Source organism: Natrix helvetica (genome assembly GCF_964273705.1).
Source record: "Natrix helvetica genome assembly, chromosome: 2".
Classification (NCBI taxonomy): domain Eukaryota; kingdom Metazoa; phylum Chordata; class Lepidosauria; order Squamata; family Natricidae; genus Natrix; species Natrix helvetica.
In genome coordinates this window covers 18,787,142-18,931,320 of record NC_138552.1, presented here as the reverse complement: position 1 = coordinate 18,931,320, position 144,179 = coordinate 18,787,142, and the positions used below count along the sequence as shown (strand labels likewise).

The 144,179-nt window shown below is 42.0% G+C and overlaps 2 protein-coding genes across 3 annotated transcripts in view; one reads left to right on the top strand and one right to left on the bottom strand.

Annotated features, from left to right (window-relative positions):
• Positions 1-20,952, bottom strand: part of TARS1 (threonyl-tRNA synthetase 1) — a 32,937-nt gene extending 11,985 nt beyond the window's left edge. Inside the window, exons 1-13 of the mRNA XM_081942231.1 lie at positions 20,790-20,952; positions 18,906-18,986; positions 13,854-14,044; positions 11,552-11,675; positions 10,229-10,350; positions 8,877-8,994; positions 6,033-6,097; positions 5,070-5,148; positions 4,280-4,426; positions 2,561-2,659; positions 2,137-2,303; positions 958-1,120; positions 515-652 (exon numbers count right to left, since the gene is read on the bottom strand). Of these exons, the coding sequence (XP_081798357.1) occupies positions 515-652; positions 958-1,120; positions 2,137-2,303; positions 2,561-2,659; positions 4,280-4,426; positions 5,070-5,148; positions 6,033-6,097; positions 8,877-8,994; positions 10,229-10,350; positions 11,552-11,675; positions 13,854-14,044; positions 18,906-18,986; positions 20,790-20,810 (1,515 nt within the window). The 5' untranslated portion in view covers positions 20,811-20,952. The remainder of the gene's footprint in view (positions 1-514; positions 653-957; positions 1,121-2,136; positions 2,304-2,560; positions 2,660-4,279; positions 4,427-5,069; positions 5,149-6,032; positions 6,098-8,876; positions 8,995-10,228; positions 10,351-11,551; positions 11,676-13,853; positions 14,045-18,905; positions 18,987-20,789) is intronic.
• Positions 20,953-52,164: 31,212 nt separating this feature from the next.
• Positions 52,165-138,057, top strand: NPR3 (natriuretic peptide receptor 3). Of its 2 annotated transcripts, none has more exons than XM_081942598.1 (8): positions 52,165-52,960; positions 69,666-69,788; positions 78,156-78,322; positions 114,934-115,069; positions 118,655-118,749; positions 125,979-126,111; positions 133,753-133,840; positions 136,810-138,057. In XM_081942598.1, the coding sequence occupies exons 1-8, from the start codon at positions 52,225-52,227 to the stop codon at positions 136,919-136,921; spliced, it is 1,590 nt and encodes a 529-aa protein (XP_081798724.1). In that variant the 5' UTR covers positions 52,165-52,224; the 3' UTR covers positions 136,922-138,057. The 2 variants fall into 2 exon arrangements, with proteins under 2 accessions (XP_081798724.1, XP_081798725.1); XM_081942599.1 differs by having other exon boundaries at positions 133,756-133,840; positions 136,810-138,056.
• Positions 138,058-144,179: the final 6,122 nt, after the last annotated feature.

The following is a 144,179-nucleotide window of genomic DNA, read 5'->3' as shown; positions in this document are numbered from 1 at the left end:
CCAGAAGGCCAGAAAAGGGCCCGTTTCCGGCCTCTGGAGGGTATCCGGAGCCCAGGGGAGGAGGTTTTGACCCTCCTAGAGGCTCAAAGAAAGCCTCCGAAGCCTGCAGAGGGCAAAAACTGTCCCTCGCTATGCTGCAGGAGGCCGACTAGGCCACGCCCACCCAGCAACCGGGCAGAGAGCCTGTTGCTGAAATTTTTGAAGCCCACCCACCCCTGCCCTCAATCCTTGTGCTCCTTCCTTTCCTGCTGCCTCTCATCTATCTACATGGAACTTGTGCATCTAAGGTTATAGAAAAAAAATCCACATAAAGAATGTGTTCTTTTTTCATCTCTCTAAGAAAAGGTATTTGAGGACACCAGGGACTGCAGGCTCAGTACAATTTAATTCCCAAACTATTAATTGGAAATCATGTATTTGGATAGAGCTTACTCAAGACTGATTTACGTTGGCCCACTTACTACATTATTATAGGAAATAAATGAACAAACTGCTATATTTAGGACACAAATACCTTTTCAGCTTCATTCCACACTTCAATATCTCCAAGGAACTTTTCGGGACGGGTAGAGAGGTGAAGTTTGAAGGAAAAACCAAAGACGTCATACACGGTGCGCAAGAATTCCAGGCAACTTTTGATCTCCCCTTCAATCTGTCCACAAAACGAAAAGACCCAATGCGATCAATATCTATTCGTTTTTATAACACTATTTTCCTTAAATTACCCTAGATCAGGGCTGCCAAAAGCAATTTCATTGAGGGCCACATCAGGGTTGTGTTTGACCTCGGGGGGGGGGGGCATGACCAGGGGGCATGGCCAGCTCGACGTCACTTGTGTCAGGGACGCCTGTGGTGGCCGAAGTGCTCTGTCAGTGAAAACGGAGCTCGGGAGGCCTGCGGGCTGGATCTGGCCCTCGGGCCTTGAGTTTGACACCCCTGCCCTAGATCATTTCCCACCTGCTCCATGGCGCAAAATATGTGAGCGTCATCTTGCTGGAACCGCCTCACTCGGGTGAGACCGGTCAGTGTCCCAGACAGTTCGTTACGGTGCAGAACTCCAAAGTCAGCCAGGCGCAGAGGCAGCTCCCTCCAAGATCTCGGCCGATGATCAAACATAAGACTTAAGAAAGTAAGATAAATAGTTGACATCTGACCGGGATGACATTGCTGAGAACAGCCATATGAAGAATCAAAAACAGTCTTGAAAAGCAGATTCTTTTCTACAAATCTGCCAAATTTCCCCAACCAGAAGTTCTCCAGGCAGGTTAAGGACTACAGTTTTCGGATTTCCAGCTCAGCAGAGCACATGTTATCATTCCTTTTAGCTACTATGTTTGGCCCAAAGACCACGCTTGCTTTTGAAGTGGTACTCTAACGACCATTCTCTAAAAACACAGGTAGGGTAGGACAAAGCCCACATTTGATGAATTGGAATTGCATGTCATTAATTAAATACAATGAATATGGTTATCCTTGTGGTTTTGATCCTCTCTCCTGTTTCATTAAACAGTTCAATCTTTGGCAATCCTCCCTTGAAAGACTTTGCTGGATGTGAATGAGCAGAATTCACAATAAATTAATAAAAGGGTTTTTTGTCGGGACCAGGAATTTGCTTTCTGCTTTTGGGAAGCCTAGATGAGAACAACTAGCAGATTATCAACACGTTAGCTTTATCTTTCCCATCTAAACTGTACTGCGTTTGTGGCAATCTATACACAAATTTATAAACACAAAACTGGAATCGTCCCTTGTGTTGACAGTTCTGTGTTTTCCAAAGGTATCAGACAGAAGAGAAGCAGCCAGCCAAGCACAGCACCAGAAGGGGAGATACAGTACATGTTTACCCAAACAGACAGGTGTCAGTTACTAAATCGATCGTAGCCACAGCAACGAAGCATTGCCATATGGGCTTTGGTAACAAATATTTGCAAGTATGTTCCAAGAGTAAGGTATTAAATTCTAGGCCAGAGGTCTTCAAACTTGGCAACTTTTAAGACTTGTGGACTTCAACTCCTCTGGGAATTGAAGTCCACAAGTCTTAAAGTTGCCAAGTTTGGAGATCTCTGTTCTAGACCAAAGGAGAATAGGAAGGGAAAAAAAGAGCAATTGATCTAAAAGTTGGCACAAATCCAATACCAATGTCCAGGGCAGTTCATGGGCTTCAGAGCGAAGATCTCTTTTTCCACTTCAAACGAAAACATGTTGTCACTGTAATGCTGCCAATGGCCAGAGGTCATCCAAAGCTTGCTGTTGTAAACGTTTGGAGACACAACTTCTTGGAAACCTCGTTTTTGATACTCGCTCTGTGAAAAAAATCAAAGAGTCAGAGCCACATTAAATCATGATTTAACTCGACTCGATTTAAATCAAATCCACCCTGCTATAAATGCATTGACCAAGGCAGCACAATTTTCATAAGAAAATTGTGCTGCCATAATTTTCATTATGTAGAAACTGTAATGCAGCCAGGGTCATTTCTGCTGCAGCAAAACTTCTAGAGGAGGAAGAATTGAAGGAAGGAATGCTGCTGATACCATAGAGATGAATTGCCGTGACTTACCCTGATATATTCTATCAGTGTATTATAGACATAAGAGCCCTTCGGAAGGAAGAAACAGCTGCCAGGACTGAGTTCGTGGAAGAAAAAGAGTTCTTGATCCTTTGGAATAAATAAATAAAAAATCAGTTTTCTTATTTATTTCCTTACATTTGCACTATTGCTGGAGAATATTCAGATAAACAATTCCTTTCCAAGATCACTTCTATTGCTTAATTGATAATTAAGACTCTGGGTGTTCCACAAACTGCTAAAACCAAGTGCATCATGAATAATAAAATGTAATTAAGGAAAAAGTCCAACCACTAAAAATCCCTTAAGCCAGAAATAAAGCTGGCAGCATCCCCAATACTAACATGCTACGCCCTAAAACCAAGTCTTGCAACCTGGCTGGAAGGGATTTAGAGAATCTGCATCATGCATGATTTCCTAAAAATCAAACACTCCGTTTTAAGCTTAAAAGAATCTCAGATGGCCTTGCAAGATGTCACATTAAGGGAGCCTGATACCCAGATTTTCAAGTACACATGGCTTTCCATCTGAGAACGGAAAATAAAAAAGTAACTTCAAATTATATTCCAACAAAGATGAAGAGAGAGGGAGCTCACTGCTATTATAAAGGATGGAAGATCCATGCAAGAAAAAAAAAGCATCATATGCATCCTTTCCCCCTCTTTTCAATAATCATAGTATTCAAAACCATAGTAACTCATGGTTTTATAGCATCTGCCTTCTGATATACTATTAATAGAGGACACGGTGGCTCAGTGGCTAAGACGCTGAGCTTGTCGATCAGAAAGGTCGGCAGTTCAGCGGTTCGAATCCCTAGCACCGCATAACGGAGTGAGCTCCCGTTACTTGTCCCAGCTTCTGCCAACCTAGCAGTTCGAAAGAACATAAAAAATGCAAGTAGAAAAATAGGGACCACCTTTGGTGGGAAGGCAACAGCGTTCCGTGCACCTTTGGTGTGTTTAGTCATGTCGGCCACATGACCACGGAGACGTCTTTGGACAGCGCTGGCTCTTCGGCTTTGAAACGGAAATGAGCACCGCCCCCTAGAGTCGGGAATGACTAGCATGCATGTGTGGGGGAAACTTTACCGTATACTATTATTGAGCCACCACCATGGCAGCCTCCAAGCTCTACATGAAGTATGCAAGGATTTGGATACCTGACTCAGAACTAGTGTGGAAGTCGGAAGAACTTTTGAAAGATTATAAATCAGGAGACAATACAATATAATACAATAGCAGAGTTGGAAGGGACCTTGGAGGTCTTCTAGTCCAACCCCTGCCTAGGCAGGAAGCCCTGTAACGTTTCAGACAAATGGCTCTCCAACGTCTTCTTAAAGACTTCCAGTGTTGGGGCATTCACAACTTCTGGAAGCAAGCAGTTCCACTGATTAATTGTTCTCACTGTCAGGAAATTTCTCCTCAGTTCTAAGTTGCTTCTCTCCTTGATTAGTTTCCACCCATTGCTTCTTCTCCTACCCTCAGGTGCCTTGGAGAATAGCTTGACTCCCTCTTCTTTGTGGCAGCCCGGAATATTAGAACACTGCTATCATGTCTTATTAGACAAAGTTCTGCATCTTTGACTTGGGGATGGCAAGGATATTGAATATAAACTTGAATATAAACTATTATTTTATGTAGCAAAGAAGAATGAGAAATTGTTTTTATTTTAAAAAAGCATATGCATTCTTTGAGCAGTAATTCCTCTTACCCGTCCAATTTTCCTGTGATCCCGGTTCTTTGCCTCTTCTTGGAACTTTTCCCACTCTTTCAGCATCTTAGCATCCGGGAAGGAGATGCCATAAACCCTTTGCAAGGTTTCCATATCAGACTTTCCTTCCCAATAGGTAGAAGAATTCTGGAGTTATAGAAAAGATTAGGTAACAAAGTGTTATCATGGAACAATTTTAAGTAATTACAGATTTTATAGGAAAGTAATGCTACATATTCAGTCCATATTTAAGCATATGTATTTCCTAAACTTCAGAAATAATTTAGGATATCTTATGATCTGCAAATCTCTTACATAACGTTTGGATGAAAGGAAACATTAAGACATGTAAACTATTGTACAACAATAAAAAACAGTTACCAATAAAATATTTCTCAAACTCATGTGCGGGATGAGTTTGAGAAATATTTTAAAGTAAAGTACTTTTTTTTACAGTTGCAATAAACAAAAAAACAACAAAGGGACTCAATTTATTCCCATAGAAGACCAACTGATTTTAATGAAAGCAAAGTATTTCTAGGTGTTTAAAAGGTAAATTGCTCTTCTTCATTTCAGTAAAAGAGAGAGAACTTCTAAAAATATTTTTTGCACTGCAGTTATTTCAAACCAAACACCAATGATTCTACTAAGTCTAAACCTAATCAATGCATCTTTCCATAGAAGTCTTGACTGGATTTTAAAAACTCAACCAAATAAATTGCCCTGAAGCTCTTGTCGTGAAAATCTAGCCACATATACTATAATTACAGGATGAAATTTAATTTCTTACCTTATGTATTTTTAAGGCTTTTATTTTCCCAGTATGTCTGACGTGGGGCCCTCTACAAAGATCAATCAAAGGGCCACACCTAAAAGGTAATGATATGATTCAGTTTCTTGAAATTGTCTCATAAGCACTGACTTATTTTTATTAAAAGGGAAGTGAATATGCAACAATCAGCCTCTAATAATATCAAGACTGACATTCTTATAAAATAAAATAGCAAAGGTAAAGGTTCCCCTTGCACATATGTACTAATCCGTTCCTGACTCTGGGAGGTGGTGATAATCTCCGTTTCAAAGCCAAAGAGCCAGTGCTGTCTGAAGGCGCATGGAACATGTTACCTTCTCACCAAAGGTGGTCCCTATTTTTCTACTTGCATTTTTACATGCTTTCAAACTCCTAGGTTGGCATAAGCTGGGACAAGTAATGGAAGCTCACTCCATTATGCCGCACTAGGGATTCGGACCGCTGAACTGGCGATCTTTCTAATCGACAAGCGTCTCAGCCACTGAGCCACCGTGTCACTTAAAATAAAACAGTAGATTGTTGCAAATCATGGTTTTCTTTGAAACTGTGCCTTCCTGCCCAGAAAACAGAGAAAGGTAAATGGTCAGAGAATATCTTGAGGGATTGCAGCCATGTTTCTCAACCATAACAGCTTTAAGAAGTTGAAGTGGACTTCAAACTCCAGAATTCCCATGGCTGGCTGGGGAATTCTGGGAGTTGAAGTCCACACATCTTAAAGTTACCATGATTGCAAAATACTGGATTAAGGTATGTAGCGGAGATAAATTGTTCCAATTGGCTATATTCTGTGTTGTTATGACTGGGTAGACACTCCATGGTAGGTATTTGGTGAAAGAGCCTATACTTTCCAAATTACAAGTGGGACAATTTTGTTTAAAACTGGGAACTCTACAGTTAGTGATAGAAAATCCAGGCTAGGTGGGTGTTTGCTTTTTGTTTTACCTGTATACAGTAGTAGTTGGAGTGGTGACTTTTTCATTTAAGATCCGACACTTGAATTTATTGTACTGTTTGAAAATTTAAAAAATAAACGGAATTGATGTTAATTACTTGTGCCTGTAATTCAATATTGAAACAAACATTATTCTATTTACCCATAAGAAACATACGTTTCTATTCTTTGAAAAATAGGCGGATGAGAGCCAGCTCTTCATGCATCTGTGCTTTCCATAAAACTTCCACTATGAATTTAAACACGCATTACATCTTGCATTCCCTTCATAGTAATGTATTCCAAAGGCTGGGAAACCATCAAGATTCTCACTAGTCCTCGACATACCACTGTAATGGAGCCTGTTGATTATGGTCATATATCGTAACAATACTAAATAGGGTTTTTGCTACAGTTTGCTACGGGTGCGGCTTTGCCCAAACCCGGAAGTGCTAGTTTTCAGCAAAACCATCATAAACTGTGGTCACATGACAGCAGGATGTTGCAAACAGCTGAATGTGCAGCCATATTGCAACTGCCCAAAGTTCGGTCATGTGACCTCCAAGTGACCATCAGAATGTCAAATCTAGGTCGTAAGTCCGCCTTTTTGTGTTAACAGTCGCTAAGCATCTGTTCTGACCCAGCTTCCCAAACACGATAAACCCTCTGACGTGAATTCAAAAGTTTCCTTTACTAGGAATGCCGGCAGCCCCAGCAAAAAGTTTATCTTGCAGGCTAACAAGTCCATCCAGCTAGAAGATCAATAGTTGTCTGCCACACCTAATCATCTCCGCCCCCTGCCTTTTATCCCCAGAGCTAAGCTGGGGCTTCGCTAGCAGTGGTGGCTCTTCCTTCCCCAGGACCGGCCCATGGCTTTCCACTGCTCTCCTTTCCTCTGCCTTCTGCGCATCCACACATCAGGCACTGGACCCAGCTGTTCCTCCTCTTCTTCATCAACCACCTCCAGACCTGGGGGCTGTTGACTATTCATCTGAGCTCTGACGGATGGCTCTGCCTCTGTCTCTGTCTCTCTGCCAGCTCCATTCCCTCTTCCCCCCTCAGAGCTCCTGGGTTATCCTGCTGCTGACCCCGAGTCCCACGCCTCCTCCTCTGATTCAGCTGCTTCCGGTGCCCGAAAGGCCACAACAGCATCCTGCTATCCAAATAGTTGCAAATGAGGAGGTTATAAGCAATAAGCGTTGTTGAAATGTTAGTAGGTAGCTTGGGCTGGTAGTTAGGCTGTTGGTTTGAGCTCCGATCTTGGCAATTTGGTTGTGAACGTTTTGTCACCATTCAAGGAGACGTTGTCTGTGCGTTTTGAGTTGTGTCTCAAACTCAAAAAGCACTGATGATGTCCCCCCGAATGGTGACGGAATGTTTGCAACCAAATTGCCAAGCTCGGAGCTCAAACCAACAGCCTAATGATTGTTGTCTAATGTTTCCTACTGCAAGTCATTTCACAACTCTGTAAATGAAAGGGATGTAGATACAAAGACACACTGTAGTGTTTGCACAGAGGAGGTTCATTAGGGGGAAGGTTCATTAAGGGGAATTCTTTCCTGCTTAGATCTCTGCAGCTTTCTTATAAAAACCAGCCCTGTGTTTACACTTCATTTCAAAGCATCAAGCCATATTAGGTTTGCACAGAGGTGGAGCTCTTGCCTCACAATCAGGAAGCTGTGAGTTTAATCCTAGGTAGAGGGAGATATTTCTCTCTCTGGGCACAATTATATCTGCTGAACAAAACTCCGCATTGGCAACAGGAAGGGCATCCGGCCAGTAAACACTCAGTTCCATTTAGTTGCCCAAACTTCACCCCCCCAAGGGATTATGGGGTTGTTAAAAGAGGATGATAATGAAGCCATACTAGGCTTGCAAAGTGAGGATTCTGTATTTGATGGGAAAGGATTTACACCATGGCAATTGTAAGACGCATGGGGTTTCAACTCTATGGTTGGCTGGGGAATTCTGGGAGTTGAAGTCCATACATCTTAAAGTTGCCAAGGTTGGAAAACCCTGCATTAATGGAAGGCCTATTTATACAATACAATAGTAGAGTTGGAAGGGACCTTGGAGGCCTTCTAGTCCAACCCCCTGCCTAGGCAGGAAACCCTATACCGTTTCAGACAGGTGGCTATCCAACATCTTCTTAAAGACTTCCAGTGTTGGGGCATTCACAACTTCTGGAGGCAAGCTGTTCCACTGATTAATTGTTCTAACTGTCAGGAAATTTCTCCTCAGTTCTAAGTTGCTTCTCTCCTTGATTAGTTTCCACCCATTGCTTCTTGTTCTACCCTCAGGTGCCTTGGAGAATAGTTTGACTCCCTCTTCTTTGTGGCAACCCCTGAGATATTGGAACAATGCTATCATGTCTTCCCTAGTCCTTCTTTCTCTTAAGCTAAACATACCCAGTTCCTGCAACCATTCTTCATATGTTTTAGTCTCCAGTCCCCTAATCCTCTTTGTTGCTCTTCTCTGCACTCTTTCTAGAGTCTCCACATCTTTTTTACATTGTGGCGACCAGAACTGAATGCAGTATTCCAAGTGTGGCCTTACCAAGGCATTATAAAGTGGTATTAACACTTCACGTGATTTTGCAGACATGACATCCCACATTCAACATAGTGTCTGAGTAACTGAACTAGAAATAATGTAATAGTTTAAACAGAGGAAAAGGATGGATTCAACCAGCCTCTGGTGACACTCAAGGTTACAAAAACTGAGATGCTAAAGATACCAACTGCCTCTTTAAAAAGCAGTTGAAATATGTCATATAATTAGAAAAGGTGTTGCAAAAATACCCAAATGCTCCTCTAAAAACTAAAGTTGGCATGAGAGCATATTTTAGAGTCTACCTTAAACATATCAAGTAAAGTTTCCTTCTTAATTTCCAGTCGCTCAAAAAGTTGTTTCTCTTTCATGATTTTCTTGCACAAGACTTCAATGGCAGGGAAGTCGTTGCTAGACACACCCCTGAAATAAACAAAGATGTATCAATATCAATTGTACTTATTGTTATCTGACTTTTTGTTTGCTTCTTAAACAGTCATCATTAAAAGCAAATTGCCAGCTCAAGAGGGATTTCCCTGCACTCAAGGCAAGGGGAAAGTAGAAAGAAAGAAAATCTTTTCAGTTTGAAAACTTCCACCAACAAAGCAACAGTGTGTATTTTATTTTAAACCTTTTACAGGCAGCATCTGGCGAAAAACCAGAAACAATAATCTCTGCAGATAAAAGATGTATGTTCTATTTAGAGGTGGGCTGTTGCCGGTTCGGACCGATTCAGGCAAACTAGTAGTTCCGCCCATCGGCTGGGCCCACCCACCTGCCCCGGCTATATCCTGTCCTATGTCAGGTTTCCAAAAGATGCCCTAATTCAGCGGTTCTCAACCTGTGGGTCGGGACCCCTTTGGGGGTTGAACGACCCTTTCACAGGAGTCGCCGAAGACCATCGGAAAACACATATTTCCAAAAAAATATGGAAAACATAAAATAATTTTATGGTTGGGGGTCACCACAACATGAGGAACTGTATTAAAGGATCGTGGCATTAGGAAGATTGAGACCCACTGCCCTAATTAATTCATGAGTCTCGAGCTAAGTTTCAAAAGAAATCAAGTCATTTATTAGGAACACCATTTCGGCAATACCCTATTGCTATCAGATCTGACCTCATTTTAATTATGGCTGAACTTTGCCCCTGGTTCTTCCCTCCCCTCAGTCTGTGTCATAAATCACATTCTCCAACTAGGTGCACGCCTCACAAGCCTGCTGTAGTAATCTGAGATCCGACTCTAGCCAAAGTTATGAGTGGAATGCGCTCCCTCCCTTTCCTCACCATGGCAACTTTATGAGTTGACATCCTATATATCTCACTCTCTCTGGCTCACGCGGCCCACGCAGCCCAGCTGATTTCCACATCTCGCCCTCTCTACTCGCTGCGGCTGCCTGAGAAAGTGTGCTGAAATTGCCATGTTTTCAAAGCCGCACGCTCACATTTTTGGTTCTGCACTAGGCGAACTGGTTGTTAAATTATGGGAAGCTCACCTCTGATTCTATTCCCTCTTGTAGTCATAAATCAAGGACTCCTGTCATTACATCCTAATCTCAATTCATCCAGGAAAATGGGATTTAACCTTTTGCTCCTCATATAGACACACACACATACAAACACACATACACAAACATATACACACAGAAAGCTTACCCATCTTCAAGGAACATATCATAGTAAAATCCATTCTCTATGGGTGGACCATAACATAAGCAACCACCGTATATTCTTTCCATGGCTTCGCCCATTATGTGAGCACTAGAATGCCAGTACACCTAACAGGGGAGAAAAGACAAAGAGAGCACATCATACCTGTATTTGTAGACTCCAATTAATGCTATGCTGTCAAATTTAAGTCTGCCAACGTAATTCCCTACCACCCTGAGACATTAATGAATTATCAGACTATAGTACATTTAATGTTAATATTACATATATTTTAAAGTTTTATTGTGTTGCTTGGTTGTAAGCCGCCTAAGGTTGCCTCTAGGTGACATGGGATGTATATAAACTTATTAAATAAATGAACAGTATAAATCAGTGTTTCTCATTTTGGCAACGTTAAGATGTATAGGCAGAATTCCTCAGACAGCATGAGTTGGAGTTTGAGGTCCACATACCTTGAATTTGCCAAAGGTGAGAAAAACTGATATGAACTTTAACATCGAATTAGCAGAGTTTATTCTCATTGACAAAAAAAACTAAAAGAAAACTTGAAAACTCCAGGCCAATCATGCCCACCAAATGATAACCCTTCCTTCTTTAGACTTCAAGTTCTCCTTCCTCTCTATTTGTACTACAAACATTGATATGTTCCTTATTTATTGTATAGTGTTCTTTCAATCAAGTTTGGGGTTTAACTCAATATATTATCTTTGGGGATGACCACACAAGTAGATGGCCATACAGAAGTACACCCTGGAAATCTCTGCACCCAAGCACAAACTAGGTGCTGTGGCCCTAGCCAGCAGAGATGGCAACAGAGTCGGACAGTGAGGAGGTTGGGGAGGAACATGGGCCAGTCATGGAGGCTGGGGAAGGCTCAGGTCAGGGCTCTGTGTCAGAGGCAGAGATGGGGCCAAGGCCATCTGGAAGGTCTCAGCTGCCTTCAGAGCTAGACAGCAGTGAGGCAGAGGAACAGCTGGAGCCTGTTCCCAATGTGCGCATGCGCGGAGCTGCCAGAAAAAAAAACAGCTAAGAAATCAGGGTCGACTTGGGAGTAAAGCCACGGGTAGATGGTGAATTGCCCCTCCCATAGGAAATAAAAGAGGAGCGAAAGGGGAGTGGGCTTTTGCAGGAAACAATTTGTTTGTTCATTTGTTCATTAGTTAGTTCATTTCAGGAGTGTGAAGATCTGTCCGTGAATCTCAGAGACTCTGTGCCAAGCACTGACTTAGCTTCCAATCCTGGACAGGTTAGCCAGGTGCTCCCACCTGCTCAGGCTGTTCCTTTAATACAACTGAATTGATTACTTACTGCTTGAGCTTCTTCATCATCAAACTTGAGTAATTCCAAGGTACAGTCTTTCTCCAGAGGACGATCAAGATCCCAAACCATTTTATCCACTCGAGCAATAACAGTGTTGTCAGCTAAACCTTGACTAAAAGTATAAAAAAGTAATCATGTTGGTGCATATTAACACAAATTTTCTACTGCTTGTTTATTCACAATGGCAACAGGGGGGAAAATCCCCAAACTCATTTTCATTATTTAAATATTATTTTATAAGGTAATATACCCTGATATCGATGGGACAGGGTGGCTCAGTGGCTAAGATGCTGAGTTTGTCAATCAGAAAGCTCAGCAGTTTGGCGGTTCGAATCCCTAGTTCCGCGTAACGGAGTGAGCTCCCATTACTTGTCCCAGCTTCTGCCAACCTAGCAGTTCAAAAGCATGTAAAAATGCAAGCAGAAAAATAGGGACCACTTTGGTGGGAAGGTAACAGCGTTCCGTGCGCCTTTGGCGTTTAGTCATGCTAGCCACATGACCACGGAAGTGTCATCAGACAGCGCTGGCTCTTCGGCTTTGAAACAGAGATGAGCACTGCCAGCTAGAGTCGGGAATGACTAACACATATGTACTGGGGGAACATTTACCTTTACCCTGATATCAGGTAATTATTTATGTGTTATTTTGGTGTATCTTTTTTATAGTACAAAGGTATTTTTGGAACGTGCATTGAGACGAATTTTGAAAATGTATTCAAACTGATCCTGAATAATAAGTATATTACCATATTTTTGAAGTATAAGACGCATCAAGGTTTTGAAGAGGCAAATTTTTAAAAAAAGTTTTTGCACTCTGCAAACCTCCCCCAAACAGCCCATTTTTCGCAAAAACGGGCCCGTTTTTTTTCCCCCAAAGAAGGGCATGAATAGCCTTTAGGAAGCTTGCCCCTAAACGACCCCCCCCCCCAAAATGATTACAAACTGCCCGTTTTTTGTCAAAAAATGCATGGATAGCCTATAGGAGGCTTATAGAGTGCTCCTGGGGGCTGGGGGTAAAATTGAGCAAAAAACGAGCTGTTTTTTGCTCATTTCTGCCCTCCCCAGCCCCCCAGGAACACTCTGAAAGCTTCCTAGAGGCTCTGCATGGCCATTTTGATGAAGGGGGTGGGGTTTCGGGAGGCAAAAAATGCTGTATTCGGTGTATAAGATGCACTCAGATTTTCAGCCTTTTTTGAGGGAAAAAGGTGCATCTTATACTCTGAAAAATACGATATGTGGTATTTATCAGAACAGGACTACTTATCTCATCAGATGTCACAAACACGCAAGGTGAGAAATGGCAACAAATGGCCTATGAAAACCAGACAATGCTGCCATGAAAAATACTGAGGGAATGCATTGAACAAGAAAACAATAGAAAGCATTTTACAAGGTCCAGGGACACTTAGAGCGCCAGCACCGGTCCATGACATGCCAGAAACCAGTCCACGTAAATAGGAGAAAGCGCCATCTGCAGGATGCAGGCAGCATATGAAACTGAGCCCCCTCTGGGCCATGGAAAAACCTCTTTCCACTGAACCTTTTCCTGGTGCCCAGAAGGTTGGGGGCCACAGGCTCAGAGCACATTGGAGTGTCCCTTTGGTTCTATTGCTCTGATTAATGATTTTAAAGGCTAGGTTTTAACCATTTTAAAAAATCATAATATTTCCTAAAATAAAAGTAACAACAAACAGCCTTGGAAAAAGTATAATTGGAGAAGTAAATTCTATTGAGGCTCTACACTGGCTATGCGTCTGATTTCAGATTAAATTAGAAAGGACAATAACTAATGATGAAGTATAAAATAAAGTATACAAACACAAAGCAACATCTGGACTATATATTTGTTTTTGTTTTTTTGTCAACACCTAATTCACTTCCTGTTGTCACACTTCTGATCTCTTCCTAACTATAATGCCAGAAATGTCCGCATGGCATCTACAAGATCAGAAAACAACATAGCTAGATTTTTAAAAATTACATAATTGTCTTATTTAAATGTTTTTTCCTCAAAATACTTTTCCTGAGCTGTACGAAGTAGCACAGAATGCGTAGATCTTGTATTAAAATTGCATCACTGTGTTACATTTAAATTAAAAAAAAAACCATTAACATCGGTTTATTCCTGCGTACAATAAGTAGAGAAGTCATTAAGATGTTCCCTCAATACAGAAAAATGGAGTGCCATAAAGAGTGACTGAGAAGAACATGGTTGGGACGTGATTAAAAATTAAATGCACACATCTATGAGCTGTAAATTCAATATGAATTTTCTAAAGGTAAAAATCTACCTGATCCCACAGGCAATTTGGTATGGTGTAGTCTTCCAGGATTCAGCATCAATTTGTTTGCCATCGGGCAAGGTCACTTTAATGGGCTGGCTGTCTTTAGCGGCTCGCTCTGCCAGAAGACTATCATGTTCTGCTTTAAGTTTATGGTACATTTCCAAACGCTGATTAATATAGTCAGGCCATGGACTAAGCTGCATGGGATCAAGAAAGGTAAAGAAAAATGAATATTCTGGAGCCTACCTTTATTAAGTACCTTCTGTTTCCTGTATCTTCTTTATTCAGGGCAGTCTAAATAATTTTATATATTAATAAAGGAGAATATTTGTAGCTTTGGGTTGAAATGAAGGGGTCCCTGGTGCTCTCTGACCTTGGTTGTTGTCTCCCAGACATTTCGCTACCATACTAGATAACTTCATCAGTGCATCCAGACAGGGGTGAAATCCAGCAGGTTCTGGAGAACCTGTAGCGGAAATTTTGAGTAGTTCGTAGAACCGCCAAATGCCACCTCTGGCTGGCCCCAGAGTAGGATGGGAATGGAGATTTTGCAGTATCTTTCCCCTGCCACACCCACCAAGCCACACCACGCCCACCAAGCCACACCCACAGAACCAGTAGTAAAAAAAAATTGAATTTCACCACCGCATCGAGAGGTTGGGTAATGAAATGTCTGCGAGAAAGTAACCAAGCTCAGAGAGCACCAAGGACCCTTCAATTTTATATAGCCCTCTTCCCCCCAAAAAGGAGAACTTTCAGAAAGTTTGAAGGAAATTCTTGAGGTCTATGATGCTGGTTTACGAGCATTAAATAATTTGATTTGAGGTTTACAAAACGTCCAAGAAAAAATAAACCTCAAGAATGATTCCTCTCTCCACCCCAAAGCTCTGTAATGACTAACCGTGTCACTGAGGGCAGTGGACACAGAATGTGGAAGGATTCTTAAAAGAGAACTGGAAAAAATGGTGGGTGCTTAGAACAGAAACGCCCCAAATGAGCAACTTCTCGAGAATGATCTCATGCATAAAATGTTTCAAAAGTGTTAAATGCACTAAAAACATTGATTAGTAATATGAATGTTTATTTCTATCCACCACAGCAGCCATTCTTTCAGTGGTGAACACAACCATCAGTTAGAAATCTTTGCAATACTACAATCACACATTGACGTAGAATTAGCTGTTTTAACTAAAAAAAATTCTTCTGCATTGATAAGCACAAGTAGCAATTGTTGGGAGAAGTCTTGACTTTTGTGTGCAATATTTCAAACTTTCCCAAAGATATTCGGTCATCTAATGATGGAAACACAATTTGGGATTTATTGTTTTGATCCAAGAAGGTTGTTTTCACATATTATCTAATAATCCCCCCAAGATGTATATATAGAAAAAGAAAGGATCTGCAAATTTCCTTGCAGTGTCCAGCACATTTCAATTAAACCACCTTTCAAAGCTATACCCTTAAATATATATATACATTTTTAATGTATTTTTTAAAATTACATGAATAGGCCTGTAAAAATTAGGGCATCAAGACCTAATTATGTACAGGAAGTCATAATTTAGCATTTGCCTTGTTTAGCAACTATTTGCAGTTACAACAGTGATGAAAAATCACTGCAATCCTTGCGACCAATCCTTGCATTTGTCACCTTTACAGGTCTGTAAAGCAAAGGAATCCTGAAGTAAGGTCAAAAGCACAGGTTTTTTGCTTGACAATCAAGTTGCCAACCCCAACTGTGGTTGCTAAAACCAAAACTACTGTGCAGGTATTTTCTCGTAAGGTTCTTAAGATAAGTTGAGGCAGTTACGTATGATTGGCGAAGGGAGGAATAAAACAGAAGGATAAATTAATTGCTTGCTTGTTTTTTACTGTTTTGAAATGAAGACAAAATCATGAGCAGAAATAGTAGGTGTGTAAGTACAATATTTAATGAATTTGGGACATTTGATTTCCTAATAAACATATTCAAGGTCCAAATATTAGTGACTGTATAATATTTAATACTGAGGCACTCAGTGGCTCAGTGGCTAAGATGCTGAGCTTGTCAATCAGAAAGGTTGGGAGTTTGGCAGTTCAAATCCCTAGTGAGTGAGCTCCCGTTACTTGTCCCAGCTTCTGCCAACCTACCGTGTTTCCCCGAAAATACGACATGTCCTGCTAATAAGCCCAGGCCTGGTTTTTGCTTGGTTTTTGAGGTGGGTGTAAATATACCCCCTCCCCCGAAAATCAGCCCCAGCGAAAGATGCCGTGGCAAGTACAGGAGGAAGCCCTTCCCTTCCCTGGTAACCTCAGCGCTTCTCGGCTCCTTAATCGGATCAGTTGAGCCAATCTGGCTGCCATTCAAAAAACAGCTGATTTGCGGGTGCTGCTCAGGCCGTGGCATCCAGCACGTGCAGCTGCTTTTGCCATTGATTACGGCCACAAAAGCAGCAGGAGGCCAAGTGATGCACCCCACGCGCCTCGCACCGGCCTTTCGAAGGGCACTGTAGCAGCAGTTATCCACAATTGTTTTACGATCTTTAAAGCGCTCCATGGCTCAGGACCTAGTTACCTGCGGGATCGTATTCTGCCCCATACATCCCTACGACCCATCCGCTCGCACAGAGAGGGACTTCTCCAGGTGCCGTCCACCAGACAGTGCCGAGGGGCGGCGCCTAGGAGCAGAGCCTTCTCTGTGGCGGGCCCAGCCCTGTGGAATGACCTCCCCCCGGATATTAGGACCACTACTGACCTCTGCTCCTTCCGTGTCAAGCTCAAGACCCACCTTTTCCAAATAGCTGGCCTGGCTCAACCATAACTTCGTATCGCTCCTGATGGGTTTTTTTTAATTTAGTAATTTTATTTAAGGGGATTTTAAATTGTGTTTTTAATTGTCTTTCACTTATAAGTCAACTCTCCTCCATGCACATATGTATATGTCTCTGTTCTTTTTGTATATATGTTTGTCTTATGTGTATTTTTATTTGTTTTGATTGTACGCCGCCCCGAGTCCTTCGGGAGAGGGTTGCGGCTAATCAAATAAAAATTATTATTATTATTATTATTATTATTATTATTATTATTATTATTATTATTATTATTATCATCATCATTATTTCGTCCCGACCCACGTGGCCCAGTGAAAACTGTGGATAGCTGCTGCTACAGTACCCTTCGGAAGGCCGGCTTGAGTCTCCTGCTGCAAAAGTGGCTGCGCCTGAGACAGCTTTTGGGAGAGGAGGCAAAGGGGAAGCAATCAGCTTCATCTCGCCCTTGCTCTCAGCCCCCCCTTCGGCTGAGCTCAAGCAGAGAAGTGGCCCGCAGGGTTTCAGGAGCAAAGTTGAGGCTGACAGGAGTCAGGGCAGGGGGGAATGTCCAGTGCGGCCCCAGCGCTCTTCTTTCCTTGGAAACGGAATCTTGGGAGTGGCATTCCCAGGAAGGGTGGGTATGTCGGTATGTGTATAAAAAACACAAAGCGAGGGAGCCAGCTTTGTGAAACGTTACGCCTACACGCAAAGTTTGGCAAGGAAGGGAGAAGAGATACTCCCCTCTCTTGGCACTGTTTTGCTTGAAAATATTTGAGAATCAGCCAAAGAGAAAGAAGAATGAGACCTGCGAGGAGATGCTGCCTACACTGCTGCCTGCAGAGACACAGACAGAGCCAAGTTCATTGAATACCCCTCCGGCCAGCCCACAAGACTATCTGAAGGGGGAGGGGGAGGAGATTTCCTGCACGTTGGCAGCAGCGTCTTCTCACAAGGCTTTTTCTGACATCCCCAGTTGTATGGATTTCCATGCCTTCCTTTACGGGATGTTGCTTCGCACCTGGGACATCGGGAGAAGCCCTGTGAGGAGACGCCGCTGCCAATGTGCAGGAAATCCTCCCCCCCCCCCCACTTGCAGAGCATCCTTTCAAAACGTAGTTTCACCAGGATGAAGAGGTGGCTGGAGGCGGCGTTTGCATCGGGTTGGGCTTTCTTTGCAAGGCGGACAATCTGGGGAGCAAGAGATTTAGGAAGCCTGGGCTGGCGTGGGTCCGTTTCTCCAGTGAAGCATCTGATTCATCCCCAGGGGTGAACATTTCACCCTTCGTCATCTCTCTACCCTGGCTTGGAAGCTGCAGAGGAAGCCTGCAGCAAGAGGAGCCACGTCTCGCTTCTCTCCCCCCCCCACCTGCCCCCCCGTCTCGCTAAAAAGATGGTGGGGAAGGGAAGCAGCCTGGATTCTGTTAGCATTGGGGCGGGGTGGGAGGAGTTGGGCTGCGAGACATGCGTCCTACCCGAGACTTGCAGCTCCGTCGTGTTCCTCGCTGTTTTGTCCAGGGAAGTTGAACTCGCGAGATTTTTTTTTACAGGATGCTAACAGAATCCAGCTTGCTTCCCTTCCCCACTGTCTCTTTAGCGAGAGAGGTGGCAGGTGGGGTGGAGGAGAAGTAAGAGGTGTGGAGCGAGACGTGGCTCCTCTTGTCGTCTCTTCTCCCTCCCCTCCCCGGGCATGGCAGGCTTCCTCTGCAGCTTCCAAGCCAGGGCAGAGAGGAAGCAAAACGCCCACCCCTGGGGATGAATCAGACGCTTCACTGGAGAAACTGCCCCACACCAACCCAGGCTTCCTAACTCTCTCTCACCCCCAGATTGTCCCCTTCGCAAAGAAAGCCCAACCCGATGCAGGGCGGTGACAGGACACATCGGAGCAGTGCCGGCCAGCCGCTCGGCCGGTGCAAGTAAGACCCACCCCACCCCCGATAATAAGACCAAGGCCATATTTCGTGGATAAAAATAAAATAAGACCCTGTCCTCTTTTCGGGGAAACACGGTAGTAGTTCAAAAGCATGTAAAAAATGCAAGTAGAAAAATAGGAACCATCTTTGGTAGGAAGGCAACAGTGTTCCATGCGCCTTTGCCATTTAGTCATGCCAGCCACATGACCACAGAGATGTCTTTGGACAGCACTGGGTCTTCAGCTTTGAAACAGAGATGCACTGCTCTCTAGTGTCGGGAACGACTAGCACATATGTGCAAGGGAACCTTTACCTTTACCTAATATTTAATGCATGCATTAAATGAAATTGAGACAGACCTCAGAACGACTGCTGTCACCAGTTCCTTCCATGTTTTTCTTCTCTCCAGAAACTTTCTTTTTCTCCTTCTGGACAAGAATCTAGAACAACAAATGAAAGTGATCAAGCCACATAATTCAAAATGTTCTCAAATCAGTGCTCCGTCCAAAAAACACCAAGAACCTCAAGGATTTTTTTATTAATGAAATATAGAGTACAAGTGCAGTCTAACTAATATAAAATCTTAGCTATTTTCATTAGCCAGGGATAGCTTTCTTAGTAAATCGAAAGAAAAGATACACAATACAGATATGAATGTGCAGTTCTCACTTTTAAGAAGTCCAAAGAAAGTGTCCAAGTTAATTCTGATCAAATGCATCAGTCAGAAACTCACATAGAAAAACATTTTGTCTATTGAAGTAAATATAAATAAAAGAACATCTAGAGATGGGTCTTGAAATCATTCGAGTATTTAAGTTGAAAATATTTTGCAATTCAGCTAATGAAAAAAATCAACATAAGTGGATGTTGCAACTTTTCTACTGAACATGAATAATCAACTGCAACACAATTAGAAATAAATTATATGATTTATCTGACATGATGACAGGAAAATGGCTCTATTTTTAGCCACCTCTTCAAACATTTCTACTATTAAAAACTGGAAGTTATATCTGAATGATGTAAGAAACAAAATATAATTCTGACCCTGATTTACAGATCATATTTATATCATGGTACAATCACAGCTTGAAAACCACAGTTAACTCTCATTTTTGGATGTCAATGGGGCTTAAATGGGGAAGAAGAGGAGGAAGAGAAGGGTGAGAAGGAGGAGAAGAAAGCAGTTTTTTTCCATTCATCTTTTAAACCATCTGAGTTACTGCAATATATTTAGCCCTGCCTAAAATTGCAATTAAAACACCTCTTAATTTGGTCCAGATGCATTAGCAGCATCTAAAACTTTTGAATTAGTATAAATAAAATATTGGAATGATTCTAATCAGAACAAGGAAATAAAATATAGGTTGCATTGAGATACAATCTGATCACCATGGAAATATATGCACAATATGTGATCACGTGATTTCCCGCAAAAGCTCACCCACCCATCAGGGAAGAAGAGAAAACGAAAGTAGGAATCAATTCATAGGGAGGAAAATAATAAAATAAATAAATAAATAAATAAAATATTGGAATGATTCTAATCAGAACAAGGAAATAAAATATAGGTTGCATTGAGATACAATCTGATCACCATGGAAATATATGCACAATATGTGATCACCTGATTTCCCAAAAAAAGTTCACCCACCCATCAGGGAAGAAGAGAAAACGAAAGTAGGAATCAATTCATAGGGAGAAAAATCATAAATAAAATAAAATAAAATAAAAATAGAAGTCCTTTCCCTCGATTTCAATCATTTGAAACGCTGCTTGTCACTTTTAAAACTCTAATAATAATAATATACATAAGATCTCCCAAAAGCTCACTACCCATCACCCGGGAAGAGAAAACGAAAGTCCTGTGAAGAATTAAACTGAAAGAGAGAAAAACAAAATATTTTTTATTTCAATTCATTTCATTTAGAGACGTGGCTTTCAGTAGGCCAGTCTGTCCCCTCCGGGATCTCCCAACCTGCCCCACCTGCCTGATCCTTGAGCAGCCTTATGGGAGTTGTAACCCAGCACACTGAAAGGTCAGGAGCAAGGGGGGGACAAGGGAAGGCGAAAGAGTAAAACGATCCTAGGAAAAGTCCGCTTCACCCCACCGGCCTGGGACGCCTTTTGGAGAGTCGGGGCGCTCTCGGAACCCAAACGAGGCCGACCGTGGGCAGCCCCGAGAGGAGCCGGGGAAGCGAAGCCGGACCCGAGAAAAGACGCTCAGGGGCTGCTCTGCTTACCTGCTGCTCGGCCGCCTCCATCCTTCCGTCTACAGGACGAGCCTCTCCGCAGGACCTCTTGTCAAGTGCGCCCGGGAAGCAGCAAAGAAGCGCCGCCTACTTGGCTGATGCAACGCGGTGCCGGGTTGCGCGCAGCTCTCCGCCCCTCGGCGCCCGAGAAGGACGGCCTTGCCTGGGCGGAGTTTTGGGCGGTGCAAGGCCGGCGCCGGGTGGATGGGGCCGGCCTCAGCAGCCGGAGATGCCCCGCCTTCCAAGAAGCGCCCTCTAGATGGGTAGGAGTGGCGTTCCCAGGATCCGCGAGCGCGCAGGCAGCGCTTTTCTTCTGGGTTGCGCTTCTCGCTGCTCTGGCGGGCGCCGGGTTGGCGCTCGTCCGTGCTGAAGACTGAGGAACAGCCAACATGCCGATTGCAGAGAGCGAAAAATGCAATTTCGACCGAAGGAGGAGGAGGAGGGAGCGCATACAGGTGGTCCTCAACTTACGACCACAATCAGTGGTGTATTAACCATTAAGCAGACTAAGCACGTGCTTAGGGCCCCAGGCGGGGGGGGGGGGCGGGGGCACCACAAAGTTGAGGGAAAAAAAAAACCAATGAAAATCTGTACAGTATTACTGTAGGAAGTTATCACCCAGCCCTCTCCCAGAAAAATGAAATATCCTAGGAAATATTGAAAAGGCAGAATATTATATTTTCCTGGATGTGAAAAAGGGAGAAACACATTTTAAAAACTAAGTAAATTCCTGCAGCTTCCTGCCATCCTCACTTTATCAATGGGCCATTAAGAAGGCCAAGCTAGTCCATTTTACATAATAAAGAGTTCTCCCTTTCAGCTCCAGGGGGATGGGATTAAGGCATGATAATATAAGCCTTTACTCAACTGACCACATGGCATCTGAGAATTCAACCAAACCTGGATTCAAAACTCAAGCCTAGAGGGTTGCCCCTGCATGGGCCCATGTGAGTCTGGCAACCAATCAGAATACATTTCTTACACAGTAACAGGAAACAGGTGGGGCTGAACAGATTATAAAAATCCCTGCAAGCCCTTCTTCAACCCTTTCCTTTGCCTTCTCCTCCACCAACATTAAAGCATGTGATCACCTTTTCTGTTCAGGACTCAGGCCATGTTGTCCACCATTAAAACCATCTTTCCAAGCAGCCTCCATGTCTCCAGTGTCTTTTTCCCCACTTGGAGCCGAACCCAGAAGGACATTTCTTTCATCATTACAAAGGAGGGGCCACCAAGATTTGTCAGTGTTTTAGGGCACCAGTGAGCCTTGATCCGCTTCTGATCACAACTGAGCCCAAAATTTATGTTGCTAAGAGAATTGTTTTAATTGCTTAAAAAAGACGTTTTGCCTCATGTTAGGACTTGTCTTGCCACGTTTGTTAAGTGAATCACTGCAGTTGTTTACTAAATAACCCAGTTGTTAAGTGAATCCGGCTTCCCCATTGACTTTGCTTGTCAGATGGTCTCAAAAGGGGATCACTTGGGACACTGCCAACTGTCATAAATGTGAGTCAGTTGTCAGGCCTCCAAATGTAAATCACATGACCATGCGCACTGGCCAGCTGCTCTCTTTCGGGTCTGGTGCTCTGGCGCCAGGGGTGGTTTCCTGCCAGTTCTAACAAATCTGCACTGCCGTTTAGAACCGGGTTCCAGCTCTCCCCCCCCCGTCCACCCTCAAAGATGAAGAGTGAGAGGAGGAATTCTGGGAGTTGAAGTCCTCAACTCTTAAAGCAGTCAAGTTTGAACACCCCTTGGGTTTTTTTTAATAAAGGATTAGGGGTGCAAGGGTCTTATTACTTGACAGCTTTAAGACCTGCGTGCTTCAAATGCCAGAGTTTCTGAGCCAACATTTTGGTTGCTAAGCAAGAGCGTTGTTGAGTGAGTTTCACCATATTTTACAAGTTGGTCACACATACCCAGTCACATGGCTGGTAAGCCACTCCCACTCGGTCACATGGCTGGCAAGCCACTCCCACTTGGTCATATGGCTGGCAAGCCTCTCCCACCCGGTCACATGCTGGCAAGCCACTCCCACAAAGCAGCCAAACCTACAGAAGAGGTTCTAAAAATTTTTGAAACCCACCACTGTCCGGCGTGCACATGCCTGCACGCTCCAGTTTCAGTACTCAGTGCCGGAAAGGTTAACCATCCCTGCCCTACACCATTTCAGAAAAATTGTTGTCCAATCGCTTCTTAAAAACCTCCAGTGTTGGAGCATTTACAACATCTGGTGGCAAGTCGTTCCACTGGTTTATTGTTCTCACTCTTAGGAATTATTTTAGTTCTAAGTTGGTTCTCTCCAGCTCAGCCTGTACACAGAGTGACAACTTCAGTTGTTTCACCTATGGGCTAAAAAATGCGATGAAGACAATATTGTGCTGCTAATGAGTTGCACATAAATTTTATAGCAATTTGATATTGCTGCAATATCCAAGCATGTGATGAGACACTGGTAATATAGATCAGATGCTGTTGTCTAACTCACGTAATGAGTCACATCCAGTACAAGTTGTGAAGTAGACCATATCACAATGCATTTATCAACTGTAACCCTAAAGCCAATAACATTGTCATTAATCCAATCTAAATTACATAAATTAAGAAGCAAGAACTCAATTCGTTTTTCACTTTAAATACTTTAAATATGGAATAGGCAGTGTTCATTAGTGTGCAAATAGGTACTTAATATTAGAAATTGCTGTTTCACTCAAAACTCTTTAGTTATGATTGTGGAACAACAAAAATATTATAACCATAAAAGTGATTCTGTAGATTAATCATCATCTAATACACTCATTTTCAATTAACATCTTCATAATTTTTTCCCCCTGATGTTATCTACATTCTGATTATACTTATGGAAATGTGATTTTACATTTGTTGAATCTAATGATAAAAACAATTGAATGTGTATTTTCTGTTTTGGGTTTTTTTTCCTTTTCCTTTTCTAATTATTCATTTTTATTATATTTTGCAAAAGTATTTGTCTATGACAGATTAGAAATTAAGCAAGAAACTCTGGTCTTTCACTATATATAGTTTGAGAAGTGCTGCTCAAGCCCATTGTTGCTGAATTTATGTACATATTAATGAGCAACAGTAGGACATAGCACAACAGTTTTTTTCAAGAATTTTCTTTTTTTGAGAAAGCAACTTATGTATAATGAAAAAAACACAAGAATCAATTAATTAAATCCTCTCCTAAATTAAATTCTCTTTTTTCCATCCAGATATGAGTTCTCACACTCATAGTCAAAAATCTTATGGCATTTAGATAGGCAATAATATCTCTGTGTTACAAGAAAAAATGCTTTTTATTCAGACTCAGCATGGTAATTCATATTTGGACTGACAAATGACTCCTTCCTTCCTTTCTGAATTTAAAGAAACATTAAATGAAGTAAGTGGATTTTTCAATTCACTGTATTGTAAACAAATCTGACAGAGTTAAAATAGTATTTAGCCAGGAGATGGCAGCAAACTTACATGTTTCAGAAAGAATAGCTTTTTTAAAAAAAACGACTACGGTAACTGAGACAACATTTTCTTTTTCCATTCACAATATATCTAATAAATAGTGACCAGATTTGAATAAATATATCCTTCGTTGGTAGGGTTTTTTAATGCTTTTTGTGAAAAGTTTTTTTTTTTATTTAGAACTATTTTCCACATATTTAAATACCGATGATTCATTAAAAATGTATTTGAATTTCCCAGAATCCTTGCGATAACAAACCTGATAAGATAACATCAGGAGGTGACTCACTTTCTTATTTATTCTATATAGTTTATGTATATATCAAATTTGGAGAGCTGCCATCCCCCTAACACACACAGCGACTTTGTGGGGTGTACAATTAAAATATAAAAATGAATAATTTGTATGAATAATAATATTCCAGTAGGGCTTTCAAGGTGCTGACCCAGGGGTGTCAAACTCAAGGCGGACCGTTGCAGCCAAAAATGGAGCCTCAATGAGTGATGTCAAGCTGGCCACACCCACCCGGCCCCTGAGATCAAACACAATGCTGATGCAGCCCTCAGTGAAATCGAGTTTGACACCCCTGTGCTAACCAAACCCAAAGTTGCATATTTTATTTTATTTTATTGATTGCTTGCTTGCTTTTATTGAACTTATATCGCTACCTATTCGCCGATGGCAACTCAAGGCAGCTTACAGAATATAAAACCACATTTAAAACAAAAACTAAGAAAAAGAGTCAAATAAATTAATATAGTATAATATAACAAAATCACCTCCCACCCACCCCGCACTGGCGACAGCAAATCACACAAGCCATTTAATGGGCTCCATCCCACTCTGGGTTCCCCAGAATCAGCTCTTCAGAACCCTCCGGAAGAGTGTTAGAGTGGGGGCCAGTCTAATCTCTGGGGGAGTGATGTTCGAGGGAGCCACCACGGAGAAGGCCCTTCTCCTGGGTCCCACCAGGTGAATCTCCCTCAGGGATGGGATTCGCAACATTCCCCTCTTCCTTGCTCTGATGGGTTGGGTAGATGTGACAGGCAAGAGAGAGTCCCTCAGATATATTCCTCTGCAAATAACAGAATAACAGAATTGGAAGGGACTTTGGAGGCTTTCTAGTCCAACCTTCTGTTCGTAGAGGAAACCCTATAGCATTTCAGACAAACGGTTGTCCAATATCTTTTTTAAAACTTCCAATATTGAAGCACCTACAACTTCTGAATGCAAGTCAGTAATTAATTGAACCACTGATTAATTCTTCTAACTGTCAGGAAATTTCTCCTTAATTCTAGGTTGGATCTGTCCTTGATTGGTTTCCATCCATTGCTTTTTCTCTGGCCTTCATGTGCTTTGGAAAATAGGTTGACTCCCTTCTTCTTTGTGGCAACCTCTTCCCTTAAGTATTGGAAGACTGCTATCGTGTCATCCCTGGCCCTTCTTTTCAATAAACTAGACAATTCCTGCAACCGTTCCTCATATGTTTTAGCCTCCAGTCCCATAATCATCTTTGTTGCTCTTCTCTGTACTCTTTCTAGAGTCTCAGCATCTTTTTTTATATTGTGGCGACCAAAACTAGATGCAATATTCCAAGCTGCCAAGCAAGTTGGCAGAGCCAGATCTTCAGGCATTTCCAGGAGTCCAGAAGAGAAAGAAGGTTATGTTCCTGGATTCTACCAGTCAATATTCTTTAACTGATGGAGTCTGTAACAAACCCTCCCTGCCTAACTGGGTGTGACAGCCCAATGTAGTGGAAAGAAGACAGTTCCACAGGTTTCCATGCCATGTAGAGTTTTAAAGGTCATAACAAACACCTTGAATTCAACCCACAAGCAAATTAGCCAGGGGTGAGCTTCAAAATTTTTAGCAAGGGTTCTCTGCCCAGTTGCTGGGCAGGCGTGACCATGGTGGGCATGGCCTAGTCGGCCTCCTGCTCCACGGTGGGGGGGATATTTGCCTCTCCGGGCTCCGGAGAGTCTTTTCTCGAGCCTCTGGAGGGCGAAAATGGTGTCCCCGGGCTCCAGAGGTCCTTTGGAGGTCAGAAATGGGCCTGTTTCCAGTTTTCCCAAACTTCCGGTAGGCCCGTTTTTTGCCCTGCACTTACCTGCATCCAAAACAGGCCGCGTGGGGACTCCTGGGAGAGGCAGGGGTGGGTGGGGCGGGGCCAGCCAGGAGTGGGATTTGGGAGTTCTCCAAACTACACAGAATCTTAGTTAGAGTTTCTCCCAAACCCCTGCTAACCCCCCAGCAGCCCATCCCGATTAACTAGCACCCAACGGAGCTTACACAGCGAAGATGCTACATGTGCCATCCTTATGGTGCTCAGGATTGCTCACACAGCTTAATTTTTGATACCAGAGCTGAGGCTTCCAAATACTTTTAAAGGATAGCCCCACGTACAGTGGATTGCAACTGATACCATTATCCTGTACCAATGTGTGTGTCTTAGAAAGTATGGACTTTAGACCAGAGGAAGTATTCAGCAGGTTCTGACCAGTTCTGCAGAACTGGTAGCGGAAATTTCGAGAAGTTTGGAGAACTGGTAAATACCACCTCTGACTGGCCCTGCCCCCATCTATTCTCTGCCTCCCAAGTCCCAGCTGATTGGGAGGGAATGGGGATTTTGCAGTAACCTTCCCCTGGAGTAGGGAGGGAATGGAGATTTTATAGTATCCTTCCCCTGCCACATCCACAGAACCGTTAGTAAAAAAATTTGAATCCCACCACTGCTTTAGACTGTTATATTTTGACTATAAAAAATCACCTCAGTGAGCAAAAAACGATTATGTTGAGTGCATGGATGCTATTTATTTGACAAAAATGATTTCTGTTTATTAATTTCTGACACACACATAAGTATGCATTTGTGCCAGTTTTTTAGGCACAGCAGTGATATTTACACAATCCACCCAGTGTGTGGCACCAGGGGAATAAAAAAATAGCCCAGTTTGTCCAGGAGAAACCACAGCTCCCGAGCACAGAAGGGGCAGCGTTTTGTATAGGTGAAATGTCTTGGGTCAAATCCTTGGGTACAGACTGGCACAAGTACGAGACTGTATCTGTTTCTCCTGCTTGGGGATCTGGTTTGTTTGGTCTCATGTTAAATTTACTTAAAAATTGTGGTTGGAAAGATCGACTGGAATTAGAATGTTATGGAGTTCAGATTCTTCTTAAAACCAGCTGAAAAGAAGCCAGCCATGAAAATACAATCCAAAGTAATTACGGTGTGAAAAGTAGAATTTACTGTGTCAGAAAAAGACCAAGAGCTGGGAACGAGAGTAATGAGATGTGGAAAATGGAATAAAAGATCACAAAATCAGTATGGCCTGTACAATTTTGAAGATACTCCATCCCCCAAGGAATGGCAACTATTTCCATTGTTAAATTCAATTTATACATCCGGGGGGAGAGGGGGACCTCTTCTAGCAAGTGAAGCCCATTTAAGCACATAAAAAGCAAATTTAATGTTTCCAATTGGCCTTTCCAGAATGTGGATATCATCCGGAGGCTCCGAAATAGGACCTGATGGCAGATTGGCTTTTCAAACCCAACAATTGGTTGGTACAATTACAAGATTTTTGGCAGAAGGAAATTAGTTACTTCCGTATATGTAATATTTCAACCACTTAATCTGAGAGATATAATTTCTTGGTTTGGGAAGATCAAAATTAAATTGGGGGAAGAGAGAGGCTTTAGGAAATCCACAGAGTAGTCCAAGAAATGGAGTGCAGTGCGTGAGTTCTGTAGGAGTAGGAATCACTGTGGGAATTTTGTTCTTAGATTAAGCACAGCTTTCTTGTCTGCAGTGAAAAAGAAAAAGAGAGGAATGAAGCTAAGAGCCTGTGGTATAATGTGGTATATTAGATCTTAAGAACCACTGTGGCGCAGTTAAGAGCCCTGGTGGCATAGTGGTTAAAATGCAGTATTGCAGTCTAATTCTGCTGACTGCCAGCTGCCGGCAGTTTGATTCTCATCAGCTCAAGGTTGACTCAGCCTTCCATCCTTCAGAGGTAAAATGAGGACTCAGATTATTGAGGGCAATATGCTGACTCTTTAAACCGCTTAGAGAGGGCTGAAAAGCACGAAGCAGTATAAAAGTGTAAAGTGCTGTTGCTATTGAGCCACGGTGGTGCAGTGGTTAGAGTGCAGTACCGCACACTACATCTGTCCGTTGCCTGCAATTTGGCAGTTCAAATCTCACCAGGCTCAAGGTTAACTCAGCCTTCCATCCTTCTGAGGTGGGTAAAATGAGGACCCAGATTGTTGGGGGCAATATGCTGACTCCGCAAACTGCTTAGAGAGGGCTATAAAGCACTGTAAAGCGGTATATAAGTCTAAATGCTATTGCTTTTGCTAGGGTATCTGCCCTGTGGACTTGTGGACTTCAGCTCTCAAAATCCCCAGCTAGCATGATTTTTCTCCACGAGAACAACCCCAGAAGACAGGAAAAGTGATTGATCTAAGGTCAACATAGAGATATTTTCTCCTCTTTCCCTAATCTTTTGGGAAAGATTTGGGAGCGGGATGACTCAGCAGTTTAAGACGCTGAGCTTATCAGCTGGAAAGCTGACCGCCTGGGTTCAAGACCTGAGTGCTGCACGACAGGGTGAACTAGCTCCTGCCAACCTAGCAGTTGGAAAGCATGCAAATGCAAGTAGATAAATAGGTACCACTTCAGTGTTCTGTGCCCCTTTAGCTTTTAGTCATGCTAGCCATATGATCACAGAAGTGTCTTTGGACAATACTGGCGCTCTCACCTAAGAAACAGAGATGAGTACTGCCCTTTAGAGTCACACATGATTGCACAGGGAAAACCTTTACCTTTACCTAGGATAGATTCAAATTTCTGCATATGCCACGCCTCATTTCTAGCTTCTAGCTTCAAATTCTTTTACCATCCTAGAACCAGGGGTGGAATTCAGCCGGTTCAGACCAGTTCGAGCGAACCAGATGGTAATTTTACATCTGGTTCAAAGAATCGGCAATGACTGGCTGGCCCTGCCCATCCCTCCCAGGAGTCTCCATGTGGCCTGTTTTGAATGCCTGGTAAGTGCAGGGCCTATGCAGAGGCTCTGGGAGAGCGAAAAACAGGCCTCCGGGAAGTCTGGAAATCAGCCTGTTTCTGGCCTCCGGAGCCTGGGGGAGGCCATTTTCACCCTCCAGAGGTGCAGGAGGCCAAGTAGGCCATGCCCACCATGGCCACACCCACCCAACAATTGGGCAGAGAACCGGTTGCTAAAATTTTTGAATTCCACCCCTGCCTAGAACATATGACTCAACCAAGATCCCAAACACACACATTCACAGGCCATGTCATTTTGTTATGGCTGTCCTCTACATAAATGCTATATAGAAAAGAAGAACAACTGGTTGCAAGAAAGGAGAAGGAAAGGCAGTATCTTTGCCTGCCGCATTAGATTAGAGGAGAGATGATCAAGACCAAACTGTATATTACACTACGCACCAATGCGTGCCATGGATTTATGTTCTAAATGAAAAGCCGCCTTAGAGAAATGCAGTTTTAAGGATGTGTGTGCTTAGGGGACAGATTCAATTCTTTCTCTCACGAACTGTTCTACTGCTCAACAATAGTCTGTGAATTGTTTTCCCTCTTAGAAGATGCCAGAAGAGCGTTCACAAGCAAGTTTGAGCATCTGGAAACCCCAAAGATAAAAATAGCTGGAAGGAAAAATCACAGTGAAAAAATAGATGTATAAATTCCACAGGCTGCTGATCAGATCTTTGTTTGTTGTTTTTGCTTATTTATTTAAATAAAAAAGGCCCACTGAAGCTTCATTGTACACATTTGTGCCACATGTAGTTTGACTCCTTCTGTACATCCCTTGTTCTCCTTTAGCTGACCCCATCCCAAGCTTCTAAGAATGGTTGAGGAATTCTGTCTTCTGCTTCCCACACTGATGGCATCATGTCCTCTTACCTTCCTTCATTTTGGCTGAACCAGCTTCTGGCAGGTCACTTCTCAACCTCCTTCCCTCCTCAAAGCCTTTCAGCTCCCTTCCTAACCAGCATCAGAGACATTGAACTGCAATCTCAGATAGGTTGATGGGACCCAGAACTCTGATACGACTTTGTGCTGATACCTGCCATTGGTGGGCGGTCATTTCCTAATTTGTGCCTTTAATACAAGACTGTATACTGGCATTGTGGGAAATGAAATAGCAGCTTTCCAGGGAAGGATTCAATGCTGCCATTTTCATGTTGTTGTTGTTAGTTGCGAAGTCATGTATGACCCATCTTGACCCCATGGACAACATTCCTCCAGGCTTTCCTGTCCTCTACCATCCTCTGGAGTCCATTTAAGCTCATGCCTACTGCTTCAGAGACTCCATCCAGCCACCTCTTTCTCTGTTGTCCCCTTCTTTTGCCCTCAATCTTTCCCAGCATTAGGCTCTTCTCCAGTGAGTCCTTCCTTCTCATTAGGTGGCCAAAGTCTTTGAGTTTCATCTTCAGGATCTGGCCTTCTAAAGAGCAGTCAAGGTTGATCTCCTCTAGGACTGACCGGCTTGATCGCCTTGCAGTCCAAGGGACTCGCAGGAGTCTTCTCCAGCACCATAGTTCAAAGGCCTCAATTCTTTGGTGCTGAGCCTTCCTTATAGTCCAACTTTCACAGTCATACATTGCAACTGGGAAAACCATAGCCTTGACTTGACACACTTTTGTTGTCAGGGTGATGTCTCTGCTTTTTAGTAGGCTGTCTAGATTTGCCATAGCTTTCCTCCCCAGGAGCAAGCGTCTTTTAATTTTTGGCTCCAGTCCCCATCTGCAGTGACCTTGGAGCCCAGGAAAATAAAATCTGTCGCTACCTCCATTTCTTCCCCATCTATTTGCCAGGAATTTAGAGGGCCGGATGCCATGATCTTAGTTTTCTTAATGTTGAGTTTCAAGTCAACTTTTGCACTCTCCTTCTTCCCCCGCATCAAGAGGCTCTTTAGTTCCTCTTCACTTTCTGCCATTAGAGGGGTGTTATCTGCATATCTGAGGTTGTTGATATTTCTGCCATTTTCATAGGTAAACTAAATGGAAATCTACAAATACACCAATGGTCACAACAGACTAATTTTGATGCACCCCCTCAAAACTTGCACAACCCAACACCTTATCCACAACACCACTGCACAGATTGGAGTCTTGCAATGAAATCCCCTCCAAGATCCTTCCAAATCTTTCACAACTGATGAAAAATTCTGGTGTTCTCGGGTTCCAAAACGTACATTGGCAATGACAGGCATGCCAGAAGAGTTTGAATTAATCCTCTGTCATGGTCACCAATTTCACAGGATTATTCTGAAGATCAAAGAGGATAAGATGACCACCAAGCCATTTTAATCACTCTTGAAACAGAACAGAGTAAGAATTCTGTAGAAATAGTTTAAGCTGCTGTCAACGTGAGTTGTTCCAGTTATAAGTCATAAATTTCCCTGCTGCGTAAGAACTGCCACAGTGTTTTTATAAGATGACTGATCGCATATATTATTCTCCTTTATCTCCTTCCATTTTAAAGTCGTGCCTTGTCTGTGCGTTTTTGTTGTCATCTATTTTTCTGTGTAAAACCCCTTAGAAATTCTTGTCTCTCCAACCTCACCACTGAAAAACCCTGCATTTTAAATTAACAAAGGAGCAATAAATATAAAAGAAAGGGAAGAAAATATTTCTTTATTGGAAAACATCTGTTTGTCTTTAATGTGGTATAAAAATTTGCAAGGCATCACTAAGCAATGCCTTCTGCATTTATAGTTCCGCTTTATTTTCCATCCATCTATAGGACTTCGGGAATACCACGACTCTGTTTGTAGATGAAGTTTGTTTTCATTCTGACCTAAATTTCAGCAAGAATTAGGAAACCAAATTAAAGAAAAGCATCTACAGAATGGCACATCTGTTGAGGCTGCCTGAGGACATTTGCATGATAAATGTTTACATGTTTTTGGACATGGGAATTCTTCAGCAAAGTGGGATGTCTGACTCTGCATGCCACTGCCCAGAGTGTTTTCTCAGCTCATAGCTGTTAGATTGTTGTCTCCAAACTTTGGATAAAGCAAAAGTTCAGAAGGACACAGAATGCATCTAACCACTTTAAGCATTTCTTACATGGTCACTCATATTGAGAATATCACCATGATGCCAAGACATACACTTTCAAATTTTGTTTTGCTGGGGTTTCACCTAAAATTCACCTCACGAGACCCATAAAACAACTAAAAGACAAGGAACAAGTCCTCTGTTTACATGTCCCTTCTTCAATCTTTAGCAATTTGATCCACCTCTGTTTACATTTTCATTCATGTAAACATTTTAATATAACATCCTTTTTATATCACAAAGTTAAACATCAAAATAGAAACTAACATAAAAGGGAAAAGTAGAAGGAAATAACAAAACAAATTTAAAGGGGCAAAAAATAAAAACCAACAAACAAATTTATAACAAAGTTGAGCTCCAACTTTCTTTTAGTCCAGTGATAATGACAGTTCAACAACCTCTCTCTAAATTTAAGCAAATAATGCCAATATGTTAAAATACTAATAACTTTCTAAAATTCCCATATTCATAACATATCCGTTTCTTAATTTTAATCTAACAGGTAAATAAATTGCCAAATGTGAATAACCTTCTATTTTAAAAACTACCGATATTTCTTCAATCCATTCGAATCCTCAAATCCCAAAGTCAAAAGAATGGAAGGAAATAGGAACAGGGACAGAACTGAACAGAATACTTTATTTGGCCAAGTGTGATTAGACACACAATAAATTTGTCTCTGATGCATAAGTTCTCAAATATAGATGCAAAACAACAAAGTAATAATAATAATCATACCAATAAGGGAAGGTAGTAGAAAATATTTCTCTTTGTCTTGCAAGAAATCTAACTAGTCTCCAAATCACAAGAAATTTAGTCAGATTACTATCTCTAAGTAGTCAATTTCACCATCTCTGCTAGTTCCAGGATATAAAAGATTTTTTTTAAATTCACATATTGCACATGTGATAGTGGCAGAAAATTAGAGGAAGATGCTGTAGCTTTCTCTTTTCTTACTAAGGCTGTAAGACAACATATATTTGCTATGAAATGTGTTCCTGTAAGGCAATTCTTAGGATTATTCTATGGGCAAGTAAGTGTTTCTGGTCACATTTTGTGATCCAAAGTAATGTCAGTAGAAAAGTTCAGATGAAACTCATATAATTTCATTGGTTTAAACTAACTGGGGCATTGTATACATATTACCATATTTACAAGATGACATGTTTATAGCTTTGGAGTGGATGAACTCTTAGATGACTAAAGGATCCCAATTCTATTGTCAGGATAAATAGGAAATGGATCTCACATGGTCTTGTTGATATATTGCATTACATATCTGCAAGCTAAAAATTTCAAAGTTCTTGTTTGTTTTAATTCATTATAGTCTTCGTATTCATCTTTGATGCTTATCAGAAACTATTTACCTTTCTGTATAGTGGGAATTGCAGTATCATGACATGCATGCTCAAATTTTCACATAGCAATACATGTTATTCATGTTAGGTTGTAGTCACCATGGCATACAATATATAAGAGATGAAATTCTTCAGATTCCAGGCAGTGTTGTCCTATAAATTTCTTCTGCTCTTTTAATCTGTCCCAGGCCTAACATTGATTGCCCAACACATTTAATGATTGCAACCATTCATTTCATAGCCACTTAAATCCTAAAATCCTGTGGTGCTTAGCCAAACCTCGGTGGGACCTGACCCAGAGAAATCCCAGAATTTCCTACAGAGACTAGATGCCTGGGAATTCAATCATTAGATAATGTGATCACCAGAAGGCTTTCTATTAAAGTCTGTTAAAGCAGTTTTTTATTTAAAAAATCACATCCCTTTTATCTCAGCGTTCCTTAACATTTCTTACTGTCTGTCTTTGAGATGAGCATTTTGTATTAAACTGAAATATTTTCATTTGCATTTCCAGTGTAGCCCGAGGCATTTGCAAGGGTGGTAGAATAGGAATTGTGATGTGACATTGTGTCACAAGCCTCCACTCTTTTTATATATACATTATGTGATGTAATACACCTGTACGTAAAAAGAAGATAATAGCAATAACACTTAAACTTATATAATGCTTCACAGTGTTGTACAACTCTTTCTAAGCAGTTTACAGAGTTAGGATATTTCTCCCAATAATCTGGATCCTCGTTTTATTGGCCTTCCTAACCAGGTTGAAAGGCTGAGTCAACCTTAAGCCGGTCAGGATCGAACTGCTGGCAATCAGCAAATTAGTCTGCAATACTACATTCTAACCTGTGCCATCACGGCTCATCAATGATAACCATGTGATTACTGATCAATTAACCAGGTGGCTTGTAAATGTTAAGATGTCTGGTTGTGTGTGGATATGAGTATAGGAATGGATGTGTGGGTATATATGTGTCTATATTTGCACATAGGCCCTCACGTCAGTGTTAACGCCAGGTAATTTCCCAGATAAATCCCTGCAGTTATCTTGGCAGAATTTCAGAACTTTTTTTGCCATTGTTTGCTTCCTAGGGCTGACAGAGCGTGACTGGCCCAAAGTTGGTTTCATATTAAAGGCAGGACTAGAATTCATGCTCTTTGTCACAGTATTATGTTTGTTGTTGATTGATTGATTGACTGATTGATCTAGGTCCTACCTAATTCCAAAATAACTGATATGATTTCAGAAGTATTAATACAATACCTGTTTTGACACTGAGAAAAAAACTTGAGTTTTGCAGACCCAGCTAATTGTAATGTGAGTTAATTCTTTAGAGTTGACTTCTAAAGACTTTTTAAAAGGCTTACCAGTTCAGTATTAATAAATGGAGTCAGATTAAGCAGGGGAAAAATAAAAAACAAAAGCACTGTAATTAATCGAGTGAGCAGGAACATATTTCTCTTCTCATCACAAACTATTCATCACAGAGAAAGTAATCTTCTGTTTGGTTTTCAGTATACATTTATAAATCTGATTGTCTCTGGGGCCTGTTTCCCTCCCCCCCCCCCCCCCCCCGATTTTGAGAGACAAGAATAAATTCAATTGTTGTGAATATTTTTACTAAGGTGGACTATAACAGAGAATCAATCAAGGATCAGCTAGATGGTAATAGTACAAAAAAGGGTGCCCAGGATGAGATGGATCTTTAAGAATGTTTTGAACTTTCTTAAGGCAGCCAGAGCTAATTGTTATTAGGAAGGAAGGAAGGAAGGAAGGAAGGAAGGAAGGAAGGAAGGAAGGGAAAGAAAGAAAGAAAGAAAGAAAGAGAGAGAGAGAGAGAGAGAAAGAAAGAGAAAGAAAGAAAGAAAGAAAGAAAGAAAGAAAGAAAGAAAGAAAGAAAGAAAGAAGAAAGAAAGAGACGACCCACAGCAAGGTAGAGGAACACATTTACAGTGTGTAGGAAGTTAACACCCACCTAGAAAATGAGATATTTTAGGAAATATTAAAAGGATAGAATATTTCCTCTAAAAGGGAGGCAGAAACTCAGCCCCCACCTTTGTCAATGAGCCATTAAGGCCTGAGCCAGTCTATTCTACATAACAAAGATCTACCTCCTTCAATGTGAATAACAGAATAACAAAGAGAATGTGGAAGCTGCTCAGAAGCATGGCCCACTCACCATGGCCAACTTGCCAGGTGGCCAACATATCACTGCAGCCAATTTGCTTGGGACAATTCGCCACAGGACAAGAGTTACATTAATATGGAAGAGATGGTGGAGTGAAATAGTAATCAAAGAAAGGATGCCAGAGGAGAAACAAAATGAAATGGGAATGGCCAAAATTTAAATATTTTAAAAATTACTTTAAATACTTAAATTGAATGTTTGACTTATCCCGCAGCGAGTTGTCCTGCAGGGAGCTCGCCACGGAGAATTGCTCGCGGCGAGTTGGCTGCAGGGAGCTGGCCACGCCAAGTTGCCCCGTTCCAGCTCAGAACAGAATAAAAAATAATTATCTAACTAAGGGTCACAGATGTGTATGGCGTTATACTAACAGGTCGCAGGACTGATGTTTGGGGAGAAATGTTAAAATAAGTTTTGCTATAAGAGAGGCGCCTCCTTCAAATGTTCCTGTTTACTAAAAATTTTACACTCTATGTAGTATATTGCTTCTTAGTGTAAACTACTCACACACACACACAGACACACACACACAAACGTATATCCATACAGACAGTCCTCAACCATTATTTAGTGACCATTCAAAGTGACCACAGCATGTATTTCGGAGAGCTGTAGCATGCCAGGGACACTTGATCACCATTTGTGACCTTGCCAGCCAGTGTCTGATGGGCAAAGTCAATGGGGGAATCTGGATTTTCTTAACAACCACGTGATTCACTTAACAACTGCAGTAATTTGCTGAGGAACCCTGGCTAAATGGATGTAAATTTGGGTGTGACTCACTTATCAACTGGCTTTGGAAATTCTGGTCCCAATCTGTGGTTCTAAGTCGAGGGCTACTTGTCCTTCGATCTTTCATATGTTCACATTTCATTTCCAGAAGAACTTGCATTTCTTTCAAAATAAAATCCCTGTTCCTATTTTTTTTTAAATATATTTTTATTCATACATTTTTCTTTAACATATAACCCTAACCCGTTCCTATTTTTATTGTGGCTGCTTTTCTTTGGAACATGTCTAGGCACACTTGCTCACACATATTTGTTTTTCATGAATAGAAGGGAAATACACATAGGTATCTCTTCTATTTAAAAAAAAAAAGTGGGAATAATAGTTGCTCTTGGCCTTTGCTTTCCTCAGCCTGTAGGTGGAGCTCTTTTTCAGCAAATTCTTACTTCCTTTTGACATGAGAAATAAATTTAAGGTCCCTTGTCATACGAAAGAGTGCTATGCATTCCAAGAATAAAAGGACTGGACCTCATCACTTTGAAGCCAATGTCTGCATTCCTCTCAGTTTTAAAACATCTGGACGACGCTCACTGAGCACTAGAGTAAATATAGAGGATGCATAAAATACATAGATGTAGTGGTTAAGGCACAAAGTGGGAGACTGGGAGTTCTAGTCCTTCCTTGGGCACAAAACCAGGCCAGTTTCTCTCGTTCTCTGTCCTAGAAAAGAGATGATCAATTTCAATCAATTTCAATATTGATACTCCTGCCTCTCCCCCCCCCCCAACCGCCTGTGAGCTCTTTAGGATGAGAGAAAGTGAGGGGCCCAAAGCCAATCCGCCGGCTTTCATGCCTAAAGCAAGACTACAACTCATACCCTCTTGTGTTCTACGCCAGCCGCTGCAACGAACTGGTTCTCTAATGCTTTCACACTTTGATTGATTGGTGAATTGACTGACGGATCAAATGTATACACTACCCAGCTCGCTGCCTAACGTACAAGCCAATGTGACAGCAGTTAAATGCAGGAGATTGAACAAAGGAAGAAGACATATATAGATTTAATTGGCACCCCACTTTTCTGCCTTGGAATTCAAGATGCTGCAACTTAGAAACAGCAAGCCGGCCTGGCCTGTTAATGTTAATGTTAATTTATTTTAAATGTATTGTTTCTTTTTTTAAAAAAAATCGGTTTGGTCTTTTTGGAAATGGGTTTAATCTTTTTTTAACTTTTGTGATGTGTGTTTTTAATGTTGTACGCCGCCCTGAGTCCTTTTGGAGAAGGGCGGCATATAAATCCAAATAAACCTAAACCTAAACATCATTGAGTCAATGTCATTCCAGTCGGATTTCTCTTCCCGTGCTTTCCGTTTCTCCTCCTGTATGCATTTTTTTACACGATCAATTGATTATCTGCCATCGTATCGTTTTCAACTTCTAGTTGACCACAAATATATTCTCCATAATGACTGTTCCCAACCGGGCCCTTCAGGTCTCTCAAGAGTGCAGCCATGGTCGCTGTAACTGAGTCTGTCCACTTTGCTCTTGGTCAGGGGTGTCCAAACTCGGGAACTTTAAGACTCGTGGACTTCAACTCCCAGAATTCCCCAGCCAGCATGAGTCTTAAAGTTCCCAAGTTTGGACACCCCTGCTCTTGGTTAACCTCTTCATCTCCTTCCTTCCACCTTTCCCAGCATTACAGCCTTCTCCTGACAGTTAGTGGTTGTTGTTGTTGTTGTTGTTGTTGTTGTTGTTTTTGTATAATGTGCCAAAGTATAATCATTTTGAGCCTGGCCATTTGGGCCTTGAGTGAGCACTCTGAATATATTCATTGGATGATCCATTTTTTGTACATGCTTTCCTTCATTTATGTCAGTGAAGGCTAACCTCTTTTTTTTGGAAAGTTTTTTTATTGTTTTAATTAAACAAAAACACACACACAAAAAAAGAATCATTCTTCACTACATCTTGTAGAAAGCATGTCGATTGGTTACAAATAAATTTCGTGCGTTCGTACCACAATCGTTCTTTATACTTCCTTCATATTGAATTGTACATTTTAAATCAAAAATCTTTATGTATTTTACCATCAATGTACCATCATTCTTGTTTAACTATAATTATTTAAACGTGCTTTTATCTAAAATCATTTGTATTTAAAGACACAACCACCTACTGGCATTCATTTGCTATTTCTATAAACCTCCATTAATTATCCTTTTATAACATATTCCCTCCCCCCCCCCCAACTCACTATTTATGGCTTGTATCTGATTGCTTTTACCAATGCCAACACAAGTAGAAATCATTAAACATTATCCATTAACATTTCCTTATTGTTATTATAGTTATCTAAAAAAGAAAAAATGTTTTTTTACTATTTATATCACATCTCCTCTCTTCCGACCCAAGAAAGATTACATCTTTATAATAAAATCTAAACAAAAAATTGTTAGTAGAGTTTATAAGTACCCCAAAAGGCTAACCTTTTTGTTGTTGGGTGCCAAAAATGCGAGGGCACGAATGCACCGGCACCCATAATTCAAAGCACCTCCCCACATGTGCATGATCATACAACACCTCCCCCATGCTCCCCCACACATGCGCCGCACTACTCTCCTTCAAGCTGAGCTTGGTATTTCCTCCAGGGGGCGCGGGAGGCCATTTTCGCCCTCCCCAGGCTCCAGGAAAGCCTCTGGTGCCTGGGGAGAGCAAAAAACAGGACCAACAGGCCAAAATGAACTTTCAGTTGGCCCATTGGGTCCATTTTTCACCCTCCCCAGGCTTCGGACTCTTTCCTGGCGAAAATGCCCCCCCCCCCCACCCTCCAGAAGGCTGAAAATCAGCTGGCTGACACGCACATGTGCACTGGAGCTGATGACTTGCGTGCTGGCAGATATGGCTCTGCGTGTCACCCATGGCATGCATGCCATATGTTTGCATCACGGATTTATGCCATGCTGTGCACACATTTCTTTGGTCCCTCCTTTTTTGTGGTACGTTTTGCATTGTAAACCGCACTGAGAATTCTAATGAATGCATATTTTGGCAGGGCTGCAGATTTTCTGGTTAGGGTTAAGGTTGGATATCCAGAAAGACTGACATCAGCAAATGTTTAGAAAAATTCAGATTAGACAAACTCTCATTAGACAGGCTGCCCATGCTGTCTCATCCTGTGGCTGAATTTCTCATCCATTCTGAATATAAATAACTGAGTATAAATAACATTTCTGATAATTCCTTGATAATACCACTTTATAATGCCTTGGTAAGGCCACACGTGGAATACTGCATTCAGTTTTGGTCGCCACGATATAGAAAAGATGTGGAGACTGTAGAAAGAGTGCAGAGAAGAGCAATAAAGATGATTAGGGGACTGGAAACTAAAACATATGAAGAACGGTTGCAGGAACTGGGTATGTTTAGCTTAAGAGAAAGAAGGACTAGGGGAGACATGATAGCAGTGTTCCAATATCTCAGGGGTTGCCACAAAGAAGAGGGAGGGAAGCTATTCTCCAAAGCACCTGAGGGTAGAACAAGAAGCAATGGATGGAAACTAATCAAGGAGAGAAGCAACTTAGAACTGAGGAGAAACTTCCTGACAGTTAGAACAATTAATCAGTGGAACAGCTTGTCTCCAGAAGTTGTGAATGCCCCAACACTGAAGTCTTTAAGAAGATGTTGGATAGCCATATAGGGTTTCCTGCCTAGGCAGGGGGTTGGACTAGAAGACCTCCAAGGTCCCTTCCAACTCTGCTATTGTATATATTGTATACAGTATATTGTATTTCTCATCTAGCCACTTGAGTAGATTCTGAGATGCTTAATGTACATGAGCTTGCCCTATTGGGTCCATTGGTGATGACAAAAGGGCCCCATTCAATCAACCTAACACAAAAAGGGAGAATACAGATTATCCTTGATTTATAACCATTCATTTAGCATCTGAATTTACAATAGCATTGGAAAAAAAAGTTACTTTTATTCTCACTTAACAACCGTCGCAGCATCTCCACAGCTACAGGACCAACATTTGGATGATACTTGACAACCAGCATATATTTCCAACCGTTGCCATGTCACAGGTCACCGGTTGCCATTTGGTGACCTTCCCAGCTAACATCCAACAAGCAAAATCAATGGGAAAAGCAAAACTCACTAAACAACCATGTGATTCACTTAACAACTGCAGTGATTTGCTTAATGACTGACAAAAAAAGTTGAAAACCTAGGTGTGACTCCCTTATCAACGGACTTGCTTTGGTTAGGAACAGAAATTCTAGTCCCAATTGTAGTCATAAGTCGAGGACTTAACTGTGGCTGGTGGTATCAACACTCAATTTGATACAGCCTTTAATACCAAATGCAGCCATTCCTAGAATGTTGACGGGGGTGAGCAGCGTACAAATGAAATAAAATGAAAAAGTTAAATAAGTCACATATCCCCAAGTGAAGACTTCCATACTTGAGGCTTCAATCTTTTGAATCGTCTTCATTGTTATTAACGCAATATGAGAGAATGCAAATTAACATCTGGAGACAATTTGCATTACAAACAAAAGCAAGAATGCATTCCAGACAAATTACTCCCACCCGCCTTTGATAATTAAGAGAGAGCTAATACAGTTATATTTCCCTTGACCTTGGAATATTTCAGAATTATGTGAAAAATGAAAAACAAAACCCGAAACAAAACAGCCACACAGACACATCCAAATAAAATTGTTTTAAGTAGCCCAGACAAGCAGTCTGGCATCGGTTAAATCTAAATCTGTCTGAAGTTGCATAGGTATATGAGATAATACGATACCAGAATGGTATCATAATTAAGGTGACCAACCGTCCTCTTTTAGGGAGGACAGTCCTTCTTTTGTAAGTTCTGTCCTCCCTCGAAAAGTGTCCTCCTACATGTCCTCCTTTTTGATATTTGAAGGCTAATCTGTTGCGCGTTATGTGACGTATTTTATTAAAGAGTTTTTAATTGTGTTTTTTTTTACTTCATCGCAAGTATATTGAACAGATATTGAATCTTGTGTTGAATTTTTAACTAAAGAAATGCTAGACATTAAAATAGATGACAATTGTCTCTTTGGAGAAATTAGAAGACTGAATGTATATTTAAATTCTGAAAAATTAATACAATGGGAAAATCAACATGTTGAAATTGATAAAAGATGGGTGGATATTTTCAGCCATTTCAAAAATGAACACTTGCTGTAAAATTCAATATGAAGGATATTTCTTGTTCAGATATTTCCAATATATTGTTAGAAGATGATACATTGACAAAAAATATTAATTCAATGGAAAAGTACTCATTTAAATAATAATTAACAGGCATGTAAGCATAATTACAATATAAAATGTTGCAAATGTTTTTATTATGCATATATCATATTTTAGTATATTATTATTGCAATGAATAAAATATTTCTTTTATTTACGATATATTTTTTCCAATTTATTTGTCCTCCTTTTCATTGTAAAAAAGTTGGTCACCTTAGCATTTTGGACAATAGAACGTGTTTTGTCCTCCTTTTCATTGTAAAAAAGTTGGTCACCTTATCATAATACCAAAATAAGTAATATTTTCCCTTTGGTATACGTTCAAGAGGGGGTCAAGAAAGTCAAGATGGCAGCTATGACCATGTGATTGAAAGTTCCTCTACTTTTTCATATGTTTTGTTCCTCTCTACCCGGCCAAAAAATAATACTATTACGTTCTAGTTTCTTTTCGTCCATAAGTGACATTCACAAGTCCTTATTCCTATGTATTTGCAATACTGTAAGGATATTACTATACTTTTTTAAAAACTTTTTAAAAAAGCATTCATGTTACAGAAACATTTGACTGATCAGTGACGTGCAGTCAGGTGAGGCAAGTGAGGCACAGCCTAACCTCTCATCATCAGGGCAGCAAGTCATTCGATGGGAAACTTGCCTTTTGGGAGGAATGACCCAGCTTGGCTCCCGCTTTCGATCTGCCGCCCAACGACCGAACGGAGAAGCGAAGAGGCAGGAGAGGCAAAGTAGGAGCCAAGCCGAGTCATTCCTTCCAAGAGGCAAGTTTCCTATCGAATGACTCGCTGCCCTAGACTCGAGGCTCCAGTCCAGCCTGCGGTGCTTGCAGGACTCCCAAGCTCGGCACCAGAGAGCCGCCGTGAGAGAGGCCGGCCAGGTTGTCCGGGTGGCGGCAGAGGTTCCCTTTGTTCTTTCGGGTGCGGGAAGCGGGGGGGAGAGGCTTCCTCCACTCCGTACGCTCCCCATCTGCGCTGCCCTCGTCCGACAAGCGCGCCCCGGATTCCGCGCAGCTCTGGCAGGCGGTGCCGTGGCCGAATCCCAGGGCAGAGGGCGGCAGGTCGCAACTGAGCATGCCTGACTGTGGAATTCTGGGAGTTGAAGTCCACAAGTCTAAAAAAATTGCTGCCTCACAAGCTGTAAACCTCACGGCACGTCACTGTGACTGATACATAATGGATGGGAAAAATCTGTCAAATCTGGTTTCCTTCCAGTTCTCATTTTGTTCATTTCATCCTATTTGCACTTCTATTTGAATGTTTTCTAAAAGTTATTGAAGAACATGACTATCTTGGTAACATGCCTGTTTTGGTACACGGTCCTAACCTGCACATTTTTGCAAAAACGCTTTTCCATAATTAACATTAGAGAAACTAGTTTAAGTTAATTGTTCTCGCTTTTTGAACCATTTTTGCCACAGATGTTAAGTGAACCATTGCAGTGCTGCTGTTAAGCGAATTCAGCTTCCCATTGACTTTTCTTGTTGGAAGCAGGCTGGGAAGCTGTGCATAAAGGCACTTTTTTTTTAAAAAAAGTGCCAATGTAATTTCGAACAGTCTTTAAACAAATGGCTGTTAAGTCAAGGACAATCTGTAGATCTTGGATTGCTTGATATAATTAACATGAAAGGATGAATTAATTGAACTTCAGCGTACTTTATGTAGGTCTCTAGGAAAATAGGGCAAGTTTTTAACATTAGATAGCAGCTTCATTCTTATCCCAGTTAAGCTGAAATTCCTGGTTTGAAATGTTTTCAGAGCATGTACATGCTGCTTTAATCAAAGAGAATAACAGGAAGGATCTCACATTGAAAAGCTTGTCACAAAGATTTAGAGTGATCATTGCTGGTCAGGTTATAGACTAACATTTCACTCATTCATACAATCAACCAGCTACTAATTCATGCTGAATTAGTGGCCTTAATTGCTCTGAAATAAGCTCAAGTAATAACATTTTAATGTGATGTTTAGACTGTCAAATATGTGTTCATATGTAAATAGAAACATTAGCTTTAATTTGGACTGGAAAGCAATCATTCTTTCAAGTGCACTTTGAAGTGAGGGCTTATTTCCAAACAATTAGATCGAGTTGCCCAAGAAATTTGTGTTTAGTTTTATAATCCTGCATTTTGACGTTGAGAAGCAGTGGCATGATTCACAATATCTCTCTGGTTATGAAAACCAAATGTATAACTGAATCCTAGCAAATGAATGAAGAGGCTATATGAAGTGGGAAAACGTCAGCGCCCTTCCCCAATAATTGTTTTCTCTATTCAAAACTGCCCTTCAAACTGCTTTTATTGTAAGATTCCCAACAGTATGAATTTCTGATATGCTCATTCAATTATAATTTTCAGCTGGGCATAAGACAACAAGAAGCAGTTTGATTCATATTTGTAAACCATCATTTGATATTTCAAACCCTAGTACAGGGGTGTCAAACTCAAGGCCCGTGGGCTGGATGCAGCCCACGGGGGACTTAAATTCGGCCTGGAAATATCAAAGGACCAGCCTGCAGTGCCTCTACTGGCTGAAAAGAGGCAGTGCGCTGTGTTTTGGTCCCGCAGAGTGCTACAGGAGGCTATGGAGAGTGAAAACAAGACATGGAGGAGCTGTGTGTGCCCCTGCCCCGTGCACGATTTTAGCCAGCAGGGTGCTGCAGGAAGCATCTGTTCCGTCTCTCTCCTTGCCGCCACCCCCACCGCACCCCCGCGGATGAGAACTACAATGCTGATCTGGCCCTCAAAGAAATCCAGTTTGACACCCCTGCTCTAGTAGAATTCTACTAGAATTCACACATCACATTCACTTGTAACATGGTTTACTAAGTTGTGGCTTATTCAATAAAAGCTGAACAAACTGCATATCTACGTTTAGTTTGGTATATATAGACCCTCAAAATATAGTCCCTAAATATGGTCACATTATTTATCATTATATTTGTTTACAGATAGTCCTTGACTTATAAACGTTATTGAGTCTGGCAGTTATGATCATAAATCATAGTGTCATAAGAGCAGATCTCCATGTGACTGATCCAATTTAAAGGTCCTTTTTGTAGTGATCATTAATCAAATTCCACTATGGATAAGCAAACCCATGATTTATAATAGGATAGTTTTTGACAGAAACTGAAAGTAAATGCTATTTTTGGGCAAAAATATTGTAAACGGTGGTCACATGACTGCAGGGCACTGCAAAGGGCCATACCTCCTGGCCAGTTGCTAACCACCCCAAAATGTGACCAGGTGACCAGGAATTTAGAATCAGGTCATAAATCCCTGAGGGGAGGGTCCATCAGAACTTCATATGGTTGCTAAGCAACCAGTCATAAGGCAAGACAATATTTACATTGCCTTTTATTTTGTATAACTCAAAAGGAATATACATAACACCATTGCTTCTCTTTTTCCCCATAACAACAATCCTGAGGTAGGTTGACTGAGGAAGAATACAATACAATACAATAGAATACAATAGCAGAGTTGGAAGGGACCTTGGAGGTCTTCTTGTCCAACCCCCTGCCAGAATGACTGATCCAAAGTCATCCAGCTGGCTTCATGCCTATGTGAGGTCTCCTGGTTTCTATTTTGGCACTTCCACCACTACTTCAAACTGGCTCAGTTGTGGCCTAGAATGATGAGTGAATCCAGCCCAAATGAGACTAAGATTATTATGTGAACTTATTTAATTATCTACAGCGACTGTCTTCAAGCTGGTGTCCTCCAGATGTGCTGGGACTTCAGCTCACCATATTCCTAGCAAGCACAGCCCTTTGTTTCAGCTGATTTATAAAAGGAAATTGGGGGGGGGGGGGGGAGGAGCCTGAATCACTTAAGATCCTTGTTTCTTGTACTTTGCCTTGTCAACAGAAAGTGTTTTCAGAGTTAGTTCCCACTGACTTCAGTGTAAATGGGAAAGTTTAAGTTGCTCTTAATACCTATGACGATTCTCAGTCTTCCAGGTCATGGTTGCCCCAAAGGTGTTTTTTTCAAAAGGCAATTGAACTTTCTTGCTTTTTGCTGGAAGACGTTTCTCTTCTCATCCAAAAAGCTTCTTTCGTTCAAAAGAAGAAGTTTCTTGGATGAGAAGCGTAACACCTTCAAGGAAAAAACAAGAATGTCCAGTTGCCTTTTAAAAAAACACCTTTGGGACTAAGCTGGTCTTAATGCTTCCACCAAGTTATAGGATACCATACGATCCTAATGTTGAAATGTTCATATGTTCACTTACACAGCACTACCTGTTACAAAACATTGATAGGCACAAAGGTTTGGTAATTCTGTGAGTGGCACACCTAATGCGCTGCACAAACTCTTCCACCAGTACAATCCTAGATTACTTTATTCAGTTTCAGTGAATTTAGCAGGGGTGGGCTGCTATAGGTTTGCTAGAACCCGTAGCTAACATTATGGTTGGTATGGAGAACTTCCAAATCCCACCACTGGCTGGCCCCGCCCACCCCTCTCCTCCCCGGAGTCTCCACGCAGCCCATTTTGAATGTGAAGTAAGCGCAGGGCCCGCACGGAGACTCGAGGAGAGGGGGAAATGGGCCTGCTGGAAGGCCTCTGGAACCCGGGGGGGGGAGGAGGCAGTTTTCACCCTCTCAGAAGTTCGAGGAAAGCCTCCAAAGCCTGGGGAAGGTGAAAACGTCCCTCCCCCTGCTGTGCTGCAGGAGGCCAACTACGCCATGCTCACCATGTCCACGCCGCCCAGCAACTGGGTAGAGAACCTGTTGCTGAAATTTCTGAAGCCCACACCTGGGACTTAGTCACAACTAAATCTGTAGTCTATTGTGACCACAAAGTGAAACAAATTATTCTGAATTAAGGTGATGCAAATCTTGGAAAGTTGTTCCCCTTCGAGGAAAGCTTGAGCACCTCATCCACTAGAAACTGCTCCTCTGAGAGTGTCTACCTAGATTCTCAATCATCCAGATTATGGTTGTCCCAAAGATTCCTTTTTCCAAAAGGCAACTGGACTTTCTTGGGTTTTTTTTCTCTGAAAATGTTTAATTTCACATCCAAGAAGCTTCTTCGGTTTTAAATGAGAAGGGAAACATTTTCAAAGAAAAAAAAAACCAAGAACGTCAATGTGTCTTTTGGGGGAAAAGCATCATTGGGGGTGCTCCTCAGAATAGGCCCCTTCTTAGAGTGAACCAAAATATGGGTACTACTGTGCTTTCCTCTGCTTCTCAGCACCTCTTCCACACAGCTTCCAAACTTTGATGAAGAAGCTGTCAGGCCTCGAAGCTGTCTTGGGCATTGGATCTTCAGGCCTGCCACATTTAGTCTGTGGGAAACTGGGAGGGGGGATTGTATGGAGCTGTGGAGATATATAGTCATAATAACATACCTTTCTCTGAGAGTCAAGGACATTCTGCCCTGCACCTTGAGGGGTGTGAATAGGAGGCATCTCCAGTTGGGACGGTGTTTTGATTGGATCATATGATGGACATGTGGGTACTGGGTAGGTGCTTGAACTCTTTTGGGTGGTGAAAACCTGTAAGATTTCAGATTCGGGTTTTCCCAGATATGCCAATTATGACATCTCTAATAAAATGGAACTTTGAGGAGCTTCAAGCCTCAGTGTCTTCTTTCGTTGGGGGTATTACATGGAACCCTGACACAAGCATGGTGGGAGGTTCTATCTGTCTCTTCCAGTACTATAATTTTTTGATTTACTTTCTCCACCATGCTGTCTCCAAGAAGATTCTTCTGACTTTAGCAAGTATGATGGAATGTACTCTGGATTCCCAGGAGGGACTTCATTCCAGAGGACCAAGAGACAGTGAAGTTTAGATTGTTTGGTTGGGAGAAAGAGAGTTAAGACAGCCTCTTCTTAGTAATTCTCAGAATATATCTTTGAAAATGGAAGTAGTTGCTTTAGTTTAATAAGATTTCTGTCTATTGGTGAGGAGCAATAAAGGAAACTGCTTACAAGTAATTCTACATGTCTTGGTTTTTTGGGGTCTGACAGCAAGAGACTAAAAAGAGACAAGACACTCCAATGCAACATGAATGGCTTTGTCGGTGGAACTTGTGAGGTCTCTTTGCTCGACATCTCTTCAACATGAATCCCATCATTAACACAACCTGGGTTTGCCTTGTAAAAGTCTACTCTGAAGTCTGTCCATCTTCTCCATTGATTTGCATTAGGGTTGGATACATATAGAATGCATTAATATGCAACTGATGATGCAGTTTCATGTGGAATGTATTGAACATAGGTATTCAAAAGCTTCCAAGTATGGAATAGCCCATCTGATTCTTTGCAGCTTTATCTGAAACTCATAATATCACGGGAATTCCATTTCATGTTGTTTTGAATGTTTTATGATTGGCTTGTTCTTTTTTTAAACACCACAACCACCCAGCTATAAAAACTTAAGAAAGCATATAAGCCAATAAAACACCAGTCAAAGGGTTTATTTCTACTTCCATTAGTTGGAACTAGTTAAGGCAGAAGACGGGTGAGAAAGAATAAAAGCACACTTCTAAGACAATGTCATCTAAAAAGTTTCCTGTTAGAGTATGAGTTTATTGCTGCATTAAAGATCTGTTATGAAGCACAACTCATTGATTGTAATTTAATATATTTATCCATTGTTTTGTGTGCATTTTACTTTCTGTCTGAATTACCTTTTGTGGTTCTATTTAATTCGTTTGTAAGGCACATAACTGTTCATAAACTTCTCTCTTAAAACCTACTGTGTTTCCCCAAAAATAAGACAGGATCTTATTTTCTTTTGAGGCGCTTGGCCTTACTTTCGGGGAGGTCTTATTATTTTTGAGGTGCAGGAGGCAGCGAGTGTGGTTACATCATGGCTGCTGCTATGTTGCAATATTTTTGGGGAGGGCTTATGCTCGGGGGAGGACTTGTTTTAGCGCATGCGTTCAAAAGCCCGATTGGGCTTATTATCCAGGGAGGTCTTATTTTCAGGGAAACAGGGTACATCAATATAGATTTGGGCTGCTGTTCCAAGTCACATCTTGGAAACAAAGGGTATTAATCTATTTTTCATGTGGTTTGAATGATACTTTTGTTTCCTGCTTCCTCCCCCTTCCGCCCCCCCCAATATATAAAACTTTCCCCCTCCTGATATCTAGATTCATGCTCTTAGTCTTTAACAAATACAATCTACATTTATTACACAACTGTGCTTATACAGATTTTAGGTCGTGCTCTCGTGCATGATATGTTGTGATTTAATTATTTAATTAAATTGTAAAAAGTGCGTGTAGTGAAGATGTTCACCAGTTTGTAACCTGCATTCACAGAGTAGGTCAAAATGCATATTTCTGTACAATATCTGTAAATCCAAGCCCATACATTGTAATTCTTTATAATGATGGTTATTTCATTTTTCAAGGTTTTTGTATCCCTTATGGCTAGATGGAAGGGCCCTTAAAAACAGTACTGTAGTCTTTGAGTTATGACCACAATTTTAACCAGAATTTATGTTGCTAAGCAAAGTGTTAAGTGAGTTGGCCTGATTTTTATCACCTTTTTTGCTAAGGTTGTATGCGAAACACTGCAGTTGCTAAGTGAATCATGCGGTTGTTAAGTGAATCTGGCTTTCCTCATTGACTTTCCTTATTGGCTAGGGAAGTCAATGATGGAAGCCAGATTCACTTAACAACCACATGATTCACTTATTGGCTAGTAAAGTTGCAAAAGGCAACCCCAGGACACTGCAGTACATGCTGGTGGCCAAGCGTCTGAATTCTGATCAAGAGATAGCGGGAACACTGCAACTGTCATAATTTACTTTTTTCAATGCTGTAACTTTGAAAGAGTCTCTAAACGAAGGGTTTCAAGACTACCTGGTAATGGTGTTGAAAAGTATCTCAAAAGGCCATTCTGTCTGGTGTACGAACTTTCAGATCCAACCTCTGAAGACCTCCAGAAACAGGAAATACCATATTTTTCGGAGTATAAGACACACCCTTTTCCCTCAAAAAGAGGCTGAAAATCTGGGTGCATCTTATACACTGAATACAAAATTTTTTGCCTCCCGAAACTCTGCTTCCTTCACCAAAATGGCCATGCAGAGCCTCTAGGAAGCTTTTAAAGAGCTCCTGGGGGCTGAGGAGGGCAGAAATGAGCAAAAAAGGCCCGTTTTTTCCTCAATTGTACCCCACCTAGCCCCCAGAAGCACTATATAAGCTTCCTAAAGGCTATCCATGCCCTTTTTTAAATGAAAAATAAGGCCCGTTTTTGCTCATTTTTGGCCCTCTACCCCACAAGAGCACTCTGCAAGCCCCCTAAAGGCTATTCATGCCTTCTTTTGAGAAAAAAAACAGGCCCGTTTTCACAAAAAATGGGCCATTTTTAAGAGATCTGCAGAGTGCAAAAACTTTTTTTAAATTTGCCTCTTCAAAACCTTAGTGCATCTTATACTCCAGTGCATCTTATACTCTGAAAAATACGATGAGGCAACGTGTTCCAGTTAAGCTTAGACTAACTTTATTGCCACTGTGAATGGACACTAATCAGCATATATTAAAATGAAATTTCACCGCATAGAGTTCTCAAAGGGTCACCACTTCCAATATACACTACATAAACATGACAAAATAAACAAATACAAATAAATACTTCTAAACGTGTTGACAGCTCTCAGTTCAACCTTATTGTATATGACCGCTACAACTTAAAGCCTTGCTGTCTTTCTCAATCTGTAGCTTCCCCTCTCTTAACCATATAGGAAGTATCTTGTTCTTGGAACTCGATTTCCTTTCTGCAATTTTGCTCTAAGAGCCTATTCCACTGCTGGAATGGGTAGATTTTATATTCTTTGTCTATTTATCCCAAGCTGTTTATCAAATATCTCCTTCAAATGTTTTAAGCTTTAATCCACTCAGAGAGCTTTGATTCTCCAGGATGCAAAGCAGATTCTCTGCGAAGAAGAGATTCCTCATCCCTGCAGGGATCCAACTCCGCGTTTGGCTCAAGGCATGATGTTTCCCAGGCATAATGCTGAGGATAGATAGAATAGAATAGTATAGAATAGAATAGAATTATTTATTGGCCAAGTGGGATTGGACACACGACGAATTTGTCTTTGGTGTATATGCTCTCAGTGTACATAAAAAGACAAGATACATTCGTCAAGAATCATAAGGTACAACACTTAATGATAGCCATAAGATACAAATAACAATCAGGAAACAATCAATAGCAATATAAATCGTAAGGATGCAAGCAACAAAGTTACAGTCCTGCAGTCATAAGTGGGAGGAGATGGGTGATAGGAACGATGAGAAGACTAATACTAATAGTAATGCAGCCTTAGTGAATAGTTTTGACAGTGGCGAGGGAATTATTTGTTTAGCAGAGTGATGGCGTTCGGGGGGAAAAAACTGTTCTAGTGTCTAGTTGTCTTGGCGTGCACTGCTTACTTAGTTCACTTATCAGAATAGAATAGAGCTGGAAGGTACTTCGGAGGTCTTCTAGTCCAGCCCCCTGCTCAAGCAGGATCTCAGCCTGGATTTGGATGAAGCGCGCTACCGTCCCCCAATCAGGGGCGCGCGATTCCTGGCCCTCGGTGGTCGGCGTCTGGATTCCTCGTCTCCCCTTCTCCGCTTCAGCCTCCCAGAACAAAAGCGGCGGAGAAACCCGAGGGCGAAAAGGCAGCGTGTGAACGCGGGGCGGGGAGGAGCCAAGGAGGAGAGAGGGGTGGGCGTGGCCAGCCAAGGCAAGGGGACGCTTGGCAATGGCTCCTCCCCAGCCGCCCTCCCCCCGAAGCGCAAACCCGGCCTCGCCGCGCCGCGTGTCTGGCGACCGGGCGCGCGGGGCTGCAGCCGCAGTATTTAAACAGAGGCTATGAGGCCGGGAGCGGCAAGGACGGCCGTCGACCCAGCTCACTCGGGAGGCAGAGAGATTGGGGAGGCGGGCGGAGGGGAGGAGGAGGAGGAAGAAGAAAAAGGAGTAGTAGTAGCAGTGGGCGAGGAAGAGGATGCTGGCGCCTCCGTTGGCTCTCCTATTCTTACGGTTACATGGAGGACGGGGCGCGGGAAAGTTGTAGCGGGCCGGCAGACCGTCCCTTCCCAAAAGCGCGAAGCAAATTCATCCTCTATTTCTGACTAGAATCCAGAGGCGAGAGGGAGCAGGCGGCGCCCCTTCCGAGCGGAGCCCTCCAAACTTTTCCTCCGCGCGCCCTCGCTCGCTCCTTCCCGGCGTTCCCCAGCCACCTTGGTGCGCCTCAGGCTCTCTACGGCTGAATAGAAAGAAAAGAGAATAAATTGAACGCCCGCTCTTGCTTTTGCCACCATGCCTTCCCTTCTCTTCCTCAGCTGCTGCTTCTGCAGCCTGGCAGCTTGGCTGCTCTTGGCCACCCCCGCCCCCGGCAGCGGCGCTCCGGGCGTAGAGAAGGAAGTGGCGGCGGCGGCGGCCGAGGAAGAGACCGCGCTGCGGGTGCTGGTGCTGCTGCCCAAGGACGACGCGTACCTGTTCTCGCTGGCGCGGGTCAGGCCGGCCATCGAGTACGCGGTGCGGAGCCTGGAGGCGAATGGCTCGCTCCTGCCGGCGGGCTACAAGTTCCGCCTTTTCTACAGCGACTCGGACTGCGGCAACCGGGCGCTCTTCAGCCTGGTGGATATGATCGTCTTGAAGCGGGAGTGGCCCGACCTGCTGCTGGGGCCGGTGTGCGACTACGCCGCCGCGCCGGTAGCCCGGCTGGCTTCGCATTGGAACCTGCCCATGATCTCGGCCGGCGCGCTGGCCGCGGGCTTCAGCCCCAAGACGGGCGAGTACTCGCATCTGACCCGGGTATCCCCGGGCTACGCCAAGATGGGCGAGATGTTTCTGGCGCTCTTCCGCCACCGCAAGTGGAGCCGCGTCCTGCTGGTTTACCACGAAGACAAGGAGCAGCGCAGCTGCTTCTTCGCCGCCGAGGGGGTCCACCTGGTCTTCCGCGAGGCCGGCTTCCACCTGGACGACTTCGCCTTCGAAGAGAGCGGCAAATACGCGGACGACGTGGTGCGCGCCATCCAGGGCGGCGAGAGAGGTGAGGGCGCGCGGGATCGCTCGCAGAGTTTTATGCGTCGAGTCATGTTTCCTATAGCGGGGCTTCTGGGCTGCAAAGCGGAGTGTCCGGTGAAACGGCGCGCAATCCAGGACGGGGAGGGATCCCGAGGCCGCAGCTCCACGCCGGATCCGTAGGTGGGGGAGCTTGTGGATGGGACTTGAATCAAGGATCCGCGCACGGTAGATTGCTTGGTTTCGTTCCGAATGAGCTCCGGAACCTGCAGCCCTCTCGAATGGTTGAAGACTGTTCTGATATACACCAAGTGTTTTCGGAATTTTAGTCCCAAAACATTCTGGAGAGCATCGGGTAGCCTGCGGTTCATCTCCATTTTAAGCTTCCTGCTATATTCATCCTGGGAGGGTGCCACCCTCTAGCCGTATTTGCAGAGCTGGTTGCAAATATTTACTCAGAAGTAACTCGGACCGAGTTCAGTAGGTCAGACTTATTCCCAGGTAAGAGGACCCATAGCAATTGCAGCTTCTGCGCCTCTGACCTGTCCTTGCAAATTCTCTGTGGGGTAAGTCGGGCTCCAGGTAGGTAGGTAGGTAGGTAGGTAGGTAGGTAGGAAGGAAGGAAGGAAGGAAGGAAGGAAGGAAGGAAGGAAGGAAGGAAGGACTTACGAATTACAGAAGGCTGAAATATGAACAGAGATGCATCTTGAACCAGATTCAAAGATCCCCTTCAAATACACCTGAGAATTCATGGTATTCTCCTTTATCCTTCATCTAGGGGTGCTATGTATGGGAAAAAAGTTTGCTTATCACGCCAAACACACTGAATGTATTAATTGGCAAGGTCTGTTTCAAAAAGAAGAAAAATGGAATTTATGACAAAAAGAGGTAGCTGCTTTTTTCACACTTCATATCAAGGTGTTTTGGTACCTAACAAAGGAGGAAACATACTGTCAGTAGGAACATTGGTGCAAAACAGGAGCTGTAAAAACGTCTACTATAGCAATATGGGTATTATGAGAGAAGGCGTATAGCATCACTAGTTACATATTTCTTGCAAATAAGGCACTTTGCATTGAATTCATTAGATTCACATTAATGCTGTCCCCTGCATGACCTAATGGGGTTCTTGATGACTTGGTGCCATGTAGCATATCAGACGGTAGTATGATGCCACATGATGCCACATAGTATGACAGACTGTAGTAGATTTGTCCTATGACATCAAGTCCTGTGTGTTACATATCCCATTAAGTATTCCTATTGGGTTGTGCACGTAACATCACTGATGTGAATTCAATGAATGTGAATTCAATGGAAAGTGCTTTGCTTGGGAGAAAGATGTAACTTGTAAACCATAGAAACTTTGCAATTGTTACCAAGTGGATAGTTATTCAAAAAGGGCTAGAGACTGTCTGCATGTCAATATTTGTACTTGATATTAGTATTTAATTTACATATTTATATTTCATTTACATTTGATTTGATGTGTTCTGTCAGAGTAAGCAAAGAACATGAAAAATATCTTCAATAGAGTTGCATAATTTGCTTTAAATTACCCTGTACCTATAATTTTCAAAATCCCAATGCAGCACATTTTTCTTTTACTTATCTCCTCCATTTAATTTGTCCACGACAGAGATAGGTGGTGATCTTTAATCAAGTTCTCAACATGATTTAGGAGAAAATGTAAAAAGCAAAGGCATGCTGATTTTCATGCATTGTTGTCATATACCCGTCCAGTCGCCCTGACTCTACTCCGAATTAAGGGACTACACAGGGTCATAAAACGGAAAGTTTTTTCTTTTTGTTATATATCTTTTGTGTTTACATGCATATAAAATGAAGAATGATCTCCAATAAGGTTGACTATTCATTCACTTGCTTGAAATTAAGGGTGCAAGTAGATTATAATATTTATTCATTTATTTAAAAAAATCATTATACCCGTATGCTGCTCCAATCATATGATTCTGAGGCATACAAAGTTGAAATTAAGAAGCTCAAAAACACCAATCAATGGAGATCTCAGTAAATAGTTTCAACAAGCCAATTCTTAAGAAGCCAAGTTTAATTCTATCTTTGTAAGGAGGATGGCAATAGTACTTTTGAGGTGTTGTAAGGAATTGCAGTTAGATAATATACATATGCAAGTTGCTATAAAGTACTGTGCAGAAGTGTGTTAAATCCTTTGTGTACTCTTTCCTTTTATAGTGCATTTCCTAATGTTTCTGTAGCTTGGGAAGTAATAGAATGGGAAATATTTGGAGCTGATCATTTAGAAAAGTGCTCTGGGGTTTATTTTAGCTTCATGTTAAACTATTACTTATGAGCTGTGCTTCTCCATGACTACTATGAGTTTGATTGCACATAAGCAATGTGCAATTCAATGGAATTCAAATTCATTTCAAATAGAAAATTGAGAATCCTAATTTATGGAGTTCCACTCTGAATAAAGTGTATTCACCATTCGTTTGACTGAATTTTTATTATGAATAATGTTAAGAAAACCGGCAAATTTTTAATCCATTTCATACTGGATTCTGTTCATTTGTATCATTACTCTTTTATTCATTCATTAAATACCAGTATGCATGTTTATTTACAGTTCTTAATAGCACTGTACGAAACAAGTGGTTAAACATAAACAATTGCTATGAATTTCCACCTACAACAGAGATGGGGTAAGCCTATCGCTGTCTCTAAGCTCAAACAAAATCCCGTCATTTCAGAAACCGCTTCTGCCTTTCTTTCCAAATTGTATTCATTTCGGAAGCTTACTGTAGAAGTGTCAAGTTTTTCCCCCTTTTTATTGCTTGGTTACACAAGTGGAAACCAGAAAAGTTTGCTCATTTACAAGAAGTACACTTGGATTATGATCAGAAAGTTCCTTTGCTCCCTAGTTTACAACAGAAGTGGTTGTTTACAGATCCATATAGCTACCATAGCAATTTCCTGGAGATGACATTGGCCCTTATGAGACAACAAGATAGTAGAGCAGTCTGTCTCACCATGCCTCATCAAGAAGAAACCACAAGCAGAATCCTTTTTAAAAAAAATAATGCTCCAGATAATCAGATAAAACTCAGTTAACTTCAAAGTTACATTCCTTTCCTTCCTGTGTTACCACCTCAGAATTCCTGTTCCTCCCTTTGCTGTCTTCTCCTATTTCCATTTACTGTTTATATTTGCCAATGAAGAAATGAGCAGGATTTCCCTCAGTTTCTTCCTGTGCTTCCCTCGACATCTGGCAGATACGACAGGCTGCCTTTTTCCAAAGCTTAGCTCATTGTCTTATTTACCTGCGTGGATGCCTTGCCCATTGGACGCGGTGGCTCAGTAGCTAAGACGCTGAGCTTGTCGATCAGAAAGGTCAGCAGTTCGGTGGTTCGAATCCCTAGCGCCGCGTAACGGAGTAAGCTCCCGTTACTTGTCCCTGCTTCTGCCAACCTAGCAGTTTGAAAGCAAGTAAAAAATGCAAGTAGAAAAATAGCGACCACCTTTGGTGGGAAGGTTCCGTGCACCTTCGCCATTTAGTCATGCCGGCCACATGACCACGGAGACGTCTTCGGACAGTGCTGGCTCTTCGTCTTTGAAACAGAGATGAGCACCGCCCCCTACAGTCAGGAACGACTAGCACATATATGCGAGGGGAACCTTTATATTTACCTACGTCTTGCCCAATCTGTTGTCATTCAGATGTGATGGAGGACATCTCATCTATAGCAGGGCTATGAAACGTAGATCAAGAAGATGATGCACCATGGTACCTTCTGAAAATCGTATTATTATTATTATTTGCCTTTGCTTCAAATATTTCTTTCACAATATCAGTCTTTATTTTCCTCCCCGTGCCTCCGTTTTTCCTGTTTTTATTCAAAATAGGAAGTTGTTCTCTGGTAGGTCAGACATGGATGACTTTTGGACTCCTTTAGTTTAGCAGGGGTAATAAACGAGGAAGTCAGTGTTAACAATAAATGGCGGATTCTACTGGATTGTTCGTGGCATGAACCTATCAACCGATTGCCTGAAATAATAACCGTTTCCAGATCAGCCCTATTATTTTGTTGCAGCTGAAAACAAGGTGTAATCTTGGTTCACCTAAAGACTCAAGACGTTTATTGAGGCATAAACAACGAAGTGGACTGTAGTTCACAAAAGCTTGTGCTGTAATAAATATGTTATTCTTTAAGCTCCCTGGGAGTCCTTGTGGTATTTATGAAATGTGGATCAAGTCACAAGGGTTGAATTCATAGCTGTCCTGTTAAACACACAGTTGCCCTTTTGAAATCCTACTCTGAAAATCTGTAAGGATTGCAGAGAATGAGTCCATATCTGTCAAAGGAATGTCCCAAACATAAGAATATAAGAAAGTTGTAGTAGTGTCTGACACAAGCCTTATGCTCACTATATCCCTTGAGTAAGCCAGACATTCCTTCCCACTAGTTTAAAGTGGAGTCCACATCCATTAAAATCTACAAAAGGTTTTGTAATATCTGGAATGGATTTAAATTGCAGGTAGGCCTCAATTCACAACCAATTGTTTAGCAACAGTTCCAAGTTACAACTGAAAAAAAGATAGACGAAATAGGCCAAGAAAAGCATTGAGCCTTCATGCTTAAATGTCTGGATGAAAGTTTTCCATTTCTGCGTAGTCTGAAGCTCAGACTATGGAATAATGGGACCACATTTCTAAACTTTTGCAAATAAGACAGATCTTGGCAGAAGCAATGGCTGCCACCAAGTGGTTCCTTCAGAGGAAGATCAAGGAAGATCAAATGACATCTGAATTTATTGTAGAATCATAAAATTAAAACCGATCCCAAACATAATCTTTGTCCGATTTCTGTTTGGGGTCAGATCTGCTAAAGCATTTTGATTAGCCAGTCCCTTTGCACACCTCCATGGAAGAGGAACACAGCCGCCTAAGAGGAAACCAATTCTTGCGATAAGAAAATTACCTCTGATAGCTGTATGGAATACCTGTAATCTTAAAACATTAGTTTTGCGTGGCTTGCATGTCACTTGTATGACACTCCTTTCAATAGATGAAGACTGCTACTGTACTGCCCCTGTCTTGTCTTTTGCAGGTTAAACATATATACCGTATTTTTCGGAGTATAAGATGCACCTTTCCCCTCCAAAAAAGAGGGTGAAAATCTGGGTACATCTTATACACTGAATACAGCATTTTTGGCCTCCCGAAACCCCACCCGCTTCAACAAAACGGATGTGCAGAGAATTTGGGTGGATTGCAAAATGCTCCTGGGGGCTGGGGAGGGCAAAAACGAGCAAAAAACAGGCTGGTTTTTTGCTTGTTTTTGCCCCCCCCCCCTCCAGTCCCAGGAGCACTCTACAAGCCTCCTAAAGGCTATGCATGCCCTGTTTTTGGCAAAAAAATGAAAACGGGCTGTTTTTTGCTCGTTTTTGCCCAGCCCCCAGGAGCACTTTGTAGCTTCAAACTTTCTGCATGCCCTGTTTTTCACAAAAAAATTAGGTGTGCAGAGGATTTAGGAGGCCTGCAGAGTGCAAAAACTTTTTTTTTTAAATTTACTTCTTCAAAATCTTGGTGCGTCTTATACTCCTGTGCGTCTTATACTCCCAAAACATGGAAACATGTTTTTACCATGTAACATGTTTTTACCTGTTTCCCTGAAAATAACACATCCCGGGATAATAAGCCCAATCAGGCTTTTGAGCGCATGCGCTAAAATAAGCCCTCCCCTGAAAATATTGCAACACAGCAGCAGCCATGAGGTGACCACGCTCGCCGCCTCCTGCAAATCAAAAATAATAAGATGTCCCCGAAAATAAGGCCAAATGCTTATTTTGGGGGTCAAAAGAAAATAAAACCCTGTCTTATTTTTTGGGAAACATGGTAGTAGGGCTCCCCAATCCCTGTTCAATGGGCTGCAATCCGTTCAGAACTGCAGCACAGAAGTCATGAGTAAGCATGCACATAGCTGCATTTGTAAAAGAAACATGCGCACAAAACTATCCCACTCCCAATCCCTCTCCCCGCAGCCGCCTCTGCTTGTCCACTGAGCTAGAAAGATTGGAGACTGCTGCCTTATAGGATTTGGTTTCCAGTCTCTTCATTATCTTGATGGTTCCTCTCTGAACTTGCTTTGATTTGTTGATGCCCTTTTTAAGCTTAAATGCCCAGAATGACTGACCAAAGCAGAGGAGTGTAAGCCAATTACTTCCTGTGTTCTGATTCTATGCTCCTGCTACTGCAGCTTAAGACTGCACTTGCCTGTTCAACTATTATCACATGGTTCAAATTGTGATGTACAAAACACAATACCCAGACTTCTTTCACACGTATTATTGCTAAACCATCCTACTTGGTTGTTTCATTTTTTTCCTCCCCAGTTGCAAACTTCATATTTCTCCCTGTTAAATTTTAACCTGTTCATTTTGACCTTATGTTTAAGTCTATCTAGTATTTTTTTTTAAAAAAAATCTTTTTCTCTTCTAAATCATTAGCCATTCTTCCTAAGTGATCTGCAAATCTGGTGAAAATCCCCACAACTCCTCCCCACAATCGGGTGAAAATCCAAGTTCATTGCAACTTTATAGCACTTGGAACAGAGTAGTTTGACACTCCACTTGGGGCTACTCTGATCTTGGTGTGCTTGGTGATCTTGATGTACTTAATGGACAGTTTGATGGAGTACTCAGTTGATCAGTCAGATAGAATCACTCAGATAGGAGTCCATCTAATAATTGGATCATATAGTCCCATGATGGTGAACCTATGGCACGTGTGCCACAGGTGGCAGCAGAGCCATTTGTTAGGACATCCGAGGCGTTGCCCTGTCAGCTCAACCCAACGCGCAAACCAGAGTTTCAGGAATGGACTTCCGGGTTGCCTGTAGGGCCGTTTTTCGCCCTCCGGAGGCTTCAGGGAAATCTCCTGAAGCCTCCAGAGGGCCTGTGGGGGGGTGGGGGAGACTGTTTTCATCCTCCCCAGGCTCCTAGAAAGCATCTGGAGCCTAGGGAGGGCAAAAAATGGGACCACTGTGCCATCCCGCACCAAAAGCGGAGGGAATGGTGAGGGTCGTGCACACATGTGTGGAGGGTTATGCACACATGCGCGGGGGGTCGTATACATAAAACTATGGGTGTGGGCACTCCTGCACATGACCCCCCTGCGCTCCCCTTCTTTTGGCACACGATGACAAAAAGGTTAGCCATCACTGATATAGTCCATATTTTGCCATTTTATTAATGGGGATATTCACAGGATGATGAAGTTGATGTTGATGATGATATTACCCATTCAGTTGTGTTCAACTCTTGCCGATTCTATGGGCCAGGTCTCTTCGCATCTTCCAATCTTGCACTTCTTTGAGTTGTTCTTTGCTCTGGCTGGTGTCCGCTTTGATCATGTCCATCCACTGTGTTCTTTGGTGGCTTTTCCTTTTACCACTCATTCTTCCAAGCATAATTTCTCCCTCCAGTGAATTTTCCCTCGTGACCTGGCCAAAATAAGCGAGATGCAGTTGGGAGGGGTGGGGGGCAGGGTTTGCCTTCCGGGTGACACGTCTGGTGGATATTCACAACGTTTTATCAAACGCTGTGCTTCGATCCCCTATGTTCAGAGCATATCCTAAAATAGTAACTTGTTCAAAAAAGGAGATAAGGATAATCTGGCATGCCTTGTTGGTGTCACAATCCCATGCTGGTTTTATAAATAGCCATTCTACCCAAGTGCTCACAAATATGCTGTTTAATAAACTACTTGAGGACTTTAGACATCATACTGACAGGCCTATAATTTCCTGATTCCTCCTCCTTCCATTTTCTTCAGGCAGGGACAACAGTCTTCTGGGTCCTCACCAGCTCTCCAGAAGTTACCAGAGATTACAATTAGTTGTTTTGCAATCATCTCAGATAGTTTCTTTGATATCCTAGGACCTTGATGGCCAACCTATGGCATGGGTGCTGGAAGTAGCACACAGAGCCATATCTCCCGGCACACCATCTTCACATGCGCAGGAGCCCCGGAAACCGGAAGAGCAGCTGCTAACTTCGCTAACTTAACATGTGCGCCAAAAGACCAGGTGGACATGCACATGCTGGAAACCAGAAGGACATCTTCCCGGCGCGCACATGCGCACTGGGCAGCTGTTCTTCCGGTTTCCAGCACACACACATGCACGCCTCTGTCTCGGCACTCAGTGCCAAAAAGGTTTGCCAACACTGCCCTAGGATATAATTCTTCTGGCTCTAGAGACTTAGATTAGTTTAAGTTAGCTAAATATTCTTTTGCCCACCACTTTTGTAAATAGCATAAAGATAAATACAGATAATACAGTGCCCGCCAATCAAAGCAGGTATTTTTAATGTGAGCAGTTAATTATACTTGTTTCTTTTTACCGTCTGAATCAAGTAGTGTTTAAGGTTGATGCTGAGGACATTCCCAGCACTCCTGTACTTAGAAGCGTACAGATAGTTGTCCATGTACGACCACAATTGAGCCCAAAATGTATGGTGCTAAGTGAGAAATTTGTTGTGTTTTGCCCCATTTTATGACTTTTCTTGGGATGAGGGTATCTGCCTGCCTCACCAGATCTGATAGGATACTCCAGGACCCTTCTTGTAAATGTAGACATCTTGAAGGACCTAGGGCCATGATGGTGAACCTATGGCATGCGTGCCATAGGTGGCACACAGAGCCCTCTCTGCGGGCACATGAGCTGTCACCCCAGCTCAGCTCCACTGCACATGTGCGTGTGCCTCCCGCCAACCAGCTGATTTTGGGGTCTCTGCCACGCATGACCGGAGGGTGGGGCACATGCAGGAGATGCCCGTGCATGCGCAGGTGTGTGTTTGGTGCGCCCCTCCCCCGTGGTCATTTCTGCTCCCAGGAGGCTGCAGGGAGGCCTACTAGGCCCAAAACGGGGTGCAGAGGTATTGCGCGCACATGCACAGGGGGAGCGTGGAGGGGGGTTTCATGCACAGGGGGCAGGGCACTCGCGGGTGGAGGTTGTACCCAGTGCAATATGGGTGCGGTGGCGCATACATGATGTCGGACATACGTACTTTTGGCACACGATGACAAAAAGGTTAGCCATCACTCACTTAGGGAGTGTATCTTTTCTATTGAAAAGACCTATGAAATATTATTCCCCCTCAAGACTTCGAAAGCCTCTACCCTTTTAACCTTCTGGAAAGCACTGAAGAGCTGGCTTTTTAAAATTTATTTGTACACTGCCTTTATTATTTTTACAGTGAAGGTATTCTACAGATCTTTCTCCTATTTTTCCCGTGAAATGGGTTGAGCTAAGAGAGAGTGGATAGCCCAAAATCCCCTAGCTGGCTTTCATGGCTAAGGTGGGACTTGAACTCATGTCTTCTGCTTTCTAGCCTGGTATCTAAGCAACTAGGCCAAACTGGCTCTCCTTCCTCACAAGCATTGGAATAACTGGGATTGGAGGGGAGTGCTGTGGTCTGTCTGCATTGGGGATGTTTGGTTGTGGCACTGGGTTTTTCTGTTTTCTTGTATGGTTTATACATATTGTTTTATCCTTTGGCTGTGAGCCTCCTAGAGTTTGGTTTTAAGATAGGTGGCTATAAAATGCTGTACGTAAATAAATTTGCAAACTGGAAGTTGCAGGGAGATACTTAACTTTCCTTTGCTCACACTGATTTTGCTGCCTCTCTTACCAGAGCTTACAAAATATTTTGTTGGCATGAAGAGAAATATAGGCATGGACGAGAAGATACCGAATGATAATAAACCATCACTGACTTCAGAACCATTCTGTACGTCTCTATGCACATAGATAACAAATGGAGAATTCCCATTTCAGGTAGTCCTCTAGTTACAACCACAATTGAGGCCAAAATTTATGTTGCTAAGTGAAACGTTTCTTAATTGAGTTTTCCCCCCATTTTACGACCTTTCTCATCACAGTTGTTCAGTGAGTCATTGCAGTTGTTAAGTTAGTGGCACAATTGTTAAGTGAATCTGGTTTCCTCATTGACTTTGCTTCTCCGAAGGTCGCAAAAGGTGACCCCGGGACACTGCAACCGTCATAAATGTGAACCAGTGATGTGCAGTCAGGGGAGGCAGGGGAGGCACAGCCTCACAACTGTCATCATGAAAAGAAAAGAAATGTAAAAGGAAAAAGGCGAGAGTTGAGGTCAGGCTCAGCTAATTGCTGCCTCACAGTGGATGACTCTGCTTAACTGTTGAAAAAAAAGCGCCCTCTACTATGAGGCAGGAGAACTGCATGCCTCATCTAGTCTGACTTTAGGTGTTTTATGGTCACTCGAACAGAGTTAAGCAAGGATTAAAAGCCTAAAAATTCCTGACGTAGGTGAGGCACGCAGTTCTCCTCCCTCATAGTAGAGGGCGCTAGTTTGGGCGGGGCTTCTTCAGAGGACCCGAGGCAAGAGCAGAGTTGAAATCCTCTCTGAAACAGCTGGAAAAGGTACGTGTGGGTCGGAGGGAGGGGGAGGAATTCAAACTTCATCCTCCTGGTGCGGGGCTTTGGGCAAAGGCTGGAGGGAAGGACTCTGGCTTGCTTGTGCTGCTCTCCCTCCCCAGTCCCCAAGTGTAGTTTGATTGCAGGCAGAGCCACATTGTCTTTTCAAACCTGTAATCAGTGAAGCTGGGCTGGATCCTTCCGGGGCTGGGGGAAAGTGTGTGCGCTCCAGTATGGCTCTTTGACTGGCTTCCTGCCTTCTCCTGTGGTCTCCTCGCTGGTGCTCTTCCTTCCAATCCAACTTTGTGTGTGTGTGTGTTTGAGAGCGGGGAGAGGGAGGGAGAGAGGGAGGGAGGAGAGGAAGGAAGAAGAAAAAGAAAGAAGGAGCAAAGGAGAAAAACAAATGCTGTCGCTTTAAATCGGAACTGAGCATGACTGGCTGTGGAATTCTGGGAGTTGAAGTCCACAAGTCTAAAAAAATTTGAAACCCACCACTGTGTCAGTGCCTCACCAGCCATAAACCTCACCGCACGTCACTGATATGAACCAGTTGCCATGCATCTGAATTTTGATCACGTGGCCATGGGGATACTGCAAGGGTCAAAACTGGTTCATAAGTCACTTTTTCAGTGTTGTAACTTTGAGCAGTTCACTAAATGAACTGTTGTAAATCAAGGACTACCTGTATATCTTTAGTTTCATCCCAAGACATTTTATTATATTACGTGGGATAATCTGGGGGAACTGGATTCTTTCTACAGTTTTTCAAACTAAGGCTAGCTTCTTCTTGACTTAAACCATTCCTTTTGTTGATCTACTTTCACATTTCTTAGGAATCAGACTTCTTTTTAAGGCCTTTGGTTCAAGGAATGTTAAAACTCTAGGCGCCTACCCAAAAGGAAATGTTGGAGGGACAGCAAAAAAATGTGATGCTTAACCTTGCATCCTTTTATAGTGATGTTGCTCAGAGTGAGGGTCCAAGGGATGCTTCCTTTTGGCACTTCTGAATAGGGAGTTTTTCTCCCTGTCAGTCTGCAAGATCCACAAAGTATTAATAAATAACAAAAGTATTTTGCGGAAACTGAGCGGTGACATGGTGCACATTTAGGAAAACAAGCCAGAAAGAGAGGGGACAAAAAGAATTTTACTGCTTCATATATAGCAAAATAGGGACAAGGTGGCTCAGTGGCTAAAACGCTGAGCTAGTGGATCAGAAAGGTCGGCAGTTCAGCGGTTCGAACCCCTAGCGCCACGTAACGGAGTGAGCTCCCGTTACTTGTCCCAGCTTCTGCCAACCTGGCAGTTCAAAAGCACGTAAAAATGCAAGTAGAAAAATAGGGACCACCTTTGGTGGGAAGGTAACAGCGTTCTGTGCGCCTTCGGCGTTTAATCATGCCGGCCACATGACCACAGAGACATCTTTGGACAGCACTGGCTCTTTGGCTTTGAAACTGACATGAGCACCGCCCCCTAGAGTCGGGAATGACTAGCACATATGTGCAAGGGGAACCTTAACCTTTATATAACAAAATAAAATATGTGCATTTAATGTTAACGACAACAACTTCAAATCAAGTTAAGGTGCTGATAGCAGAACTGTTAGGTTAAGCAAGGGTGTCAGTTTTACTTATTTTGTATATTTCTTTTAGAGTACTGCCGCAATCAAAATTGGACAGTGGATGGGATACAACAAAACATGAAAACAAGATACAAACGAACCAATAAACCGTCTGGCTAACCAGGGGTTCTGTTAATGATGGGCAGAATTGGGTTCAGCAAGCCATTGGCCAATTTTTCTTGGTGCTGAATCTCAAAGGGTTCCCAAACTTTCAGGTGGATCTTGAAGCCTCTTAGCACTCAATGCAACAATGTCAAATTCTGGCTTGATGGCATTGTTCCCTGAAGGATTTAGCCACTGCTTTTTGTACACGCTGTATCATCCAGGTTGCCTCCAATGGCAGTCCTATATCTAGGACACATTGCTCTAGTGTAGTCCAACTAAATGATGAACATGATACGACTCCTATTGTCAGGTAGCATCATAAACTGGTGTACCAGCAAAGTCAGAGAAAGCATTTCCTTGCTGTGGCTTCTACTTGTAGCTTAAACAGGTGAGCGTCCAGGAGAATTCCAAGTCACTAATCCACTATTTTACTATTCATAGTAACTAATAAGGCTAATATTAATAGATCTTTTTGATGTTTGTTGACAGCAAGCAACTTCATAGTGGCTTCATATTTATTCTGGGTTTTTTTTGCTTCAGCAAGATTCTCATAGCTTCAGACTGTACTTTAACTGATCGTTCAGCCTACTAAGCTGTTCAACTTGTTGTTGTTGTTAGTTGTGAAGTCGTGTCCAACCCATCGCGACTGCATCAACAACGTTCCTCCAGGCCTTCCTGTCTACTACCATCCTCTGGAGTCCATTTAAGCTCATGCCTACTGTTTCTGTGACTCCATGCAGCCACCTCATTCTCCGTTGTCCCCTTCTTCTTTTGCCCTCAATCGTTCCCAGCATTAGGCTCTTCTCCAGTGAGTCCTTCCTTCTCATTAGGGGGCCCAAAGTCTTTGAGTTTCATCTTCAGGATGTGGCCTTCTAAAGAGCAGTCAGGGTTGATCTCCTCTAGGACTGACCGGTTTGATTGCCTTGCAGTCCAAGGGACTCGCAGGAGATTTCTCCAACACCTTAAGCTGTTCAACTTAAATGTTATCTAAGTCTTCATCTTTTTACCAGATAAATTGTCATATAGTTAACTATGTTAAGGCCAAGCAACTGGGAGTCATTGAGCTGACAAGTCCCCAAAGTTTTTATTCAGGAGAAAACAAGTTCTAACAACCTATTTGGAGATCTAGCTCATCTTTTTCCAAAACCTACTTTTCCTTTGGCCATGCCTTTAACTGTGGATATAAAAACTGAGCAAGGTAGATTATAGTAGTATTAATGTTTATATATCAAGGGGTTCCTAGATTGCAGTATATTAACATCATAAAATAAAATACCTGCAAAACTCATTTTTTCCCTTTTTGACCTGCTTGAAAAAGAAATACCGTAGTAGTAGGAAAATATTCCCTATCCTATTGCCAAAAAAAAAATGACCTTGAGTTTAAGCATTACTCAGGAAGTCTTAGCATATGCAGCAATGGTATTAGCATTTGTTCATAAATTGTCTGGATAAATAGATATCTAGACATCTGAATAAGGAGTTTTAGAGATGATCTGCCAGTATTCTTGATATGGGCAACTATTTCAAACCTATCTTGTAGGTACATAGAAAAGCAATTGCTGAAGAATTATTATCTAGAAGACTTGTGCATGAATAAATGGAATCTTCATCTAAAGAAAATGAAAATATTCTTTGAAGCAATACTGTAACTGTTATGTGCTGAGCAAATAGTGAATGGCTTCACATTTTCCTTTAAGAATTGCTCACATATACCCAGTTGGCGGGTATGGCCAAAATGTTTTTGTCCACTTTAAGGCTAAGTAAATTTCTGGGAAGAGATTGTGACAGCTTGAATCTGTTTTGAATCTGTCAGCTTAAAGTCTATTTTTTTAGAGCTAGGAAGAGGAACCATTTTCTTTGTCACTTAAAACTGATGTAGTCTGATACCAGCAGCATTTATATGGATTTCGTTTTCACTCCATTATCTTTAACTCTTGGAATGAATTGGAAGTGCAAATTTCATGCTTTGAATACCTTTTCTGACTTTTGAATCTTCCCCCTTCTTTATTTTTATTTCTGTCACATTTTGTCAAGTTTCGGAGAGCTTGAAAGATCAAATATTATTTTCATTCTGTTGATATAGATTTATATATTGTTAGATTTATAATGTTTTCCACATTTTGTTTATAAACTCAAATCATCATATATAACATTTCCATCCATTGTTCCCCACAATAATCTTATAATTTACTTTGAGAGAAGGGAGCTGGCCCAAGTCATCCAGAAGCTTCCATTATATTAAAGGCAGTCTACAAACCTTGGTCATCCCAGTGCCCGTCTATTAACTTTACTATTACACCGGACTTGGTTAAGACATAGATCAGAGATCACTAAGCAATTGTGCACTTAAAGATTAAATTGGAAAAGAGAAATTATGAAAGAAGGCAATAGAAGAGCATTTCTATACACATGTTAAAACTATCTGTTGACAGGAGTCAAGCTGAATTTCACAGAGTTGACCTTTCTAATAAGATTATATATTTTTATTTAGTTATTGTTGTATTTTATTTTTCCCCTTCTCCCAAACCTCACCTTTCCTCTCCCAAGATCTTGATTGTTTCTGCCTAGCTGGGAAATATCCTTTTCTGCCTGAAACCCCAGAGTGTTGCTGCTGGCTGGGTTATACTGGGCAAGGGAGGCTGAGTCGGGTCAAATAGCTGGTTATGTAACTGGTTATGTTGGAATCCTAAATCCTTGGCAGATTTAAGATGCATGGACTTCAACTCCCAGAATTCTCCAGCCAGTCCTCCTTTAGGTGTATAGTTGGAATTCATAAAATATGATATCTATAAATGATAAATGTAAGTTAAATATATTGTATGATATGCATTTATGATATTTATATATTACATTATATATATATATTGTGTGTGTGAATTCAGAACAAAAATTGTTCCCAATTCCTCATTTCTTTTAAGCAGATTTGTATACCCTGAGTCTGATTATTATGGGACTTTTTTCTGAATCTTGTTAAGCATTATCTAGCCCACTAATGATAAACCTTTTGTGCTTGGCATGTCAAAAGTTTGGAAAATGCTTAACACGACTCTGTTGGCATGTCACACCCTTTTCCAAAACAAAAGCGAAACAGTTCTTTATCTTCCCTCCATCAAGGCCTCCCTGAGCATCAGCATTCAGTGACAATGATGAGGCCAGCCCTAGAGTTCAGGCCCAGGCCTTGACTTCAGCCCAAGCACCACCACTGCCACACAAAAAGGCCGTTTCATTGCTGTTCCCAAAGAGCACAAACCTTGGGGAACAATACAATTGCCCCAATGGCCCAGCGCTCCCCAGAATCTGCCATGCAATGCTTATTTTTAGGTTGTGTTATCTCTCTGTTGAAGGCCCCTGCAGCCTACCAAAGACTGCTCCAGGTTACACAAGGCCTTTGTTCTTGCAGCAGCTTTAGAGAAGAACGGTCTTCCTTAGCCTCTTCAGTCTCCAAAAACCACATGAAAGCACAAACCCATTGTCGTGTAATTTTTGGAGGCTCCATAAGCCACACAAAAGCACCCTCCATTCTCTTGTGGCCTCCACAGCCTCCAAAATCACATAAGAATGGAATGTACTTTCAAGAATAGTTGGTGCCAGGTGTTGGTAAATGCTGGGATATCACTCAAAATGTTTTGACATGTCGCTTTTGACACATGTGTTATGGATTTACCACCACTGGTTTAGCAAATCCTAAGCACTTTAAATGCTTTTAAGTAACTAGTCAGATCCATGCTGGTCACTATATGAACAAGTGACATCCATTTGGACCTGCCCCTGGTAATCCACAGTTCTTTTAAGGAGATTCCAATGAGATTCCTTTGGGAGGCTGCAGGGGCCTTCAACAGAGAGATAACACAAGCTGAAAATAAGCGGTGCATGGCAGATCCTGGGGAGCACTGGACCATGAGGACAAGTGTTGTTCCCCAAGGCTTGTGCGACAATGGGAACGACAATGAAGTGGCCTTTTTGTGTGGCAGTGATAGTGCCTAGGTTGAAGTCGAGGCCTGGGCCAAAACTTCAGGGCTAGCTTTGTCATTGCCACCAAGTGCTGCTTTTCAGTGTCGCCTTGATGGAAGGGAAAGGACTGTTTCTCTTTTGGTGTGTGTGTGTGTGTGTGTGTGTGTGTGTGTGTGTGTGTGTCCCCGAGAGACATGCCAGCAGAGTCTATCCACCTTATTCATTGTCTTTCCTTCTTCTTACCAAACTTTGCCAAACGTGGTTGTTTTTTCTAGTCCATCATCTGCTCATATCGCAGGTCCAAAGATGAACAGTTCATCTTTATTAGTATTTATTTTACTTTAACAGTTGCATAAAATCAGGTGCTTAATGTCAGTTAACTTAGGAACTGCCCTCCTGTAAAACGGTTAGTGAAAGTTGGCCTTTCATTGACTGTTTTTTTTCCACATTGAATATCCTGGTCTTGTTGATGTCCTTTGTATAGCCCTGAATTAAAAAAAAAATAACAAAAAAAAAAAAACCGTCTGTGTCATTGTCTCCAGCTTTTCAGAAATTTGACAGTCTGTTCCTGGTCTTTGAGGAATGGCTTCTTATCTCTGTTTTCCATTTATTTCCACCAGTTGTGATCATGTGTGCCAGCAGTGACGCAATACGGAACATCATGTTGGCTGCACATCGGCAAGGAATGACTAGCGGAGATCATGCTTTCTTCAATATTGAACTTTTCAACAGTTCGTCATATGGTAATGTAATTTCTGTCTTCCACTGGATTGCAAGATTTTTCTAAACACGCTAACAATTTTAGTGATGGTGTCAGTTTTTAAGCAAGTCATTGTAACCTTTCAAACAAGCATGTGAATTATGACATTTGGCAAAAAACAAAAGTAAGCAGGGAGATCCGTGGTTAATACAGGGGAAGTTAATTTTGTTCATGGTTGCTTCCCATGCTGTTTTCAGAAAATTGTGCTATTCTGTAAAATGGTTTACTTTGAGAAACAGTTGTTTGTCTGAATTCTCTGGGAGTTCTTATAGCTGAACCAGTCTGGTTGTAAGGTCCTTCCTCACGAGCCTTCTCAAGAAAGCATAACTCTTGAAACAATTAACATTTCATAAGGAACTTTTTTTGGAAGACAGTGATAGCAAAGAGCGTGTAGGCAGGATCTGAAGTTTCCCGCTCAAAAGCGTTAGATTAAACTGCTACAAGCAAAACCCCTCCCAGTGTCCAGTTCAACATCCAGCCAATACCAAGGTGCAAAGATGTTTTGAGAACCTCAGGCAGAGAAGGTGATAATTGTCATCTCCCAATCGCTTTGGTTTCACTTTCTCTCATGGTGAGATAACACAGGTGGCTCAGAGCACATTCCTTTCCTCCTCCTAGGATGATCTTGGGCACATTCCTTCCCCCCTCCCTATTCTCCACAAAGTACAGCAAAGCAAAGTGAAGAAGCCCTCCCAAGCCTCCACCCACCCACCAGAATGGCAGCGTCCCAGTAGAGAACTATGGGACCCGATACTGGTTTTGAATGTGCATTACTGTGATGCAAGACACTGCATCACACTCTGATTGACTGAGGCATCATTTGGTCTTCTTAAACTATAAGATGTTATAAAAGGTCCACTAGACCAGGTAAGCTTAACTCATAGTTAATGGGCACAACTTTTCCATTTGCTTGGTAGCAATATGCAAGTGATTTGTGATTGCCTTTCAACTTTTCCCTTTAGCCTGTACTCCTGGACTTTCACTGTAGTCTCCTCCAGATGCTAACCAGGCCTTATTCTGCTTAGTTTCTAAGCCAAGAGAAAGGCAGGTGATGTCATCTGCTGAGACCTAAGTTAATTCTGATTGATTGGTTAATTAATTGTCATCAAGTCAATGTTGATTATTAGATTGAGTCACATAGATTGAGTCTCTCCATAATGATCTGCCCTAACCTGGCCAAGATTTTTCAATGGGGACTCTGTTGCAATCAAGTTCATCTGTCCTGCTGCTGGTTGTCGTCTTATCTTTCCTTCCATTTTTGCCAACATTGTGGACATCTCAAGAGGAACCGGGGCGCTCTTATAGTGTGTCCAAACTTTATTACTGTAGACTGGGCTTGTCATTTGTGCCTCAAGTGATAGCTCTAGATTAATTCCACCTGTTCTCCTGTAATGGTTTGTGGGAATAACCCTGGGAGACAGTGTTGTGGCCCAACAACAGATTTGAACAGTGAGGAGGTTGGGAAGGAACATGGACCAGTCCTGGAGTCTGGGGAAGGCTCTGATGAGGGCTCTGCATTGGAGGCAGAGAGAGGGCCAGAGCCATATGCCAGTTATCAATTGCCTTCAGAGTCAGACATCAATGAGGTAGACGAACAACTGGAGCTTGTTCCCAGTGTGTGCATGCACAGAGTTGCCAGACGAAGGGAACAGCTAAAGAACAGGGGTTGACTTGAGAGTAAGGCCAGACTATGAATGGCCCCTCCCAGAGGAAATAAAAGAGGAGCCAAAGGGGAGTGGAGTTTGCAGGAGACAATTAGTTCGCTTAATTGGTTCATCAAGTTCTGCAGATATCGGCCTGTCAGCTCTCCAAGCCAGATAAGGTCTGTGACCGTAAATCCTCCTTTGAAAGACTTTGCCGGCTGTGAATGAGCAGAATTCACAGCAAATTAATAAAGGTTTTTTTTTTCCAGAATAAGGCGTTTGTTTCATGCTCTTGGGAAGCCTAGATCAGAACAGACAGGAGGAAATGATGGTCAGATAACAGGTCATCAGCTGAGCCCACAGAAGGAATGGGAACATGGCAAATGTCTCAGAAGGAATCCTCCCTAATTTTGTGGAGTATAAAGATGAGAGGGAACAAATGTACCCTCTCAGATTTTCAAGATTCTGTTAATGCAACCTTGGGATAAAGATACAACTAGTACTTCTGGGTATGTTTCTTGTCTGGACTACCTTGCAAGGTACCTTGCACATATGTTTTAATTTACTTCCTTTCATTTCAGCCAGCATGGCTAATGGACATACTTCCCAGAAATAATGGGAAACATAATCAAACACATCTTGAGAGCACTAAGTTAGGGAAGACTGTATTTGTATGTAATGAAGCAAACTTTGAAAGTCACACTAGCTACTCATAAAAACCTTGATCAGAAAAAACACAATTTGTTCTCTTCTATTAGCTGACCTCATGCTGAGAATTATAACTATTTCGTCCTCCAAGATCTTGTTTGGCTTATACGTCTTAACTTGCATTACTTAGCTGAGTGTACAGTGAAAAAATGGTTTAAATATTTGAGTTTTGTTTCAATTTTACTAGTTCCTTCTTTTGGTAGTAAGTTTCAGTGGAGTGATATCCATGGTGCAGTTTGAGGAGAAAGTTTATTGGTCATTTAACCAATAAAACTTCACTTGAAATAGTGTACTTGCACAGGAATTCCCCAAGGTAGCATGTTTAGATGCAGGAAAACTTGCCATCTAAGCAAGTGTGTGTGCGTGTGTGCGGTTTGTGGGTCTTGCAAGTTATTAAATGGACAATGTCCAAGGCTTGACTTTAGTGTTTGGCTTCATTGAAAGTTATTTCTAGGAAGTGAGCTTGTTTGCTTATGTATGTATGTATTTATTTATATCATATTTATAAATTACCCTTCATTAAAATATATCACAAAAATGTGTGTGTGGATGTGTTCTTGTACATATGTAAATAAATTGCATACCTATGCGACACCATTACTTTGAGTACTTTGCAAAATAAACACCTTAGCAAAAAAAAATAATCATAAAATTAAAAGGCAGTGTAAAAATACAGTTTGGTATAAACTTACCATCTTAAAATGTCCGGGCAAATAATAACAAAATGATCAAAGCTGAAATGCTTGAAAAGACTGCTTTAGTTTTGCTTCTGTAGGACGGGTGTTCTATTAACATTTTCTCACAACCAAGAGATGTCAAATAATATGTACCAGCTGAACCATTCTGGTTAATGGTTAAGGCAGCAAGCTAGAACTTAGGAACCTGGGAGTTGCAGTCTTGCCTTGGATATAAAGCTAGCTGGGTGACTTTGGGCCAGTCATAAACTCTCAGTCCTAGGAAGGAGGGAATGGCAAACAACTTCTGAAATCTTGCCAAGAAGATGCTTGTCCAGATAGTTGCCAGGAGTCAAAAGCAGGCTTGATACCCCAATATTGGCTTAAATATGCTTTAAAGGCAATTCTATATGCCATATGTTCTTGCAGTCCAGCCCTTAAGGTACTAGATCACTGGATACTATGGCCATACTATTCCTATGGACCGGGCTAAACAGTTGTCCTGGAGAAAAACCACATAGCACCACTCAAATTACCTGGCAACATTGGCTCCAGGAGTATTCCCGAATTACGCAGCTGATATTTTTCAACTTACGGGTCTCTTATCCCAGTCAAATGATTTAAAGTGCTATTTATCTTTTCGAATAAATAAGCTCAGATTTTAAAACAATGCTTAGTTAATATAAGAGAGTCCTTGACTTACGACCACAGTTGGGTCCACAATGTATGTTATTAAGCAAAGTGGTTGCTGAGTGAGTTGTGCCTAATTTTCTAACCTTTTTTTGCTGCAGTCGTTAAGTGAATCATGTCATTAAGCAAATACTGATTTCCTCCTTGACTTTATCAGAAGCTGGCTGGGGAAAGTCATTAATAATAATCACATGATTGCAGGAGGCTGCAATGATCATAAACACATGCCGGTTGCCAAGCACCCAAATTTTGATCATGTCACCAGGGGATGCTGCAATGGTTGTAAATGTGAGGATTGGTATGTAAGCTACTTTTTTTAGCGCTGTTGTAACTTCAAAAGTTACACTAAGTGAGTGGTTGTAAGTTAAGGGCTGCCTGTAAATTGCAATGCTTTGGGTGTTACATGTTATGTCAAGCCATAAACTGGTTGGGTTCACACATTTATTTTACCCCAAAAATGGCAAAACATATTATGATTTAGCATGGCATAAATCCAGAAATGAGTCCTTTAAAATGCTTCTCATTACTGTGTACAGACTGGATTTGTGAGTTTACAAACGTTTGTGAATATAGCCTTGCAAGGGATGTGGTGGCTCAGTGGCTAAGATGCCGAACTTGTCGATCAGAAAGGTTGGCAGTTCAACGGTTCGAATCCCTAGCGTCGCATAACGGAGTGAGCTCCCGTCCCAGCTTCTGCCAGCCTAGCGGTTCGAAAGTACGTAAAAAAAATGCAAGTAGAAAAATAGGGACCATCTTTGGTGTGAAAGTAACAGAGTTCCCTACGCCTTTGGCGTTCAGTGCTGGCTCTTCGGCTTTGAAACGGTGATGAGCACCACCCCCTAGAGTCGGGAACGACTAGCACATATGTGCGAGGGGAACCTTTACCTTTTATAGTCTTGCAAGTTTTGGAGTGCATGCTTTTTTTGAGTGACTGAATGGATGAAAGAAATCGGAATAGTAGCAGAATGGCAGTTGCAATACGATTAACCATGTGTCAACATTAGTTTGTGATTCTGTAACTAACAACTAGTGCAATGAGTTCAGGTGGCACATTATTTCAGCCATAGTGCATCTCAGCATTCATTCAATGTTTGCACACCTTCCTTCCTAAGTGGTATCTCATGGTCATTCATAATCATGCTCTTTTACAAAAAAATAATGCACAAAATAAAATTCAAAGCAAGAAGACAAGATGAAACAATTCATACCATAATATTTTGATAGTGAAATTATGCTTTCTGTATAACTGCATCTATTTATCACATGGCAGGCAAGGTTTCCACATCTAGATTAAAGTTATACCTAATAAGCTAAGAACCTTTTGGTTAGTTGTGAGCCTTGCTGCCTGCTCATATGGTCTTCTGTCTTAATAGAAAATAGCTCACATGAAAGGATTTTTGCAATAGCTGCATTGGATCTGCCCATTTCTGGCAGTTGATGTAAGACGCAACTCTGTACCACATGACAGGCCTTGCTGGTGATAATTATTTTAATTATGTATTTGATGGATTATAGGGCCACCCAAGTCAAACAATGTGACTCTGGGTGGCTTAGAGCAAAAAGCAAACAATAAACCAAAGAAATAACCACATAACTTTCAAAACCCTGGCAAAAAATATATATTAATTGATGGCCAAACATGATAATTAAGCAACCCAAAGGGGATTTCATTCAACTGGATCCAAACACCTAAAGCAAAAGCCAGGTCTTAATAGCTTTTCTGAAAGCAAACACAGGTGGGGCTTTTGATGTATTGGGAGGCAAGATCATGCCACAGCACAGGAACAGCCACCGAAAAAACAACATTGTAACATTGTCAGCTGACAAAACCTAAATAGCAATAGCAATAACACTTAGACATATACTGCTTTATAATGCTTTTACAGCCCTCTATAAGTGGTTTACAGAGTCAGCCTATTGCCCCCAACAATGTGTGTCCTCATTTTATCGACCTCGGAAGGATGGAAGGCTGAGTCAACCTTGAGCCTGGTGAGATTCGATCTGTCAAATTGCAGGCAGCCGGCAGTCAGCAGAAGTAGCCTGCAGTACTGCTCTCTAACCACTGCGCCACCGTGGCTCATAAAAGAGAGATCCCGTAGCACAGGGGTGTCAAACCCGATAGCATCATGGGCTGTTTCATGACGTATTGGGATGTTTTTAGCCCTTGTGGAGCCAGGGTGGGTGTAGCCTGTGTGGGCCATATGTGGCCTGTGGACCACCAGTTTGACATGCCAGCCGTAGCATATCTTTCCTAGGGAGCGAATGTTCTTCGGAGAAGGAAGTCCCACAGCTTATCTGTTTCTATGCTGTGTAAGCTTTAAGACAACCGGCAGCTTCACTTGCATCCAAAAGCCTACTGGAAGCTGATGCAGCTTGTAGAGTAGCTGTGCCACATGGGTATAAATGAACTGTGCCCATAACGACTTTACCACTGCTTTCTGGACCAACTATTGCAGTGATGGCTAAACTTTTCCGGACTGGGTGCCCAAAGTGCAAATGTGCGCGTGCCCAAACCCTCAAAATGCAATGTGCATGCCCCCTGCCCCCGTGCATGCATGTGTTCCCTCCACATATGTGCATGTGCCTCCCCGTACGTATCCCTCCCACCCCGCGTGCATGCATGGCAGACACCCAAAGAGCAGCTGGCTGGCGGGAGGCGCATGTGCATGCGCCGCAGAGCTGAACTGGAGCGACGACTTGCCATCACAGAACTATAGCTTCTGGGTATGATCTTCAGGGACAAAGAATCCACCTCCTAGAAAGGAAGTGAACCAATGTCCTCCGCTCCCAGCTCCCTCAACCAGTCCAGAAGGATGCCATGGTTGATGGTATCGAAGGCCACTGAAAGATCAAGGAGCACCAGGATGGGCAGAGGCACAGCTGTCTATAAAACATGAGCGCTGTACTTTGGTGGATCATTAAACCTTTTTGAGCTTTCCATTTCAAAAAAATGTTGAGATTCTGCCATGGCCAGTAGAAGTGGTGTGGTAAAATTTCAGCATTGTGGACACTTCAGAGACCCAACTTTCTTTTTCAGCTTGAATGGGAGAAGGGTTTAATGGTCTTCAGAGGTACAGTGCAGCTATGAGGAAATAACTTTAATTTTCTCCCCAACTGTGTATTTGAAACTAGGAAGGAAAGCAAGGGATTATCCTTGGCTTCATAATAGAAAAAGTACTCCATTATCCACACACGTTATCTCCCACACTTACCCTCACTTGACCTAGGTGGGATAATACTTTGGCAATAGGAACAAACTACTGTTTTTCATACCTGGCCTGCTGATTATAACCTCAGTTCATTTTGTTTTGACACTTGGAATCTTGGTATTTTTAGACCTGTCTGGAGTTTTATGTCCAAAGGTATTAAAGAGACAGTGTGACCTTTTCTCTTAGTTTTTTTTTAAAGGACACTTTATCTCCATATTAAACTCAAAGCCTCTTCTCTGTTTCTTTCCGATTTTTTTTTAAATGCATGGCCATCCACTGGCATTCCTGTATTTTATTTTGCTTGATGTAGGAAACAATACAGAAGGATTTCCACCAGACTGAAGATAAAAAATGGAATCATTTCCTGTTTTTTTTCCTCTATTTTTTCTTCTTAATCAGAGAAATTTAACCTTATAACCACCCAGAGTCGCCTTTTAGCAAGTTGGGCAACAAATAAATTAATAACAAATAAATTTTGCAAGGTGGTAAAAAACCCCAGGCTTACAGGTCACAAGTTTTGTTCTGGAATTCTGACAGTGCCTAATATTAAATCATCCCATCATTTGTCACTTTTGATCATTCTTTTCTAGTCCCAAAGGATATGTAACTTCCTTTCCATTTATATTTTCTTTTCATCCTGAATTTTCTGAAAATGATTATCTTTCTCTTCTGAAGTCTTTGAACAATTTGGTGTAACTCTTTATTTCAGGAATCTGTATGAATTAATCTCATAGGAGATAATTGCAATTAATGAACATGTAAGAGCTTTTAATTGCATTGAGGTAGATTGAAGATGCACCAGCTTAAGTTAATACAATTAAAATATATTTAGCTGTACATGGATTCTGCTCCTAGAGTTAGAAGGGGGAATCTCTGGCCTATAGGCTGAAGGCCATATAACAGAGTTCCCCATCTAGTTACTTCTTGGTCCATCTTTGCTAAATCCTATCCTGTTCACCAAAGCCAGAAAGGACAAAACTAACTCTTCTTCTTTGTATAACTAACATAACTGAGGATAATTTCCCCCCCACTGGCTGGTTTTCAAAAAAAGGAGTAAAATTGGCATGACTCCCTTAACAGTTGCCTTGCTTAGCAATGGAGATTCTAGTCCCAACTGTGATTGTAAGTCAAGGACTACCTTTATTCTAAAGTTTATTTGTGCAGAAGGTGTCTTTGTGAATGGATTTTCTGTGGGGCTGCAGGAAACACTCTTTGGGGACCCTGAAATGGTCCCATCTACTTTACAGCCTGCAGAGATTCACTTAGAGCAAATTCAAGCTTTAATCTGAAATGAGTCTCCTAGCATTTCCCAATATACGTTGTGTTATCAGCAAAGCAACTCATGGGAAAATACAGCTAAAGGAATAGAGGAAAACAAGCTCTTTATAGTCCATGGTTTGGTAAATATATTTTATTTCTCCCTTAGGGAATGGTTCATGGAGGAGAGGAGACAAATATGATCTTGAAGCAAAGCAAGCATACTCATCCCTCCAGACAGTCACACTACTGAGGACGTTGAAACCCGAGTTTGAAAAGTTTTCTATGGAAGTGAAAAGTTCTGTTCAGAAACAAGGAATCCATCATGATGATTATGTAAGTAACTGATCAAGAGCATCAAGTTTTTAGCATCTCTAAAATACTATTTAAATTAAACCAGGGGTGACAGTGTGGCCTTTTCTAAACTGAATCAAAATATCTTTGAGTGTTCCCAGAATCTTCTATTAGTATCCTTGCTTTAGAAAATTGCTATTTGCTTGTTCACAGTCATTTTCAATAGACTTGCTGTTATCAGTGAGATGGGGTGGCATAGAAATTTAATAAATAAATACATTTTCTTTATATTCATTTTCTAGAAATAGAACTTCTAAGGTATGAAGTCATGAAGGGATAGAATCCATAACCCATAGTGCTTTTCTAGTTCCATTTTGTTCTTTGTGGGTTTTTTTTAAATTCCAGTGTTACCAAATTTACTTGGGACACATGTCTCCAGATACATCTGCAAACTTCTCAGTGGTCACTGAAGAACCTGTGCCAGAACATAAATCATAGGGGAGAAACTTACCTGAAATGCGCTAGGTTTCAAGGGATATATGTGGGGTGGTTTGCAATGAGATGACAGAGATTTATGATTGCAGGTGCTTTTACAAGAGAAGCAACAAAATGTTTCCTCTTCATTTACATTATCATTGTAATTAAGTGGGGGGGGGATTAAACTTGGGGTATCCATGAATGGATTTGTATGCAAATGGAACATGAGTTCCAATTAGTTTTGATCTTCTGTGCATAGATTTAAATCAAACACTTGCTTTTAGGATCAGGCATTCCTTGATGGATCTCAGCAATATAGTAAACCAACAATAAAGTAGATTCTATAACTATCTAGTAGTAGGGGAGAACCATTTTACTCCCCAGGAAGACACTGGTGAGTTCATGCATCATGCTAAGTTACAGTGTGATTTGCTTGTTTGTGTTTTAATGTGTTTTGTGAACTAAAATAGTTGTGATGTAGTCATGTTAACCATGTATCAAAGGTGCTTTTTCAAAAATAAGTAAGTAAGTAAGTAAATCTTTAACACGGTCAAAGACCAGCAATACACATTAGTTTTTACAATATGTTAAAAAGTACTGACATTAAGATATAATTTAAAAGTATTGACATTAAAAGTGGGAAATAACATACATGTTCTCAGATTGTTCGGGTCACCCCCTGGTTTACCTGGGTGCAACGCTGTTAAGTCTAGGAGTAAATACAATGGTCCAAAGATTGTTAGAGATATGTCCAGATAATTGGTACAAGATGACAACTATACTTCTGTAGCCAATTTTTTTCTTATGGACATTGCAGCAGCACAGAACTTTGCCACTGCATACGTGGTAACCGGGTTAGTGTCCTGGAGGAGAAAGCCTAGATACAAATTGTCTGCCCTCCCTGGCAATCTCTCTAATAAGGGGAGAATATGTGCAGACCTACAAGCTCTTTCAAAAGACATTTGAAGACTTTTTACTTCTCATCCAATAAAGCTTTAATGGTTCTGGATGACGTTTTTTGAATGAGAAGTGAAATGTCTTCAAGAAAAAAACAAAGAAAGTCCAGTTGCCTTTTGAAAAAAACACTTTTGGGACAACCATGACACGTATGGCTGAGAACCTCCATAAATATGTTAATTTAACTTACTACAATAACTTACTACAATATGTGAGCCAGGTCAGTAGGAATTGGCTGTTAGGAACTCGAAGCAAAAGATTGGGAAGCCAAGGGCATCGATTTAGAATCACTTACTTACATGCAGAATATGTGGTGGAACCACGGAAGGAAATCAGGGCTTGAAGAAAATGATGAGTTAAAGTATAGGCTTAAGTGGAAAAGAGATTCTTACAGAAGAGAAATGGTCATTTCAGATGAATAGAAATAAGATTTTTTAAAAATCAATATTGCAGTGTAATGTAAAATTATTTTAGTAGATAGCATATCAAAATGTTTCTCATGGCAGTAGACAATGTAGGGTGTGAAAAAGGGGCATCTACTTGAAGTCAAGCTGGATTCCAGGTGATGCGATGGACGCATCCACATAGTTTTATTAGCAGCAATATGGAAGTTATCTTATTTATCATTTCCTTCTTTGGGGATATTTCTGTCAACTACTTAGCCTAGCTAACAACCTTAGAATTACCTGGAAGTTCTTATACAAGTAATAACTTTACTTGATATAGTAGGGTTGCGAGTCCAAAGTAAACTAGATGTTATCACCATTTAATAGCTTCTACGGGTTCTATGCATTATTGGAGCTCCTCTTGTATTCACGAAAATAGAGCAGGGAAATCAAACTCTATTTCACTGAGGGCTGCATCGGGGTTTTATTTGACCTCAGGAGGCCAGGGTGGGCGTGGACAGGTGGGCGTGGACAGCTCGATGTCACTCATGTCTGGGGCACCTGTGGTGGCCCTGGCGGCCACCCTAGGCTCCATTTTCGGATGGGACAGCCTCCTGCAGTACTCTGCAGGCGAAAATCGGTGTGTCCCCAAGCTCTGTTTTCACTGGTAGAGGGCTGCACAATAGCCATCGCAGCTAAAAAATGGAGCCTGGAGGGGGCACATGAGCCCTTCCCTGAGCTTTGTTTTAACTGGCAGAGGCAGCGCGGGTCTTTTGCTGTTTCCATGGCGGCCCCGCAGGCGAGATCTAAGCGAGATCTACGTGGGCCTTGAGTTTGACACCCATGAAATAGAGCATTATATTTTGGGTATCTTACTGTTTGATTTGCTTTGTGAAGTTACATCTCTTCATACCATTCATACATTGGACCAGGTCCCATAATCTTAGCTCCTGTGGCTTAAATTTAACCAGATACAAGAATAAGGATGGTAGGTTCATATTTATGGATTTAAATGTATTTTTATTATGTACTCGGTAGTGGAGTGCAATAAAATGTAATAAATGGCATCAATGTATGATAAATATATATTTTAGTTGATCATTTAATAAATAATAACAGTGACAGAGGGAGCATCATTTGAAGATCTGAAGGATCAGATTATCCTGAACAAATTCTGCTAATGTGGTTGTTAAGAGGTGATGCTTGACACTAACCTGATGTCCCATAATCAGTAAACACTTCAACCAATAACAGATTTCAAATATTTAAAATTAAATCTAATCTGTTCTCCATTTTTGCTACTAGAAGACTATTGTGTGTTGTAATTAATGTTGCTTTACCTTGGCTTTGTATTTGATTTCCCAAATATGCTGTATGAGAGAGAAGGTGGCCTAGATTTTAAAACAATATCCATATCAGAGTTTGTGCCTATTCAAAATACATTGAGATGTAGTCCCTGTTATTTTACATTCCCCATGAAGCAGAGGTGGTATTCAGCAGGTTCTGATCAGTTCTGGAGAACCGGTAGCGGAAATTTTGAGTAGATCGGAGAACTGGTAAAAACCACCTCTGATTAGCCCCGCCCCCATCTATTCTCTGCCTCCCAAGTCCCAGCTGATCAGGAGGAAATGGGGATTTTGCAATAACCTTCCCCTGGAGTGGGGAGGGAATGGGGATTTTGCAGTATCCTTCCCCTGCCACGCCCACCAAGCCACACCACACCCATCAAGCCACGCCCACAGAACCGGTAATAAAAATTTTTGAATCCCACCACTGCCATGGAAATAATCTCTTTTGAGCTTCTTCAGGTGTAAAGATGGATGTCAGCCATGGGATGGGCTTCTTGAAAGTCTTTTCATTTGCAGATAGTAGAAGAAATGGCTTGGAAGTAAAAACCACTTTATGTAGACTACACACACAAGATTACTCTGACACAATATGTGCATTTCTGATGCTCCTCAAATGCAAATCACTTTCACTTGTAACCTTTCAAATCCCCCCCCCCCTTTGCAATAAAACAATCTGGGTTTTATTGCATTCAAAGAGAATCTAAAAGCCACCCCAAGAACTGTGACTCTTTCTTAGCAAACAAGAAAAAGAGTTTTATTTTTCCTGCCTCTCAGCCAGTGACATTAGTGTTTGTATGGAGACAGAAGTGCCCACTTAGGACGTGTTTCTTAAAAATGGGGCTTCAATTAGATCTTGTTTTTCTAGCTATCTGGAAGGTTGACTCAGCCTTCCATCCCTCTGAGGTCGGTAATATGAGGACCCAGATCATTGGGCAACATGCTGACTCTGTAAACCACTTAGAGAGGGCTGTAAAGCACTGTAAAGCAGTATATAAGTCTAAGTGCTATTGCTATTAGGATCTAATATAAATACCCAAACTCGTAGAGAAAGGAAAGTTGAAATGAAGGTAAAGGTAAAGGTTCCCCTTGCACATATGTGCTAGTCGTTTCTGACTCTAGGGGGTGGTGCTCATCTCCGTTTCAATGCCAAAGAGCCAGCGCTGTCCAAAGGAATCTCCGTGGTCATGTGGCCGGCATGACTAAGCGCCAAAGGCGAGTAAACTATTAGCTACAGGCATGTCAATACCTGTGATAATACTTTAAATATCTCCGCTGCAGCATTCCTTCACTTGAAGTTTTCCAGATGTGTTAGAACCAAAGTTCTCAGAAATCCTACCCAAGTTATTCTTTGACTTTCCTGGAGGTTAAAGTCTCAAGACATCTGATGTAAGACCAGATTGGGGAAAGGCAGAATTTACTTATTTATCTATTGAATTTATTTGCCACCTGTCTCATAACGAAATGACTCTGGGCTGGAATCTATATATATAAAAGCAAAAACCACTCATGCTGCGATCATGAAATCTTCAGAACCGTAAAGCCTATACATTTGAAATATGGCACATATGTTCCTCTTGGCTTCTAGGTGCTCACTTAGAAAGGATTTTTTGAAACAACCTTCAGAGCATTAGTATTTCTTATATTATTATTAACACACACTGATGCTAAGGAGTTAGATGTTCTACTCCCCCTCCCAACCTGAAAATAACTCTGTTCCAACGGCCACTTGGACGTGGGCGTGGCCCAGGGGTGGGTTCCATCAAGCACTACTGCCTTTTTGCTTGTGGACGCGCTGCACACTGTGCATGCATGCTCAGTGCAATAAATATTGTTTTGCTCAGAAGCAAAAACCAAGATGGCAGTACCTATGGTGCCGCCTGGAGAACTGGTTCGGCGGCGTGGCAGGCCTGGATCACTGCCACTACTGGTTCAGCCAAACCGGCCCGAACTGGTAGGAACCCACCACTGGCGTGGCCAGTGCGTGACTCATCCGGCCTGCAGGCTGGGAGTTTGGAGAGGAGCCTGACGGAGAGAAGGGGATAAGATAGGAGAGGCTTCTGTGTGGCAAGCCTGAGGGAGAGAAGGGGAGAGGAGAAGCCGTTTGTAACTACTCATTAATTTTCAAGTTGTAAGTCTCGATTTATCAAGCCCGATCACATAGTTTCATTGTGGAGCATGGCTATTCAGCTAGTACAGCATAAACATTCTCAGTTTCCAAGTTATAGCCCTCAAAGGCACATGAAACAAGGAATGAAAGTAATTAGGTCAAGGCAGGACACAAACAAGTAATTAACAAGCCTCGCCTTGATTCTAAAAACAGTTTGCACAAACTGTGATTCAAATAAGTGTGATTAGAAGGCTTGGTGTCAGATTTAGATTTGGAATACTGAGGTCAATTTAACTGAGATCCCTAAGAGGACATGCTTGTCAATTGCCACTGTGCCTTCTAAATCAAGGGGTCCCCCCCCCCCCAAATATAACCATTTAGCCAATACCTTATTATTACTCTTTCATCAGACCACAGATTGTGGGGTAGTCAAATCTTGACATTAACATGTTTTTCTGTCACAGCTCTCAGAACGTTCTTTGCTTGTATGCAGAATAAGAACACTGTATTCCTATGTTAAGCAAATGTAAAACCGATCTCACCTGCAATTAGAGTAGAGACCTGTTTTTAGCTCCCTGTGAAGGAGACTTCTTGTATCAATCTCCCCATATTATCCCTGCTTTGTCAGTCAGCTAACAGTAGACAGAAGATGAATGTGGAACATTATTCATGTTATAAATATGTGCTAGGGGCATGATGGAGAACCTATGGCACGTTTGCCACAGGTGGCACGCGGAGCCATATCTGACGGCATGCAAGGCATTGCTCTACGTCAGCTCCAGCGCGCATGCACATGCTGGCCAGCTTATTTTTGGCCTTCCGGAAGGCAGGGGAAGCCATTTTCACCCTCCTCAGGCTTTAAGAAAGCCTCCGGAGCCTGTGGATAGCGAAAAGCAGGCCCAGTTTGGAAGCGAACTTCTGGTAGGCCTGTTGGGTTATTTTTTTCCCTCCCTAGGCTTCAGGAGGCTTTCCTGAAGCTGGGGAGGGCAAAAAATTGCACAAAGGGCCTACTGGAAGTCTGGAAGCTTCAGTGAGGCCTGCGTGCATGCGGTGGGGGAGGGTGTGGGGGGGTGTTACGCATGGATGGGGGGACACAGGTACGCACTATCGTGCACGTATGCACCCTTTTGGCATCCGAGCAGAAAAACATCGGCCATCACTGTGCTAAGGGGTCTTTATCTCCATCTGGATCTCCAGAGTTTATGACAGACAGCATCCATCTTATAAGGCAGGGGTGTCCAAACTTGGGTACTTTAAGACTTGTGGACTTCAACTCCCAGAATTCCCCAGCCAGCTGGCTGGGGAATTCTGGGAGTTGAAGTCCACAAGTCTTAAAGTTCCCAAGTTTGGACACCCCTGTCATAAGGTGAATCCCACTTCCAAAAAAAAACGTTTTTTTTTCATGTTTTATTTATTTTATTTATACTACTTTCCATTTCCACCGAACAGTTTGAGATCTGGGTTTTAAACAATCAAAATCCACATATTTGTATTAATATTCATCGCAAGACTATTAATAGTATAACTATATAGCAATACAATAGTACATAACATCTTCGTCATCAAATTCTCTCCACATAAACATTATATACTTCTGTTTCTATTGTCTAACCATTGGTAAAATACATCCCACGTCAAGAAATATTCAGTTTCTTCTTTATCCTTAATCATGAGCGTTAATCTGTCCATTTGTCCGCTTGCTAATATTTTCTTTTTTATTAATATTTTTTTTATTTTTGAATAAACACAAACAGACAAAACACAACAAACACCACAAAAATAACTTCCATTACAAATTGTAAAAATGTGTGTCAATCGGTTACAAAGAGCTTTCGTGCATCCCTTCTACAGTCATCACCTACAATTCATATCAAGTTATATATTTTAAATCAAATATATTTATATATATGACTATCATCATGCCTCAATCTTCATAAGACTATAATTGTTTTTAGGTCCCTTTATATAAAATATTCCAAAATGTAAAGCGAAACCACATGATGGCATTCCGTTATCTATTTTCAATATCATCCAGCAACATTACAACTTTATAACACTTTCTAAATAAAAATTAATTATGTTCAATAACAAAGTTTCTAAACCTCCTTTCTCAATCACTGTTTACAATTTATATCCAATTTCCCTTATCATGTCAATACAAATATTACATTATTATCATTATCAATCATTTATTTAACAATATCCATCATCATTTCATATACATATTTTTTTGGTCTTAGTTTAACTAAATTTAACTTACTCTTTTTTTAATATTATAAGCTTTCATACATAACAGACTTTCTAAACTTCCTTTCATGATCACCATTTAGAATTTATACCACATTTCCTCTTATCAAACCAATACATATGTGTACATTGTTATCATTATCAATTATTTATCTAACTATATCCATTATCACTTCATTTTTAACATAATGCTCTAATTTTAATTAAATTTGACTAATATTTTGTTATTAGTTTTCATATCTCAACTTGTTTCTTTCCAGTAATAGTGCAGTCTTATGTCTTTTGCCATTTGTGGAATTAGTCTTCTGGTTATTTCCTTAATCAAATTTGTGTGGACTTCTCTTCGCAAATTGTTGCTTTTTACATATCTTGTAAAATCTCGACAGCTTCTTTAATCAGCTTATCTTTGGTTATCAATGGTGCTTTTATCAAAGTTTCTCTCCTTGGATCCATCAATTCTTCTCTTTTTTCTTCTTCTAAACCTTGAAATCTGAGGTAGAGCTCCTTTCCATCTATCTTCCCTTTCCATATTCCACTCTTTCCATCTCCAACCACACTCAGTTCACCGTCAGTATCCACAATTATCTTGCCTCTTTGTTCATTTCTCCCCTCGGTTTTTAGGACTCCTACCTCCACTTTTTCCATTTGCTGGATATCTTCAACTCTTCCATCGAATTTCACTGCATTACAATCTATATTTTCCAATCTCTTCTTAATTCTCTCTGTTGTTTCTAATAATTTTTGAATTTCAAACATAATCTGTTGTAAAGTTATGGTTTCTTTTTGGTCCTGTACCATTCTTCCAACTAGTAAACACTGCCACTCTAGTTTCAAAACAAGGTTTTGTTTTCACTTCTCTCCAGCTGCCAAAGAAGCATCAAAAGAGCACCTGCATAAACAACCCATGCTCTTCTCCTATCTCTTCTGTAAACAAGCTGAGGCCTTTGAAGTGCAAAGTCAAAATGATCAAAGAGAAAAAAGAGAAAGCAATATTTCCAGGACTCAACCTCCAAGTGGCATTGCAACTTCTTTTCCCTCTGATATTACTAACCTCTTTATATTCCTTTTATATCTTCTTTTATTCCAGGCTTAAAAGAAACAAAATTCTTAAATGGAGCAAAATAAAGAGAAAAAACCCATCCAAACCAATATTATAAAAATAAAAAAAATATTTAATCCATAGGTAAAAAAAGAAATAGAAGAAAAAAACCCAATACTTTCACTTTAAAAAGTAGGAAATATTCCATCCATTAAAAAAAGGATAACACACTGTCCAATATAGCTTAATTTTGCCGCTTATTTTTTCTTTGCAAGTTTAATTTAGCTTTGATTTTTTTGGGGGGGGGAGTCTCTTTTATAACAATAAAATTTCCTCACCAGATGGACACCCTTTCTCTTTCCGCTTTCCTCCTGTTGCGGAGCTGTCCCAACTTCAGCAGCTTTTGGCTGCACTTTTGTCGCCGGCAAGAAGAGATTCTCTTGGATCAATCAGGGACTTTGCGATGTCCCTGAGATCAACAAGGCGTATTCTTCCCTGTCACCGTCTCTTCGGGACGGTTTAGGTCCAAAAGGACCGTCCAGCAGTAAAAAAAATCGACTGCGATCTTGGAGCTCCAGGATCACACATCGTACCGTTCCGACGTCAGCTCCTGTTTGCTAATATTTTCTTAATTACACTCTCATCTGATTTCATCATTTTTCCATTGTTGTTCAAATACAATTCTAGCTGCGTTAATATATGTAAAACCAGATACATAGTATTTTTGTCATATTTTTTGGGTAGAATGGCAACAAAAATATCTCAGGTTTCAGGTCAAGATGCTGAATACTAATTTTATCTTGCTCTGTCTCCAAACTTAATAGCCGCTCCTATGAAACTTAGCCAAAGGTGGTATGCAGCAAGTTCTGACCAGTTCTGGAGAACCGGTAGCGGAAATTAACCCTAACCCTAATCATGAGTTTGCTTTATGATCATGGCATTTGTTTAACAAACCCTGCTAAACTGATAAAATTGCATCAGTCATGTGACTGATGTGCTTTACTACTATCACACCTTACTACTGCTACAACTGTAATGTGCAGACTCCATTGCAGTCACAACTCAAGGACAACCTGTAATTGTTAATTTCTTGATTAGGTATTTCTGCATCAATGCATTCCAAGAATGCTGCCAAAAAATGGCCCTTCATTTTGATTATGCTCTGTGCCTCAGAATAAATTGCATTTCTGAATTTGATTTCCAAATCATATAATTTCAAAACAGGAAAATATTAAAGCGAAACGTCATTGGCGGAAGTTACTACTGCATTTAGCAATACTGTGTTCTATTATTATGTCTTACATCCTGAGAAAAGAGTCGTGGGAAATCGATTTATGGCACTTCTTCCATGTCTTGGTCCCTACATTTTGGGAGCCTTGACCCTAAAAATTTTGGTTTTAAAATGGAACTATGCCCAGAAGGGTAGAGACATTTGACTCTAACCCAAGCCACCTGCAAGGTCTCTTTCAAACATCATACACAGTGGTGGGATTCAGCCAGTTTGCATTACTCTGGGAGAACCGCGTGTTAACTTTCTGAGCAATTTGGTGAACTGGTTGTTGGAATAAATCGTTAGGGCAGAGAATCGGTTGTTAAATTACTTGAATCCCACCACTGATCATACAGGTAGTTCTCAAATCACGACTGTTTACTCAGCAATTGTTCAAAATTACAACAGTGCTGAACAAGAGGAATTATGACCCCTGATGACATTATGGCCGTTGCATTGTCCCCACAGTCACATGACAATCTGCCTGCCCTTATACCAGCTGCAGAGGCTTGCAGCTGGTATAAGGCAAATACTTGCCAATTTCTCTCCCACATCTCACCTGCCCTGTTTGCTGGAGCCGTCAGTTCCCCAAACCAGTAGTAAAAAATGCTTTTAAAAAGTAAAAAAAAAAGTTCCCACGATTGCGCCACTGATTGTCACAGCTGATGAACCTTTTTTTTTACTTTTTTAAAAGCATTTTTTACTATCCAACTGGTAGTAAAAAAAATGTTTTAAAAAGTAAAAAAAACGTTCCAACTATCAGCTGTTTGACATCAGCTGTGTTGGAGGATGTCCAAACCTTTTTCTTTTCTTTTCTTGCTTTTTTAAAGCATTTTTAACTACTTATTAGCCCTAACCCGTGACTCTGTGAGGTTCCTGCTTGTTGTAGGGGCCATTTTGTGTGAAGTCCAACTGCTTTTGCATTGTGTGTGAGTCAGTTGTGTGGCTTTTGTGTTGTTTGTGTGTGAAGCAGCTGCCAAAAAAGCCAACACAGTCCTAGGCTGCATCAACAGAGGGATAGAATCAAGATCACGTGAAGTGTTGATGCCGCTTTATAATGCCTTGGTGAGGCCACACTTGGAATACTGCATTCAGTTCTGGTCGCCACGATGTAAAAAAGATGTGGAGACTCTAGAAAGAGTGCAGAGAAGAGCAACAAAGATGATTAGGGGACTGGAGACTAAAACATATGAAGAACGGTTGCAGGAACTGGGTATGTCTAGTTTAATAGAAAGAAGGACCAGGGAAGACATGATAGCAGTGTTCCAATATCTCAGGGGTTGCCACAAAGAAGAGGGACTCAAATTATTCTCCAAGGCACCTGAGGGTAGAACAAGAACCAATGGGTGGAAACTAATCAAGGAGAGAAGCAACTTAGAACTGAGGAGAACTTTCCTGACAGTTAGAACAATTAATCAGTGGAACAGCTTGCCTCCAGAAGTTGTGAATGCCCCAACACTGGAAGTCTTTAAGAAAATGTTGGATACCCATTTGTCTGAAACGGTATAGGGTTTCCTGCCTAGGCAGGGGGTTGGACTAGAAGACCTCCAAGGTCCCTTCCAACTCTAGTATTGTATTTTATTGTATTGTACACTTTGTTTCATTCATGAAAAAGAATACAGATAACCCACAACTGTCCACCCGAGTCATAAATCATGACAGTCATTAAACGGGTCATCCTTATGAATGACTTGATTTTTGCCACCTATTTTGCAATGGTCAATAAGTAAATGCAACATTCGTAAAACTAATGCTGGAGTCATTAAGAGAACCGATGATGATTCGCTATGGGACGGTTTTGCTGAAAACCAGAAAAAAATGCCAGTTTTTGGCAAAACAGTCATAAAATGTGGTCAGGTGACCGTGGGATGCTGCAAACAGCCGTAAATGTGGGGCTAGTTACCAGGTGCCTCACGTGCAGTCATGTGACCAGGGGGAGTGGTCATTAGAACTTTGGCATCAATCTGTAAGTGCCCCCAAGGAGGTACCAGGTAACTTCAAATGGTCAAGGACTGTCTACATCAAATCTCATTCATTCCTGCTCAGCCTTTCTGCAATGAAGTTAATTTTTGTATTTCAGTTGCTCAAGAAAGGCCAATAAGATTAGAGACAGTGTTCTAGAAAATTAGATTCTGGGTATACAATTTTTAAAGTCAGATTTGTTCCAGTTCTTTTACATTATGATTGTGCATTAGAATGAAGTCTATCACTGTCATCAGATGATAGTATATATCATATTGGAAGTTGAACAGGTGGTATGATTGTCTTATGTTCTGGATGATGATAGTAACTCCTATAACAGTGTTTTTTACTTTCCTTTGCTTAATTCAAAGGTATCTTGGAATAAGAGCCTGTCTAGTTAGAAACTAGATCTACATTTTCATCAGTTAACAATGAACCGTCATTTTACCACTCTAGTCTTTGCTCCTAAAATTGCTGTCTATTTTAAAAAGTTAGCACCAAATGTCATATATACTTGTAGTGCAACAGTTAATTCCCAAGAAGGCAGTTTCATAATAGAGATTTCATTTATTTAAAGAATCTGCCCTAAGTCACATGGCTTTTGTTTTAGAAGGTCTTATTGTTTTGCTGAGAAATGGAGCGATAACAAAACTAAATCTGATTTCCTCCAGATTATTTGCACCAATTGTGCCATTATAATTTCAGAGGTTTTTAAACCACAGATTTAAAGAGCTGTCTGAACAGAAGATATAACAACACACAGATTTTGATTGAAACAGAAATAGCCAATTGTTTTTCTTCTTACACACAGCAGCCGAAAGAGACGTTGCAGATTTAGGACCATTTTTGAAACCATCTTTCTTTCTTTCCCAAATTTGTTCTTCATTATGTAATACTACTATTAAAGGCCTCAGGAGTATTAGCTGATATGTTAAATAGTGAAAAGGGGGGAACTTTCCCCCCTTAATTGTGTTATTTCTAACACAATTAAATTGTATGTAATAACAAGGGTTATTACAGAGCCTAGTGCTGGGAAAGACTGAGGCAGTGGTGGGATCCGGATCCCGTTGCAATTAGTACGCTGCAATGGGGCCCGGTATCCAGCACGTGCACACGCACAGTGCGCGCATTCGTACTTAACCACCCGCGAGCCTCCAGCTGCTTGGCGGAGCATCCTACAGGTGCCCTACAGATCGGCTCAAATGCAGGTTGGGTGGGTGGGCTCTCCGGAGTACCGTACCGGAACAGTACCTGGTGCTCCCAGCAGCCACCAATATGCCTGTACCAGTGCCTGCTGGGAGCACCAGGTACCGTTCCAGGCGTACTGGTTGTATCCCACCACTGGACTGAAGGCAAAAGAAGAAGGGACAACAGAGAATGAGGTGGATGGATGGAGTCACCAAATCAGTAGGCGTGACCTTAAATGGACTCCAGAGGATGGTAGAGGACAGGAAGACCTGGAGGAATTTTGTCCATAGGGTTGCGATGGGTCGGACATGACTTTGCAACTAACAACAACAATAACAAGGGTAGACAATCTTCTTTGGAGCATTAGAACTTTGACAAAATGGATACCTGGAGGCAGGGGTGGGTTTCAAAAATTTCAGCAACGGGTACTCTGCCCAATTGCTGGTGGGCATGGGAAATGGTGGGCGTGGCCTAGTCAGCTTCCTGCACCATGGGGGTGGGGGTCGCCTTCCCCAGGCTCTGGAGGCTTTCCTCGAGCCTCTGGGAGGGCGAAAACTGCCTCCCCCAGGCTCTGGAGGCCTCCAGTTGCCCCCCCCCCGGAGGTGAGAAATGGACCCATTTCTGGCCTTCTGGAACTTCTGGGAGGCCCATTTTTTCCCCCTCCCCAAGCTGCTGTACGGTTCCTGCATTTACCTCACATCCAAAACATGGAGACTCCTGGGAGTTTCTTGCCTTAGCATGGAGTTGGACTAGAAGAACTCTCAGGTCCCTTCCAACCCTGTTATTCTAAGTTATTCTGTTATAATTATTTACAGAATGGTTGCCATGATTGCCAAGCCAGGTCTTATGACACCCATTTTCCACAAAGTAAACAAACTCCTTATTCTCAGGAAGCTTCTTATCATTGGATTTATTAATAGTTTTTCTTCGTAGGCTGAGAAAGTGCTGGCTGAAACCACTGGCCATTTATTGTTTTCTATGAGTGCCGGTGCGACCAATACCAGGTCCAGAAAAAGTATTGTAAATACATTTCATGCAAACCTGCCAGTTCTCCCTTTTTAAAGTTAGAAGTATTTTTACAATGGGTATCCAGAACATGATAAATAAATAGCAAAGAATAGTTCATGGGGATTTTGTTGTCCATTTTTATTTTACAATGAACAATGTGCGTAAAAAGTAAGGCGGTCCCAGGGCAAAAACAGATGCTGTTCATATCTAATTGGCCAAAATTGTTTTTCAGCTCAAGGTCAGGCACAGCCAGCTATTTATTAAATAATTCTGAACTTTTGCAGAAAATTGGCTTAGGCTTTACTTTTTCAAAGTTTTTAATGCCACCTCTGTTACTGGTTTCAGGGGGTTGGACTTAATAAATGGTCCTTTTATTTATGACTCAATATTCTGAGCAGGGATGGTTTTATAACCTTGGCTATTTGGCCTTCTGAGGTTAGCAGGCAATCCATAGCTTGTTTTCCCTCCTCATTTAAAGCTAATGGAATTAACTAATTTAACACTGTGTTTGGGATGGAGAAATAAATCGCTTGGTAAGATCAATTCTTATTCCTCGGTGCCAGGGACGGTGAACAGCCTCCTTTTATTAAATTACTTTATTCTCTCAAATAGCGAGTCAAAATAATGAGAATTTTATATCCTGTGCTCTTTTGTTTTTAATAAACTAACTATTCCTCCATGAAAGAGGACAAAACCGACATTTTTCTGAAACAACATTGGATTAACTGCGTAAAACAGCTGGATGGATGACCACCAAAATTAGCAAGACCGTGAGCTGATCAGTGATCGGTCACACCAAACTCCCAACTTCCTTTATTTTTTATTTTCATCTCTAGCTATCTAGCTATTTTTTCCCACGTACAGAAAGACAGTTTAGCATTATTGGAATTCGATTGGTCTAGAGAGCAGAGCTGCAAAATAAGGGTGAAATTGTATCTGTAAAACCACTGTAAGAGAACACTAAAACTTAACCTGTTCAGTGGGGTGTGCTGCACTATCCTTTCCCCCCAAAATAAGTCTCCCATTCATGACAGGCAGGCCTTTGTGTCCTCATTTGAATGCATCAGAAGTGAAAAGAAAGAAAATTTTAAAAGACTGTTGCTAGGGGGTAATTTGTCCAAGTGAATAGGTCCATTCAGTATCTGGAGTGGGTTTTTTCCCCCCTAATTGTCTCTGAGTGGGAGCAAGAGAAGGGGGAGGAAGCAAGTCAAAATGAGCTTTAAACTCATGAAGAAAAGAAGAATTTTTTTCATGGTAATTTACGGGTTGCTGAGTGAACCAATTTACTAAGAATTATAAATTTGAGATTTGACCCCGCAGTCATTAAAATCCGCAGGAGTTTTCTTTGCTGACAACTTTAGAACAGTTAAGCCAGAGGTATTGCATGTTTTTCAACAGTGGAGATAATAATGTGGCTCTGGTTTTTCTGTTTTTTTGTTTTGTATTCTGCTATAAAGCTGTTGGTGTTTCTTTGTCCTTTGATATTTTGATTATTTTAAAACAAAAAGTGTCTTTATCCACACTAGCCGGTTGCCCTCTCACCAGAATAGTCTGATGACTGTTTCTGAAGTACATCATTATCTACTAGTCCCTCAATTGCCATCAGAGTGACTTAAAAGCTTGTTTTTGTGCTCCATCTAAAAATACACTTTCCCACGTTATATTGTATTCAGTGTGCCTGTCTGCTTTGGAATACATGTTTTAGTTTGTTGCAGGTTAACCCCACCAATCCATCAGCAACTCTCCAAGGGTAGAAGCACCCTTCAGTTCAATCAGTGCTGACCACAGACTTTAAATATCTTTCAGAGCCAGCTTTACTATGAGTTCTGTAATAGCATAGTGGGTACGGGTAGTTCTCGATTTACGACCACAATTGAGCCCAAAATATCTGTTGTTAAGTGAGACAGCTGTTGAAGTGAATTTTGCAACCGTCATCAATCTGAACCAGTTATCAAGCATCTGAATTTTGATCATGTGACCATGAGGATGTTGCAAGGGTCACAATTGTGAAAAACAGTCATAAGTTACTTTTTTCAGTGCCGTTGCAAGCCTGTAGCTCCTTCCATATATATCTTAAACCCGTGATGGCGAACCTATGGCACGCATGCCCAAAGTGGCACGTGAAACTATGTCGCCCAGTACGCATGGCCTTGCCTGTTTGTCTTCTGGGTTTCTGGCGCACAAGCACTCGCGATGATCAACTGTTCTTCGTGTACATGGCAGTGCTGAAAACCGGGAGGGCCCCTGCGCGCCAGCCAGCTGATTGTTGGGGGTGCCAGAACCCGGGAGTTCAACTTTTCCAGAGCACAATCCCTTTGCGTGCGAGGCAGTGCTGAAAACCGGCCTGCGCATGCATGCCGGTCAGCTGATCGTCGGGTGGACATGTGCGCTCGAACCCAGAAGTTTGGCTTGTCGTGGAGCGCAGCCCTGACCAGCATGCACAGACACGTGCAATGTTTCCACACAACCTTTTCAGCACCGAGTGCCAAAAAGGTTCACCGTCACTGCCTTAAACAGTTCATTTACTGACTTTGAACCGTCAATAAATGGACTGTTCTAAGTCATTTTGTTGTATGAATAGAAGTTTGCTGGTTCATACCTGAAAGACATGCCATTGTTTTTCATTTCATTTTCTCTCTCTCATGCTTAAAAAACAAAAAAGGAGTAGTGGTTGAGCCACTCTGTCCAGTCTGTACCAGTCTGCTTCAACCCCTTTATTCAGGATTATAAAACGTGTGCATCTTTGCAGCATTGGGTCCGTGCCCACATCTATTCTGTAGCATAATCTACCACTTACGGAAATTGCAAAACAGGCAATGTGGTACAATGAGATTGCACCTTTTGTAGCACTAGATGTTAGAAGAGACAGCAACGTGCTACTTTCCGTGGCAGTCATGCATTTAATTCCTGCAGCGTTTACTTCTGACCTAGTTGGAAATTTGTACTTCGCCGAGTGGTCCTGGATTCGTTTCTGTTCTTGGAAGGAAGCCCTGCAGTGAGAGTTTTCAGTACTGTATGACCTTTGCTTACAACCCACTGAAAAATACTGTAATGAGTGAGAGGTCAAAGCATGCCGGAAAGTTCCAGCCGAAATTATGACAAAGCAAAAGGAAAAGATCTATGTATTCATACAGTCATAAGATCATAAAATCCAGGATTCTTAGGATAAATTTTCATTTCAGAAGGAGGATCTTTGTCGTTCTTGAGAGACAGGGTCAAAGATGACTTTATTTGTCTTGAAGCAAAATTGAAAGCAAACTAGGATGGACACAATCATTTGACAAATATTATTAGGACTGTGCAGAGATCAAAATCTGGTGTACATGAAGGTCTGTATGTAGCACCTGCACCTTTTCCTCAGTTTGTCTACCTCCTATGTAGCTGGCATGTGATTATCATAAAAGATAGGGCATTTAAGGCATATGTGGCAGGAGCTACAGGCTTGTCCACCCGTGTGCCGAATCTTTTTTGTCCTTCCAATCCAGATCCTCCCACAGTCACAGGAGTTATCACCTTAAATTCTCTGAGTTCAAAGAAAAGATAGGGAAGACTATCACCGAAATAAGAGAAATGGAAAAAAATTCCATGCCTAGCTCTAAGACAAACAAGATATTTAGGAACCTTCAATATCTTCTGGCATCAAATCAAATATATCTCTGAAACTGCCTGGCAGTCCTTGAAATTCCAGGAGACTTGATTTTATATAACTTAGTTTGTTTTGAACCTACCTGCAGCCTCTTTGATATACAACATAGCACCGCTAGGATTCTAACCTCTAATGCAGGGGTCACCAACCTTTCAGACCTCAGGGACCACTAAATTCATAATTTTAAATCCCGCAGATACAATCTGCCTAATGACCGGCTAGGTGGGCATGGCAAGGTGGTCATGTGATTGGGTGGACATGGCCAACTCAATGTCACTGATGTCGAGGGGCACCTTTCTAGCCTCTACTAGCCATTTCTCACTTCCCCGGGGCTCCTTAGGCCCCAACAGGAAGCAGTTGCTGGAGCTAAGTAGCCACCATGAGAAAGAGTTGGCTCAGTTCAAATTGGATCTAACCGAGAAGGAGGCTCAGCAGAAGCACAGGACTACGAGCATAGGCTTTCCAAGTAGAGGGAAGACCTGCAGAAGTGCAAGGCCAGGTACCAGCACCTGGAGGCTCAGCGGGCTGAGATTGTCAGTGAGTTCCAGGCCATGATGCAGTCCCACTGCAACAAGGCCCTCCGTCTCTTCGCCACCAGCGGCAATTCCCTCCAGCCTTCGCCCAATGCTCTGGACCAGGCGGCTGAAGCAGACCCCAAGTTGGAATTTCTTCCCCCCTCCGATCCTCACAAAAAGACCCAGAAGGGGGAGACTCCCTGCGGCAACACAAACGTTCATTGAATGTAGCCAGGCCAGGGGCCGTATTTTGAGGACCCCTGATTTAGTGCAAAATAAAAAATGCAAATAGTTTTTCTGCGGACCCCCAAAATTTTCTCACGGACCACCAGTGGTCCATAGACCACCAGTTGGTGACCGCTGCTCTAATCCATCTGGAAATGAAGCCATCAGAGTGAAGTTGCATTTCTCTCTTATAACTTTGGGTAGTTCAAACCCATTGCCTTATCTTCAGTAGATCCTTTCTGTGAACTCCGTGGCCTTGAAATTGAGCAGTTGTGGTTTGTTTCTATAAGTGGCTTTTCTGTGTTGGGAATTGCTGGCTCTCAGCTGAACTGTCACGGATTCTGTATATGTCCAAATCCAGATGTGTGCTGAACAGGATGCAGAAAATCCATTCATGTATGGCCCTCTGTTCCTTTTAAAATAGGCAGTCAATTAAGGCAGTATCTAAAGGAGAGATGCAAATATTAATTACCTCCACTAAATGGGTGTGAACAGATATATAGGTAGTCCTTGACTTATGACCACAATAGAGCCCAAAATGTCTGTTGTTAAATGAGACATTTGTTAAGTGAATGTTGGCCCTTTTTACAAATGTTCTTGCTTTAGTTGTTAAGTGAATCATTGTAGTTGATAAGTTAGTAATCCAGTTGTTAAATGAATCTGGATTCCCCATTGACTTTGTTTGTCAGAAGGTCATAAAAGGGGATCACATGACCCCAGGATACTACTGCCGCCATAAATATGAGTCCGTTGAAAACCAGCTGAATTTTGATCACATGACCATGGGGATGCTAGGAAGGTCGTAACTGAAAAACTCACAAATAACTCACTTTTTTCAGTGCCATTGTAACTTTGAACGGTCACTAAATGAACTGTTATAAATCAAGGATTACTTGTATTTAATTCATTTGGCAAACAGGGTTAGCTGTAGGCTTAGGAGGGTGCAATGAATAGGGAAAAGTGTCACCTATTTACAAAAAACACTTTTGGCCACTATGAAACATGCTGTGCCCTCTTTTCCCTATGGTCACATGATTGCATTTTGGGCACTTGGCAACCAACTTAAATTTACGACTGGTTGTCAAGCGCCTCATGATCATGCAATTTCCATTTGCAACTTTTTTTCTGCTGGCTTCCCCAGAAGGTCAGTGGGGAAGCCATCAGGTAAGGCTGTAACCAGAGGGAAGCTGTAATATTTCAGCTGGCAACTTCATCCACTTAATGACCCAGGAGATTGGGAATGTCAGGATTGCAGTCATTGAATAAAACAGTGATGTGGGCATCTTGCTTAATGACTATTTTCTCAATGACTGAGATTCTAGTCCCAATTTTGGTCATACGTTGAGGACTATCAGTGTGATGTCTAAATTAACCTGGAGGTTTTGTACATTTGTATATGTCATAGTCCTGTGAAGATGTATGAAGTGTTTTTTTTTACTAGAAATAGATGATTATATTGCCAATTATATTTTCCTTCTGCCATGCTCATGAAAATGGAGTACACATGAGGCTTCTCAAGTGAAATACAAATATGTGGAGGATGCCGTACCAGTTGCAATGGGATCCGGAACCCGCCACTGTCCCATACCCAAATTTCTTTACCAGGAAGAAGCAAGGAGGCCTGAAGTGGCTTCCATGTCCCTCTTCTGTCCAGAGAAGAGCCTGACTATTATTGATAGAATTGATAAAAGGCTTTGAGCTTTCCTTTGTCTCTTTACGATGCCAGCTTTAGAGGGGGGGGGGGGGAGAGAGCGAGAGAGAGCGAGAGAGAGCGAGAGAGAGCGAGAGAGAGCGAGAGAGAGCGAGAGAGCGAGAGAGCGAGAGAGCGAGAGAGAGAGAGAGAGAGAGAGAGAGAGAGAGAGAGAGAGAGAGAGAGAGAGAATGTCTGATGGGGAGCCCAAAAGTTTTATTACCTCTTTTATTGACTTTGTAGCTGGTCCTAAATCTGATGAAGAGGCCATTCAGGTTTCATCAGCAAGACAATACAAAGAATTTGGAGTGGAGAATTAAATTTACTGGTTGTTTGGCAAGTTGGCAGGGCAACTGTTGCCAGGATTTTACAGACATTTAAGGTTGTCTGATCGCTTTGAAAAGAATGCAGCATTTGAAAAAAAGGGATTCAATGAAGGAGAGGAAGGAGTGCTAATAAGAACTACTGTTTGTTCAGAAGGGAATTTGCATCCTTGTTTGTAAGCCATTTGTCACTTCGATATATGCTCCACATTTATCCTGCACAGTACTATTATTGATGAGAAGCAAGATGAATGCCTATTGTTATCCGCATAAGAAAGATAGCCAGGAGTAAATCAAAAACTTGTCTGGTTCTTCCCACTGGAGATGCACAATCATAGAACATGGAATAATAGAATTGGAAGGGTCCTCAAAGGTCCTCTAGTCCAACCCTCTACTTGAGCAGGAGACCCTATATCATTTCAGACAAATGGTTGTCCAGCCTCTTTTTGAAAATGTTCAGTGATAGAGAGCCCACAACTTCTGATGGCAAGCTATTGCACTAGTTACCGTATTTTTTGGAGTATAAGACGCACTGGAGTATAACACACAGCAAGGTTTTGAAGAGGAAAATTAAAAAAAAAGTTTTTGCACTCTGCAAACCTCCCAAAAACGGCCCATTTTTTCAAAAAAAGGACATGAATAGCCCTTAGGAGGCTTGTAGAGTGCTCCTGGGGGGTGAAGGGCCTCAAAACAAGCAAGAAACGGCCCATTTTTCTTGAAAACGGGCCTGTTTTTTGTCCCAAAAAAGGGCATGGATAGCCTTTAGGAAGCTTATAGAGTGCTGCTGAGGGGTGGGGCAAAAAAGGGCCATTTTTTGCTCATATCTTCCCACCCCAGCCCTCAGGAGCTCTCTGAAAGCCTTCTAAAAGCTATGCACTGCCATTTTGGTGAAGGGGGCGGAGTTTTGGGAGGCAAAAAATGCTGTATTCAGTGTAGAAGATGCACCCAGATTTTCAGCCTCTTTTTTGAGGAAAAAAGGTGCGTCTTATACTCTGAAAAATACTGTAATTTCTCTCACTGCTAAGAAATTTCTCCTTAGTTCTACAGATTCCTCACATCCTGGACATAAATTGTTTCAACGTCTACCCTCAAAACGAAGCTATAGGGCATTGCTATAGTTTAAAATAGTTCAATTCCCTTGTCTTTGTAAGAGCCCTTGAAATATTGGAAACACTGTTGTCCTGTCTCCCCTAATCCTTCTTTTCATTAGACTAGACATATCCAATTCCTGTAACTGTTCTTTGCAGTATCAGGCCAAACAACACTTTGTTGTTTTTTCCTACAACCTCTTGATCATCGGTCCTCACTTCTTCCTCTCCCCTGTGCAGAGCAATGGGGGAGGAAATAGATGCCTATCCTGGACATTTCAAAAGACTTTTGAAGACTTTCGAAGTCAGTGGGGGGGTTGCATGAAATTGGGTGTGTTTTTCCATTGTTGAAGTCAAAACCTTTACCTGCCGCCTGTTTATAGATAGTTCTCAACCTATGACCACAGCTGAGCCCAAAATTTCTGTTGCTAAGCAAGACAGTTGTTAAGTGAGTTTTGTCCCATTTATGACCTTTTTGATAACTGCAGTTAGTCAGTAACACAGTTGTTACTGGCTTCCCCATTGATTTTGCTTGTCAGAAGATCAAAAAAACGGGACCACATCATCCCGGGACATGGCAACCGTCATAAATACAAGCCAGATGCCAAGTGCCCAAATTTTGATTATGTGGCCATGGATGCTACAACGGTCATAAGTGTGAAAAATGGTCATAAGGCCCTTTTTTATTGCATCTTCAAACTGTGATTAAATGAATGGTTGTAAGTTGAGGATTAGTTGTACTCACCAGCTGACTGTAATATTAACGTGTATACTTTTTGATTTAAATCTACCATTTCTTTTCGTTTGTAAACTTATTGAAAATGATACAAAGTAGTTCATTAATGGCATCCACTGAGATAAATCAGCCAGTTTTAGATTTTTCAAAGCAATCACTCAGACAAGACTGTAAACCTAAGCTCCTTGGGAAGCCAATTCTTTGAATAGTTTTTGGAACTTCTTTTGACATCTAGACCCTCAATGCTCTCCTGATCTCAAGACATTGGCTCAACAAAGGGAGAAAGCGGGTTGGACTAGAAGACCTCCAAGGTCCCTTCCAACTCTACTATTGTATTATTGTATTATATTAGCAGAATAACAGAGTTTGAAGGAATATTGGAGGTTTTCTAGCCCAGGGGTCTCCAACCTTGGCAACTTTAAGACTTGTGGACTTCAACTCCCAGAATTCCTTAGCCAGCTGTCTCTTGAGTTACACTCCTGGGACCTCATGGTCGTAACTCATGATAGTCATAAATCAGGTCATCAAGCCTATTTTAGCAATCTTTTTTTGTTGTGGTCTTTAAGCGAACCAAAGGTTTGCCATAGGCCAGTTTTAGCAATAGTCATAGCGCTTAGACTTATATACCGCTTCACAATGCTTTTACAGTCCTCTCTAAGAAGTTTAGAGAGTCAGCCTATTGCCCTCAACAGTCTGGGTCCTCATTTACCGACTTGGGAAGGTTGGAAAGCTGAGTTAACCCTGAGCCATGAGAATCAAACTGCCAAATTGCAGGCAGTCGGCAGGCAGCAGAAGTAGCCCGCAGTACTGCATGCTAACCACTGCGCCACTGCAGCTCAGTTTTGCCCAAAACCTGAGATAAATGTCATTTTCAGCAAAACTGCCATAAAATGTGGTTATGCGTTTGTGGGACACTGCAAATGGCTATACATATGGTTCAATTGCTAAGCACCCAAAGTGCAGTCCTGTAATTGGGGAGGGGCAGGGGAAGCTGCTGGAACTTCCAATGCAAGGTGTAAGTACTTCTGTACTTAGGTAAGAAGGTCTGTCATATGTAAGTCAAGGAGTATCTATGGTTTATCTAATTCAGTAACTTGTCATTTTAGTTTAGTAGCACTTCTCCAAGGTCTTGGACAAGCCATTTATCTACTCATGCCAGTACATACAAATCTGGCCAGTGGTGAAATTCAATTTTTTTTACTACCGGTTTTGTGGGCGTGCTTGGTGGGTGTGGTAGGGGAAGGATACTGCAAAATCTCCAGTCCCACCCCACTCCAGGGGAAGGATATTGCAAAATCCCCATTTCCTCCCCACTCCAGGGGATGGATACTGCAAAATCCCCATTCCGTCCCCACTCCAGGGGAAGGATACTGCAAAATCCCCATTCCCTCCCCACTCCAGGGGAAGGATACTGCAAAATCCCTATTCCCTCCCCATTCCGGGGGAAGGATACTGCAAAATTCCCATTCCCTCTCCACTCCAGGGAAAGGATACTGCAAAATCCCTATTCCCGCCCCACTCCAGGTGAAGGATACTGCAAAATCCCTATTCCCTCTCCATTCCAGGGGAAGGATACTGCAAAATCCCTATTCCCTCCCCACTCCAGGGGAAGGATACTGCAAAATCCCCATTCCCTCTCCATTCCGGGGGAAGGATACTGCAAAATATCCATTCCCACCACTCTGGGGCCAGCTAGAGGTGGTATTTGCTGGTTGTCCGAATTACTCAAAATTTCCGCTTCCAGAACCTGCTGAATTTCACCCCTGCTGTAGGCCCTAGGTTTGCAAGCTTCTTCCTTGTCTATGGAGATTCTCAGTCATCCAGGCCATAGTTGTCCCAAAGGTTCTTTCCCCCCCCCCCCCAAGAATGCAAATGACCAGCTGTCTGTAAGAAGTGTGGCCTTCAGCTCCCAGAATTCCCCAGCCAGGGATGAGAAATACTGCTATAGATAGCATTTCTGAGAGTGACCTCAGCTCACTCACTGGAAATCTTAAACTGCTGGAGGAAGTGCCTCTGATCTTTAGATGAGATAAGGCTCACCAACACACATGGATAATGCCAGATCGTCTTGAGTTACCAGAGAAATGTTGCAGTTAACCTCACATGTGGTATTTCCTTCAACGTCTGAATATATAACTCTTGTGTCACAAATTGCATTTGTGCTTAGATTAAACTAGATATCACTAGAAGGTTTCGTTTGGGCTTGCTTTCTTTGATGCTGATTATCTATATAGAGCTTTTTGGGAGGGAGTGGGCAGGGTAGTAAAGCCAGACATTTGGCCCAAGCCACAGTTCAAAAGTTTCCGGGAGAGGAAGATGTCATTCAGACATTTGCAGGTTGCGAAGACAATTTTGGAAGAGCTTACAAGTGTTTTCTGTTATTTTCCTTCACTCAAAGCCATGGTGGTCCTGCTGCTTGGGGAAATTGGCAGCCATTAAACTATGCTTTAAAAAAGGGGCCTGAACTTTTTGCTCCCATCATACAGTTTCCTAAATGCTTTTCTCCCCCCCACCTCCCAGTTTTCAAACTGCACATCTGGGGCAGCAGCTGAGTTTCAACCTGCTAAAGGCGTGAAAAACACATGCCTTGGCATGGATGTAAGAACATTCCTCAACTACTTTATAATCAGCAAATATTATTATAGATTGTTCCCCCAACTCAGAACTTCCCTTATTGTTAACTCCCCACTGTCAATTCCCTCTTTGGTAGATAGGCAGCATCAGCCAGGAAAGATAAACGCAGACGACTTAATTTGAAATGGCATACATTTCATGTTAGACTTTGGCAGCTACTTCAACTGAAAGTAATTCTTCCAACTCACAGAGCCTCATTAACAAGATTTATTGAGCTAGGAAAGAGGAGGATTATTGGAATTTCATCAGCTAAATGATTACTTACGCAGAATTTAATCTAACTCTGAAATATTCTCACAGTGGAGATTGACGCCGTTTCTTCTTAATATCTTTCTCGTAAAGTTGTAACAAAAGTAGTTTTCTTTGCATGTAATGGAAACTCTTGCTGCTGTTTACTAAGCTGTCTCTAGAACTTTTATCGATCTGTGAATTATCTTTACAATTGGCAGGTGTTCATTTGCTCATGGTGAGGAGAGTTTTACTGCCTAGCTAAAAACGATCTCTTGTTGCATGGGATGACACAACAGAATAAGGATGTTATATCTGTGTGATTCTTTAACCCTTCTGTAATATCAAACTGCTACAATTACATTAACAGCACCAACAGAATTCCACATAACTTTATCTCTTATTATCTACTTGTACCTGTTTTGTTACTACATAGGGGTTAAATAGGGAGGATTAGTAGCAGAGTATTTATTAATGTATAATTTATATTTCTAAGGCCACTCCATTCCAACATTTTTCAAAAGCCTTCTATCAGAATTGGTTATGGTGCAATCTTCTATAGGTGGCACGTTCTATTGGGATCTTGTCACTCTGCACTTGGAGATGATTCTGGATCACCTTAGCTGATGGTGATTGCACATCTGTGCAAGAGGGATGCTAATGCTACCTAGCATGTGCTTTCAATGTTTTTTGTAGGTTTGATATAAAAGAAAGAACCCACAATAATGGCTGTTGAAAAAGAAGAAATAAATTGTACATGTGACAGAGAAGTCAAGTGTACTGGACAGCTGTGAATCTTTTCTAAGTTTCATAGACTATTCTTTCTTACTATAATAACAGAAATACAGTTGGAAGGGACCTCAGAAGTCTTCTAGTTCAGGCAGGAAACCCTATACCATTTCAGATCAATGGTTGTCCAATCTCTTCTTAAAAACCTTCAGTGCTGGTGCACCCACCACTTCTGGAGGCAAGGCCATTCCACTCATTAATTGATCGTTCTAACTGTCTGGAAATGTCTCCTTAGTTCTAGGTTTCTTCATTCCTTGATTAGTTTCCATCCATTGCTTCATGTCCTGCCTTCAGGTGCTTTGCAGAATAGATTGACCCCCCCTTTTCCTTGTGGCAGCCCCTTAGATATTGGAACTCTGCTATCATGTTGTAATAATAGATAGATTTGAATACAAATACGATTGAGCATTCTTTCAGGAAGGAAGGAATCTGATTAAACCTTTCCTGCAGTTCTGTTTTTAATGCGAAATGGTCCACAAGCTTCTTGTTTTACTCCTAGAGGAACATAATAATAAAGCCTGCGTGTTTTAGATTTAAGCCGGTTTTCCCCACATTCTCTTTCTCACTTGCAGTCTTCTCAGATTGTATCCTGCCCCATACATCCCTTCGGCCGATTCGCTCACACAGAGAGGGACTCCTCCGGGTGCCGTCCACTAGGCTGTGCCAGCGGGCGACGCCTAGGGGAAGGGCCTTCTCTGTGATGGGCCCGACCCTCTGGAATGACCTTCCCCCCGACATTAGAAAGACTACGGATCTCCGCTCCTTCCATCAGAAACTTAAAACCCACCTGTTCCAGCTAGCTGGCTTGGCCTAATTCCACCTTTCCCACCTCAGTTTTATTTCTAAATTTTATGATTGGTTTTATGGTCTGTTTTTAACTTTTATAAATTCGTACAGGGGTTGTTTAATCTGATTTTTAGCTATCTATACGATTGTTTGTATGGTTTTTTAAATTTATTCCTGTACACCGCCCCGAGTCCCTCCAGGGAGAGGGGGCAGTCTAGAAATCTAATAAATTATTATTATTATTATTATTATTATTATTATTATTATTATTATTATTATTATTATTTTGGGTTAAGGAGGAAAAGTCAAAACATGTACATAGAATATAAATGATGGCGTTACTTGATGTCTAGTTTGGATTAGTTACTAGAGCGGCTGACTTTGAAAGACAGTCAATTCCAGCACGGGTCATAAGTGTCTCAGAGTCCAGAGATCACTTGGTTGTGTTTGCTCTAGGAAACAGGACAAGGTCTCTTTCATAATTGGCACAATTCTCTGATCTCCCCCCCCCCTACTTTTGCAATAAATGAATGCTTCAAATTCTTGACTCTTGAGAATATTTGATCAAACACCAATTGCTGCTAGAGGAATTCTGGATAGACAGCAGTGATGTCTTGGCAGATGTTTTTTTCCCCATCCCTGTTGCTTTCCGTGATCCTTGTTCTGATTTAACATATCTCAAAGATTGACTCATTTATTTGTTTTATCTGACAATAAAAAACAAGAGCACATCTCGAACTTAAGTTCAAGTAAACTTAAAAGTAAAAGTTGAAATTGACTTGCATTTTTAGCAAAATGATGAATGTTTTCACGTGCAGCAGAGACGCATATCCTAGAATTGCAGCCGAAGAACCCTTAATAGTTGTATAGAAGAAAGAATTGCAGTGGGCATAACTCTCGTGCAAGCAACATTTGCCGAAATGTTTTATAATAGAGTTAAGAAAGGTCAAGGACGGTGCCTCCTTTTTGCACCTGGCGTGCTGTTTTTTCCCCCCCTACTGAAGTAGATAAGGAGCACATTTATTTGAAGCTGAAAGTAGACACAACAATCGATCGGTGTGTTTTTAAAAAGTAAACTGCATCGGGCAAATAACTAATTAGGCAATTTAATTCCTTTTGTGCCACATTCCTGAAGAAAATCCCTCTTCTGAATTTGATTCTTCTATTTGGCAGTTTCTTCTTCCTTGTTCCTGAGGTCTTCAGCCAAAAATATTGTTTGTCAGTGATGAAAAGCTTACTGTTTTTTTGGGGGGGAAAGAGAGAATTCAAATGGCTCTATCCAACTTTGAAAGTGCTCAGTGGGTTGTGCTGCCTCCTATAGGGTGAATGAAATTGCTTACATAATCATTATTACTTTTTTTTATACCTGCTCCTCCATCTGACTTGATAATAATATTTCCAAATCATTTCCTCTTTTTCTTGGGGAATTAAGTGGGCTGTGTTAATTAGATTTTTTTTTAAAAAATATCTTCCTTAAGAGATTGGTGTGCAGTGAGTATTTTCCTAGTAAATTGACTAGCTCTGCTGGCTGGGGAATTCTGGGAGTTGAAGTCCACAAGTCTTAAAGTTGCCAAGTTTGGACACCCCTGAAATAGACAGTTTCCTATTAAGTGCTTTTTTTAAGATTTGCAATTAAAGAAGAGGATAAATTCCATGTACAGTACATTATTGCTTCGTTTCCTTCCTTCCTTCCTTCCTTCCTTCCTTCCTTCCTTCCTTCCTTCCTTCCTTCCTTCCTTCCTTCCTTCCTTCTTCCCTCCCTCCCTCCCTTCCTCCCCTTTTTTGTCAGCTTCTCTCCACTTAATGGAATTTGCCTTTTAAAAATGTAATCTAGTCCTTAAAGATTAACTATAAAGTCTTTCCACATGAAGAATGTGTGCCAAATAGGAGTTGCATTAGACTTCAATAAGTCCCCAAAATCAACAATATTTATGAGAGTTCAAGTGATTTTGAACTCTACAAGGTTACTTTTTCAAAATTAGCCTTTTCTTTTTTTCGGTCTCTCAAATATGGGAGGAACCTGCTGGATTCTCCTCTGTTATTTGAGCTTTAGATACTCTAGGGCAGGGGTGTCCAAACTTGGGAACTTTAAGACTTATGGACTTCAACTCCCAGAATTCCCCAGCCGGGAGTTGAAGTCCACAAGTCTTAAAGTTCCCAAGTTTGGACACTCCTGCTCTAGGGAGAATGTTTCCTTGACTGCGAGGACACTCTTCCAAATGAAATGTAAGCTTAGATCTCACTGTTATGGCTCTCAACTTGTTTGACTTTACCTTATGGACACTCTTGCCTCCTTTTTTTGTTTTGCATTCCCTGTTAGCAGCCCAGAGAAGAAAAGAGAGGCCACAAACTCAAACCAGTACTGTGAATTTCCATCCTTTCTTCAATGCAAACCATATTTCATGGGACAGAGGTTTGGTTATTAGAGGTCTGCCTGTCTCCAAGCATCTCTGCCCATCCCACTATATCCATGATGGCGAACCAATGGCACATGTGCCCGAAGTAGCATGTGGAGCCATGTCGCCTGGCACGTGCGACATCGCCTATTCCTCTTCTGGATTTCGAGCATGCATGCATGCATCCGCACCGATCAGCTGACATGCGTGCTGGAAACCGGAAGAGCTGGTCTTCTGTTTTCCAGCATGAGCATGCGCGCCAGCCAGCTGATCGGCGTGGGCGCATACGCGGCAGTAACTGGAAGACTTGCATGTGCGTGCCAAAAATACATTTGCTAGTGTGCGCATGACCCCTGGTTGCAACCCAGAAGAGTGTGTGCATGCGAGAAGTTCTCCCTTTTCAGCACTCACTCGGTGCCAAAAAGGTTCACCATCACTGCACTATATCCATCAAGACAGGTGCACGGTGGGCCCAATCAGTGTCATCTGTTGGGACCCAGGAAATGACTCTCACACAGCTCCTTTTTCTGGAACACAGCTGTCACCATGGAGGGTGTTCTGTAAATCCTTGAAAACCTGGCTTTGCTTCAGGCCTGGGGGTTAGAGTGGTTGCTGAGTCCCTGTGACGTTTTGGGAGCATTGTGTTATTCCAGATGTCCATCGTCTGTTCAATCCTTATTTAGGATTTTTAATATGTAAGCCAGCCAGAGGTGTTTGAAATCAGGCAGGCTCCAAATCCAATCCAATGAATAAACGTTAGTTTTCTGCTTTCCCTTTTGTATGGAACTTTGTAACGACTGTTTGTACTTAGCAGAATTGAAGGTCACTTACCAATCACCTCCCAACTGTTTCTGAAGGTTTGGGAAATAGAAAAGGGGGCAATATGGAAAAGCCCTATTGCAGATAAATGCATTATTACACTTTTGGTGTACATTGTACTCTTATACTGTATATTCCCCACAATATCTGTTCTAAGTTGCTCGCTCGCTCTCACGTTGGAAGCACCAAGGCCCTTGTGGGTTGAAAGATTAGCAGGTGACATCACCATTGCTCTGGAGACGCCTGGTTAGGGCCTCCCTTCATGTCCCCCTTTAACTTGCCCACCAGAGTCGTACCCATCTCACTACTCGCAGTTGCCAGCTTTCAAACTGCTGGGTCAGCAGGAGTTGGAGCGAATGACGGGAGTTCGCCCCGTCACGCAGCAGCACTCGGGTCTCCAATGTGAGCTTGCTGTTTGTTAACCCAGCTTCCTAACCACATGAGCTACCACACTCCTATTCTAAGTTACAGTCTATGAAGTGAGGAGCCGTGGTTTTTCAATCCCAGGAGGTCCTGGAAATGCTATTCTCCATCAGGTGAGCTTCAGATGCACCACAACAAACTCTCTTACATTGCTACATTGTGTGTTGAGACCATAGACAGCCACAATAGAATGATCTTTTGAAAAGAAGTTGCTGTTAAAAAGAAGTAATGAACCAAGTCTTCCCTATAAAGCTCTACTTGCAGACTGTAAAATATTTCAATTACAACAGGGATGGGTAAGTCAATTTCAGGACTTTACGTTCCGCAGATCGTTGGTAGGCCAACCTGTTTCAGAAATTAAGAGAGGAAGTGGCTGGGGATGGGAATCACTACAGTATGCACACCTTGCAAATGAGCCCCAAGTCTGTTCCTAGTGTTTTAAAATCATGAACTGATGTTGCATTGGTTGAGTAGAACTTTGGACATTTCCTCTACTTAAGAGATCTTCTGCCTTGATTTATAAATCACTTGTTAATCATTTGTGCAACTTTGCTGCATTCGAATTATAACCAACTCCAGAGACTGGCTTCTGGAATTAGTGTGGGTGAAATCATAAAGCTCCCTTTAATGTGTTCCTTTGTCCAGCCAAGACATCCAGCTTTCTTTATCTCCTATTCAGATATATGAACTATGCATGCCTGCCTGCCTTTATGTCTGTTGCTCAGGGAAGTTAGTCTCATTAGCCTTTCTGTTTTTAATTGCCCAAAGAATATGGCAATTAGCTTTCCTTTTTCTTTTTATGCTACTTTCTCTTTCTGTTGGGGTTGCTCCAAAATGGACATACATTTGAAAAGAGGGACAGAAAAGAATTCTGTAAAAAAAAAAAAAAAAAGCAAGCGGAAGTGGAAAGGGTACCCCACCAGTTTGGCATAGAAGACAGGCCTATTCATTGAAACTAGCTGCTCCCATTCTCTCCGAATCTACAGATGGCCAGCAAACAGGACAAGCAAGCATTGCTACCCAGGGACAACAGCTACACAGCTGGATTCCTTGTAGCACAGCATTGCCGGGATTTCTCGCAAACACAAGGCTATTTATATGCTTTTTTTTTTTTTTGCACTTGTATTGGAAAGGGACATTTCATTAACTCATGCCATTGACTGAAAGAGCCATGAAAATGTGGACATACATGTGCACACACAGGGCAGCCTTTAGAAAATAAGCTACAGGATGGAATTGTTCTACCATTCGAAGTCCTGCCAAGAATAAGTTTCTAGCCTCTGTAGGAGGGTAGAGAACTAGGGGCAGCCAACTCAGGGGACAAAAACACTTCTCTTTTCCCCTCTTGCAAAAGAGTTTCTGTTCTGTTTATGATTGTTGGAAGAAATGTCCTTCTGGGTTCAGCTCCAAGTGGGGAAAAAGACACTGGAAGCATAGAGGCTGCTTGGAGAGATGGTTTAATGGTGGACAGGACCACATGGCTTGAGGTCCTGAACAGAAAAGGGGGATCACATGCTTCCAGATGTTGGGTGAAGAAGAAAAGAGAAAGAAGGGCTGGAAGTTCCTGGCTTTATACTCTCTGTTTCCTGTTCCTGTGTAAGAAATGTATTCTGATTGGTTGTCAGACTCCCATAGGGCCATGCAGGGGCAACTCTTTAGGTTGTGCTTTGAGTCCAAGTTTGGTTGAGCATTGCTTCTTCCCAGGTGCCCTGTGGTGAGATGGGTAAAGGGCTAATACTATCATGCCTTAATCCCATCAACCTAAAGCTGAATGGGGAACCCTTTGTTATGTAGAATAGACTGGTGTGGGCCTTTTAATGTCCCATTAAGAAAAGTGGGGGCTATTAAGAGTGAGTCTGTTTCCTGCCTAAAAACATGTTTCTCCATTTCTGATCCAGGGAAATATAATGTTCTGCCTTCTTAATATTTCCCAGGATATTTCATTTTTCTAGCAGAGGGGTGGGTTTTAACTTCCTACATGATAGAACTATTTAAACAGTTTAATAAACATTTGTTTATTCCCAATTTGTGAGCAATGACGGCGTATTTGGATAGCACTTTCTCAGATCCTCAACAGGAAAAGGGATACAGTGAGTTGGTGGATTATGTATATACAGTATATATAGGGTAATTATTATACAAAAAGAGAAAGGAAACATCTCAGATTGTCCCATCTATTCTAGGTCAGACCATAGCTTCTGCCACATTCAATTTTGTATGACTTTGCTGGCAGAAATATATGTTCCCCTAGTCTGTGTGGAAATAGATAGACTAAAGCTAAAACTAAAAGATAAAGGAGATACAGAATACTATGCTACACGGAATGGTTAGAAACATGAGATAGAAGTTGGAATGCGAAAGAATCAGGTTAGGTGGACATGGGAAGAGATACTATGTATGTATTATAATGTAGGTATTAAAATGATAGATAAGTTGACATTCTAGAATATGATGCTCAAAAATAAATGTACAACACTAGCACTGTTTAAAATAGTATATGTGTTTTTACCTTTGTTTCATGTCAAGTGGAATGCCAGGACAAATACAGCCCAGGTTCAAATCCCAGTAAGGGTATGGCTAGTTGATGAGAGCTAATTAATAATAATAATAATAATAATAATAATAATAATAATAATAATAATAATAATAATAATAATAATAATAATAATAAATAATAAAATATTTATTTCTTAGCCGCACCCTCTCCCGAAGGACTCGGGGCGGCGTACAATAAAACATATAAAGTACATATCTAGACAGGACATACATATAACAAAGACATATAATAAGACGTGTACAAGGAGGAGGTGGGCTGTTGGATAAAAACAATTAAAATCACAATGTTTAAAAACCCCTAAATAAATAAATACAATTAAATTACATAAATAAAAACCCGTCAGGAGCGATATAGTTAGATCATGGTTGAGCCAGGTCAGCTACTTGGAATAGGTGGGTCTTGAGCTTTACACGGAAGGAGCGGAGGTCAGAGGTAGTCCTAATATCCGGGGGGGAGGTCATTCCACAGGGCTGGGCCCGCCACAGAGAAGGCTCTACTCCTAGGCGCCGCCCCTCGGCACTGTCTGGTGGACGGCACCTGGAGGAGACCCTCTCTGTGCGAGCGGATTGGTCGCAGGGATGTATGGGGCAGAATACGATCCCGCAAGTAACTAGGTCCTGAGCCATGGAGCGCTTTAAAGATCGTTATCAAAACCTTGAAACGCACCCGATAGACCACAGGAAGCCAGTGCAGCTCGCGCAGGAGCGGTGTCACATGGGAGTACCTAGTACTCCCCATAACTACCCGCGCGGCTGCGTTCTGGACCAACTGTAGCCTCTGAGTGCATTTCAAGGGAAGCCCCATGTAGAGAGCGTTACAGTAGTCCAGGCGAGACATCACCAGCGCATGAGTGACTGTGCGTAAGGCGTCCTGGTCCAGTAGGGGGCGCAATTGGCGCACCAGGCGGACCTGGTGGAACGCCCCCCTTGCCACGGCTGTCACATGGTCATCCATGGACAGCCGGGCATCCAAGAGGACGCCCAAATTGCGCGCCCGCTCCACGGGGGCGAGTTGAACGCCCCCGATGGCCAAAGATGGAATTAATTGGCTGAACCGGGGAGCCGGCACCCACAGCCACTCCGTCTTGGAAGGGTTGAGTTTGAGTCGGTTGTCATCCATCCAGACCCGTACGGCTTCCACACACCGGGACATCACTTCGACGGCCTCGTTGGGGTAGTTCGGGGTGGAAATGTACAGCTGAGTATAGCTCGAAATAGATCTATACTAGTCTCCCTTTATTTATTTATTAGTACAAATACAACACATATAGACCCGAATACAACAAGACCAGCATACCTACACCCGTGAAAATCTACGAAAACATGTATATAAACGCCTAGCCGACAAAGACCACCTGAAAACTGAATTACACACTCTCACAAACGTATTAATCTCCAATGGATTCCAAAGAAAAGCAATTACCAACCTAATCCAAAGGGAGACTCCCACAAAAAACTGAGACACAGAACAGTACAACAGCATCACCCTCCTCCCTTACATCAAAGGCACCACAGATAAAATTAGCAAAATTCTCCACAAGCACAATAGCAAGACAGCCTTCAATACTGACCAAAAAATAGCCAACATCTTAAGAAACCCCAAAGACAAAGTCCAGCTAGAAAACCAAGGAGTCTATGAAATACCATGCAAAATCTGCCCTGTAACATACATAGGACAAACGAACAGGAGAATAAATGCACGCATTGCAAAACACAAGAATGCAGTAAGAAAAAAAGAAAAAACTCCCTCCCTTTTCCAGCACCTTAAAGCTACAGGACATGAAATTAATTTTGAAGGAACCAAATTAATCTCCAAAACTGAACACTTCAACAAGACAATAATTATGGAAGCTATTGAAATAGAGAAACAACCCCACAACATGAATAAACGTGATGATGCTTCCCGCCTGCCAGACATCTGGAAACAAGCCCTATCAACAAACGAGCCCCACCCACCACCCAGGCCGTTGCAACACAAAACAACAACGGACACAGAGCCAGCACCAATCTACCAGTCATGATACAGCCACACAGCCAATCAATCCACTTACTGAAACAACGCCAGCACTCCACCACCACCCCCGCCCACCAAGATTTATAGAAAGATGGCAGCTCCGATCACACTTTAAACCGAAAACACCAACCTGAGGATGGCGAGTGAGACCTCGCCGAAACGTTGCCAAAACAATCTCAATCTTACATGGGAAAAGATCCGAATACAACAAGACCAGCAAATATATATAAGCTGAGGAGCTATGTTGGTTTATTGTTGAGGACAATCAGCAGAATAGTAAGTTCCTTTTCATGAGTCCTGTTTATCAGCCAGTATCTGCTGCTGGATTCAAACTAATTTAAATTTCTCCATCGCTATCATATCATAAAGATCATTCTAGAATTCATACATATCTTGCAGAATTCCATAGGCATACAGTAAATCTGCTCTATTTTATCAAAATATAATCAGATTGAGATTTCTTCTCCAACATTTTTCAGGTATCTTCACAAAAGTTAGCACTTAATATTGCTGTAAGAGAAAATCATATTGAAATAACCGCTTGACGATTTCATTTGAAGCCTATGCATTCTCAGTCCTTACATGCAAATGCAAAGCTTTAAAACTGCATTATAAGAATTATGGGAATATTGTAATCAAAAGCACACTTTGTATACATACACAATCATGCTATTAGGGGATTATGAAGCTCAGCTCAAAACTGAATTCAATACTATAATGAAGATCCCTAAACACTTATTAAGCACAAATGACAAATGATATTTACTGGATCTATCTTTTTTACTCAATATGATACTGACACATATATTTCCACTAAGAAAAAGACAATCCAGTTTTGTTTTACTGTTTTCTAAAAGGTACTTGTATAATTTAGCCCAATTTTTGTTCTGCATTTATTAACCACTGTGTGCAGCAGCTTCTGTAACAAGCCATGATGATAATCAAAATACCGGTATGTTCTTCATAATGCCACATAAGAGCAATAGCACTTAGACTTATATACCACTTCACAGTGCTTTACAGCCCTCTCTAAGCGGTTTACAGAGTCAGCATCTTGCCCCCAACAATTTGCGTCCTTATTTTACCCACCTTGGAAGGATGGAAGGCTTAGTCAACCTTGAGCCAGTGAGATTTGAACTGCCAAATTGCAGGCAGTCAGCAGAAGTAGCCTGCAGTACTGCACTCGAACTACTGCGCCACCGTGGCTCATAAGCTACCTGAGAGACCATCTGCTTCCAATCATGTCTGCCTGTCCCATATGTTCCAGCAGAGTTGATGGGCTCCAGGATTCCTCCATTTAATGTTGCCGTCTTGTGGGGACTAGCAAGTGTGTATCCTCTGTTGTTGGCCCCAGCCTCTGAAAGTGGTCCAAAAAGCTTAGAAAACCTATCTTCGGATCTATGCTTGGGGGTTCATATTTGTTATTTGTTTAATGGGTCTTATTTTGTTTTTTTGGATTTTGTTACAAGAACATTTTAGTCCAGGCTGCTTTGATTTAATATTTTTAGCTGCTTTTATGTCTTTCTGACCTGCGTGTACCACCCAGCGTCCACTGGAGTTGGGCAGCTAATAAATTGAAATGAACGAGCAAATAAATAAATAAATAATACCATCATGCAAATTTGGGGATATCTTATCAGGTACACAGGTCATGTCATTTCGGGCTGATCTCATAACATGCATATTATCATTTCCTCACTTGCTCCTTCTAGGGATGTCTGTGAAGATGCATAAAAATTAAGATTTTGCTGAACTTACGGGCCAAATCACCGATGAAATGTTGTTCTGCTTCTAGGTGAACATGTTTGTTGAAGGTTTCCATGATGCTTTAGTTCTCTATGTTCTGGCTTTACGGGAAGTTCTGAAGAATGGCTTCACAAAGAAAGATGGGGATAAGATTGTTCATCAGACATGGAACAGGACATACGAAGGTAATCCAGTCACATATTCCATGCTTTTTTATATAAATAGTTTTGTTTTAGTAAAAGCTGCCACTTTTTATCTTTGTTTCTTCATGGTAGAGATTAAGATTCCTGGGTTTTGTTGATCAAGCCTTCTAGAAAATTGAAATGAAAAGCCGATTGTTTCTGCTAATATTGTGAAAGAAGATTTTGTGATTGGTTGGTTGATTGATTGGTTTTGTTAGCCATTTTTAAAACATTTGTGTCATGCAAAATCTTAATGCTGGCAGCATAAAGTACAGGACCAGCGCAGGAGTTTAAACAATCAGTTCAGAAGCTTCAAGTACCCACCAAGTCACGGGGCTTAAAGAGAGAACAAAAGAGGTCAGAATGAAGTGGTTATCAGAGGAAAAATTCTAGATAACCTTAAGACAACAATCGGTTTCTATGGAAGGAAGTTTCTGTGAGAAGAAAACAGTCTGTAGGGTTACACAGATTGAAACCAATGCTTTGAATTGGCCATGGAAACAACCAAAACCCTGAGAGAGTTAAAATGGAGCACTTTAAAGAATAAAGCATAAGGATCTCTGAAATGCTTTGTTTAGATCAATGTTTTTCAAACTTGGCAACTTGAAAATGTATGGACTTCATGCTGGCTGGGGAATTCTGGATGTTGAAGTTCACACATCTTCAAGTTGCCAGGTTGGAAAAGTACTGATTTAAATAACCTTTACCCCTCAACCTTCTACCTTTTGTCCCCACTGTTCTGCCTGAAATGCTGTCTCCTGTATATAATTGCATCGTCTACCAAAAATAAAGTGAGTGGATAATATTATTTAATCAGAATATGTAGAGAGCTGCATAAACAGTGCAGCTTTTAAATATGGATTGCTTAGCTCCAATGTATCCATGTTAATAGCAGCACCAATATCAGTAGCAAGCAGCAGTATGTCCTTAATACAGATATTTAGAAACTCTTGATTCCCCTTTTCAAGTTTTGCCTGTTTGTCAATTGTTTTCCTGTTTGTTTATTAGCTTACCTCATTACATTAGTTCCTTTTATAATTTAGTTTTTTAATCTTAATAGCTAGGTTTGATTTTTAAAAATGCTCAGATCAGTGGTGAAACTCAATTTTTTTTTACTACCGGTTCTGTGGGCGTGGCTTGGTGGGCGTGGCAGGGGAAGGATACTGCAAAATCTCCATTCCCACCCCCTGTCTGGGGCCAGCCAGAGGTGGAATTTGCTGGTTCTCCAAACTACTCAAAATTTCTGCTACCGGTTCTCCAGAACCTGCTGGATTTCACCCCTGGCTCAGATGCGATTTACCTGTTAAGTTGTAATGTTACATTTTTTTGTATTAGATTTCAAAAACTTCATTGTGCATTTGGAAAGTAAGGCTACCATTTTTTTTCATTTCTAGTGTTTGTGCCTGATTATTAAAACAATCCCTTTAAGTCCTACAAGCCTTATAATATATAAATGTACACAAACCTTGATACGGACATCCACATAGAGCTGAACTTTATAAAATAAGCAGGACATTCCTGGTAAGACCAGCAGCCCTTGTCAAATTCACCCGTCAATATGTACTGGGCAGAATTACCAAGCTTTTCAGTGGAAGTACTTAAAGAAACGGAAATGTTTCCTTTAGATAAGAACCCAACAATGAGTTCAGAAACTGGAATGGCTTTGAAAAACATCATCAGCCATTTTCTCAGCTGCTGTTACTTTTTCTTTAGGAAGAGAGCATTAAAGGAAATGCTTTAGTAGAAGGGAAATATCAGATTGACAGTAGAATTGCAGTGAAATATCATTTCATCTGGTATGCATTTTGAAATGAACTTCCTATTCCACATTTCCTGGATGAGCAATTATGTAGACTGCTCAAAATTGGATAATGGGCTTTTTGGAACCCAAGTTATGAAAAGAAGTATGTAGTTTGGGTGAAATGGTCCATGAAAAGGAATTTTCTTTTTTACATGCAAAGCAGAGCACAATGTATATACAATTAAGCACATAGAAGTTTGGCATAGACTAATCTGTCTGCCTTTTATCTGGAAGGGGAAAGAAAATATCCCTTCTAAATCTTTAATTCAACATCCCTCATTCTGGCACCTTCTGGATATACTTGGAACTACAATTCTCATAATCCCCAGCAAGGAATTAAGAGGCATTTTCGTATGATGATATCTGGAAAATATCAGGTTACAAGTCAAGCCAAAAACTTGCATGTACTTTTCTCTGTAAACAAATTCAACTAATTCAGTGCCTCACATCACAAAGATTATAGCACACAGCAGATCCATTGGTTTCACTGAAAACTGCAATAGAGGAACACTTCACTAGCATATACACTACTTTAGGAATCAGTTAAGGATACAACCAGTGGTACTAATACAACTAGTGTAAAAGATTAGGTTGTTGGAGAAACAGGGAACTGTTTAGTCAAGTGTTTCTGGATATTTGCTATTCTTTACCTACTCCTTGACAGAGTCTCTGGAAGGAAAGAAGAGAGAAAGAACTATTCCCTGTTATTTCTAAAATACAAGTCTAAAATACAAGTCTACAAGTCAGTGTAAATTCCTGGTGACTGGCTGAATTACTTCCTGGAATTTTCTTAGCAACATTTTTCAGAAGTGTTTTGCCATTGCCTCCATCCTAGGGCTGAGAGTGTGTGCTGGTTCCATATTTAAGACGGGACTAGAACTCCTGGGCCCCTGGTTTCCAGCCGGGTGCCTTAACCATTATCCCAAATTGGCTCTCTAGTTCTACATATAGGGATCCTTAAAATTCATTTGACTTTAAGTAAGCAACAATGAGCATCCTGTGAGAAATGGGTTTTTTTCTGAGCAAGATTTTTCATTGTAAATTAATTCCCAACATAATTTTGTTGAAACTTTAATAGAGGTTTTTTCTTTAAAAAATGGTTAGGAAGACAACAAAGAATTCCAACATTGGGCAAGTACGTTTACTTTCCAATATGATCCCTATATGTAAGCTATTCAAAGCCATTTACTTCTTAGAATAACAGAGTTGGAAGGGACCTTGGAGGTCTTCTAGTCCAACCCCCTGCTTAGGCAGGAAACCCTACATCACTTTGGATAAATGGCTATCCAATATCTTCTTTAAAACTTCCAGTGTTGGGGCATTCACAACTTCTGGAGGCAAGTTGTTCCACTGATTGATTGTTCTAACTATCAGGAAATTTCTCCTTAGTTCTAGGTTGCTTCCCTCCTTCATTAGTTTCCATCCATTGCTTTTTGTCCTGCCCTCGGGTGCTTTGGAGAATAATTCTTGCTTCTTTTAACCCAGGGCAAGGGTTTTAAGAGCAAAGAAGCCAATTTCGGTTAGGGAGTGTCGAATAAGACTTGGTTATTTTCATTTCTACTAATAAGCCGAAATAATTTATCCTCTTGAGAAGGAAATGTTACATATTCTAGGAATGTAGAGACAATCGCAGTCTCTTGGAATGCCAGCCAGAAGGCTGCTAGGATTCCTTACCATATCAGTCTGTAAAATTTCTGCACTCTTTATTTTATTTTTCTTGGAAACATTCAATGTTTCCAATTTAAAATATACATCCACACATAATACACATATTTATTGTTCTTCAGGCATTGCAGGGCCAGTATCTATTGATGCCTCTGGAGAAAGATTTGGGGATTTTTCTGTGGTTGCCATGACTGATCCTGAAACTGGAACACAGCAGGTGAGTAAATTGTTTCCAAATCAGCTTTGACCATGTTTATTCTCCTCTGGGTATGTGGAATGAGCTTTTCGCATGGATAGCAAGATGCCCAGGCTTGGGAGCCGAAGACCAACACCTCTGGAGCAGTGGTGGGTTCCAGATCCCATCGCACCAGTATGCTGCAACGGGACCGGACATCCACCTTGGGCACTGCCCTGCGACGCCTCAGCTGCTTGGCGTAGGTGCAATTGGCCCGCTTCCCTCAAAAAGAGGTAAGGAACACGGACTGGGGGAATGGGCCATCGAAACACCACTGCTCCCAGCTGCCACCGGTATGTCCGTACCGGTCCGTACCCCCCCCGGAATCCACCAATGCTGTGGAGTCAATCAACATCAGGAAAGATGTTCTAAATTATAAATTGGATTGAAATATATACTTGTCCTGTTTCATTAACTCTTTGAATGGCATTTAGGTTCTAGAAATTTTAGGTATAACAATCATTCTCCCTACTGAACAGGAATTTGAACTATTCCTTTCCTACACCAAGTCCAGTGCTCTAATCATGTAATCCCAAAGGTGCTTCAGTTTTATATTTGGGTTGGCAACCGAAATCTGCTAGAAATTTAGAAAAAAAAATTAAGGGCAGCAATTATGAACCCGAGAAAGATTAAGGGAGTGAATTCATTTAGCTATTATCCAGCACAACCAAAATTACAATTAAATTAAGCATAATTGAAACAAAAACACTTGCCTGCAAGCAGAAACTGGTGGAACCACAAAATAGACAAAATAATAGAAAGCGAAGAAGCTAAAGTGCACATGATCACATTTCTGGTATTTGGCAACTGGCTCATATATATTTAATTTATTTATGTATTTATATGTATCCCACCTTAATTATTTTTACAAAAAACTCAAGGCAGTGAGCATAGGTAAAGGTAAAGGTTCCCCTCGCACATATGTGCTGGTCGTTCCCAACTCTAGAGGGCAGTGCTCATCTTCCTTTCAAAACCTTCAGAGATGTCTGAAGACGTCTCTGTGGTCATGTGGCCGGCATGACTAAATGCCGAAGGAACACAGAACGCTGTTACCTTCCCACCAAAGGTGGTTCCTATTTTTCTGCTTGCATTTTTACATGCTTTCAAACTGCTAGGTTGGCAGAAGCTGGGACAAGTAACGGGAGTTCACTCTGTTTCATGGCCTAGGGATTTGAACTGTCGAACTGTCGACCTTTCTGATCAACAAGCTCAGCATCTTAGCCACTGAGCCACAACGTCTCTGCAGTGAGTGAGCATATCCAGTACTCTTTCCTCCTCCCAGTGTTTAGTGATTAGCCCAGTGTCAGCCAGCTGGCTTTCCTGGCTACGACAGGATTTGAACTCATAGTCCCCTGGTTTCTAGCCTGATGCCTTTAACCGCTAGTCCAAACTGGTAGCAGGCATCCCATAAACACATGAGTTTCTAGCAAATAAATGCCCATTTGGGAGAATGGATCTGATGTTATAACTGTGTGATTTGTTTTACAACTGTTGTAAAAACACTCATAAAATTGGGTACATGCCTGGACTTAACGACTGTTCCAACTTACAACCGAAATTCCTGTACCAATTGCAGTCATGAGCTAAGAACTATTGGTATGAAGAGTTCATATACTGTAACTCACTGGCACCTTGAAAAGGTTAGGGAGAATAGGTTGGCATAACCACAAGACACATTTTAAAACATAGACACCAAACTAACCATACTAACTAGCTACCTGCATATCCCAGATATGACCCGAAGAACCGTGTTTTGATGAAGAGAAATATAGAAGGCAATCTGCTCACTTCCCCATGCTTTGAATTACCCTTGCAGCATCTTGCAAGCGGAGGTGGTGTTCAGCAGTTTGGATCGGTTCACCAAAATGGGGTGCACCCGCCCCAGCTCTATGCCGCACTATTTAGGCATGTTTTTGACCCTGCCCCATACATCCCTTCGACCGATTCGCTCACACAGAGAGGGACTCCTCCGGGTGCCGTCCACTAGGCTGTGCCAGCGGGCGACGCCTAGGGGAAGGGCCTTCTCTGTGGCGAGCCCAACCCTCTGGAATGACCTTCCCCCCGACATTAGAATGGCTACGGATCTCCACTCCTTCCGTCAGAAACTTAAAACCCACCTGTTCCAGCTAGCCGGCTTGGCCTAATTCCACCATTCCCACCTCAGTTTTATTTCTAAATTTTATGATTGGTTTTATGGTCTGTTTTTAATTTTTATAAATTTGTACAGGGGTTGTTTAATTTGATTTTTAGCTATGTATACAATTGTTTGTATGGTTTTTAAATTTATTCCTGTACACCGCCCCGAGTCCCTCCGGGGAGAGGTGACGGTCTAGAAATCTAATTAATTATTATTATTATTATTATTATTATTATTATTATTATTATTATTATTATTATTATTATTGAGGCTGAGCACATGCACAGAAGGCATGTGCGCAAGCAAAGTGCATGCCTGGAAGCCAGGCGCACACGCGGTGAACTAGTGGCAACAAAACATGAAACCCACCACTGCTTGCAAGTAATGAGCAATCAAGCTATAATGTACATTACCACAAGTTCCTCTCTTCCCCCCACCCCAAAAGGGAAAGATTAGAATCAATTGACTAATGGTCAGCTTTAGGAGAAGCTCCTGAGGAGTAAGAGTGGTTCAGCGGTTTGTTTAACAAGGTGGTAAGTGCTATTATGGTGCCAATATTTCATCAGAAGGTGGAAGGCCACCTGAGAGGGATGCAGGGGTGGTATTCACTTACTTTCCCTACCAGTTTGAAAATGTGAGTCCACGTATGCGCTCGGCCTTCCAAGCATGCACTTTGGCTTGAAAACATGCCTAAATAGAATGGCATCGAGCAGGGGCAGGTGGGAAGGCCCACCGGCGATTTTCACTACCGGTTCGGGTTTTGTGCTTGCAAGATTCTTTTCAATTCTATTCCAATCCGTTTCTCCTTTCATACCCTTAGTATTTGAGGTCTGCCTAAAGTCAAATGCAGATTCCCGTTTCCTGTTAGTTTACTAAGTAGGCTTTGAAACAAAAAAAACCTATCTGCAGTTATAGAGCCTGGCAAATTAGAACAAATCAGGTACCGTAACTATTTCCTGTTTTCAACATAATGGGGAAATAGTTTCTTTAATCAGGACTGCAGGACTCTCAGAGAGGGGAAGTAAGTGCTTTTCTGGGTTCATGACACAAGCATCGTTACATCGAAACTGTCAAGAGTGTAAAAATCTAGAAAAGATGCCATTCTGTTGAGCTACTATTGGGGAAATGGCCCCTATTAACACAACGGAAGTCATTACTTTTGGGTGATTGTAATCTGCTGCTCAAAATGTTAAAATTAGGGAAATCATTGTTATGTCACCTTATTGAACTGCAAATTCAGTGAATTGGTTTGATTTGGCATGGACGAGCCTCTTTGTGCTGTTATCTTATTCATATAACCTTTTTGACTGCATTTATGATATTTTGAGTTTTGATGCCGTATACTGAAAATTTACCCTCTGAGCCTCTGAATGTTTGTTTGTGTGTTTGTTATATAAATTGCCCACCTCGCTGTTTAGGGCAGCTTGTAATATCACAAAAACAGAGATATAAAAGCCATGATAAAAATAAAAACAGATTAAAAATGCAAAAGATTAAATGGTGCCTTCTCTATCCCTGCACCAACCACCTCCAGTCTACAGCTTCTTCATCAAGGCCCCACATCAACTAGAAGAGCCAGGCGTTAAGGCTCTTTTCCTAAAGGCCAGAAAGGTGAGGGTAAATCTCACCTCCAGTGACAAGACATTCCAGAGCAGGGGTGTCAAACCTGCATTATCACGGCATCACCACATGACCGTATCATGACTTTTCCCCCTTCGCTAAACTGAGCATGGACGTTGCCAGTGTGTGATGCATCTGACCCGCAGGCCTCGAGTTTGACACCCCTGTTCCAGAGGGTGGGTGCCATGCCAGAAAAGGCTCTTCTCTGGATCCTGCTAGTCAAAAGTCCTTGACTGATGAGGTCTGCAGTAGGTAGGCTGTGAGGTAGGCCCTTTCTGCCAGAACAAGTGGGATGGGCCAATCCCATGGGCCAAGATGGTTCCACAGATTTCCTGGACCCATGCCATGAATAATTTTCTGCAGAAAAGGTTTTTGCTTTTACATCTCGTTATCGGGGTCCTGAAGGAGCACAATGGCTTTGTGGTTAGGACGTTGGGTTGGAAGTTAGCAAGCTGCGTTCAAGACCCAGGTACTGCCATGGGGCAGGATTGAGCTCCTGTCCTTCGCTCCAGCTTCATATCCACCTGGGGACATGAAAGGGAGTCTCCAACTGGGCATCTCCCAGGCAACGGTGATGTCACCAGCTAATCCTTTCAACCCAGAAGTGCCTTGCTGCTTCTGACAGGAGTGCTATATCATGGGTCCCCAACCTCATAGTGGGCCGCGGCCTGTTTGAAACCAGGCCGTGGGAGAAATGGGCAAGTATGTGTATGTGAAGCTCCACTCAAGCAAATGGAAGGCACTCACGCTCACACACAAAGCTCCATTCATGCAAACTGAGCTTTGTGCGTGAGCACCAGCGCCCTCTTCTCAAACACCCTGTGCTTGCGTGAGTGGAGTTTTGCTTGCGAGCACAAGGGCCTGCCACTTGTAGTAGAGCTTCACACGGGAGCTCAAGCACCCTCCGCCCACGTGCGAGGCTCCATTTGTGCAAGTGGAAGGCGCACAAGTGTGCTGCTCGCACAAATGGAGCTGTGCATGTGCACCTCTCACTTCCACACACCACCCAGTGCTGCGCCAGGCTGCCAAGTTAAGGACCGCTGTGCTATGTTATGCTATTTTTCTATCACATGCCAGCCTTCCTGGCTGCCCACACTTCCTGATTGAAAGAAATCCCAGATAAGAGTTCCTTCACTGATTCTTTCTCCAGGGTTTCACTGGAAAACGGGAAGTTTGCACTGGGGAGACAGGTTTGACGAGTGAAAGGCAGATACCCTTAATTACCAACACAATCCAAATCCTGCCCCAAATTTAAGAGAATTTTTCCTCTGCTTTTTCAAGTAAGCAAACCTTTTCCATCAAGTTGATTGAGAAATGTTAACAAAACAACGGAGTAATAAAACATTGAAATGGAAGATGTCAGAAGAGAAACTATAAAGGTAATAAAAAGTCCAGAGATCATCTGAGGAAAGGCCAAAGGATTCAGCATCTTAAGCCAAAGATTAGAAACAAAATATCCATGAACAAAAAGGATTATACTGATTTCATTCTCTGCAGATGTTCCTATTCAGCTCTCCTCTCTGGCAGAAACAATCATTTATTAACTTGACCAACTGCACTCAACGTGTAGTCCTCAGAGGAACTGCATCTACATGGAGAGAAGTATGCAGTGGAATACCCCAAGAATCTGTTTTAGGCCCAGTACTCTTCAACATCTTCATCAATGATTTGGATGAGGGAATAAATGGGGAACTCATCAAATTTGCAGATGATACCAAACTGGCAGGAATAGCCAACACTCCAGAAGACAGGCTAAAGTTACAGAAGGATCTTGACAAACTTGAACATTGGGCACTAGCTAATAAAATGAAATTCAATGGTGAAAAGAGTAACGTTCTACATTTAGGCAAGAAAAACGAAATGCACGGGTACAGTATAGGTGGTACCTTGCTCAATAGTAGTAACTGTGAGAGGGATCTTGGAGTCCTAGTGGACAACCATTTAAATATGAGCCAGCAGTGTGCAGCAGCTGCCAAAAAAGCCAACACAGTTCTAGGCTGCATCAACAGAGGGATAGAATCAAGTTCACGTGAAGTGTTAATACCACTTTATAATGCTTTGGTAAGGCCACACTTGGAATACTGCATTCAGTTTTGGTCGCCACAATGTAGAAAAGATGTGGAGACTAGAAAGAGTGCGGAGAAGAGCAACAAAGATGATTAGTGGACTGGAGACTAAAACATATAAAGAACGGTTGCAGGAACTGGGTATGTCTAGTTTAATGAAAAGAAGGACTAGGGGAGACATGATAGCAGTGTTCCAATATCTCAGAGGTTGCCACAAGGAAGAGTGAGTCAAACTATTCTCCAAGGCACCTGAGGGTAGAACAAGAAGCAATGGGTGGAAACTAATCAAGGAGAGAAGCAACTTAGAACTGAGGAGAAATTTCCTGACAATTAGAACAATTTATCAGTGGAACAGCTTGCCTCCAGGAGTTGTGAATGCCCCAACACTGGAAGTCTTTAAGAAGATGTTGGATAGCCATTTGTCTGAAATGGTATAAGGTTTCCTGCCTAGGCAGGGGGTTGGACTAGAAGACCTCCAAGGTCCCTTCCAACTCTGCTATTGTATTGTAACTTCTTGTTTGCCTGTACAAACATCTCTTTTTTCAGATTCTGATTACTTTCCCTTTTGAGCTGACATAATTCATTTTACTATGTTTGCCCCAGCCCTGATTTACAATATTCCCCTTTTTGATGATGCTAGTGGCAGTGTTTATTTACTTGGGAGATTCCTTCTCATCACTCATGAAAAGTTTATTTCCTAAGTGGAACAATGCCAAAGGAACTTTAACCCTTTATCTGATCACTTGGTGTTTACAACAAGGTTACTCTGGCTTCTTGTAAAATTTAAAAAAAAATAACCAAGGTATATAATAGAAAATCTTGACAACTATACACAAATAGCCAAAATGTCTCAGATTGTAATGACACCCTGAATAGTTCCTCTGTTGTAGCTGCAGGAAGCTACTTTGTATGTGGAACCACAAACACAGATGGGTTGTAAATGTGATTTATTCTTATATAATTATATAATTTCTTATATAATTTCTTATATAATTTCAGCAACTTGTTTTTTTAACCAAACAAATCTTAGAAGTTTTGGAACAGGCTAGAATTGTTCTTGCTGCTGTTATTACTTTTACCATTATTAAGTTCTTGCAGAAGCTCAGTAGATTTTCAGTTTTCTCGGGGTAATTTTTCCCATTATAAGATAGAGCGAAGAGAATTTCCATGGCTTACCAACTCTGTCGTCAGTCAGTAAATCTTAGAATCCTTAATGGTCTTGACTAGACTTCTGATGTAGATAGGCAATGGGATGGATAGATGGATGGATGGAGAGAGAGAGAGATTAGACAGACAGACAGACAGACAGACAGAAGTGTGTGAGAGATATACTGTTCTCTACCTAGCAGGACATTGTTTTCATTTTGCGATATTATTTTTATATGCAGGTAATTGGAAACTATTATGGAAAACAGGGACGACTTGAAATAATTCCAAGTGCAAATTACCTCTGGGAGCAAAGACTGAAAACAGATGATAGCCGAGGATTGGAGCACACGAGCAATCCAGCCTGCAAATCATGTAAGTTAAGTGAGGTTAATGTATGAATTTTAAGCCTAATCAAACTAATCTCTCCTTTTACTTCTGTATCATGAAACAAAGTGTGTAGAAGGCAAATGACCAGTTAGGAATATTAGTAGTTTTTTCTCCACTGATATTCCAATAACTGGAGGTCAGACCATGAAAAATAAAGCCAGTTGTGCATTAGAACAACCAGACAGAGGCCAGGCATGGACTATTCCTGATCTGAGTCTAGTCAAGTCCTGAGTTCATCAGGCAGAAGTGGATCTTATCTGCTCAAGGCTGTGTTTACTTAGGCACAGCTAGCAGAGGGCAGCTGAATAGAGCTAAAGTGATAGAACTGCCTTTTATCATTTTAGACAAGCAAACTCTTCCCTTCTGATGGAAATAGCAGGATTAAGAGGAAATCTCTCTAAAGGGATGACCTACTACCTGTGTTTCCCTGAAAATAAGACCCTGTCTTATATTTTTTTCCACCAAAAAAGGCACCAGGTCTTATTTTCGGGAGGGGGTGATTTGGTCCACTGACTCACTTCACTTGCTCACGTCACCCCCGGTCTCCTTTTTGCTGTCAGACGCCTTCAGGAACTTCAGGGAATGATAAGGTTTAATAAAGCCCTGGTCACCTCAAAGGCCTTCTTGGTTTGTGTAGGAATATATTCAGGCCATCCCGTATAGGTGCAGACAATGACAAGCATTGCCGTATATTGGCCCAAGTGGGGCATGTCGGTAAAATCAACCATTAACGAATCAAATGGGTAGGCACCCCTTGGTTGTTGGCCCTGGGGAAGCAAGGGGCCTTGTCGGGGGTTATAGGCGGCACAAATCTGACTTCGGGCACAAACAGTGGCTGCGAGGCGGGAAATGTTGTCAATGTACACCTCACATGACATAGCCTTTTCCAGTGCCGTCTTTCTGAGGTGTAGGGATTTATGAAGGGAGGAAACCGTCTCCCAGGCCAGGTGTTGTGGAACAAAAAATCGGTTGTCAGGAAGTACCCAACAATCATCCATCACGGTTGCCCCTAATGCTTCTGCTTGTTGCACCTCCTGGGGGGAGTAGGATGGGGTTTGCTGCGGTGGAGGTGTCCACAAGGTGAGGCAAGTAGCTTGTCTCGTGAGGGGCTGAAAAGCGGCAGCCTGAGCGGTGCAATCCACTTTGTTCTTGCCTCGTTCAGTGTCCGACAACCCCTTCTGGTGGCTCTTAACATTCATAACTGCTATCTCCCTGGGGGCCCATACACTGTCCAATAGTCACAGAATTTGGGGACCATATTTGATATCCTTGCCTCCGGCCATGACGAGGCCTTTTTCCTTATAGAGGGCCCCATGTACTTGCACCGTGAGGAAGGCATACTTTGAGTCTGTGTAGATGTTGACTCTAAGTAGTTTGGCTAATTGGGCACTAGTACCCAGCGGGAGGGGTTCGGCTTCCCACACTTCGTTCAGCGTGACCACTGCATAGGCCCCTTTCTGAAGGCCATTATGCAGAAAACTGGTGCCATCCGTGTACAGGGCAGCATCAGGGTGTGGGAGGGGTTCATCTTTCAAACCAGGACAGCTGCCATAAGTTTCCTCGGTCTGTAAGCAGTCGTGAGTGGTTTCCATATCCGCCTCAGGCAGCAAGGTGGCAGGGTTCAGGGAATGGGACTGAACAAGTTTGATCAGGGGGTTATGGGTGATAAGGCCCTGATATTTGAGCATTCGAGGGTTAGTCAACCATAGATGCCCTTTTCTGTCCAGTACTGCCCTGAGAGCATGGGGGGTGTATATGTCCAGCTGTTGGCCAAAGGTTAGCTTATTGGCCTCCTGCATGAGCAAAACCATTCCGGCCACCGCCTTAAGGCAGGCTGGCCACCCCTTTGCTACGTGGTCCAGTTGTTTCAACAAATAGGCAACTGGGCGGTACCACGTCCCTATTTTCTGAGTCAGCACCCCTACCGCCATGTTTTGCTTTGTGTCCACAAACAACTGGAAGGGCTTGTCTAGATCTGGGAACCCTAGACTGGGGACCTGGGTTAAGACGGGTTTGAGCTTCAAGAAGCTATCTTGTTCGACCTTGTCCCACTGCAAAGTTTCCCTTTCATTTCCCCTGATAGCTTCATATAATAGTTTAGCCAGAAGTGCAAAGTTGGGGATCCAAATTCTGCAAAAACCAGCCGCTCCCAGAAATCCTCTCAGTTCCTTCCGGTTCCTGGGGGTGGGCAGCTGGCAGCTGGCCTCCTTTCTCTCATGACCCAGGGTTCTCTGTCCTTGCTGTATGTCGTAGCCCAAATATCTAACCTCAGCCTGGACCTTCTTTCTGAAGGCCTTGTACCCCTCTTCCTGGAGGAGTTGCAGTAAAGCAGAGGTATTCAGGCGACAGTCCTCCTCTGTGTGGCCCGTGACTAGCAAGTCATCCACATATTGGAGCACAACATCGGGCGGGGATATTTCTAGCATCTCCAGATCAGTTGCCAAGGCTGCCCCAAATAGAGTGGGAGAGTTTTTGAGGCAGGCGTGTCCAGGTATACTGTTGTTTTTGGCCAGAGATAGGGCTTTCCCACTCAAAGGCGAATAAATGGCGACTTTTCTGGTGTATTGGGATGGAAAATAATGCATCCTTGAGGTCAATTACCGAGAACCACTTTGCAGAAGGTGGAATCAGTCCCAGTAAGACATATGGGTTTGGCACAGTTGGATGGATTGTGACAGTGGCCGCATTTACGGGCCGTCCTTGGGTATGGGCAGGATCTGAGTATTCCACTTGGAGTCTATCGTTACCAGTATGTGATGGGTTAAATAGAGTTGGATTACCTCTTGGATGGCCTTCACAATGGGTCTGGGGTACGCCCTCTGGCGGGTACGGACAGGAGTCCTCATGGGGAGTTCTTCTACAATGATGGGGTCGTGGTGAGCCACGAACCCAGGTGGGTTGTCCTCCGCCCATAAGGTAGGAACTCTAAACTCCCTCCATCTTCCATCCGGGGTTTCTCCAAGCTTCCTTCCTAGACATCTCTAAGTTAACCTTGCGGTATTTCAGATTCATCGAGCCCTTTTCATCAAAGAATATCTGTGCCCTTAGCTTACATAACAGGTCTCAGCCAAGCAATGGGATTGGACAGTTTGGGATATAAATAAATTGGTGAGTAATTGTTCGGCTGTCAATCGTGCAAGGTAGGGGTTGCAAAAGGGGACGTTTTAAGGTGGTCCCTGTTGCACCTAATATATTAATGGAGTGGGAGGAAAGTGGGCCCAACGGTTGGGTTAGGACATAGCGGGTAGCTCCCATATCCACGAGGAAGGGGACATTTTTGCCTCCTACATTGATTCGGACCACAGGTTCTGGGAGGCGGGGCAAACCCGGTCGGTTTCCGCCAACCCAATAAGCGGGGTGTTGGAAAAGCTGTCCCTTCTTCCTCTATGCCTGGATCCATTGTTCGGGCGCCTGCGGGGATCCCTCGTGAAAGTGTTGCGATTCGTTTCTCTTGCATCCCTATTTGGCTCTCTCCTCCTCTGGGGGCATTCACCTCTCCAATGGCCATGCTCGTGGCAAATGGCGTACTGATTACGTCCTAGGGGCGGGGCTCTATCCTTCTCCTTTGCTCCTCCCCCTGCTCCTGGCATAGTCATGATGGCGGCTGCCAGGAGCTCTTCTTTCTTTTGCATCTTAAGGTCCTTTTTCCTTTCTTCCAATAGGTCCCTATTAACAAAAGTCTTCCTTGCTACTTCCATTAACTCGTTGAGGGATTTTCCAAGTGACCCTTCGAGCTTCTGGAGCTTCTGGCGGATATCGGGGGCTCTTTGGGAGATAAAAGCCATCACCAGCATTCGAGCATTCTCTGGCAGAGTAGGGTCTATCGGAGTGTACATTTGGTATGCCTCTATCAAATGGGCGTAGAATGTTTCCTGGCTTTCTGTGGATCCTTGCATGACCAGGGAGGGTTTGGACATATTTGTAGGGAGTTTTCTTCCCACCCAGACTGCCCGTACAACTAGTTGCTGGTAGTTTCTGAGGAGGGCCATCTGGTGGATGTCATAGGGGTTCCACTTCGGGTCCCTTGAAGGGAAATGCGCCTCTATGAAGTCCGCTAGAGTTGTTTGGGCGGGTGTGGGATCATCCTTGTCCCAGGATGTGGGAGACTGCTATTCTAATCTTCTCCCTCTCTTCAGGGTTAAACAGAGTGGCCATGAGTTGCTGAAGATCTAGCCAGGAAGGATTGTGATTATCTACAATAGTCTTGACCAGGTCTGCCACTTCATTAGGTTTTGCACTATAGGGCCCATAGTGGAGCTTCCAATTGAGAAGGTCTGAAGTTGTAAATGGGACATGTTGAAATAATGGGCCTGTGGCAACCCTTGTGGGATCATCCTTGTCCAAAAGAAATTGATCCACCTGCCACAGGGGGCTGTCACAATCGGGGCATCCTTCTTGGCCCTGGTGCGGTTTGCTACTGGCTTATCCTCTTCCTCTTCTAACACACCGCCAACTGCTTCAAGCCACTCTTCCGAGTCTCCCTCTCTTCTTCTTCTAGACTCTCTGTCCGGGGCTGGGGCAGGGCGTCCGGATAGGGTGTGGTCCATAGAGCCCTGAAAGCGACTTCTTGGTGGGATAATGGGGGAAAGGTCCTTCCACTGACCTTCGTCCCAACTTACGGACGAGCGGCTTGGCAAGGTGCTCTGCCCTCCTTGTCTCTGGCCCATGGTGGTGTTGACTCCCTGGTGAGGCTGGGGGATTGTGGATCCCATCCTGGCTCCTCATTATTGTGGCCGTGCCTTGAGGTGGTACATACGGTGGTGGATGGGGGAGCTCCTCCGGGGCACTAGCGGGACCTTCTTTTGGCATCTGGGAAGAGTTGCTCGTGAAAACATGAGCATACACTGTTTGGTCTTGCATTTCATTAGCCAGCCCGGGGGTCTCCTAAGCAAATTATACCATACGTCACTGTATGGAGCCTGGTCAGGGTGCCCTAGTTCAGGGTGAAAGACTAGTTGGTGAACTTTAAGAGCTATGTTTGGATCAAAAGTGCCTTTGTCGGGCCATCCAAACCCAAAGGTGGGCCATTCTGTCTCACAAAATTTCCTGAGGTCATGCCTGCTCCACTCAATGCCATAGTCCTGGGACATATATCCTGCCTTAAAGTTTTTTAGCATACATTGTAGGGGGGTAAGGGAGACACTTCCACCACCACCCATATTCCTCCCGGGGCACCAGACACAACAAATACAGGGTTTGAAACCGTCACACGTCCAACCCAGGGAGCTGGATCAACATGGTCTCTGATGGGAACAGCAAACGCTACGCGCACTTGCTACTAGCCCAGGGTGCCGGAACCCACGGTCGCCATAGGGAACCGCAGTAGCCTCACAGGGCAAACACACTAAACAATCCTCCCACAAATACCTTTCCATCTAATGAGGGAGATCGGGCCTTGCCTCCGGCTCAACAAGGAGTCCGGGCCTATTACGGGTCCTCACAATACTTGCCTGTCGAGGTCCCTCCTTCTCTGCCGGCCGGCCTTACGGTGTCCTGGTCTCTGGTCCTTCTCCAGTGGTTCTTGGAGGTGTCAGCCGCCGCTCCCGGAGCCCTCTGTCACCAGGAAGTCCCTCGGAACAATTGGTCCGTTGGCGCCAGGGAGATTCCTCCTGAGAAGACAGGGCCCGACACCAGGGTGGACACACCAGAGGGTCCCAAGACCCCTCAAGTGTCCCGGCGGAGTCGCCAGAAATGTTGCAGCAGGTTGAGGCTTTCGCCACAGTGCTCAATAAAAACGGGACATGAGACCATGAAGGTGCAAGAGATACAGGTTTATTGATGCATCGAGTTCAGCGTGTTCACACACCAAAATCTGAACTGCCTGGGCTCCACCCAGGACGTTGGTTTTATACTTTACTTCAAGTGAAGTTGTCTTCACGGCGTTTCCATGCACATCATATTTAAAAAGAGAAGTACATTTTGGAATATTACAAAAAGAGAAGTACCTAGGAAAAATACAAAAAGAGACGTTCCTATATGTCTTAAGCTGTTTTTGCAGGATCATCGTTCTGTTATCTTACACCCACGTTTGGCTTCCTGTGCCCTTCCTTTACAGCATCTTGCCACACACTGTTCCAGTAACAATTTGGGGAAGAAAGAAATCAAACTTAATCAAAGTTCATATTAAGTACTTATTACTGATTTAAAGCTAAGAACCTTATAGAAGCTGGGGGCTCCTATACCCATGGAGATATTCCCATATTTGTACTCGTCTTCTCCCTCCTGCCTCACTTCTGCATCCCGCAAGCCCGGCAAGATTTTCCTGAAGGCCTCTGCAGCTGACAACAGAGCTCCAGATTTATCTGCAGAGGCCCTGAGGAAAGCCTAGCCAGCTGCAGAAGGTGTCGGGGTGCGTGAGGCCTGGCTGCAACTGTCCAAAGGTAAATAGTAAGGCAGCTCCACCCCTACATCCCCACCATAGCTTAATTTTTACCCACATGGAGTAGGCAGGGTCTTAATTAGGGCTTATTTTGTGGGTGGGGCTTATGTTGGGCGCACATGTAAAAATCAAGGTAGGGCTTACTTTTGGGGTAGGCCGTATTTTCGGGGAAACACAGGGTTCATAAATTTAGGTAGGCTAACTGTTTAATAGGTATATGTGTGAGGTAGTGGAACTGCACAGGAAGGTATTCTGTGGATATAAAAAAATGTTGCAAATTATCCTAAAACAATTCGCCAAGACTTATAAATTTATATATTTCAGAATAGGAAATATGCTTATGTTAGAATAGAGCGGTCAGGGAGTTTCAGTGATTTGGGAAGAGGATTGCATGTCAACAATGGATCCAAAATAAACATAATTCATAAAAGAAGAAACCAAAGAAAAAAGAGCATTTATTTTTTTTATTATTTTCAAACATACAGAAAACATACACAAAAACTAAACTTAGACATAAACTACATTTACACAATACATTGGAACTTCCTGTTCCTTCTTATAGAAGTTTCAAATCGGTACAATTCTCTTTATATTATTTCCCCTTCTAATATATTTCGTTTGAGTTTCACCATTTTTAACATATATGTTAATCCTCCTTACCTTCTATTTTTGGGCTTTATTGGCTTCTTTCATTGACCCTTGTTTCTTTCCTCCAACCACCTATACAATTTTTCCCATATCTGATAATGTTCTGTCTCTTCTTTTCCCTGAATTTCCTTTGCTAATTTGTCCATTTCGGCACAGTCCGTAACCTTTCTTATTATTTTGTCTTCACTTGGTATCAATGTATTTTTCCATTTCTGAGTGAAAGCAATCCTTGCTGCCATCATTATGTGTAGAATTAAATGCTGGATTTCTTTTTTATATTTGGTTGTCATTATACACTTCTGGTTTCCAATCAATTTTGACTCCTGTTATCAATTCTAACCAATTTTTAATCTTTTTCCAATACGTTGTGGCTTCCTCACACGTCCACCATATATGATAATATGTTCCATGTGATATTTCACATTTCCAACATTTTGGTAATATACTTGCTGAGATTTTTGCTAACATTTCAACCTCACTAAAACCTAAGCTTCAAACAAATCTGTACATTTAATTACAGATTGAATCTGTAATTCAATTATTCTGCAAGATTTTGTTATTAAGGGGTTCCTTTGGTTGATTTCTGTTTGTTTTTCAAGCAGGTGGCGTAGGGGAATCAGCAGTTACTGGAATAGTTGTAGGGGCCTTGCTAGGCGCAGGATTGTTGATGGCCTTCTACATTTTCAGGTGAGTTTAATTTTAACACCTAGCATCTTTGAATGACAGTCTCATTTCTCCTCCCAAGGAAACCAATAGGAGAAAGTCTGCAGTCTGGCAGGTTCGGTTCCATCAGATAGAGAAGGTTCATGAACTGATCCAAACACTCTCTAAAAAGGCATAGTAATTAAAAAGACATTTATTCAAAGTCAGCCTTGTTAAAAGACCCCCTCAGCTGTTGCAAACTACTCTGTTTCCTCCAAAATAAGACCTCCCCAGATGATAAGCCCAATTGGGCTTTTGAGCGCATGCGCTAAAATAAGCCCTCCCTAAAAATATTGCAACACAGCAGCAGCCATGAGGTGACAACGCTCGCCGTCTCCTACACCTCAAAAATAATAAGACCTCTCCGAAAATAAGACCAAGTGCTTATTTCCGAGGTCAAAAGAAAATAAGATCCTGTCTTATTTTTGGGGAAACACGGTAGAAGTAAAATCAATATGGCGGCCAAGGTGCTGCCTGTCACTTTTAAAGCCTTTCATGGCTTGGGACTGGGTACCATCTTCTTCCAGTCGTTTTTACCTGTCCAATTTAATCAGGCAGATTGGACACCTGTTGAAGGCCCCATCACCCAAGAAATGGCAACTGAAGGGGACCAAGAGGAATGCCTTCTCTGCCATAGCGCCTGTTCTCTTGGACATTCTCCCTCCAGAGGTTAGGATGGCCCCAATTCAGTTGGCCTTTTGGAAGTTTCTAGAAGATCTGATGCATGGGCTTCATATCCTGAATATATGAAGAGCCCCATTTCCTGGTTATGCTAACATTTAGGGACTATAATAATTCTCTGTTGCTATATGCATTTAATTCTTCTTTTTGGGTTGTGATTGCAATTAGATTTAAGCTGACGGGCACAGCCAAATTTTTAGGCCCTTACGAAAAGATAGGGTTGGGGCCAGTGGTGAAATTCATTTCTTTTTTTTTTACTGTGGGCATGGCTTGGTGGGCGAGGCAGGGGACGTCCCCATTCCCACCCCACTCGGGGGCCAGCCAGAAGTGGTATTTGCCAGTTCTCCGAACTACTCAAAATTTCCGTTACCGGTTATCCAGAACCTGCTGAATTTCACCCCTGGTTGGGGCCAACCTCACATCAGAGGGCAGGGGTCAAGATGTTCCAGAGGGCTGGAGCAACAGCAGAGAAGGCCTCCTCCTGGACCCCTCTGCCAACATGAGTGGTACATGCCAATCCCAGTAGCAGATGGTCCCTTAACCTGGACTCATGCCATGAAGGGCTTTAAAGCTAATCACCAACACCTTGAATTGGACTGGCAACCAATGCAGCTAATAGAGGAGTGGTGTTACAGGAGCCATACTTTGGGGTCCCTGAAACTAACCATGCTGATGCACTCTGCATCAGGTGTAGCTTCCAAATGCTATTCAAGGATATCCCTCTACACAGCACATTACAGTAGTCCTGTTGTGAGATGACTAGGGACTGAACGATTGAGTGCAGGGATCATAACTCCAGTCCACAGGAAATCTAAGAATTCTACTCCCTTTATATATGGGGGGGGGGGGCATATGCTACTAAAGGGCAAAACAATTCTTAACAGAAATAAAATTTCCATCAATCAAAATTTTCTGCAGCTCACACATGCAGAAAAATATTTAAATCATGATTAAACTGTCTTAAAACAAGTGAGATTGACAAACAAAATCTTACAGTATTCTGTTTAGAATATCTCCCGGCCATTCTTTCTTTCTTTTCAGCTTCTCTACTCCCCTACTTTTCATCCCACTGCAAATAATTAACCTTCTGTAGCAAGTTAGCAAACAATGTTCTCCTTTTTCTTGTTTCATGAGAGGTTTGCAATGGTAGGGTTTCTTTTTCTGCATTTTTCTGCTGACCCTCCTCTTTCTTAGTAGGGCCATCCTGTGATTCCATTTTCATCATTCAGCATTTGAGCTTCCTGTAAAAATAATACCAGCAACAAGAAACAGGGTTGCACAATATATTGATTTAATTAACAGAATGGACAAAAAATTTAAATTTAACTGGCTCACAGATTAGACTTTTAATGCAGATGCAATTTTAATTCTCACTGGATATAAAGAATCCTCTTGTTTCTAGGGTCATTTTGTTTCATATTTGTAAACTAGCTGATAACCCAGCGTTGTCCGGGTATTTACCGTATTTTTCAGAGTATAAGACGCACCTTTTTCCCTCAAAAAAGAGGCTGAAAATCTGGGTGCGTCTTATACACTAAATACAGCATTTTTTGCCTGCCGAAACCCCACCCTCTTCACCAAAATGGCCGTGCATAGCTTTTAGGAGGCTTTCAGAGAACTGGGAGCTGGGGAGGTCAAAAATGAAGTTTGCAGAGTGCAAAAACTTTTTTTTTTAAATTTGCCTTTTCAAAACCTTAGTGCGTCTTATACTCCAAAAAATACTGTATTTATAAGGGGAAAATGTCTGGACCAAACGTAATTTCTAATGTTGGATTTCCCCCCTTACCAAAGGAGCCCCCTTGTGGAGTACTGTGAAGCTGTCACCATGGCAACTCCACTGTACTGTACAGTAGAAACCATTTTACGGCAGTACAGTAGAAGCCATTTGTTAGCTGTATCGTAACAGAACACACACCCTGAGGGGTGTTAGGGGTGTCTTACCCCCACAATATTTTTTTTCCAGAGAGTAAGTCATCTGCGTACCACGTTTGGTTGAAATTGCTCAAGGCATTCCAGAGTTATGCTGGAACACACACACACTCAGCCATTTATATATATATAGATAGATAAAACTAGCAGCTTATCTGAAATCTTTAAACATGCCTTAATTTGTATGTGAGACAAAAATGGTGCGAGGCACATTTCTTTAATCTTTTGGCAGTGATTCTCATTAACGTAACTGATTATGCCAAACCCAGATGTCTTTTTGTAGTGGGAGTTTTCTGTCTTATCTCCAATTGCTGAAGGAATCATTCTTACTTTCTGCCACTCAGGAAGAAGTACAAAATAACCATTGAAAGACGAAACCAGCTGGAAGAGTACAACATTGGCAAGCACCGACAATTACGAGAAGACTCCATCAGGTCTCACTTTTCTGCTGCATGAAATAGAAAAGAATTGCTCTTGTGGGGATATATATCTGTAGACAAATGGACGCTACCAAAGACTGCCACTGAAAAAAAGAAGTGCGTTTAAGGACTCCACCTTTTAAAAGTAGAGTCGCCTTGTCTTAATTTTTTTTTTCCAGAAACTCAGGAAATGATTTACTAGCCACATTATGCCACATGGCCTTTTTTATCTCGTGGAAAGATGAATGATTAAAAGAAAAGATACCCGTTTTCTCACGACAAGACATTGATTAATACTTTGTGGATCTCTCAAGGCACATTTGGGGTCTTGGTGATGTAAACATTCCTTCATGATGCCTTGTGAATGTCAGTTGGCTCTTCACGACGTCACACACCAAATGCTTAAGTGCTTTCATAGACAAAGGGGCAGCTTCACATAGGGAACAAAGTATGTTCTGAATTGAATGGTGGAGACGGGATGGGGGGGAAAGAGTGTAGCTTGTCCGGTGCAATATAATTTTGGAAAACGAACAATCATGCATCTCATCAACAGTGGAAGAAAATGAGGATTTAATACTGAGCACCAGTTGACGTCTCACATTAATTTTAAAATTGATCCGTAGTGATTCCTAGGCATATTCTCTCGCTACTCTATTCTTAATATAAGAAAGAGAGCTGTATCCATGGGAAGGGAAAATTCTTTTTCAAATAAATCCCACTTTACCCTGAATTTTTATTTTGAGGAAGTTTCCCCACCCACATTATTTCCACTTCCAGAAGAAAAGCTTCCTGACTTTAGATCCATCGTCTCCAGCTTGTTGCCATCCAGATGTCTCAAGCTGTAGCTCCCTAAATTTTCAGCTTTGCTGTTAGGAATCTGACCAATTATAATCATACTTTGAGAGTCAGCATAGAACATGGTGGTTTAGTCATGGCCTAGAATCTGGGAGAGTCCGGTTCAAGTCCATCCCTGGACCTCTTCAAATGACTTTGCACAATTTTGTTTCGGTCCAACCTGCCCCATAAAGATTTTGCCGTATGGATAAAATTAGAGGAATCAATATTAAATATTCACCAAGATCTGACAAATGATAAATTCATAATCGGTCTATATAGTGTAGGTTATTTTAGAAATAAGGTTCACACAAAAGGGTTTTGGAGGAAAGAGATGCAGTTTTAGGCCAGCTTGTATACATAAGTTGGCCTAAAGTGGTGGAATCCTGAAATTCGGGTTTTCTACTTCAGAATGCAAATGTCCTGAATATTTTCCTAGGTAAGGGAAAAAAGTTAAGGTATTTTGAAATATTTTAGAGAAGATTGTTCTAGGTCAGGGGTGTCAAACTGAAGGCCTGGGGGCTGGCCCCGGCCGACAGGGTGCTCTGGCCCATGGAACCGCCCTGGAAACAGCAAAGGACCAGCCCACGGTGCCTCTGCCAGTGAAAATGAAGCTTAGGGGAGTGCATGACTCTCCCAGACTCTGTTTTCAGCTGCAATGGCCTCCTGCAGCTCTCTGCCAGTGGAAAAGGAGCTCGGGGGAATGCATGCAGCCTCCCTGAGCTCCGTTTTCACTGGCAGAGGACTGCAGGAGGCTGTCACAGCCAAAAATGGAGCTCGGGAGCCAGGGATGGGTTCCAGCTTCTGTTACTGCCGGTTAGGGTTAAGGTAAAAAAAAATAAAGCAAAAAACAAAATGGCGGCACCGATAGAACTGGTTCGGGGGCGTGGCCGGCCGAGTTACTACCTACTCGGCCGAACCAGTAAGAACCCACCTCTGTCGGGAGCCCATTTTTGCTGGCAGAGTGCTCAGGTCACCACAGGTAACCCCCCCCCCCAACAAGAGTGACATCAAACTGGCCATGCCCCCACTCCAAGGTCAAATACAGCACTGATGCAGCCCTCAGTGAAATCAAGTTTGACACCCCTGTTCTAGCTAGCTAATCCTCTCGGTGGTGGATTAGCAGGTGTGGATTTCTATGAAGCATTTAAAGATTGAAAGAGTCCAGTAGGTTCTACCATCTGGATGCCTATCTCACATACTTGATGTGTAAATCAGATTTTACAGCTGCCGTTGACTCAGATCAAAATCTCTGCCTCTAATCAAAGTGCATGCTGCTCTCTACACAAGTAGTTCTTCGACTTGCGACCATTTGTTTAGTGACCGTTGGAAGTTACAGTGGCAGTGAAAACACTTGATTTCTCACCACTTTTCAGGTGACTGTTGCAGCATCTCCAGAGTGACCTGATCAACATTCAGGTGCTTGGCAACTGGCAAGGATTGAAGATGGTTGCAAATCCTCTTTTGCAACTTTCTGACAAGCGAAGTCAATGGAGAAGTTAGATTCACTTAACAACCATTGTTACTAACTTCACTGTAATTATTCACTTAACAACCATGGCAAGAAAGATTGTAAATGGGGCAAAAGTCGCTTAACAACTGTCTTGCTTGGCAATGGAAATTTTGGTCTCCGTTGTAGTCGTAAATTGAGGATTACCTGTATGGGCATGCTTGATATAAATGGACAAACATACGCACACATCATTGGAAATTCAGGTGAAATTCTTTTCTGAGTGGTGACCTGTTGGTCCTTAAGTCTGTAATTGCCACTACTGAAATTTAAACTAATGAGAAGAGGGGCCCACAGTGAATGTAAAATGACAGCAAACCCTACGCCTTACTTAGCACTGATGATGTTTCCTAGTGTGGTGAATGAAACGTCTGCAAGAAAACAACCAAGCTCAGAGGGCACCAACAATCCCTCATTTCAACCCTGAGCTACAAATATTTTTCTCTAGTGCAATTAATGAGATGCTTGGCCCCCACAGTTGTGTACTGTGTGTCAGGGTTCCAAGTAACATACCCACAGCAAACAAAACTCCAAGGTAGATTTCTCAAAGAATACATTTATTTGATATGTCGTATTGGCACAGGCTGGTGAATACTGACTCTGAAGGTTCCCACAGTTTTCGCCTAATTAAAAGTAAAAGTTTCCCCCCTTCCGCAAACAATCAGTGATGTGGTCCAATCAAGGCACTGTCTGGTTGCCTAGTGACATCCCTCCTCCTTCCTCTGACCAGGTGTGAGAATATCCTTGGTTCCCAAGAGAAAGTATTTTATTTTGGCTACAAAACGCCAGCTATTTCTAATCCCCACCTCCCTATCCCTCAGCTCCAGTGTGGCAACACTGAAGCTCCAAGATGGCTTTGGTCAGGTTAGCTTCACGGTTGACACTGCAGATGTGAGAATCCTGATGTCTCCCCCTCCCCAAAGCACTGGTGGGCTGTTGCCAGTTTGGACTGTTCGGCTGAACCGGTAGTTCTGAGCACTGACTGGCCCCGCCCACCCTCTATCGGGTCCTAAATATCTTTTTGGCTTGCTCTTCCCACCCCGCAGCCCAGCTGAGCTGCGCGCCTCTGCCTTTCTACTAACCGTTGCTGTCTTACAGATGTGCAGGTAGCCACCCCCATTGAAAAAAAGCTTTGTTTTAGGTGTTGCGCGCAAGCAAAAAAGGTGCATGTGCATAACACACGTTCACATTTTCGGTGAACCGGTTGTTAAAGTATGTGCAGCCCGCCTCTGCCCCAAAGCAACTGGTTTTCAAAACCAGGTTGTTACACAGGTGTTCCATTGAAAACTGTGGTACTTACTTATGAGAAAAAAAGTGTAGAATCAGGTTGGAATACAACATCTGCCCTTTACAGTTGTTCATAGGATGCAAATATCCAACTGCCAACTTGGAGCCTTGGAGCCATGTGGCAGAATAGTTTTGCACAGCAATGGAAGTCACAAGTACTTGGTTGTATAAAAATGATACCAACATTTTATTTTTAGGTATTTCTATATTTTTCTATTAGAAAAATGATTATCTATTTGGGATATCTTTGGAAAAGATATCTGTTTGGGATCTCTGCTTATGTTAGGAAAATCAAATGAAGAGCATGTTTGAAAAGCTTCCCCCCCCCCCTTTTTAAGTCTAAAATATTCATGAGCAGAGAACTTAGATGCAATAAAAGTCTAATCTTTTATATCAGCATTCTTTCGGTCCAGAGTGGCAATGCATAAGATTTGAAAGTTGATGCTCATATCTTGAATAGAAAAGAAGATCAGGCTTACACAGGAGTCTGTTTGCCTTTATTTACAAAAAAAAAAAACATGCACAGAGAAACAATAAATTCCGTTTTTTTTTAAAAAAAACCTTTGGATTAGGTTTTCTGTCTATTGCTCTAAAATTTCAATCTTTGTGCTTCAGTTCAATTGAACATTGAGGAAATTCTTTAACCATTTGAAATGAAAGTGATCCTAAATATGCATTACATTGCAGTCCAAATAATACATACGGTGCTCAGACAAGTATACTGACAATTAATTAATTAAGAATTAAGTAATTATCTAATAGTTGCCTGATTCAAGGGAAAAACAAGACAGAAGGTCACTTTTAGGGCACGTGTCACTGAACCAGTAGCTTTTGGTGAAAATGGTCAAGTGTTCCCAATTTCATAGAAACTTCCAGAATATTCAGTCACTTTTACTAGAAGACATTGGATGAATGTTATCCATGCAGAACTCTTAAGAAAATCCATTTCTGAGGAAACATGCATTGAATTGCACGATTAAATATATACTATTTTCCCCTTTGGTATTCCTTAGAACCAGCTCTGAGGCATGAAATTCAAGAGAATCTTCCCCTAAGTAGTGAATTGGAGTGTTTCCATTTCAAATAAGTGCCTATATTTATATATAATGTTCAAGCCAACACTAAATTTGAAAGTGATTTAATTATATCATGGCATGCAAAAAGACTTTTTTATCCATGTAGTTTTTGAGGTATACCCAAAGTAACTGTGGTAAATGCAAAAATACAATTCTACTTTGAAAAAAATGCTTGCATCTAATAATGATAAATTTCAGATATTTATTCCTACTTGTTGACTTGGATCCCAATATACTGAGTGGGGCTTTAGACAAATCTAACTGAAGTTTTCCTGATTTCGGAGACCTGTTTTAATCTTAACCTAGTCTTGAGATCCAGACTTCAATAAACACTAACAAGAAAGTAAGACCGAATGAAAGTAAGACCGAATGAATGCATTCAGTTCTGGTCGCCACGATGTAAAAAAGATGTGGAGACTCTAGAAAGAGTGCAGAGAAGAGCAACAAAGATGATTAGGGGACTGGAGACTAAAACATATGAAGAACGGTTGCAGGAACTGGGTATGTTTAGCTTAAGAGAAAGAAGGACTAGGGGAGACATGATAGCATTGTTTCAATATCTCAGGGGTAGCTACAAAGAAGAGGGAGTCAAACTATTCTCCAAGGCACCTGAGGGTAGAACAAGAAGCAATGGGTGGAAACTAATCAAGGAGAGAAGCAACTTAGAACTGAGGAGAAATTTCCTGACAGTTAGAACAATTAATCAGTGGAACAGCTTGCCTCCAGAAGTTGTGAATGCCCCAACACTGGAAGTCTTTAAGAGGATGTTGGATAGCCATCTGTCTGAAACGGTATAGGGGTTCCTGCCTAGGCAGGGGGTTGGACTAGAAGACCTCCAAGGTCCCTTCCAACTCTACTATTGTATTGTATTGTATTAAAGGCTATGGGAAAAGGACAGTTGAAAAAAAATCACAATATTTCACAATTACTCTACAATAATTGTATATAATTATTAACCCTTACAAAGTTGATCCTGGAATGTGGATGGCATAAGGAGGAGACCTGTGGATTTAGCTCTGAAGAACAAAAATAGTAAACAGGTTTTCTTTTTAAGGATTCACTGTAGCTTCTTTAGTAAATAGTCAACATGAGGCTTTCTAAAACGAGTAACTTGGTTTTCTAAACAACATTCAATTAATACTATTTAATTGATGCATGCATTTTAGAGCATTATGAACAATGTTTAAAGCTGTTCGTTGCACATTTTACATTAACCACTATTGTTAATGCTGTTCACCAAAGATAGAAATTTTAAACCAGCAAGCAAAATGATACTAGGTTATATTGTAGGCTTACTAAACAAATACAGACACAATTACACAAAATACTCTCATAATTTTGATATTGCTCAGAGTCATATTGATCTACAGTACCAATACTAGGCGGATTCACAATGGCGGAATGTGTTATGTGAATAAAATGCTTTCTTAGTGTATTTACTGCGTTATTTTTCTAAAAATGCACTTAAGCCTGTTTAAAAACAATGAATGAAAATTTCTTTTTTTAGAAAAACTGTTCTACATTTTTTTAAAAAATAAACTGATATAGACAGAATTCTATTAAGACATACACAATGTCACACATACAATACACAACATACAATACACATATTTTTAACTAAAAGTTCTTACTACATGTTGTAACGGCACTATGACATGGAACCCAAGTGCAGTATTAAATGTTTAGAACTGCTTTCTCCAAACTGTTACCTCCAGAGACATTGGATTAAAATGGGCATCTTTGTTCATATACCTTTGGAGGAAACCTGTTGTGGGAAGACTAAATAATTATACCATCTGAAGTGTTGTTTTAACAAATTACAGAGTTCTCACCTTATTTATTCTGGAACAATTTGAATCGCTAGTGAGAGTCATTTCAGAATAAAATCTTAAGGATTGTATAATATGTCAGCAAACTCAAAAATTCATCCCAAAAGAAGAAGCAATCGGCAGCTTCCATGGTCCAGCATATCTCCATGGCCAGTGGTTCTTAGCCTACAGTCCGTGGACTCCTGGGGAGCCACAATATCTATCACAGGAGGTCCGCGAAGACTTGAAAAAAGTGATTTAAATTTTGAGTTAAGTCTTGGGGATCCATGGCCACAGTGGTATTTAAAGAAGATCCATGGTTAAGAAAAGGTTGAGAACCACTGTCTTAGGCTATTAAGAGAAAAGCATTACATTTTCATCTGTCCTTCAATGGCAACAAAAGCAGAGGGAAAACACATTTGAAATGAGACATCTTTCTCGATACAGCTAAAATAATTATTTTTCTAGAAAATCTCTCCACATTTCTTAGTCAAACCAGAAAGCCTCATTCTGTGTATTTAAGTGCAGCGTCTCACAGTGGCTTAATCATAAGTGGACAAGTGCAAAATCTGTTCTCGGGTTTTTGTTATACCTTGAAAAAGTTCGGTCATAGCAAGAGAAATGGTAGACTAGAAGCAACCCTCAAAATGCAATCCACACACTACTTAAACTTTTGTTTATCGTGTCAGTTTTGACATAGGAAGACAATAAAAAAAAAATACAAGGGCAGTCTTACAACCTCACTATGCATCAAGTAAGACTAGTTTCAAACCCAAGTGG

Bases quoted from the DNA above. Each gene is read 5' to 3' on its own strand.
- NPR3 (XM_081942598.1), top strand. From the start codon at position 52,225: ATGCCTTCCCTTCTCTTCCTCAGCTGCTGCTTCTGCAGCCTGGCAGCT. The intron at 78,323-114,933 runs GTAAGTAACTGA...TTCTGCTTCTAG, and splicing joins GAATCCATCATGATGATTAT to GTGAACATGTTTGTTGAAGG. The intron at 118,750-125,978 runs GTGAGTAAATTG...TTTTATATGCAG, and splicing joins CTGAAACTGGAACACAGCAG to GTAATTGGAAACTATTATGG.